General features: G+C 44.1%; 1 protein-coding gene and 1 long non-coding RNA gene across 6 annotated transcripts; one reads left to right on the top strand and one right to left on the bottom strand.

Moving 5' to 3' along the window:
• Positions 1-42079: 42079 nt before the first annotated feature.
• Positions 42080-99598, bottom strand: NAMPT (nicotinamide phosphoribosyltransferase). Of its 5 annotated transcripts, XM_030550794.1 has the most exons (13): positions 99389-99594; positions 74342-74444; positions 73792-73948; positions 72084-72187; positions 69734-69862; positions 68923-69081; positions 68246-68382; positions 65408-65633; positions 60364-60483; positions 56821-56838; positions 50075-50215; positions 49272-49406; positions 42080-44961 (listed from the first exon to the last, which is right to left on the bottom strand). In XM_030550794.1, exons 1-13 carry the CDS (start codon positions 99577-99579, stop codon positions 44848-44850), a joined length of 1734 nt encoding a protein of 577 aa, XP_030406654.1. In that variant the 5' UTR covers positions 99580-99594; the 3' UTR covers positions 42080-44847. The 5 variants fall into 5 exon arrangements, with proteins under 5 accessions (XP_030406654.1, XP_030406737.1, XP_030406828.1 ...); XM_030550877.1 differs by lacking the exon at positions 56821-56838; XM_030550968.1 differs by lacking the exon at positions 74342-74444 and having other exon boundaries at positions 99389-99545.
• On the top strand, positions 99599-125390 carry LOC115645933. Its single transcript, XR_003998879.1, has 4 exons — positions 99599-103070; positions 109301-109306; positions 120772-120778; positions 125379-125390. It is a non-coding gene; the product is annotated as an uncharacterized LOC115645933 (long non-coding RNA).
• The last annotated feature ends 18789 nt before the right edge of the window (positions 125391-144179 follow it).

The following is a 144179-nucleotide window of genomic DNA, read 5'->3' as shown; positions in this document are numbered from 1 at the left end:
ACACACATTTTAAGCAGACAATACATCAGCCACAAATGGTCACTGTGGAGGTCCATCACAGATCTCATATTTCAATGAAGGGCACTTGTTTTCCCCAAAGGACACTGAGAAACATCCAACATTGTTTCGGGGAAGCATGAACTCAGTCTCACTACAAAATGCCTTCTTCATATTGTGGATCCCCACACTCATGCATACCCTTGCACTGATTCCCCTGTTTCCCAGAACAACATGCAAGTCTAGGCAGGACAAAGCCAAGATAATTTTTATGGCTGGAACAGGTTGAAATATTTTCACTGAAATATTTAGCAGAGATGTATTGGTTTTCACAAAACTTTCATTTGGAAGGTTTTTTTTGGGCGGGGGAAGAAAGACATGCTATAGGTGGGTGGTAAGGATACTGGTGTGGGCTGTTGGAGACCCAAGTTAAAGACCCAGATTCAAATCTCTGCTCGAGCTAGAGTGATCTGGGATGAAACACTCTGCTCTGAATCAGGCAGAGCTGTCACTTCAGCCTTGGTCTCCAAGTACCCCAAGCCAATACTTTTGTTTTTGTTCCAGTGTGGAATGAAAATAAATTTAGAAACCCAAAAAATTCTGTGAAACAGAATTGTTATCCTCTGGTCAATTATGTTAATAGCTCTGTATTATCAGACAAAATTTTGACCTTCTCCAGATGTCTATATAGCTTCTCATTTCACTTCCAGATTGTCCAGACGTAAAATCAAAGAACTGAGATCAGATACTTCATTCAGACCTAAGTCGCTGCATCTGAAAGCCTGAATATTAGCTATTCGAGTGCTACCAACAAAGACTGCTCACATCAGGTGTGAGAACTTCTCCTATAACACAGGATGCTTTCCAAGAGGAAGATTTATTGCTTCAAGGGCAAAAAGATTTTCAATATGGGTGAATCCAATGCAGTCGACCCAGTGGAGGCTCCCATACCACAGATCCTGAAATAACCCCTACATTTAATAGTCTGGACTGTCATTCAACTCCATCAAATTTCATCAAGCATTTATTTCATCAGCATGTCTCTCTCTCTCTCTCTTTCTCTCTCTCTCTCTCACACACACACACACTCCTGCTCAATTTTTTCACATCCTAGGCTATCTTGATTTCTGAAGAGTCTGTTTCATGCTACCTACCAGTTAAGGAACCCTGTGTGGGTCACCTCATGGAGTTCTGATTCAAGCCTCTTGCAGAGTTCTGCTTACACCACCTTACTTTTAATACAGTCTTCGTAGTTGCCATTGCATCAGCCAGGAGACTTAGTGAGCTTCAAGCTCGTATGGCTGATCCCTGTTACACAATGTTTCACAGGGAGAAGAGTTTACTCCTAAGGTGGTTTTGGATTCCCACCCAGCCCCGGGCAAAAAAAAAAAAAAAACAAAAAAACCCCTCATTCTACACATGGAGAGGCTTGTGTCAAACCTCCTAGAGAATACCTGAACAGATCACACAGCACATTCGACTTTCCTACCAGATCACTGATGCACCACTTCTCCCAAATGGGGAAGCTCACTTCAGAAGAGTGCAAGCTGTGTCAGTTTCAATAATGTTTCTATTTTACAAATATGTCAGGCAGTTATACTGGAGTATACCTGTGAGTTTTGTTAAACACAGTGCTTGTAATCTAGCTGCAAGGTCAGATGCTAGCTTCAGGACAGCGGTATTGCAATCACTGTTCTCTGGAAGGTGGGACTGAGCAGTCCTGGTTGTCTTAATTGAACGCGGATTGTCTGTCACCTGAAGTGTGGATCCCACAACCTTCCCTCCATTCTCACTTCCCAGAGTTCAGCATTAGTGAGGGAACTAGAGGGCAGTTGTGTCTGTCCTGCCTTTACACCCTCAGAGTGGAGGCACAAGGACATGCTCTGCATTGGTGTGTCCCCAAACATCATTGCTAGTCACAACATTCTGAGCTTCTGCATGAGGCATATGCACACCTAGAGTGGGGTCCACACGGATGACAACGTCTCAAAGAACCACAGTGACTAGAAGGTATGTAATGGTTCTTTTCAGGAAAAACACCAAATATTGCAAGATTCACAATAAAAGTCACAAGAGTTAGCAACTCTGAATAAGGGAAATCCCTGAACAAATATGCAGAAACTGCCAGGATCTATGGATAAAAAACACTAAGCAAGTGCTAAGTATTATTTATACAACACATTAAGTGCTTCATGACATGCTCAGACACTACACTGATGAGGACAATAAAGAACCTGTGTAGAATAGCATTAGAATGTATATGTGCAGAGTAAGTACCTTCTGACAAATAATAAAACAAAAGAACAGACATGCAGGCAAAGGAAAGCAGGAAGCAATACCACATAGTTTGGCTTGTTTAGCTTGGCACATTTCTTGTTGGTTCTATGGTTTGTTTTATTATTTATTAATTTTTGTAAAATATAGTGGTAAAGTTGTGGCCCTTTAGATATTTAAAATAAACACAAGAACCAGCTCAGATCTCCCACTGGGCTTGAGGACAGCCTTGATGTTATTTTACAGCATAATTTAGTTGCTGTTTTCAGCTCCCTGTATTCCATTTGTGATTTTGACATTCCAATTATGTGTTTGAGATGCAGGAAAGCCTGCAGACCTTTCCTACACAATAGCTTTATTAGATGTATTTAAACATAACATGACAGCAGCTGAGCCTCTCAACCATTATGTCAGCTCAGGGGCTGGCCCAACATTCTTTGATACTTTGTGCCAGGTTAGAAGGGTGAAAAAAACCCAAAACAGTTCTTTTCTAAAAAAAAGCCATAAATTCCAGTCAAAGGCCCAAACATAATTCTGTCTGCAAGAGCACCCTAGAACTGATCAAATAGAAGAGAGGGAAATGTGTGTTTTCTGGTTTCAAATAAATAAGTCTCTTGATCCATCTAGAGAATCAATCCAGGGCAGGGTTGCATTGATTATACACTGGCTGGCTAGTTTTAAAATATGCAGTGTTGTAGTAAACATGTTTCCTAGACCTGAAGAACAGTTCTGTGTAAGCTTGTGTCTCTCACCAACAGAAATTGTTACTCTAAGGTGCCACAAGTACTCCTGTTCTTTTTGCGGATACAGACTAACATGGCTGCTACTCTGAAACCAACAGAAACTGGTTCAGTAAAAGATATTACCTCACCCACCTTGTCTCTCTAGTTTTAAAATGTTTTTTGGTCTCCTCTGGCTGAAACGACATCATCATCAGCTCTCAATAACAAAAGGAAGTCTTATACACTGGTGGGGGAGGGAGGGAGTTGGACCATTTAGTGTTTTCTCCAACAGCCAAAACCCCAGCACATTAGTTTGTTACTTACAAATTTGAATAGAAGGGCCTACCTGCATACAATCTGCTCTGTTATAACTTCTGATAGGGGATGAAAGGTGAATGTGAGTCATTGTCTTTGTGGCCATAAGATACAAGAAAGGGTGCTTTAATGAGCCATTGATTCATATCTTAAGTATGCTGTGAAGTGCAAGACCAAAGGCAAGTGTGATCAACCAGCTGATACATACATTAGTGGCTTAACTTTGCTGGCTCTGGAGAGCCTTATCACAAGAGGAATCCTTTGGTATTTTAGGAAAACAAAACAAAAAAAAACCCACCACATTTTTCAATATTAGTTCAGTGTAAGCATTGGTGTGTGTTTTTCTGGTGTGAAACTCAGTTCATAGTAAAGGGCAGGAAAATGGAGTAAAAAAAGGTGGTGGCTAAACCTTTCCTCTCCTATTTTTATTGCCTTCTCTTCCCCTCATTTTAAAGTTTAATTGTATCAGGCTGTTCTGGCTCTTCAGTGTAACAGTGGCTAGACCTAGGCATGTTCTTTAATTATTCAATCCAGAACACCCTCTGCTTAGGCTGATTTCAGGAGCGGCCTACCTTAGTAGCCTTTATTCACCCAATGAATTGGGCTTTTTAGATTGTCCACTGTTTTCTGGAAGCAGCAGAGATTAATAGTGATTCATGTGTCACTTTGAGTTCTTGCTTTTTATTAGGAAACACATTTAAATGGAAACTTCAAACAGCTACTGATTTAGGTGATTAATTTTAATTAAGTGAATTCAGAAGCACTGAAGTGAGAGAAAATTGGAGAAGTTTCCAGAGCAAGATAAGTGTTAGAAAATCTGAAAACAAATGAAAAAGCCCTGTTGGATTTAGGCTTCAAGAAGATACAAGAACATCTGTGCCACATATTAAAATGTGTGAGAAAAAAAAAACAAAAAAACCCAGCCACCACACACCCCAAACTGAGATTTTCCACTCATTGTAATTTTATTTCACTATTTCTAGTTGTGGTAGACAACTAGTCACATCTATGTCATTTACTTCACTATTTCTAGTTATATATGAATATATATGTCTATCACATTATGACAGGGTGGAACTCACCACTCTGGCACCTCCTGCCAGTTGTCATGGGAATTAGCTCTTCTTGCCAGTGCACCCTCTTCTGGTGGTGCCTTGCCACTATCATTTCTGCTGTGGCACCCACATCACTCCCAGGACCACGGGAGTGATGTGGGTGCTCCTCCCTTCTGGGTGGGGGGGAAGAAATGTCTCAGTTCCTTAGTTCAGCCACTTCCTCAGTGGCAAGAGGGGGGAGGGGTGGAAGGCCCAGGCCCACCTACTACTCAGGGTCCCGTCCCAGGGACCCTGTAAGATGGCCACTGCTTGCAGCACCCCCTCTGATTCCTCAGTAGATTTCCCTGGACCACTTTTCTGTGGTCCCAGAACCCTCTTTGCCCTTGCCTCAGCCCACAGATCCCTGTAGCCTGCAAGGAGCTACCTTTAGCTCCCTGGGTCCCTGCCTACAGCACTGCTCTGTCAAGGGTGCTCACTGCTCTCCCTCCTCTTGCTCCAGAGAACAACTAAAGCAGTATGACTCTGCAGCTCTTCTTATATCAGCCAGCCCAGCCATGATTGGCTGCTTCTTGCAGCCACTCTCTGATTGGCTGCCTCCTGCACAGCCTTCCAAGGTCTCTATTAACCACTTAGAGCCCAGTGTGGGGCAGGCGCCCAATCACACACATGTCTTATGGGGAAGCTATTATGCAGACATTACTTCCCTCAAAAGACAGTGAAGATTCATGCCTTTCCACAATGACTGATCATAATCATAAATTGTTTAAACCAAGCAAGAATCAGATAATGAGGTCTATTTTGCTGAAGACATCTGCAGGAATAAATAACTATCAAGGCATAATTCACCACTCTGTTCTGGAACATGTAGATGATGTACCATATACTAAATACTATCCCTGTTACCACCTCATTGCTAGAGCTGGATGGGAAACAGTTTTCCCATCCCATGAGTGTTTGAGATTTTGAAACTTTTTCTTGTCCCAAATTGGGCCCAAAAGACAAACTTTCAAAAAAATTCACCAACTAATACTTTAAAGCAAACAAAAAAAATTTAGATTAGGTCAATTAAAACATTTTATTTTGATAATTTCAAAATGTTTCATTTTGATTTCAACCATTTTTCTATTTAACCTTTTAAAATGTAAATAAACTAAAATTTCTAAATATAAAGTTGTTTAAAAGCAAAAAATTAACTTTTCATTTAAAAAATGTCAAAATGGAATATTTTAGCAATTTTGAAACATTTTCTTCAAAAACATTTGTTTTTAAGAATTGAGAGATTTGTCAAAACTGACCCTTTCTCCCCAACAGTTTTGTTTTTGATAAATCATGACTTTATTTTATTTTTGGTAAAAAAATAGGTTAGTTAGAAAATTCCTAACTAGTGCTGTTCACTGCCTAAATTATTTTATAGCAACTTTTATAGCACCCAAAAATTCAGTTTAGTTTCCCTGGAGAGAAAACAGTTTAGTCCTTCCCTACCACTACAAAATTAAAACAAAACAAAACAAAAACCTCACCTTTTTTCCCTAGTAAAAATACTGAGCGCTTTTGTAAAACTTTATGCCTTCAAAGCGCTGTACAAACAGTACCTAATCAATTAAAAAATACCATAACTGGAAGGCTCACAATGCATTGTGCTGGTCAAACCAATGCTCTGAAAAATATAAATCTCTGAATGGTGAGTAAACCAGATCCATTTGATTTTTAAAATTGTACTTCAGCTCAAGATTCTTATGAGGCTTTATACTCTACTGCTTATAAAGAGTTACTGGCGTGTTATAGTTTATCTAACAATCTGTCAAATAAAGTTGCTCTCTCTGGAAATAAGAGGTTAGACTCTGAATCAAACATACCATGGGGTATGAGTTCATTTTAATGAATTGAAGCTTACCTTTAACTCAGTTATTGGTGTGTTAAATTATTGGTGTGTCTCTTCTCTTCCCCCTCCCCCGCATTTTATAGTTAATTTTCAGAGTAAGAAGTAAATTTTCAAAGTAGAACTGTGTTCTGTAAAACAGTGTGCCTGGAAAGGACTTAAGGGTCATGGGAGTTAACCAACTAAACATATGCTCCCAGTGTGATACTTTGGGGAAGGCTGCTAGCAGAATCGTTGGATATATAAACAGGGGAATACTGAATAGAAGTAGAGAAGTATACGTCACACTGGAGAACCACTGTTAAAATACTATGTCCAGTTCAGATAGCCACATTTTTAAAAGGATGTTGAAAAACAAGATGGTTCTGTGAAGCATTACAAGAATAATTCAAGCTCTGAAAAACTCCTTACAATGGGAGATTGAAGGAGCTCAATTGGGTTATGAAACAACTTGATCATGGTTCAGTTGTAATACACAGAGGGTACATCTACAGTATGAAATTAATTCAAACTTATTTTATTCGAATTTTCGGAAGCGATTTTATACATTCGGTGTTGTGTGTCCCCACAAAAGTGCGTGAATTCGGAGGAGTGTGTCCACAGTACTGAGGCTAGCATCGAATGTCGGAGTGGTGCACTGTGGTAGCTATCCCACAGTTCCCGCAGTCTCTGCCGTCCATTGGAATTGTGGGTTAAGCTCCCAGCGCATGATGGGGCAAAAACATTCTCGCAGGTGTTTCTAGGTGTGTGCGGTCACTTGCTCCTCCCTCTGTGAAAGCTACGGCAGACACCATTCTGCCAGCAGATGGTGTAGTTCATTTATAAGCTGAGCAAGTGCAGAATGGTGGTAGAATGTGCTTCTGGACGTTTCAAAGCACGCTGGCGCAGTTTACTGACTCAGTTAGATCTCAGCACAACCAATATTCCAATTGCAATTGCTGCTTGTTGTGTGCTGCACAATCTCTGTGAGAGTAAGGGGGAGACATTTATGGTGGGGTGGAAGGTTGAGGCAACTTGCCTGGTGGCCAATTTGCACAGCCAGACAGCAGGGCAATTAGAAGAGCGCAACAGGGCATGCTGCGCATCAGAGAAGCTTTGAAAGCCAGTTTCATGACTGGCCAGGGTACGGTGCGACAGTTGTGTTTGTTTCTCTTGAAGTTACTCGCCCCCTATATATAAGAAAGGAAATAAAGTCTAAATTGTTTTAAAACTGTTCTTTATTATTTGTTGCACAACACATTGAGAGAAATCAGAAGGCAGACTGCGGGTAGAGGGTTGGATTAGGGGGGTGGAGGAGGAGGGAAGGACAAGTCGAGAAACCAAATAAAAAGTTCACATATGCCAGCTTTCTGCTGCTTGGGTGATCCTCTGGGGTTGAGTGTATGGGTCCCCGTAGCCTACCCCCTGTGTTCTTGGGCGTCTGGGTGAGGAGGCTATGGAACCTGGGGAGGACAGTGGGCGGTTATACAGGGACTGCAGTGGCAGTCTGTGGTCTTGCTGCCTTTCCCGCACTAGATCCACCATACAGTGGAGCATGTCAGTTTGCTCCCCCATGACTTTGACCATAGCATCCTGCTTGCTCTCATTGTACGCGTCCCTCCTCTGTTCATAGTCCTGTAATGCTTTACTGGACTTTGCAATTGTTTGCCTCCATGCATTCAGCTGGGCCCAATCAGTGCGGGAGGACTGCATGAGCTTGGTGAACATGTCTTCCTCAGTTTGTTTTTTCCGCCTTCTAATCTGGACCAGCCTCTGGGACAGAGTAGATAGGGGCCATGTTGAAACATTTGCGCCTGTGGGAGGAGAAAAAGGAAGGGTAGTATTTTAAAATATACATTTCAGAGAACAAAGGGGACACTTTGGTATGAGCAACCCATTACACACAGCAGGGCAACAGAATTCAGCTTGCAGGCAGCCCGTAAGGGTACGCGAGGTTCTGCTTCTTCTACATTCATTTCAATGTTTTCAAACTGCTGGGACCCCTTTCTCATAGCAAGCAATGCCAGGTGGGTTTGCTATAAAGGAGGGCCTACGGGCTCTTTGGGATGATCACTTTGCACAATACCCAACACCCTCCCCCACCCACCGCAGAGCTCTGATCAGGCTCTGAGCAGGGATGAGCCCTTTAAACTACATGTGAACAGCCCAGCGCTGCTGGGTCCCCCCCACCACTGCGTGGCTCCGATCAGGCTCTCACTCACCAGAAGTACCTTCTCCAGGGTCATGATCCGGGAGGCTGTACTGGGAGTAGGGGGAGGCTATTGGCTCCAGTGTTAAGTATAGTTCCTGGCTAGAGGGGAAAACAGATTCCCCACTTGCCGCATGTGCAATGTTCTCCTCCTCCTCCTCTTTGTTCTCCAATGACTCTTCCTCCTCACTCCATGCAACTCCCTCCTTGCAGGTGTCCACGGACAGTGGTGGGATAGTGGTGGTGTCACCTCTCATAATTGCATGGAGCTCACGGTAGACACGGAATGTATGGGGCTGTGACCCAGACAGCCCATTTGCCTCCCTGGCTTTTTGGTACACTTGCCTGAGCTCCTTGATTTTTGTACGACACTGCTCTGTGTCCCTGGAGTAGCCTCTTTCCGTCATGGCCCTGGAGACTTTAGCGTACATATTTGCGTTCATTTTTTTGGAACATAGTTCTGCCATAACAGACTCATCTCCCCAGCATGTGATGAGATCCAATACCTCCTGTTCGGACCATGCTGGAGCTCATCTGCGAATCTGAGACTGCGTGATCTCTTGTGATGGTGGAGTGTACTGATGGTCACCTGTGCTGATGGTAACCAAACAGGAAATTAAATTAAAAAGTTCACGGGGCTTTTTCTGCCCACCTGGCTAGTGCATCGGAGTTGAGAGTGTTGTCCAGAGCGGTCATAAGGGAGAATTCTGGGATAGCTCCCGGAGGCCAATAAAGTTGAATTGTGGCCACAATACCTTTAACTCGGGATTGCGATCTCGATTTAAGCGCTACTCCACTTGCTGAGGTGGAGTAAAGAAATCGATTTAAAGAGCCCTTTAAATCGAAAAAGCTGGTTTGGTCATGTGGACAGAATCATTTTTTTTTCAGCTTAACTTGGCTAATTCCGAAATAACAGACTAGTGTAGACCAGGCCAGAGAGAAGATATCTGATACTAGAGAGAAGTCCTTAACCTAGCAGACAAAGGCTTAACAAGATCCCATGGCTGGAAGATGATGCTAGAAAAATTCAAACTTAAACTAAGGGACACATTTTTAGCATTGAGACTTAGTTACTATTGTATGCCACGTGCCATCAGTTAAAATCCTAGTGTAGACAAGGCAAATTGTGGTTTTAACACGTGTTAAACTGGCTGAGGAAAGCCCTAGGCTTTTATAGATAGATACAACCTCTGCTGAACTGCTATCCAATTAATTTTTATTGTTCTTTGTTTATATTACAGGAGTGCCCAGAAGTATCAGCCAGGATCAGGGCCCCATTATTCTGTACAAACAGAAAGTAAAATTCCCAGACAAGCAGAGTAAACAGACTGTGATTTAGCACCATGGGATCATAGCCAAAGCAAAGTAATCAGAGGCTGAGAAGCTTCTCACATCATTGAATGAATTATTTATACTGGTATTTAGTCATGCTAGTCATGCAAGTCTAAAAGGCCAGACAGAATTGTGATTCAAGAATGCCTTAATGTCAGCTGGCACAGGGGTTAACCAAAGAAAGTCATGTGAGGTCTTAAATGAAAGCTAAAGGTCACACAGGTCATTAATAGCATTGTAACATATATGTACAGATGCTATGTAAGGAGTTATGTATATATACCAAAAATACATGTTAAAGTCTGTGTCCAGGCAGAGTGAAAAACAAGTTTTCCTCTAGACAAGAGGCAAGAAATGTAGCTCTCATTGTTAGGATGTAACACAATGGAATCCCATTGACATACAAAGTCAGAAGCTAGCAAGGAGATAAGGAAGTCAACAGGGAAACAGCACACAGGAACAAGAAGTCATGGGTGATTGTCTTGGCTGTGTGCAAAGACAGTCAACTTCTGGGTTATATCTGGGAGGGCAAAAATGACACTCAATCATCCTGGATCTAGAAAGTAAATGGGCAATGTATTTACATTCATGAAAATGGGATCTCAGCCAACCTTGGTTGAAGACACTGCAGAACATTTTGGGTGAGATAAGTTTATTTAGACAAGAGAGGAACTTGTTTGTTAAGTTTAACCTCTAGAAAGAATGTGCTGATTTTTGTTTTAGATGTAATTGTTTGTTTCCAGTATCAGAGGGGTAGCCGTGTTAGTCTGGATCTGTAAAAGCAGCAAAGAATCCTGTGGCACCTTATAGACTAACAGACGTTTTGGAGCATGAGCTTTTGTGGGTGAATACCCACTTCTTCAGATGCATGTCACATGCATCTGAAGAAGTGGGTATTCATCCACGAAAGCTCATGCTCCAAAACGTCTGTTAGTCTATAAGGTGCCACAGGATTCTTTGCTGCTTGTTTGTTTCCATTATCCTTACTCACTATTTCTTTAGTCTTTGATAATAAACTTTTATTTTTGTTCTCACTGTAAATATATCTAAGTATTGTGATATTCAGCAAAGTGCTGACCCTGAATTGGATCATACAGGTTGGTGTGTATAATGTACCCTTGGGAACAGCAGACCTGATCATTCTGCAAGTAGCCAGTGACAGGGGCTGGATACCACAAGGGAAGGCTTCAACGGGACTCAAGTGCACCTGCTGTTTACCTGGAAGGCAAAGTAAGGGCTGGCATTGCCCAGAGGACAACATTTGAGCAACCAACGGGCTGGTGTCAGGGAACTGACACCCAGCCAAGCCCAAGCAAGACTCCTTCACAGTGGAGGCAGGGGTAACACGGTGACTCTCAGTCCTTGGTACCCCTGGAACCATCACACAAGTATCATTGAGTTGTTTCAAGTTTTCATTCTTTTGCAATGCTGTGTGTTCTAGTTTAGCAACTATTCAGGTCACTCAAACCACTATGCCAGCAGCTCTCAAACTGTGGGTCAGGACCCCAAAGTGGGGCACAACCCCCTTTGAATGGGGTTACCAGGGCTGGCTTAGACTTGCTAGGGCCCGCAGCTGAAGCCCAAGCCCGACTGCCCAGGGCCAAAGCCAAAGCTCAGGCTTTGGTTCCCCCTCTGGGGCGGGTCATGAAGTAATTTTTGTTGTTAGAAGTGGGTCAAGGTGCAAAGAAGTTTGCAAACCCCTGCACTATGCCATTTTAGAATGCTGATATCCCCCTATCTCTGCTCATCTGGAGTAGGAACGTTTTGTTCACCAGTCTGACTGTCACTAAACATTTCACTGTGTGATGCAGCTGTATACACTAACAAGTCTAAATCTCCTAAAATGAATATAAACGTGCAGGGCTCTTTAGGTTTGTTACCCACCCTACAAAACTCAGCCACACTGTTATCCCACTAAATGGGAGAGCTCCCTTCTTCTCTGACAGTTACAGCCATTACATTCAAGTAGTCAGATCCTAGCAGCCAGCTTCCAAGAGAGCCTAGGCATAGCCAGTTAGGAAATGCCAAAGAAGTGAGCATTCCTCCTTGTGCTAAATGTGGAAATACCCTTGGACTCAGCATGAGCTCAAGCTGTAGTGCGTTCCATAGCTGTGGTCTCTCTACCAAAAATGCCCTGTAAGCATTGAAGATCATACTCACTGTCTCTTGACTATTATGGTGCAACAAATCAATTTATATTCCCACCATATACTGTATGGTCTAGCACCCCATAAACCAAGCCCAGTAAACTAGCTGTGATAGGAACATTGATTTGAAGGCAGGAAAGATGGGGGAAGGGATAGCTCAGTGCATAGGCATGAGCGCAGGGAGTACCGGGTGTGCCCAGACACACCCTAATGCCCGCGGGCTGGATCTGGCCCCTCAGGTCTTTGGATCCGGCCCGCGGGATTTGTCCCCTGTGGTGCCGCAGGCCCTGCGCTGCTCTTAGAAGCGGCCAGCACCACGTCCCTGGGGCCCTGGGGGTGGGGAGTGGGCAGACGGCTCCGTGCGTTACTCCAGGCGCTGCCCCCTGCAGCTCCCATTGGCTGGGAATGGGGAACTGTGGCCAATGGGATCTTCGGGGGAGGTTCCTGGAGGTGCAGCAAGGGCAGCACGCGGAGCTCTGTACCCTCCCCCAGGTGGCGTGCCGGAATGTGGTGAGCAGTGCAGCATGGGGCCACGGCAGGCCTGCAGGGAGTGTGCCGCTGCAGGTAAGTGTTGCTGGGCTGAAGCCCAAACCTCTCCTGCACCCTGCCCGCCAACTCCCTGCGCTGAGCCCCCTGCCGCACCCCTCCTGCACCCCAACTCCCTGTCCTGAGCCCCCTGCCACACCCCTTCTGCACCCCAACTCCCTGTCCTGAGCCCCCTGCTGCACCCCTTCTGCACCCCAACTCCCTGTCCTGAGCCCCCTGCCGCACCCCTCCTGCACCCCAACTCCCTGTCCTGAGCCCCGAGGCACCCCTCCTGCACCCCAACTCCCTGTCCTGAGCCCTCTGCTGCACACCTTCTGCACCCCAACTCCCTGTCCTGAGCCCCCTGCTGCACCCCTCCTGCATCCCAATTCCCTGTCCTGAGCCCCCTGCTGCACCCCTCCTGCACCCCAACTCCCTGTCCTGAGCCCCTTGCTGCACCCCTTCTGCACCCCAACTCCCTGTCCTGAGCCCCCTGCTGCACCCCTTCTGCACCCCAACTCCCTGTCCTGAGCCCCCTGCTGCACCCCTCCTGCATCCCAACTCCCTGTCCTGAGCCCACTGATTGTACCCCGCATCCCTCCTGCACTCCACCCCCCTGCCCTGAGCCCCCTACCTGTACCCTGCACCCTTCCTGCACTCCAACTCCCTGCCCTGAGCCCCTTGCCTGCATCCTGCCCCCCTTGCCACCCTGAACCTCTCCTGCACCCCAACTCCCAGCCCTGAGCCCCCTGCCTGCACTCCGCCCCCTTGACGCACACTGCACCTCTCCTGCACCCCAACCCCCTGCCCTGAGCCCCTTCATACACCCTGAAGCCCTCCTCTGCCCCAATCCCTTGCCCTGAGCCTCTTCCTGCACACTGCACCCCCTCCCACACCTCACACTCCCTCCCATACCCCAAACTTTATGATGTTTGCCTTTAAAAAAAAAATTCCCTGAATGCACACCCTAATGAAATGTGCTGCGCATGCCTATGGCTCAGTGGTTTGAGCATTAGCCTGTTAAACCCAGCGTCATGAGTGCAATCCTTGAGGGGGCCATTTAGGGATCTGGGGCAAAAATCTATCTGGGATTGGTCCTGCTTTGAGAAGGGGGATGACCTCCTGAGGTCCCTTCCAACCCTGATAGTCTATAAATTCTATAAACTTTTTCTGCTTTTCATCTTCCTTATTGCTGGCATCTGCTCTCTAGTTGTCTCAGAAGAGCAATAGGCAGCCTCTTCTATAGCTATTGCTGATGCTCTGATTTTATCAATAGAATAGCACAGGGTAACATGGCTCAGGAAAGGAGCATAATGCATGTGTGCTTAGCCTCTGGTCATGCCTAGGCTGGAAGCCTGCAGTGCATATTTCTTTCCAACTCAGGATGGTTCTTTTGGAACACTTTGAGTCACAAACAACAGAAAATAGCAAAATGATCTCATAGATCAGTTGCTAAAAATATTGTGAAGGGTTTAGTTACAAACGCTCTGGCCTGCTGGCTTATATGATGAGATTCCTAGTTTCTGCCAGTTGTGAAATTAATTTTCCCTTCATTAAGTCAGTGGTGGTGACATAGTTTGTATACAGTCCTGTATCACTTATTGTCAGTATAAGAGAAAAACTGTTGTAAAAGAAAAGAAATCTTTTTTAGAAGCGTGCGTAATTGAAGTATGCAGGAAGGCAACACATTTAACATAGGCAATTTATCTGAAAGTACACACTCAGCACCCCAAGTAATGCAGCACAGCAGAAATAATCTATTCAGAAATATAGAAGTAGGAGGTAGAAAGGACCCAGCTCCATTAATATTTACTGCTGCACTGGCAGAAAACTGATTAAGTTTGGTAACAAGTGATCCCTGTGAAAGTGTAACATGAGTATACTACTTTTGGGTGGAATCCTAATGCTACCTTGAAAATTTGGTTTACTTTTACCTATCTCAGGGCTTAGCTGAATGATTCTGTCTCTTCCTACGTGTTTGTACATCCCCCACCATAATCTGCTCAACAGTTATGTGTCCTGACCACCTTCCGCCTGCCTAGCCAGCATCATATGCTACTTTTCCACCCAGCCAGGATGTCCCTTCCTTTATCTGGCGTCCTCATGAGCCACCAGACCAAGGATATAGGAATGAGTGCATGGGGGATGCAAGGTGGGTAGAAGGGTGAAGATTTGACCCACAGAGAAGATAATAGGTGGGCAAGTTCAAGATGGACAGCACTGTAGGGACTGAGGGTGCAGCAGGTTCTGAAGGTGTCAATAGGCACCCGATGGGTGAGAGGAAAGTAAAATGCCTAAATTGGTAGTGATTATTATTCAGCCTGCTCTTGCAATTGGCTTCATATAACATATTAGCACAATGTGGGTGCAGACGGGGTATTGAGCCTGCAACTAGGCCACAGACAACCAAGAGGTCACTGGACCGGATTCTTATTTACACTAAGAACTCTTTAGACCACTCTGGCAACATATGGGGCCTTAACATGTGTGTGCATTATTGCCTTGTTTCCAACTCTCATGACTTTGATATGTGTCTCATGGTAATTATTGTTTTCCTTAAAGCCCCAGCTCCTGGAGTCAAGTGGATATGTGATGATTGCAGCTGTCATTCTTAAAGAAAAAGTAAGTTTCTCATCCTCGTGGCTCTGGAGAAAGCTTCAAAATGTGATGCCAGCACACCCTAGCTGCCCAAAAAGCAGAAGGCAAATAAAAAGAACTCCAAATCTATTACTCTTACACAATGGCATGCTTTTAAAGCCAATCTCATGATTTTTGAACATTTGGAGCTGGCAATACTGATTATATTTACATCCATTTTAAGGCCCTATCAACATTGCCTGAGCAGTGTAAAGAGATCTCAGTGGAAATGAGAAATAGGCCCACTATAGCCATCTTCTATCTTCCTCCTGCTTTCCCCCTCCAAATATACATTTGATCGATTCATATAATGGAGCTCCAGGCTCTTAGGAGCTGGGCAAACCGATGAGGCCTCCTCATTACTGTTCACTGACGATGGCACTGCATATATTCTTGCTGCCATTTTCCCTCTGGCTGTCACAAACTAGGGCAGGAAAGGACATTAGGCCAGAGCAGTTATCCTCTCTGTAGACCATTCTTGGGCAGAGTTGTCCACTGCAGCTTTACATTCCCTAGCTGCCAGGTAGCTTCCAGCACCCTCTGAGAGGTTATGCCACAGTCAGATGGCTCTCTCTCCCAGGTACTCAGCCTAAACATATTCCTTTTCTTAAATAGGGTGCTGGGAAGAGGCTGGGATACAGACTGCAGCCCTCCCTGCTCCCAGCTGAACGCAGAGGGTGGCTGTCCATTTCAATGAAGTTCAGACTTTTTTATTTACAAGTGTTACCAAAGTAAAATAAATAGGACATGGCTCCATATAGAATGTGTGCCCCAGTTTCTGCTGAGCACATCTTATATGGGGCTAGGTGGCTTTCATTATTCTTTAGGAGGATACCAAATAGACACTCTCCCACACAAGATAGGCTGTTGTTTTGGTAGGTTTGTGGCCTACAATTTGCTCAGGGGGTGTGGGAGAGCAAATAATGAACTGCCTGGATGGATGGGGAGGTTAAGGGATAGGGTTAAGGATGCTCAGACAGAAGCAGCCCAACTGTGACAGTACACCTGATGCGGGGGAGGGAGGCTCCATACAAAACTTTTGCAAAGCTTGTCACAAATTGGCCCCATCTCATTCTCTGGCCAGACACCAGTCTGTTATGTGTGGGCCTAACTGCTGGATTCCCCTGTGCTTCTAGGCCTTGGTCTGAGACAGGTAGTGATTGGTCACTGTTGCTAACTCTGGGTGTCTCAAGCACCCTCACACGTGCAGCGAGTGTGTGGAGCTAGCATGGGCAGTTGTACACAACCAAGGAGTGCTGCTAGGTGTGCTCATCAAGTCAATCAGGAAAAGACATTTCAAAAATATGCTGGGTTTTTTAAGACAGAGGAGATGGCTTGAGGTGTCTGTGCGCCTGCGCAGTGGAGTTCACAATTGTGGCCAGAGAAATCACAGTTGCAGGGAATGTGGCACTGTGGAACAGCTGCTGAAGGGATGTTAGGGTCGACATAGATCATGCAGTATCTACACTTGCACTGTGTCAATGTCAGCAGGTCAGCACAGTTCAACCACATTTGAGGAGGTGATTTTACTGCATCACCATAATGGGGTGCATACTCTGGCGGGAGACAAATTTGAGTGTAGACACATGTACAACTAGATCACCACAAGGTGACTAGCATCATCCTAACTTTGTAGTGTGGTCCAAGCCTTAGATTATTCAGAGACTTGAAAGATGGCTGCTTGGAATATATTCTACTTTTCAAGTGCATTACTAGGGTGATGATGTAATGCTGTCAAATTTTTCCTTTAAGTTTTCCCTCAGTTTCTGTTTATGAAATGGATATCTCAACTTCACTATATTCAATTTTGGTTTACACTATTTAGCATTGTTTTGCTGAGGAGTATCAACATGTAAACAGAAAATGGCTCTGATCATCCTGTAGTCAGTCCAACACTTTGCTCCTCACATTACTCTGGTGATCTTGATGTCTCTTTGTCATATAATGATATAGTCAATCAGGTGCCAAAGCAATGATGTTGGGTTCATCCATGAAGTTTTGTATTTGTGGGCTTGCCTAGAGAGTGTGTTGGTAATAATGAGTTCATGTTTATCACATTTGCTGAGTAGAAGACCAGTGCTGTTCACTTTTCTGACTCCGTTGTTCTTTCTCACACCACCATTCACTCTTTTCCAACTCTGGCATTTGATGCAAGGCCTACACTACGAGCTTACATTGCTATAGGGAGGGATAGCCCAGTGGTTTGAGCATTGGCCTGCTAAACCCAGGGTTGTGAGATCAATCCTTGAGGGGACCATTTAGGGATTTGGGGCAAAAATCTGTCTGGGGACTGGTCCTGCTTTGAGCATGGGGTTGGACTAGATGACCTCTTGAGGTCCCTTCCAACCCTGATATTCTATTATAGCTATATCTCTCAGGACTGTGAAAAATCTACACCCCTGCGTGACATAGTTATACCTACCTAACCAGTGGTGTAGACTGTGCTAGGTCAATGGAAGAATTCTTCTGTCAGCCCAGCTGCTGCCTCTCAGAGAGAAGTGGATTACCTGTGCTGATGGGAGAAGCCCTCCCATTGGAATAGGTAGTGTCTACAGCAGTGCCACTAATAGTGTTTTAACTGTATATATACCCAAAGTCTCCCAGAAATATGAGTTTGTCTTCATTGGATGGTGTAGCCCAGGATAAAAGATATTAGGGTATAGAGATGAAATATAAGTATTAATTCTTGGTGTAACACAAAGCCTACAGGCTTGTCAGATATTTAGTTTAGCCAAATTAGTCCTTTGAACTTAGAATAAATTAGCTGTATTATAAAGATAAGTACATTAGTAAATCTGCTAACCTTGTGTCTATGTTTGTGATATGCTGACGGTTTGAAAATAATGGCTGAGTTTGGATAATAATGTATACAAGATATCAGTAGACACCACAAGATGACAGTTGGCAGCTGGGGTGAAAGGTCAGAAACTTCCTATTACTACAGTGATAAGATAACAAATGTTAGTGAATATAAGGGGAACAAACAAATTAGCCTATGAAAAACAGAGCACTTTCAAAGTAGTGGGGGGTATGGAAGTTCAGATAAAGAAAAGGGGTTAAAACCTTCATAAATATGTCTGACCCCCAGTGGGTGTCAGTGCAACACATTACAAAAGCCGTATCCCAACCTGCATGCCTGTGTGGGAGAGCGGGGAGAGATGCCAGGATAGGTAGATAGTGACTGTGAGTGTGTGTTGGCTGGCTAATAAAAGTAATGATTATAGAAAGACCATGATGTATCTTCCGTTGTGTGCCACTGAGTTCCCCTTCTATTGATAACTTCTCTACTGTAGTCAATCCTGGGGCTGAATTCTCACAGATTAACATAGGTGTAAACCCTCATCATGGGGTGGATAACTGGTTAAAGTAACCCATTGTGACAGTGTACCCCAGAAGGCTTTATGGGGTGGGGGTGCTCATAAATCTATGTATGATATAACTAGAATAGGGTTTTGCTACATAAGCCATGTAACATATCTATGTAAAGGTTCTGATCTACTGGTTATGTTCATCCTAATTGTATGCAGGCATCATTTGTGTGTTCAAAGTTATGAACATTGGCTGTATAATTGCTTGATTTCTAAGTAGCCTTAGTTAGAGCATTTGGTCACTTCTTGGGAAAGGAATGTGCAAATTGAGTGCTCAATCCGTAAGCACTTAACAGACAAAAGAGCTTGGAAGGCTCCAATCCACATAAGAAGCCTTCCTGGAGACATACAAGATACCATGTGGAAATTGGCTTCTGCCTGTAAAGACTGAGTCATGCATGGACATGTGACTTGCCCAGGTGACTCCAGAACTCCATCTTGGAGCTGGACTTTGCATAGGAGTGAGGAAGGGGGTCTCCACCCACAAGAGAGAGTCTATTTAAACCCATGAGAGACCCTTCCATTTGGTCTTCAGCTGGCTAAAGAAGGAGCATCTCCACCACCCCCACCCCGGATACTGAAAGGAAACTAGAACAAAGGACAGTAACTACAGGGGGTGTGAGTGAATGCTGGACCCAGGCTAAAAGGAGATTAGCCTGTAAAAGGGAGCATTCTGGAACTGGTGAGGATCTCATCTGTATTTAGTTTGATTAGACATAGATTTGCACATTTTATTTTATTTTGCTTGGTAACTTACTTTGTTCTGTCTGTTACTACTTGGAACCATTTAGATCCTACTTTCTGTATTTAATAAAATCACTTTTTACTTATTAAACTCAGCGTATGCATTAATACCTGGGGGAGCAAACAACTGTGCATCTCTCTCTCTCAGTGTTATAGAAGGTGAACAATTTATGAGTTTACCCTGCATAAGCTTTATACAGGGTAAAACAGATTCATTTGGGTTTAGACCCCATTGAGAGTTGGGTATGTGGGTGCTAAAGACAAGCACACTTCTGTGAGCTGTTTTCAAGTAACCCTTCAGTTTTGGGACAGGTAATTCAGACTCTGGGCCTTTGTTGAAGTAGACAAGAGTGTCTGGCTCAGCAAGACAGGTGCTGAAGTCCTGAGCTGGCCGGGAAAACAGGGATAGAAGTAGTCTTGGCACCTCCCAGGGGGGTTTCTCTTATCCAACCCGTCACAGTCACACCCATAACTATAGATGAAATCTACAGTGTAGCTTTATTATGTCATCCAAATCAGAACAAAACAGTTCTTTTATTTCTTCTGTACAGTTTATGATTGGTGCATAAGCCCTGACAAGAGTCAGAGTCAAAAAGTGTGAATTTCCAGTGGGAAGTCATATAATCATTAGGCATTCATTTTTGCCCACACGTAAGTCCTTCAGTGATTTTAGGAAACTGTTTTAATGGCAAACCACTCTCATAAATTTGGTCTTCCTCTGCTGATTTCCTTTTCCAAAAGTAGATGTTCCTTTACGGAGCCTTCATTTGCAAGTCTGGTTTTACTGAGGACAGCTATATCAATGCTGTATCTAGCACAGTCCCTTGCAATTAACAATGTATATTTTTCTGGTCTTTCTGTCCATTAGGATCCATATGTTCCATGACCCCACATGAGGGCTCTTGACTTTTTTTTTTTTTTTTAGAGAATGACCTCTGTGTGGATGATCCACTAGTTGTAGTGACCTGGCCAGATTAAAGGTGGGAGGCAATGTTTAGGACACTTTTTCTAACCCCTTCCCTTACTTGGCTGAGCAGTGCTGGCCTGAACAAGGGCTGCTCAGTCACATGGGGCGTTGCCGAACATCCTTGCTGCCCAGGATTCAAGTCTGAGTGACCGGCGGCCCAGGTCGCCTGCATACAGGTTTATGACTATGATTCCCAGTATTCAGCTATACTTGTCACTTCAGCACTCGCCTATCGCCACAGAACTGTCTGTCTTAGTGATGCCTGAATGCCAAGGGTTTTGTTTTGTTGTTTTTAAGTGAGAAGACCATTGTGCAGGGGCACTCTTATGCTCTTGGCTGCTGAAGTTGAAGACCAGTGGCATGAAAGGTCACAGTGACTGGGAACTTCATTAGCTGCAGTGGATAACCATTGACATCTTTTCAACATTGCTTTGACAAAGGATTTTGCAACACAACATGATATTCACACTCCAAATTGAAGGTTATAATACAAAGTAGAGCCCCTGAAACATAATGGAGTTCACCAAATATCATGAAGTTCACAAACATTCATATAGCCCTACTGCAAATGCAAAGACAGACAAGATTCTGAGTGTGAATTGGCAGCATATTGAGTTGTGCAGTATTTTAAATGAGACATTTTATAAGATTCCCTCCTCCAACCCCAAAAATGCAGTGCTAATCACAATGCAACAACATCTGCCATTCAAAGAACTAAAACAGTCAAACACGGCAAGATCAAATGGTCATCATCGTCCTCTGTTTTATTGATTTAAAGAAAGATTTCTAAAATCTTTGTAAGGGTATGTCAAACTTGGCTGCCAGTGGATCATAAGGACTCCAGGATATTGTACGAGGCTTGTGACCAAGAGAAAAATCAGGCACAAGAAAATACCAGATTCCAGCAGAGGTGTTGATAATCTTAAGTCAATACACACCTTGACAGACTTACCTTTGCCACAGGCCATGGCTACACTAGAGAGTTGCAGCGCTGGTGAGGGGGTTACAGCGCTGCAACTTAGGATGTGGCCACACTTGCAAAGCATGGCCAGTGCTGCAACTCCCTGGTTGCAGCGCTGGCTGTACACCCGGTCGAGCCTCGGGTGTAGGGATTCCAGCGCTGGTGATCCAGCTCTGGTCAGCAAGTGTGGATGACCACCAGTGCTTTTATTGACCTCCAGGGTATAAGGAGGTATCCCAGCATACCTTATAAGACTCTCTGGTAATCATGCACACTCCACTGCCCTGGGCTCAGCTGACCCCACCTTTAAATGCCCCGGGAATTTTAAAAATCCCCTTCCTGTTTGCTCAGCCAGGTGTGGAGTGCTATCAATCAATCAATCAATCAGCGACCATGCCTCCACGCCCCAGACGAGCCCCAGCATGGAACAGTTCCGAGCTGCAGGACCTCATCATTGTTTGGGGTGAGGAAGCTGTGCAAGCACAACTGCACTCCAGCTGGAGAAATTATGATACCTATGGGCAGATATCACAGTCCTTGCTGAGAAGGGGCCATGAACGGGACGCGTTGCAGTGCAGGGTAAAAATTAAGGAGCTGCACAGTGCTTACTGCAAAGCCCGTGAGGGAAATCGCCGCTCAGGAGCTGCCCCCACAACCTGCCGTTTTTACAAGGAGCTGGATGCCATTCTTGGGTGTGACCCCACTGCCAATCCGAGGAGCACGATGGAGAGTTCAGAGCAGGGAGAAGTGGGGGAGGGTGTAGAGGAAGCCGAGAGTGAGGCTACTGTGGTGGAGGGAGACATCCCGGAGTCCCAGGAGGCATGCAGCCAGGAGCTCTTCTCAAGCCAGGAGGATGCTAGCCAGTCACAGCAGCTGGAAGTTGCTGGTGAGGAAGAAGCTGAGGAGCGTGCTCAGGGTAAGCAGATTTTTATGTTTTGGGAGAGGAGGGTTTGGGTTATGGCTGCCTGCATGCATGCCTAAACGTGGAATAGCCCATTGATTTGCTCTATCACGTCTCTGTAATCTGCCTCGGTAATCTCTTGAAAACTTGCAGCCAGAGCGTGGGCAATGTGCTTTCGCAAGTTTATAGGGAGAGCCACTGTAGTCCTTGTCCCAGTCAGGCTAATTCGTCTGATCCACTGTGCAGCGAGGGGTGGGGGGACCATGGCTGCACACAGGCAAGCTGCATAGGGGCCAGGGCGGAATCCACATTGCTGTAGAAGACCCTCCCTCTCTTCCCAGGTAACACGCAGCAGTGATATATCTGGCAGTAGGAAACCCTGTGGAGAATTTAGGGATACTTGAGTGCAGGGAGCCAGGTTCGCAGTCCCCCCCCCCCCAGCCCTGCGGTGCATTCCAGTCTCCCCACCCCCTTCCAGCACGTAGCCAGCACCGCGGTGCGCTCCGGTCTCCCCACACCCCTTTCCAGCAGGCAGCCAGCACCGCGGTGCGCTCCGGTCTCCCCACCCCCGTTTCCAGCAGGCAGCCAGCCCCGCATTGTGTTCCCCCCCCCCACCAGCAGGCCGGCAGTTCCGCGAACCGCCCCCCCTGCCAGCAGCTCACCACCTTCATGTTCCCTACTGTCCCCTGTGCAGGCCACCAGCTACCTCCTGTACCCAGTGCAGATAAACCCCAGTGAGCCATCAGTCAGTTCCCCCTCCCAGGTGAAGTCGGGGCTGAAACACTCACCCCATTGCTCGCCATGCCTTCGCTTCCCTGGCCTCTCTGTGTTATGTTAGGTATGTGGGAAGGATGCTACAAAACGTCTACAAACTCCTTCACTGTGTGATAATAAACAATGTAGCCTCTGTGTATTACATGTTTCTATCTATGTTTTTTTTAGTGACCTTGACTAATGCAGCCGGATCACCGGCCTCACGTCGGTTGCAGAACTTGAGAAAAAATCCACGAAAATCAAAAGAGGAGTTGATCAAAGCAGTTATGAATCACTACAACAGAGAACGTAGGAAGATGCAGGAATGGAGAGAGAAAATGTATGAGTGGAGGCAAACAGAAAGCAGGAGAAAGGAATTGGCTACCAAAAAAACCTCAAAGCACATGATAAGCCTCCTGGCTCGCCAAACTGACTCTTTTGAGTCTCTCGTAGCCATGCAGGCAGATCTGTACCGTGGTAACCCACACCCCTCCCAAAGCTCTCTTTCTTGTTCCCCAGTATTTGCACAAAACACCTTTCTCCAGCAGCCAGTTTCTTATTACCTCCAGCTGCCCCCAACACCTGTACGATCACCTACCAGCCCTGATAACTACAATTCTTACCCTGTGCACTCCACCCCCATTACTCTGCAGCATAGTAATCCTGAAGTGCAGCAGACATTGAACAGTAATCCAAACAGGACATATTCAAACCTCTGAATGTACAGTCCACCACCCTAACCCCCCTGGCCTTTTATGTACTGTACTTTAAATAAAGGATTTTATGGCTTTTACAATACGTTTTATTATTGCAGGAAGTGGTAAATATTGTACCCCAAGGTAGAAAGGAGCACAGCAAAGGCACCAAACATTACTGTTGGCTCTCAGCATCAAATTGCTCCCTTAAGTCATCCCTAATCCTTGAAGCCCTTTCCTGAGCCTCTCTAGTAGCCCTGCTCTCTGGCTGTGCAAATTCATCCTCTAGGCGTCGAACCTCGGAGGTCCATTCCTCACTGAATCTTTCACCCTTCCCTTCACAAATATTATGGAGGGTACAGTACGCAGATATAATAGCGGAGATGCTGCTTTCCCCCAAATCTAGCTTCCCATAAAGACACCTCCAGCGGCCTTTCAAATGGCCAAAAGCACACTCCACAGTCATTCTGCACTGGCTCAGCCTGTAGTTGAACCGGTCCTTGCTCCTGTCAAGCTTCCCTGTATACGGTTTCATGAGCCATGGCATTAAGGGGTAAGCGGGGTCTCCAAGGATCACAGTGGGCATTTCGACATCCCCTACTGTGATCTTGCAGTCTGGGAAAAAAGTCCCGGCCCTCAGCTTCCTGAACAGAGCACTGTTCCGAAAGATGCGTGCATCATGCACCTTTCCAGGCCATTCTGAGTAAATGTCAGTGCAACGCCCACGGTGATCCACAAGCGCTTGCAGAACCACGGAGAAATACCCCTTGCGATTAACATACTCTGATGCTAGGTGGGGTGGGGACAGAATAGGAATATGCGTCCCATCTATTGCCCCTCCACAGTTAGGGAAACCCATTTGTGCAAAGCCATCCACAATGTCCTGCACGTTCCCCAGAGTCACAGTTCTACTTAGCGGGGTGCGATTAATGGCTGTGCAAACTTGCATCAGCACCATTCCAATGGTGGACTTTCCCACTCCAAACTGGTTCGCCACCGATCGGTAGCTGTCTGGAGTTGCCAGCTTCCAGATTGCAATAGCCACCCGCTTCTCCACTGGCAGGGCAGCTCTCAATCTCATGTCCCTGCGCCGCAGGGTAGGGGCGAGCTCAGCACACAGTCCCATGAAAGTGGCTTTTCTCATCCGAAAGTTCTGCAGCCACTGCTCGTCATCCCAGGATTGCAGGACGATGTGATCCCACCACTGAGTGCTGGTTTCCCGAGCCCAAAGGCGCCGTTCCACGGTGCTAAGCACGTCTGTTACTGCCACAAGCAATTGAGTGTCTTGAGCGTCAGGCCTTTCAATATCATCGTCTGACTCCTCACTGTCACTTTGCAGCTGAAGGAATAGCTCCACTGCCATGCGTGATGTGCTGGCAACATTCATCAGCAAGGTCCTCAGCAGCTCAGGCTCCATTTGTAACAGAAATCTCAGAAATCACGCTGCAGACTCACAATGCCGCCAAACTGCTTGGAATGTGTAGCAAAGCACCATGGGGCTTTGGAACAGGAAGCGGAAAGACCCGCACACTTCCTTCCCCTTCCCACAAGCCACAGCGCCAAAATGGGACGAGGTGCTCTGTGGGATAGCTGCCCACAATGCACCACTCCCAACAGTGCTGCAAGTGCTGCAAATGTGGCCACACTGCAGCGCTGGTAGCTGTCAGTGTGGCCACACTGCAGCGCTGGCCCTACACAGCTGTACGAACACAGCTGTAACTACCAGCGCTGCAAAACTGTAAGTGTAGCCATGGCCACAGTCACACAGAATGCTCTGCATCACCACCACTATCTTTTAACAAATAAGTATTGTGATTGTGGGCAATTGAAGCGGAATAACAGCATTACAAACTGAGCGGTTCTGTATTCATTGGAAAGTAGATTTCCTTTGGCATACTGCAGGGTATTGTCTTAACCTGCCTGTAGGCAGGAACCCATTGTAACAGAGGAAAACCCCTGGAATTAGTTCCAGTACATGAGATAATTAAATATTTACTGTAAAGCATGGGTCAAAAGCTGAATATGCATAACTTGTCTTAAGATACAACTGTCACAATGGTAGTCTCCATTGCTGTTAATAGAGTTGGTATCATTGTAGGTCCAAAAGAAGACAAGTTTTACCATTGGCTTCAGTGAGAGCAGCTATTTAACATACAGTGCCAGCATTTTAATACTTTCCCTGCTCACAGAAGGCCCAATCCTGCAGCACGAGCATCCAACTGACTGATGGGATTGTGGTACTTGCTGGCCCGGAGAATGGTGGTTTTTATAGGTTTTCAATGGCCAGAGGCTTGGGGTTCTGTAAGCCAAACCAGTTGGCTGGTGTTAAACATGGGGGACCAAGGTGGCTTAGGTGTAGGAGAAATGTGAGGCCAGTGAGAGTAACTTTTGTTGAGTGCGATAAGTATGGGGTAAAAATGAGCTCCAGTTTTTAAAATCAGGGTTGGGGTTTGCTGTTCGCAACATAGTTTTAAGGACTGCGATTTTTCGCTCTACCACACCATTGCTTTGAGAATGATATTTAGTATGGATGTGAAGGGAAGCCCCTCATCCGAAAATGAGCTGTTCAATGCTTTGGCTGGTAAAGGGTGGTCCACCATCTGTTTGGACTTCAGTGGGAGTGCCCCAGGCAGCTGCTGTTTGCTTAAGAGCCACAGTGACAGAAGCAGCATTGGTTTTATTAAGAGGAACACAAAAGGTTTGTCGAGACCCCAGATCGACAGTAACTAAGACTTTTGGAAAATGACGAGCACCTGGCAAAGGTCCTATTAAGTCAACTTCCACGTACTACCTGGGGCAAAGTGTTCTGCAGAGCGCTCATATCGGGGACGATTCATAGTTTTTACCTGCACACACTGCAAGCAGGACTGAACAATGAGCTCGCACTGACTGCGGCTAACGTCAGGCTTTTGGTTAGAAAAGCTATATAACAGGCCGTACAAATTTGTGGGTGGTAAGTGTCCCCATTCTTCCTGGAGCCAGCGCAACAGCGGGTCTGCCTGTACAGCGGGATTTGTCATATGAACTTGGGAGACCTCTCTCATTCTTTGATCCAGACTGGAATGCAGGGGGTTAGAGTCTGGTTGATGGGAGGGACAGTGCGTAACAAACCAAGGGTGAGAGAATTTACGAATTAGGGCAAAAATTTGGTCCCACAATTTAACAAACGCTGAGGGAGAGGCTTGCTCAATTAAAATGTCTAAATAAAATTGAGAATCGATATGTAAAACAACTTGCTTGTTGGCAGAGTGGGCATTAGCAACATGTTGGGCAGTTAAAAGAACGTCCTGCACCTCGCATTCTTGTGCGGAGCAGGAGGGCGGCAGCAACTGCATATTAAAGTGATTACATATGGAACAAAGAACTCCTGCCCTAGGGGATGGTGAGGTGCCCCCGTCAGACACAACCCAGGGATCATATTTTACTTCAATGCATAACGGTTGGTGAAGGTGGGGGACTAAGATGTTATCGCTGGGAGTTAGGGTCCATGCCTGCCAAGCTACCTCAACCTGGAAACATAGAAGCTGCCAGGTGCGAGTAGTGCCATGAAACTCGGGTGGAGGGGTACTTGTAAGCCATGGGATTAAATGAACACATGGTCCAGATGGTACCTGGTATAGGGAGTTGGGACCAGTGACGCGCACTGGATGCAGCCAGTAGCATTTTTCCCACTAGACCATAGTTGTACTGGGGTCCAGACAGGCGATGGGCCCAATTGTAAATAGCATTACTATGTTGCAGTACAGTGAACCCTACATGGTGTTTTGTAATAAACAAATTGATGTTGAGGGGTTCTTGGGAATTAAAATGGGCAAGGTGGGGGTTAGAGGCGAACCAGCCAGCTAGTTTCTCTAAGCTTTGTTGTGCTGATGCGTTCCATACTTCTCGGGAGCGTTTAGAAGAGAGAGAGCTTTGTAGGATTTCTAGGTTAAAAATTAGCTGTGCTGGCATATACTGGCGGTGATAATTAAGGAGACCTAATAGCTGCTGAAGTTCTCGTTTATTTTGTGAAGGGGCTTCTGTCCAAGGGTCTAATACAGTGGCTGGGGCTTGGGTGGGAGTGGTGGGAGTGAATTGGAGTCCCAAGAATGAGAATTGCTGACTGGCCTGCAGGTGGCTCTTTGTTTTGTTAATTTGCCACCCGTCTGCTTCTAATGCATCAATTATCATTTGGGTGGTACTTTGAACTGCTTGTGGATTGGGCCCACAAATGACAATGTCATCTATATAGGTTAGCACATACACATCCTGTAGGGGTTTTACCTTTTGTAATGTGATATTGAGATGGGACGATGCAAGTGCAGGAGAATTACAGAACCCCTGTGGGCAAACTTTCCATTTATATTGGACGCCCTTAAAAGCAAAGTTTAAGATTCCTTGTGTGTCCTGGAGTGGGATTTAGTAAAACATATCCTTTAAATCAAGAGTACATGTCCACTGATTACTTGCATCGCTTAGTTGCCGCTGTATTTCGGGAATGGTGGCAGAGCTGGAAAATGCGATAGGCTTTACACGGCTGTTGGCTTATATGTAATCAATGACAAGGCGATATTTAGAAGGCTCGCCGGGCTTGGGAATACCTCAACCCGCGGACAGAAAGGTGGATGCAGTGACCCTTTCTATTTTTTTTTCTTCTAGAAGCTGAGTGAGCAAAGCTTCAATAAGGGGAAGCTCTTCGGATTTTGTGGGAATAGGGGAAAATTTCAATGGCTGGGAGTTAACTACTTCGGATGTATAGGGGGAATGATCGCCTGTTCAGCTTTAGTTCGCTCAGGATATTTTTGGGGATTAAACTGACTTTTTTTGGAAATGATATTTAGTATTTCCAAAGGGTTTTTTGGTGGCGAATCAACTGGGAGAACAACAGGCGGGGGTGGCAGTAACAACTTAATTTTACTAACCACTTCAAATAACGTTAAGATGTTTCTGTGAATGGCCGCATGCAAGTGCAGCATGGCACCGGTGTCAGCTCCAGGGGCAGCTTCTAATGCCAAATTAACCGCCTCTGCTGAGACAGGAATTTGGGTGGGATCAGTAACGTGTATAAAGGGTGTGGCCACCAATTGCTGTTGAATAGTTAAATTAAGTGGATTTTGTATTGGATCCCACAGGGCTATGGAAGCTCCGGCAATTGCCTATATTAGATCATGTGGAGTAACTAAAGTTCCCGGAGGGATATATAATCCTTTAAAACTGCCTTTCATTGCTAAAATGGCAGCTGCCAGGGTGGTAAGTGGCCAAATGCGATTATTTAATAAAGTGTGACTCGGGAAGCCTCGTGCCCAATTGGCCATTTTGGCTAAGGTGCCGGCCTCCTCGCGGTCCACCAATTCTGCTCCGTGTTCTAAGGCTAGCCGCCCGACCCAAACCATAGGTGCCTCGTCGGCTTTTCGTTGCGTTTCCTTTAAAAACTCTTTAAGTTCGGCCTTAGTATGTGTTCCCAGTTCAGTGACCTGCGTGGTGTTGCCTGTTTGTGCATCTATTTTAGTTTTAGTTATTGCAACAGGCAAAGCTTCTGCTACGGTTTCAGATTCTGCAAATTCTGGGGCTGTTGGCAGAGCTGGATACAGAGGAGTTTTAGGAGCTTCGTATGGGGGTGGCAAAATTTTCTGAGAGGGACTTGGGGGGGGGTTGTGATGGGCTCTATCTTTTCTGTCTTCTTCTCATTATTACCTTTAGGAGAGCCTGGGGCTGCCTGTTTAGCTGCAAACATTGTGCCTCCATGGAGGACAGAACACAGATCGAGGGCCTTGCATATCATGCTAAACAGGACGGTGGAAACCTCCTCAGATTTATATTCATTGGGTCGCAATTTTTTGGTTGTCTTAATCAAATTTAATTCTTTTATCATTTGGCATAATAATTTATGTGCCGGATCAGCAGGTATTACCCGAGGTGGGGGAATTAATTTGGAAACGGTGCCTCCAGATTTTCTAACAATGCGGCTACATTCTCTCCAAAGTTGAGAGGGATCTGCAGCACCGAGGTTTTCCACAGTCTCCGTGCACTGATGCTGCAGGGAACAATCGGCTGGCTGACACCTAAAGCTCGGGTGGCACCGAAGGAGGCATCCCATATCTGCCAGGGTTAATGGTACAGTATAACCTTTTAGAGTTTTGCCCGAGCCAAGAGAACAGATCCATTCTATTTTTGGATTAGTCGAATTTTGGCTAGTAAGAAGGTGAAACTGCAAATGTTGGAACTGTTCAGTTTCATTATCTGCGCGATCTGCAGTGTGCCATGGGCATGGCCCAACCTCCGTGCATCCTGTTCGTGACGCCATGTAGATTGCCACGTATTTTTAGGGGCGAAAGAAAAATGCAGATCTGTTATTTACTAGGCTGCACGTGGCAATAGACTGTATAGGTAAGGGATGCAAGGAGGGTATGGGTCACGATGACAACTGCAGGCACGCACACAACTAAAATTAATTAATTAAAAGTTTTAGTGGGGATAGTTACAAGGGGTAGGGGAGCAGCGTATGATTAGCTAATAGGGTTAATGGAACTTAAAACATACAATGGCTAAAGTATTTACTATCAAACAATATTTATAAACAAAGATGCAGTAAACAATATTTATAAACACGGATGCAGCATTTAGTAATAACCAATACTTACGAATACAAACCAACTCATAACGACCGGCAAACGTAGAAACTCTGCTTAAAACACGTGAGCTGAGAGAGGCTTCGAGGTGATCAGGCTCGGTTACGGGTGTGCACAAGGTACACAGGCTTCATTTTTCTTTCTCCTCTTCTGCCTGCACATGGCAGACCAGCCTAAAATACCCACTATCACATCATAGAAGTGTCATAGGGGACGGGGCCCAAAAACTGTGTGTGTTCGTTTCTGATTGGTACAAGCAAAGTTTACACCAAGTAGGGGAGCAGGTGCCTGAAAGTCTGGCTTCGCCCCCAAAAGGTAAGGAAATGCATATAGTTCAGAATGCCTTTAACACTGACTGACAAAGGAAGAGGCCAGGGCAATACCGATATGGGCAAGTCTTTTAGGATGCAGACAGGAACTTATCTTAACACCATTGGCTTCAGTGAGAGCAGCTATTTAACATACAGTGCCAGCATTTTAATACTTTCCCTTCTCACAGAAGGCCCAATCCTGCAGCACGAGCATCCAACTGACTGAAGGGATTGTGTGTCTGTGTCAGGTTTGCAGGATCAGGCCCAGATCTTATAACGCAGGAAGTGCCCACTTCGGAAATGAATGCAGGAGTCTTCAGGGAAGTTTTGTCATGTACCAAAATGGCTGTAAATTTAACATTGTTTTCATATATTTTTAAAAAGTTATTTTTACACAAAGAGGATGAGTGAGCTTGTATAAAGACAGCAAACCCCTCTTGGTATCTCCTGTCTCTCACATTCAGCTGCCCCTTAGCAAGGCAAGGGGTCAGCTCTCTCTCTCATTTTAACTTATACATTTGTTTTTGTCTGCAGAAGAAAAGACTGCAGAATCTTATACATAAGTGCAACTTTCCTCTTTGCCCCATGGAGAATTATGCCTGTTATGAAGACAGATGATTGTCCTGAAGTAACATTATTCAGAAGGCTAATCAGTGAGAGAGGTTAACTAATTCAGGGGCAACCAAAATATTCAGGAAGAATGGTATTATTAATGCAGTTTAGCACTGTCTTTTCTTTTTAAACAAATGAGTACCTACAGAGGGCTTGAAAAAAATGGGTCTAGTTTAGATCAGGGTGGGTTAACCAATTACCACCTTCTTCCTAGTGTGGACACATTAAAACATCAGTTGAGCAGGTCCAAACATATTCTAGGGGAATGTTTAGGGTAGACTTCAACCAGTTCAATTGAGGTAAAAGGCACAGGAATACATCCAATGTTAGGGAAAAGGCCCTGATTAGTTCAAGGTTAGTTAAACACACCCTGACCTTCTCTCAGCCCTCTTTTCTCATACTCACAGGTACTCACAAGGTTTTTCAGACCATCAATTTATCCTCTTGGAAAATTTGGAAATTAACAATTGTTCTGACATATTTTACACCAAGCAACAGTCTTATGCTTAAACTAAGGTGACATCTTCTGCAGACTGGAGAACTTCCACCCTGGAGAAAAGAACACTTCAGCTCTATTCTTTCCAAGGGGCAGACCTGGAAAACTGTAACCTGGAACTCTCTGACACACACACATCCTTGGTTAAAGAAAATACTTTTAGAAAGAAAATTTAATGTTTGGGAAGGGGGAGTGGGAATGGACATTTTAGAGACTAATATTCTTTATTAGCAAGAGAAATAGTGTCAGTAACAGCAGAAGTTTCCTCACATCACCGAGCCAAAATGGCTTATCCATGTTCTGGAAGGACCACCTCCAGATATGACAGTAGATCATTTTCCAAGTTTTGCTATTTGTGGTATGGGTTTGTGTGAACACTCATCCATGATAAAATGGACCAAGACCACATCCCCTTTCATACAGGCAACTAAACAGCTGTCCCATGAAAACTTCTAATAACTACCTTAACATTCTAGATTTAAATTGGTGACCTAATAGGTGAAACTTTTCATATTTCATCAGTCCACTCCTGAGACGTCAAATCCCTCCCATAATATTTCCTCTTGTACTCCTCAAGTGCCATCACTTGTGGAAGACTGAAAATATTTTCATAGATTGTCAAATTTATCTGGCAACATCCAATGTAACAGTTAGCAAAGTTAAAAAAGCACCATGCCCATAGCAACTTCTTTTAGCATACACACTGCTCCACAATAAAAATCCTGGTAATAGTCCAACACACTTGGGATTTTAAAAACATACTCCAATACTTATAAGCCTTGTGAGTGTTCTTTTGTGAGTGTCCAGGGACACTGGGTCACGCAGATGGGTGAACAGTGATGCTTCCATTACTGGGACAGCAACTCCTGAAGAAAGCACATGAAAATGAAGTCAAAAGTTTAAAAATTGCTTTGTCTATGTAGCATTCTTACCTGATAATTTAACAGAAGAGCTTTTCTACCTGAGGTATACATACAGGGGCCAATTGCTCCAGTGCTATAAAATGTGTCCTATACATTTCACTAGGGTGCACCAAACTACACCAGCAAGTCTTCCGGGAGGGCATCCAGACTACCTTTCTCTGAGGCTGCTCTAGCTTACAGCAAAGGGGCAGGCAGGACCTAGGGAATGAGGAGCACAAGTCATGTTTGCCTCCTCCCTTCCACGTTTGACCGAAGCACAGGAACAGAGTAACTTCAGATTTCATGGGCCAAAACCATCAGTGATACTGAAGGGAATGGAAATAATTACACATTAGTAAATGGGTGTGAATAAATTAGAATAAATAAACCTGTCCCACCCAAATTGTAGAGACTAGGAAGTATAAATTACACCAACTCATACATTTCTCAGTTTGGTCCAAAGAGAGATGAGCAACAGATCCAATTCTTCTTTTGGGGCAAGAGGGCTCGGGGGGGTGGGAAGGGAGGATAATATTAAATTATTTCTGGAGGAGAGAGAGGAGATGCTGGTTTCCCCACTAATCAGAGACTGGATTCCTAAACTCCACGCTTCTGACAAATGGGAGACTAGCAGTTTTGACACTATGATCGGAGACAATAATAAGTATATTTAAAAACCAGCTATTGAATACTTAAATGAAAGATCAACAGCATAGATTAAATCGAACAAGCCTTTCAGCTCAACAGAAGCCTCCCTAACTGCATTAAGCTGCTCAGACTCGTCTGCTGCACCACGCAGGGGCCTTTGAACAGAAGACTGTTGCAGATTGAAAAACTCTTCCCTTACAAATAAAGGGGAGAGAACCATCCATTATAAAAAGAACAGAGAGTGTCTGAGGTCCTCAGACACGGGGGCTGATGGGCCATTTAAAAATCACCAGAGGTTAACTGTACTACCAGTAAGGGGAGGAAAACTGAACAGAATGCTTAGAGCTCACAACTGCAATTTACAGTAAATCTGAGTCACATTTCTTGTAAAGAGGAATGAGGCTGTCATTATGTGCCTTGGGAGACAGTGGATATGGATACTCTTCAGTGCAATGTCTCCCTCATAGGGACTCTACCCATTTTCTCTGGGCAAGGACAGTCTTTCAGGAGACGATCTTCAGGCTTCAAGCAGGAGACTAGGGTCTTTAGGACTCTGTTGGGTCTGAAGAATGTATGCGACCTCCACATAGAGATGCAACCTTCACAACTTGAATACAGGTTTTCTATCCCCCAGAAAACATCACAGGAAAACCAAGAGTAGCTCATGCACATTAACTGGAGCAACAGTTAGAGTGTAAGGGAGTCAGCAACACCCCTCCGCACTCCCTCCCCCCACACAAGGCGGGCAGTTCACCCTGAATGAGTTTAAACAAGAGGCAAGAATCTGAAAATAGGCAGGGAAAAAAAGGGGCCGGTTATTAACCCCATTGCAATGACATGAATACAAACCCCCACAATCCATACATCTCTGACCCCCAAACACCTCTATGGAATGGAGTCTCCTTGCACAGAGAATAATTCCAATACCTATTTGTTAGCTAGCATTACAATGGACTCAATTTTGAGTCTAGAAATGCTAGCAGCTTTGTAAATGGTAGAGCCTGGTTGCTACAGATGTGGGACTCAAGCAAGGGTACATGAAACAGGAACAGGGTGGAGATCTTTCAGGAAGTGTGTATAAGAAGGCCATACAGCTTTAGACAGTCATAAGCTGTTACCCAGATCCACTTATTTCCTTCTTCTTGGCCAAAGTGACAAGCCAGGTGCTTCCTAGAAGTAAAAGGTCACACAAGTTCTTATGTTCTGATCTCCCCTTTTGTGTGTCACGGTTGGTCTCTGGCCTGGTGTTTTCCTCAAAGTCTTAATTGGCAACGAAGAGGCCCTTTGGTCGCTTTTGTCAACAGCGTGGCCAGGGGCTTGCAATGGACAAGCTGAGAACAGCAGCTGAGCCATCCCATTTCTGCAGGAGCTTCCATAGCTGCCTTTGCATCAGCCTTGCTCCTCTTGGAAAAATGCACCTGAGATATACACTGAAGAGGTGAGCTCTTGTTGCTATAGCACTGAAGCCACAAAGTGCTCCAATCTGAAGGCTCTGGGGTCTAGTTTTGGTTCTTAAAGCACTGTTGCAAGTGTATATACATTTACGTGAGTCTTTCTGGCTCTGCAGGGCTCATAAAAACACAGGGGCTAGAAAAACAAGCCAGCCAACCATCTCAATTCTTAAACTGTATATTCATTATGCTCTTTATAGCTTTACTTTAAAACTGGTTTAATGATCCTATAATTCAACTGACCCATTCCACTTATTGCCTCCTCCCAAAAAAAGGGAGGGTATAAATCAGAAATAGAGAGTGACTCGGCTGATTTTTCCTGCCATTTATACCCCAGGCATGTATGACACTATTATTCTTAATCATTAATATAGTACGTAATGGACACTTTGACAAATAGACAAGTTTCCTACCTTAAGCAACTCAATTTACGTACTATTTTATATTTTATGTCAGGGCTGGGGAAGCAGAGGAAAAAGCACATCCATTTTTAGGGCTATTTTAGGTTAGAAGTTTTCTGAGAGTCTCCTTCATACAGCGAATCACAAGCTACTCTATGAGGACACTCAACAACGAAGAACACTTTACATATCTGGGAACAAGTAACTTAACTCACAAAAAATTGGACTATGATGGAATCAGAAGCCTGGAGCATTGTAATGGGGTGGCTTAACTAGCTTACCAAGACAGTCGGCTGTACAGTCAGCTGTACGGTCCTAGCTACAGTTTATAGTACATCTATTCTTTTGAGAAACCATGCTCATAAGTCTGAAACATCTAACAATAAGCAGCCTGTTATTGTAGGCCAGAGAAGTCACTAAGATCAGGGCGATCCCTTTTCAAAATTCTGTACTGCCTCATTAAGAGAGCTTGTAATCATAGGGCATGCTCATCAGTTCTTTAAGCTTCTTCAGGTAGGGCACAGGGGATTCCAAAGTGACATTTTCTTTCATTCTTAAGAAAACGTTATACTTAACGCATTTAATTTAGGGGTCTGGGAATATGCATTTTGCTCCATAAGCATTTACATTACATTTTTGATGGGGATGATTAATGTGCTTCTGAACAAGCTTTTCAGCAGCTTTATTCTGTCAAAGTTAGAATCAGGACTCACAATTTGTCAGATCACTCTGTTTATTAGCGCAGCGCTCCGCCAATAACATTCAGAATATGTGAGTGGCCATGCAAGGCCCAAACAGTCTTATTTATACAGATAAAAGAGCGGGAATTAGACAAAGGGACAAAAAAAGCAAAACAGTAAAATTCACCTGGGGCACAGCATGCATATCCTATTTCCTTACTAACTGTTATCGATCTAAGGCTAATGCTTCACCTTACGAGGAGTGGTAGTGTTTGTATGGCATTGGAAGATTGTATTATTTTTACTAAGATTACTGTAGGCGGAACATGAAATTGATTTTTCTGTTTGATCCCAGGTTGAGAAAAAATTCATATCCTCATACCCAGCTCGCCACTCTTTAGTTTGGTTTGAATAATCCCATACACCATTTGCCACAATATGCTGAAGGCAACGGCTTTTTCCCAGATCCAGCCCTGTCTCATTACACACCCAATACCAATACCCTTTTCCCCCCACCACACTTATCCATTTAGATACATTTATTCCCACTGCTTCCCAAGTGTCATTGCTGTTCCATGTTTTGTTAAATGGACGAGGTCCTCCAGTGAGGTTTGGGGAATTCAGTGTGATAGCCAGGACAGGAACACCAGCTTGAGAGTGGGCTGCGATGTGGCTGCAGACCCAGCATTTAGAAATATTAAGAGTCTGAGCTATCCACACTTGCTGCTGGATAAAATAATTGTCATTGTGGGCTCCTCAGATCTTAAGATACCAGCAGCCGAGGAACAGGCGCCACCAGAGGTGCATGTTGGAGGCAAGGCCCTTCTGGTTCTGACAACCTCAAGTGAGGGAACCGCTGTCGCGGTTTTATGTCCACCAGGCAGCAGGCGCTAGGCTCACTACTGCTGCTTCTTGGGCCTTGCTTTAGGTCGTCGTCTGCTTCTGGCAACCCTTACGAGAGCATAGATTGTAAGGTATTGCAGGCTGTTCCTCTACGTCGTCTTCTGGAGTCAAAACTGACTCTGCGCAGTCCTGAGGTGTTGAATGGTTTGCCAGGGAGAGTGTCTTCTTACATTGTGAAGCCTGTATCCACACTGCAATGCCAGAGAGCTTAACAGCTGTCTGGGTAGTAAGCAGTACCTGATGAGGACCCTTCCATCAAGGTTCCAAGGCGTGTTTTCGATGGTGATACCGTACGTAGACCCAGTCACCTGTCTCAAGGTTGTGGCAGGCGTCAGAGGTGGGTTCCGTCCGCCAGGCAGCTTGAACCTGTGAATGGAAGTGACTTACAGCTTGCATTAATCCCTTGCAACATTGAAGGAGAGTACTGTGAGTCAAGTTCAGGTCTGGGACTGGAGTAATGGTAGCCACAGTTCGCATAGGGCGTCCCATAACGATTTCAAAAGGACTCAGTTTATGCCTTTGGGATGGAGTGGATCACATTTCCATAAGGGCTAGTGGTAAAGCTGCTGGCCAGCTTAACCCTGTGGAGTCACAAATCTTAGCAAGTTTATTCTTAAGTACACCATTTCGCCTTTCCACAGCACCTGCACTTTGTGGGTGGTAGGGACAGTGCAGCAGGTGTGTGACATGTAATATACGATCCAGGTGTTGGACAATTTGTCCGGTAAAGTGTGTACCCCGGTCACTGGACAGAGTGGCAGGAATTCCCTTGGCAGGCATAATATGGTTTAACAAACATATAGCAATGGACAGTGAGTCAGCCTTGCGACAAGGAAAGGCTTCAATCCAACCAGAAAATAAACATACCATAACTAAATAAATTCAAATGGTTGACACTTAGGCATTTGTACAAAATCAAGTTGCCAATGCAAGAAGGGTGCTTGGGGCAAGCCCCAGAATCCCTGAGCCACTTTTACAGGTTTACCAATATTGTGGCTTTGGCAAGTGGTGCAGGCAGCACAGTGGCGGGCTGCAAAAGAGCTGAAATGGGGAGCCCACCATCCCGCCTTAGTTAGAGCAGAGACCATTCCCTCCTTTCCGACATGCGAAACACCGTGTAGCAGGGCGGCCAGCGATAGGTAGAATGAAAAGGGGGTTACAAAGGTACCAGGGGGCGAACGCCAAAGGGAATCAGGATGTAGAGAGCAACCCTGGGCAACCCAGGAGCCTTTTTCGGTTTCTGGGGCAGAGCCCTGGAGCAGAGTGAGGTCGGTGAGGGATGGTGGTGGTATAGAAACAGAGGGGGAACCTAGAAATGCATCTGGGGAAGGTTCTATGGCAGCAGCATGTTTAGCAAAGGCATCAGCAAATGCGTTACCCTTAGCAACATCAGTGTCTGCCATCGAGTGGCCAGGGCACTTAACAATAACCAGGGCAGAGGGAAGTAAAACTGCATACAGGAGAGCAGTGATATAGGGGCTGTTCTTAATAGGGGTACCGGCAGATGTAAGGAAACCCCGAGCTTGCCCGAGGGTACCAAAGTCATGTACAACCCCAAAAGCATAGCGGGAGTCAGTGTAAATGGTGGTGGAGCGTCCCTCCACCAAAAAGCAGGCACGGGTGAGGGCAACTAATTCAGCAACTTGTGCTGAGGTTACAGAAGGTAAAGGTGCAGCTTCTAGGGTTTCAGAGAGTGACACTACAGCGTATCCTGCAAGGAGACGACCTTGGTTGTCTCGAAAACAGGAACCATCAGTAAACAAAACAAGGTCAGAGTTAGGGAGAGGGACATCAGAAAGGTCAGAGCGCAGGATGGTGATAGCAGACACAGTTGCAAGGCAGTCATGAGGATCACCATCATTAGACAATGGAGGAGTGTGGCAGGATTTAACTGAGAACAGCGCTTTATGGTGATATATGAGGCCGACAGCAGAAGAAGTTCATATCTGGTAAGGCGAGCGGAGGAGAGGTGGCTTGTATTGCGTTGTAACAGCAGAGTTTCTACAGAGTGAGGGACCATGAGAGTAAGGGGGGAGCGAAGGACAAGGGATTCAGACATTTAGGCTAGCGTGCTGCAGCAGCAACAGCACGCAGGCAGGGGGGCAGGCCTTGGGCCACAGAGTCCAAAGTGGCAGAGAAATAAGCTACTGCGTGATTCTTGCCTCCGTGCACCTGAGTGAGAACTCCAAGTGCACATCCAGATTTAATGCCCACAGCGGACATGGTTTTTCCAGAACGGGGAACCTCAGGCACGTCAGTAGTACGAACTGCAGAAAGTGAAGCTCCCGTATCAACAAGGAAAGGGAGAGAAAGATCATTGATAGTTAACACAAACTCACCCGTGGGAGTGAGAGGCAGTAAAGGGGCTAAAATTTCCTGAGGTTCCCCGGTTTCCTGTCATTGTTGTGGGGAAAAGTAAGGCTGGGGGCTGACTGGCTGTGCTGGCAGGGAGTTTAACTGGTTGTTCACAGAGTTACTTGGACACTCATTCTTCCAACGTCCCAGCTGTTTACAGTAATTACAAACATCCCCATAACCCGAAAATCCAGTTCCCTGTCCCCTCCCACGACCACATCCCCATCCCTGGTAATGTTTGCCCTGCCCTGAATAATGCTGTATTTGCAAGGCCATTAACTGCTGAGCTGATTGCTCTTCCTTTCCTTTTAAAGTACACTGGCAGTGCTCTGCCACTGTTTGCAATTTGTCCATGGTTTCGGTCTTCCATCCAACACTTATTTGTTTGAGCAGATTGCCAATAGCAGGCAGGCAGGCCATTAACATATGCACTAGCCAGGACACCCTGTCTATTTGTATCTGGTTGCTGTATACCAGAATGTTGCAGAAAAATGTCAGTTAGCCGGGTGCGATAGTCGCCTGGGTTTTCTCCCTGTCGTTGCTTACAGCTATTTATGGCCGTCCACTTGGTTTTAGGAGTCCATACTCGAGGGATGGCTTCAAATAGATTTTTAGCTCGTTCCTTACACTTTTTTCGGTATTCAGCATTAGGACCAGTGTCTGGCAAAGTAGAGTGGCAGTCAGCAGCGAGCCAATCTGCTGCTGTGAACCATTTTTCATGCTCACAAGGCTGCTACAAGTAGCTTGCACAGCTGCAAGAGGTCTGCCTCAGAGTGTTCATAGGTATCACACACTAACAACAATTCCTCTGCAAATTTGGTAGGATTTTCTCAGGCCTTTTATAATTGAAAGGAGCTCAGTTCGAGTCCAGGGTTTATAGCTCCAAGTGGGACCCCCGTCCTGGCCCCCAGTATGCAGGATTCGGAGGGGAGCCTGGATATTTTTAAGGCCCAAGCGCGAGCTTTTACGAGGCAGAGCGAGTCCAGAGGAATGGGCCTCGGTAGTACCAGATGATCCGGATAGGTCTGAACTGAAGATCTGAACTGGGAATTGTTCCTGATCTGGGAGATCTGATAACAGTTGTTCCTGAGCTGGGGACGTGGGTGGCCGTCTATTGATTCGACGCAAGGCTGCCAGGCCAATTAATACGTCTTCTTCATCCTCGTCCTCGGAATCTAGCAAGGGGTTTTGTCTTTTCCCACCCGGAGACAGGAGTATGAAGGGGGGTCTGCTTGGAGAACAGGTAAAGGGGAGTGCTCGGTCTAGTGGTGGGAGAGGAGGTTTCCAATAAAGATTTTAACTTATCATTTGAATCTTTGAGATTCTGTCCATCTACGATTTGCCTCTTCCCACCATTGCATGAAACAATCGACCTCTCCTTTTGCCAATTTAGTTTTAGATTGGCCGAGTTTGTCTTTTAAGACATCTACTCGATCCTTATCCCAAGATCCTAACAGTGGCCACTGAGTTTTGGGATCTCCCTGAGTTAGCCTAGACCATTTTTCCAGAAACTTACAGGAGTCCAGATCCTTCCTAAAATACATAAAATGAGCCAGAGTTCCTTTAGGGAACTGCCCCGGCTTAGACGTCTGGTTACCCATACAGGAGGACTTCACACACCAATCACACAAGGAAATTAGGGTTCGTCAGAGCGATGCCCAGTGCAACACACAAAAGGAGCCCACAGGCTACTGCCTCAATTGCCCTTGCTTTCACACTAAGGGTTTTACCCAAGGTGTGGGGCGGTTGCGATTGTGCAGATTTCACTCACTCAAACCGCGGGGACAGGAACCCCTTGGTTGGCCAATCCCTGGACGGAGATGGCACCCAGACTCAAACACTCCACAGGGAGGATGCATAGACACAAAGACAGGACAGTCCTCAGTCCGGACAAAAGACAGAAATAATTACCTGACCAGATTCCTGATGTCAGATCCCGGGATCCCTACCAGAACAGAGTGGGAACCAACAGGTTCGATGGCGTAGACTTCACTGCAGTCGTGCACCTTTCCGTTCTAGTGGAGGACCGCTTGGGCCAAGTGCCCAGGTGCTGGCTGCCACGGTTGTCCTACAAAAATGGTCAGGAATCACACAGCCCCAGTGAAGACAGTTGCCATCTCAGTGGGACCTCCAAATTGTCAAAGTTAGAATCAGGACTCACAATTTGTCAGACCACTCTGTTTATTAGCACAGCGCTCCGCCAATAACATTAGAATATGTGAGTGGCCATGCAAGGCCCAAACAGTCTTATTTATACAGATAAAAGAGCGGGAATTAGACAAAGGGACAAAAAAAGCAAAACAGTAAAATTCACCTGGGGCACAGCATGCATATCCTATTTCCTTACTAACTGTTATCGATCTAAGGCTAATGCTTCACCAATTGCCCTTAAACGGTGCAATTGTTCTATGTTAATGTCTGTATTCCTGACACCTGGTTGCAACATTCCAACAATTTTGCTTAAAGGTACAGACAACATTTCTTTAATCCTTTCTATTCCTACTATATAATTCATTCTACTTTCACAATTCTGAAACTGTCAAGTCCCAAGGAGAAGACATTCACTTGACTCAGAATTGTGTGAAATACAAAGGGTGATAAGCCCTTGGGGTTTTTATACCTAGTGTTCCGGCAGCTGTGTATCAAGATCATGGAAAAGTGGTCCAGGTTCAAGTACATATAAAAACTATAAGTGGAATAAGGTGCTAGAGTAGGGATTTGCTCAAGCCCTATAGCAAACACGGAATGCATGTAACCCGCCCCACCTCCTTCCAGTATGTGTTTTAAATCGAATACATAAATGTAAACAAGTGATATTCAGACTTCAGCGGTTCATGAGCCAAATCGGGTATAAACATTACCTAACAGAGCCAGAGTACTGCAAATTCATTGCTTCATTTATTATTTATATAATATATACAATCCTCACAGCAAAATGACTGACCAAGTATTATTTTACCAATTACAATTGGTTAATAACATAGTAAAAGCATCCTGATTGGTTAATAATTAAAACCACAGTTTTAATACGATGTTCTGCAAAGAGCTGCAGGAGATGCATTAAAGAGCCACTTGTGGCTTGCGAGCCTCAGTCTGAGTATCACTTATGTAAACTGTTCACTTTGTATGGTTAGCCTATATAGTAGATTGAAATTGAGGTGCCATGATACTCTGTCCAAACTGCTGGCAATGGGTGCACGCGGAAGAAATCTGATGTCCAACATCACAGTTTAAAACAAAGTCAAATGGATATTAGTGTTTCACTACCAGAACTAAAACTTTATTTCCATTTTATTACATATTTATATTTAATGTTGAGTACATTTAACATAGGATTTAAGTGAAGAATATTTCCTCTCCACTAAACAAGTTGAGGAATGTAAAACTAGAAAAACTGTTTAAACTTTACGTTTTGAATTTTGGCAAATAAAACAATAAATACTTTTCTATTTTCTCCTCAGATCTTCTAAGATGGATCTTGTTACAAAAAGATTTAGCATCAGTTTCATAGCCATGCATCTCAGGAAAAAATAGTCATAGAATCCTTCTTATGCTAAATACTGGTTACAAATAAATTATTGAGAGTATTAACACAAAACGCCCAACTCCTATTTTTAAATACAAACACTGTACTATAATTAAATGGGGATAATTAAAATCTCAGTGGCTACAAATCTAATTATTTAAAGCAAACCCAAACATGCTGTTTGCTTCAGTATGGAAGAATTACGATATTGTAAGGTTCAAGCACAGTAATAGGCTATATCTGACATCACTATCAACCCTTTGGTGTCTGGGATGTCAACTGCCAAACACTTGGTGGCAAGAGTTGAGGATTGACTAGCACCAGGTGATTAAAGTACTAACATTATTTTGAAATGAATGACATGACTTTCTGAAAGTGACATGCACAGCTTAGGGAATTCATAGAAAAAGTCCCAAATAAACTGAAATCTAGATATAATATCAAACAGTCACTTGTGTACTTCATGACAGACAAAAAGAAAACAGTGCTTCTACAGCATATCCCCAGCTTTTAATTACAAAAATATCAGTTATGGGTAGTCAATAGTTATCAAAATCTTTATTGGTACAGAATGAACTTTTTTTTTTTTTTTTTAATACCATACATCATAAAATTTTCTAATACAGATCATATGGAGGAGTGAAAGTCTCTATTCTATTTAACTGTTACTAATCCTATCTCTGGAGTTAAAATCTTTCCTGACCAAATATGAACAATATGGGTAACAGCAATAGAATGCAGATCCAGGGTGTGAAAGGTCAGTGTTTATCATCTTACTTTAAAACTCTACTTTTTGAAACGATACATCACTGAAGTGTATAATCACATACAGTAAGAGTGAAAACATTTTTTAAACAAATAAAACAAACTATTGCGACTGGGCTTAAGTGTTTTAACTTCATATCCCGGAAACATCCTGGAAACATTACAAGTTCTTTGATGTGGCCCTTTTTGGTGTGACAGTAAGAATAATAAAGTATGGCTTTTTAAGCTTCCTTCAAATAAAAGTATGTTTTGTATTATCTGTGGTTGGTCTAAATTGTTTGATCTCTTCTAAACCATTTGCCCTATAACATCAATTACTAATACATTAGAGCCAGAACCAAATGCAACACCTGTACAATGATCAGTCGTTACAGAAACCATTGCTTTTCTAAAAAAAGGAAGGATTCATTTTTTCGTAAGAGCCACCCTACAGTACAAACATCTGAAAACTTGCTATGGTTTGTCAAACAAAATCATTGACAGTTTTGTCCTCTTGCAGGTGTTCAAGCAAGCATATGCAGAGAGTGAATAAAATCAAGCACAGCTGACTAAAAAGTACCTTTCATATCTTTTGTTTTCATAATTATCCCTCTGTATCATGTCCCCCCTGGGGAGAGTCACGTAAAAGGAGTTTGTCTAGTGTAATATTTTATTAAAGTTGTTTAACAAAAAATAGTTAAACATATTTATACAATTTAACATCCAGTCTGATAAAAGGCAAATCAATGAAAAAAATACAAAAAGTAAAAAAGTGCACTACCCAGTCCAGTATTTCACTTTAAAGTCATGTCGCTTACAATATATGAAAAATAAACCCAGAAGTATAATCACTTTAAAATACACCGCTTCCATATTTATCAGTATTTTACACGTATATTCTGTAGTGGAAGAGGATATCTCTTAAAAACTTTACTCTTAAAATATTGAGGTGCATATGCCAAGTGGACTATACTTGACAAGAAACAAGTTGCAGTAGAGAATTCTTTCAAATTTGGCATTCCATTTACATACCATACGCTGCTAGCGAGGCCTATATGCTTATAGTACCTAAAGATTCCAGCAAGAACAGTAATTTTCTTTAATGTAGAATGACTACTACAGATAACTATAAGGAACAGTGAGGTCAGCAATTCTATGGGTCTTAAGTAGGTACAAGTCCTGATTTAACCTTCAAATGGTACAATGTCACAAGAAACTTTAAGGCCATGTTTATTTGCTGATTAATGGACAAAAGGCAATGATTTTTCCTCCAAAACATTTTCTTGGAAGTCTGTGGTCATAAAAATCATGAAAAGTTGGAAAGACTTAATTATTGAAATTTTAAATATATTTTACACAATCTTGTTTGTACAAAAATACAAGTTAAATATAAACAAAGTAAGCGTGATAATTTTATGTAAATCCATTTTGTAATATTCTGTTCCATATAAAAATGTTTCTCTGCTCTGTCTCATTTGTGAAAAGATCAATACCAGATTGAATCACTACTGGCAAAGGGTCCTAAAAAGCACACTTTAGCATGAAATAGATTTTACATTGTAAGGACCATTACCTAATTTCATCTTTTCTAAAGACTGGTGCAAAAAAGGAAAGAAAAAAGGCAGTATGTCCATAAACCAACAAATAATTTGGCTATAATGTATCATAAAACACAAACACACAGATCTGTACAACAAACTCGTTAGCTATGCAGTACATACTCATTACACAGAGAGACATGGAATTAAACTTAATGAGGTGCCACTTCTAGTTCACTGTCCTTCAGTCTGGCATTTTTCCTTACTTCGTCAAACGAGTAAGACTTCATTACCTTTCCGTTCTTGAAGACCGTATGAAGGAGATCCTGTAACAGATACCACTTTGTTTCAGTGAACGTGAAATAAGATCTCTTTCAAGAAGAGATGCTGAACACACATGTATACTAGTTATACTGTCAGATGTAAACTTCTATATGATCCTGCAAACATGTATGCACTGCTCAACTTTATAATATGAGTAGCAGCCCTGTAGACATCAATGTACTGATATGCAAAAATGAGCACCCACATAAAGTGTTTGTGAGATTGGGCCCTTAGTTGCTAAGAGACTAACTTTTGTCTTTCTATTTATAACACTATCATTCTAACATTATTAAAATCTTATAAATATTTCAGTCATATTATGCATGTGTAGCAGAGTTTCTAGTACAAAGAATTAGTACACACAATCTCATCAACCTCTTGTGCCATGCCACTGCAGAAAGCACATAAACTAAGAGCGGGGAAGATATTTTATACACACTGCTAGAGCAATTAATAGGAAAGGTGAAGCTCACTGACCAACACCTGACTGTAATTCTGATATTAGAACTAAGGGTGTGATCTGACATTCACTTCCCTCAGTGCGTAGAGACCCCAAAACATTTTCCCCCGCTCGAATGGCTATTGGAAAACCTGTTTGCAGCATCCCACAGAAATCTCCTTTGTATATATCCTTGTATTAAACAGAGCATCACCAAAGACACAAGCTGTAAGTTAGAAGTGTAACAAAAGCCAACTCTGTATAGAGTGTTAATGCGAACAAGAGTACCTGCCATCAGATGGACCTGCAATTTTAGTCAACCAGGCCTGGGGAGCAGTGAGTATTTTGTATTCAGCTTCCATTTAGTGACATTAATGAATAAGACACTTCAACACAGTAGGCAGCATATCTTTCCTCCTTACCCATAGTACTTGCTAGAGATGGAGGACCATATTTTGCCTGATTTTGAACAGACTCAAAGCTTTGGAGGTCCTGAATTGTGTTGTGCTGAGGCCTACCTCCTATGATTGAAAGCTAGATACCTCCAGGACGGACAAGCGTGTTACTCTGTGGGGCTCAAAGCATTCCCAAAATATACCACCTCCTACAACAGTGCCATGCAAATACCTATTCTCACTTTCTGGTGGCACTGTAAATAAGCAGCAGGCAGCATTATCTCCTGTAAATGTAAACAAACTTGTTTGTCTTAGCGATTGGCTAAACAAAAAGTAGGACTGAGTGTCCTTGTAGGCTCTGAAGTTTTACCTTGTTTTGTTTTTGAGTACAGTATATATAAAAAAATAAAATCTACATTTGTAAATTGCACTTTCACGACAAAAAGATTGCGCTACCGTACTTGTATGAAGTGAATTGAAAAATATTATTTCTTTTGTTTATCATTTTTACAGTGCAAATATTTGTAATAAAAATATACACTGATTTCAATTACAACACAGAATACAATATATATGAAAGTGTAGAAAAACAACCAAAATATTTAATAAATTTCAATTGGTATTCTTTTGCTTAACACGGCAATTAATCGTGATTAATCGACAGCCCTAGAAATTATAGATCTGTTTGAGAAATCTGAAGGCAAAAGTGATATATGTGCCTTCCTTGCTTGCGAACAGGCAAGTCTGTATAACTGCACCTTGCTCTTCCTCTTCAAGATACACCAGGCAGCTTCTATGACAAACTGTTCTGCAGTGAAGGTGTGCTATATAGTTGCCTTTACCCTCCTTTGCATGTTAGTGTAACCTGGAGAATAAAGATTCTAAAAATCTGTGCATAAATACTACTTAGGAAATTTCCTGTATACAGCCACTTCTTTATCTGGAGACAGTTAATGGATCCAAAAAGACCAAAGGATTGCATGACTTCTCCAATCTCCCCTGATTCTTCCTCCCCAAAAGCTGCCCTGCCATTGTACTGTCCTGCCAGCTGTCATATGCTGCTGACAATTCACACATTTGATCCCTTTATAAGGGCCCCTACTATTTGTACACAACTGTCTGTAAAGGTTTTCTTTAGAATGCACTAGTGCCTGTTGTGATCACCTGCATCAAGTGTAACATGTCTGGTAACTCATGTCTTAACTGCTTCCTCAGAGAAGTAGGGTTAACACTGAGAAGAAAGTGGCTATTGGGTGAAGTGGCTGCAAAGGCAAGAATGGTCACTCCTCCTCCAAGAAAAAGTCCTTTTCTCAGTAAGAAATCAAAGTCCAATAATCTGATGTTTCTTTGCCAACCAAGCACTGTGGCAATTCAGAAAGCCTGGGCAACAGCTGATAGCATACACATCTCTCACCACCTTGTTCTCCAATTTAAAACACGGCAACCAAGTATTTCCTCTCTGAGCACGCATATCACAGCCCCCACACATATCCCTTCTATACCAAATTCAGGAGCCCATTTTAAATGTCAAGCCAATGCAAAGCTCTCAGTAGTTTCATCCTGCATTCAACTCCTATCCTATCCTTTTGACTTTGTATCTCCCCTCTTTGCTGCACTCTAGATTTGAAACTGATTCTCTTGGCCTAAGCACTAAGTCACCTCCTTCCTCTCCTTCAAATCTACTGAGCCTGCTGCTACTGATCAACTACAGCTACTTGTTCTCACTCTTGCACCCAAATGTTGTTTAGTGTTTATCTGAACATGACTCAGCGTTCCAAAAGGCAGTGAACTTCTAAATCCTCTTCAAGTATTATGAATACATGCAGTGCAATGAAAGGCTAGAAGCCAGGAATGATGGATTTACTCTCTGATTTGCCCCAGATTTAGCTCAACACTTTGGGCATGTCATTTAATTTCTGCTTTCCTACATCTGAAAAGTGGAGAAATACCAACTGGAAGAAGCATTGCAAGGCTAGTTTATAAATCCTTGTCTGGAAGTCTCTAAGGGCAGTATTTTTTTAAGTGCTCAGAGCGGGCCTAATTCTCCTCCTTCTGAAGTTAAAGGAAGTTTTACCTCAGATTTCAATATGAACAGAATTAGGCCTACACCAAGTGTGTTTAAAAATTCAACACTAAACCATAATTAGCATAATCATCAATAATGTAATATTTAACCCATAGCAAGTTAGGCAATTCTCAGGTGTTACTTGGCATATGGCCAATTCCTTGGTTATTTTTGGGCTACTAGGAATGTGATGTGCCAAAAACAGAGTGTGTGGGTGGGGGGGGGGGTGGGGAGGGGGAGGAGGAGGAGGAGAAGAAGAGATGTGGTCTCTGCTAGGGTGGGCCTTCTAATGTACCCCACTTCTCCCTACAGCGGGATCCTGCCTCTTCCCCTCAAATTAGATAAAAGGTAGGAAGGGAAAAGCAGATACTGGGGTGCTAAAGTGGGAAGATAAGAAAGAGTGGGTCGGTGCAAGTCAGCGCAGGTGTACAACACCCTATTGGGGATGGGATCATTTTGAAAATGGGAAGATGAGAAGAGTCCTTATGTTGAGAGAGGTTGAAAACATTCACCCCCCCCCCCAGCTCCTTTTGCCTCCAAAACATCTAGTAGGAGTGTGCTAATGCTTAGTGATTCAGATCAATTCACTGAGATGGTCTGCCGTCATCCTAACGGTAAAACTGGTCATTGACGTCCCAGGTACATCTTGAAGAGAACACACTGGATTTTTGTTGTAAAGGGAGCGGGGGAGAAAATCAGTGAAATAAGATGCATTTACTGAGATATTCTGTGGCCTCCAGAGTACAGTGTCAAGGGATTAATCAAAGTTTATGGCACAATTAAAGTTGAGTTTAAAATTTTAGACAACTTTAATGCAGTTTTGAAGGCTATGCTCAGCGATACAGTATATAATGCCACACACTGCAGATATGGCATCGTAGACAGAATAGAGCTAAAAATGGTTTGAGAACAGGAAAAGAACTGCAGCTTGGCTTTTATGAACATATCAGAAAACCTTAATTTTTAAAAAAGGAAATAAATGAAGATATGCTCTCTAGAGGGTTCTTTACCAGAAACTGGATTTTTAAAAATCCATTTAAAAAGACTCCGGTTGACAAAAGATATTTAAATATTGAGGGAGTATTACAGAGGTTGCACTGTAAGAGCATTCTACATTTCAACAGACTGTTCAGATATGAAAAAAGGCAGGCAATTTTTCCCATTCCTTTCCTATAATCCCAACTGAAAATACTCGAGAGTAAAACTAAGCGATAACTACAATGCTGTTCATACTGAATTTGCTACAGATGGAGCTTCTGGGATTATTTGGTAGAGGTTATTGGTTGAATATTAAGAAGACTGAAAACAAATCTCAAAAATCAAGCTTAACTATCTAAGCAACTTTCTTTCAGTTTGGGTTAGCATTGGGAATAAAGTCATCTACTTCTGGCAGTGATAAGTCAGAATACATACATGACCATATTCTTCAAGATCCCCCTTGCCTTCTTCTAATGTAACAAAATCTCCATTGGGTGTCCTATGTAAAGAGAGTCGACCTTTCTTTGACCTTTTGTTAGGATCTGCTACTGGATCCTTAAAGACATTCACCTGAAAATCAAAGTGAGATGTTGGTAAGTATAAGAGGAGATATTCAAATGAGTGCTCATGCACATCATGCAGACGGTACTAACATGTGATTGAAACGTGAAGCAATACAAATACAGTAAAACCTCAAAGATACAAAAACCAGAATTACAGACTGACTGGTCAACTGGACACCACAGGAAACCGGAAGTAACCAATCAGGCAGAAGCAGAGACAACAAGAGCAAAAACAAAAAAGGCAAATACTGTACTGCAGGTTAAAGGTGGGCACATGTGAGCTCCCTGTCCCCGTCCCCACCACCTTGCATGAGGCACCCACTTACAGCTAGGAGCTGAAGATGCTGTGATTTGCAGGCAAAGCTGTGAGCCCCTGCTTCCAGTTGAAAGCAGCTGGAGCAGGAGCAGCATTGGGGTCTGCACTGCTTTTCTGTAAGCTCTGGGTGTTGTTTTCACCTCCCCTCCCTCGGCCAGTCAGGAAGGGGACAAGCTTCCCCAGAAAGAAGCTGCCTAGCTGCATCTGGAACCTGGCCTGGAGCGTGAACTGCTGGAGCCAGAGCTGCGTTTTGTTCAGAGTTACGAATCTTTCAGAGTTATGGACAATCTCCATTCCTGAGATGTCCATAACTTGGAGTTCATATGTGATAAAATGAGTGAAAAAATTAGAGGTCATACCCCAAGGCCATTGGTCACCACATAACTGCATTTGAAGGAACAATTCAATAGATCCCTAGTTAATTTCTGCAGCAAAGCTCCACCAGATCCGAAGGAAACATTTTCAATACTCCATTTATTCTTCTTCATTCCCTCCACAATCTGATAAGAAAAAGAAACAGTGATAAAGGAATGTATTTTAAGAGCTGGGCTGATAAGTTCCATTTTCCATAATTTGTTATTGCACATTTTGAGAAGATGCTCTTTTACAGACAATTAAGCCAGCTAGCATGTAGGTTCAAGAAGATACATGTAAAATATTGTCAATACCGGCATGCTGTTTGAATTTTTAATTGATATTTTAGTCTGAGATAATTATAAAATGTTACTGCTGGAGAACTGCTATTTGCACTGTAACATGCAACATAAAACACCATCCCTTCCCTTCCCAAGACATGAGTAGTACAGTAATGCAACACCCAGCCACAGGGCCCTAAAGCATATTATTTCTTTGCCCAAACTTAATCCTTCATGGTGGTATTCAAGAGCCTTCTGATGGTTGTCAAAACTGTGGGCCAACTCTAGATTTCAAAGATGCTCAAGTTATAGGATGTGTTCTGAAACAAAGTGATCATTTCACCCACAAACACCAAGAGGGGGGCTTTGCTTGCCTCTACCCAGAACTGCAATAGAGCAATATATGAAGCCTAGAATTAGTTGTATTAGAGATTTCTAGGATGATATTCAAATGGTAGAGCATTTGTTTTACCCTCTTCTTCAACCAAAGTTCTCGAGAGATTCTTGTTTGGCATATGCAGCTGTTTTACCATCTTTTCTGAGAGTTATCAGAAAAAAAGTTAAATGCAAATGCAGACATTAAAAAACTTACCATAAATAAATATGTCTTCTCATAACACAAGAATCCTCTAGTCCAGAGTCATGATTGATGTATTAGCCCTACCCACAATGGCCAGATAAGCTGATTGGTCAAAGATCTGTTTTCCTGAACTGCTCCCCTATATGAGCTTGGAAAGCATGTCACAACTCAGGTCAGGAAACTTCCAGTGCTTGGAGCCACCTATAAACATACTACTAATCAGAGTGCAAAAGTCCCAGACGAGAGGATTCTTCTGTTATGAAGGGACAGTTTCCATTTAAATTGTTACATTAAAATGATTTACTCTCACACAGACAATCCCTAGCCTGAAGTCATGACTGATGAGAAGTGACAACCAGGCCATCCAGAGAAAGGGAAGAGCTAAATGAAAAGAGATTAGGGGAGAATATATAGTGTTGTTGTAGCCGAGTCAGTCCCAGGACATTAGAAAACAAGGCAGGTGAGTTAATAGCTTTTATTGGTGAGACAGGCTTTCAAGCTTACACTGAGCTCTTCTTCAGGTCTGGGAAACAGGCTCGAAGTGTCACAGCTAAATACAAGGTGGAACAGATGGTTTAACATTAGTTAACACACATTCCAAGGGACCATTCGAGGTAAAGTGGCCAGTTAACACCCATTAAGGAGGGAAGGGGGCGGGGAGAGAAGAGGTATTTAGTGGGTTATAGACTGTTGAAATGTGTGTTAACTATTTATGCTAAACAACTTTGTATTTAAGGGTGTAAGTACCTCCTGATACTTCAGTGTACGGTTGTCTCACCAACAGAAGTTGGTCCAATAAAAGGTATTACCTTACCCACCTTGTCTCTCTAAGTGGGGGAGAATGGCAGACTAAAAGATCTAGCAGTCCAAAGCTGCAAGATCTTCAGCAGACTTTTCAGGATATTTAACATGCCCAACTTTCCCCTTGCATGATTTGTTCAGGGCCTTAACCTATGACAGGGAGGTCTGAAGGTTGCGACACTGAACATGACTGTTTGCAGAGCTGCAGAGGCTCCTTTAAAGGAGAGCTCGAGCAGGATGATGGGACAGTACAAGAAGGGGACACTCTGTCCCAGGGATAACGTTCAGATCATGGCAGACTTTGCCAGCCAATCTCAGGCCTGGTCTACGTTACAAAGCTAGGTTGATGCAAGGCAGCATATGTCGACCTAGTTGTGCATGTGTCTTCACTTAAATTGGGCTACTACTGACATAAAAAAAAAACACCAAAAACAAAATATAGCAGAACACATCTTTTGACCTCATTAAATTTACTCATGTTAGAAGAGGTAGTGGTACAATCAAGAAAGAAAGACTTGCTATCTGCTTTTCATTCTCCTCTAGACTTAGGCAGGGGTGTCCATGTGGAGCACTAAACGCACAGGGATGTCCCAAAAATCCTCCAGAAAGATCTCGATGAAACTTTCATGAAGGTACTCTGCAAACCTCTGCCATATGTTTCTAGGGAGAGCTGCCTTATTTCTTCCACTGTGGTAGTACATTTTCCCACAACATCCAGCGATACATTCAGCAGGCACAAGCTAGCAGCATATGGGCCTGGGCAGCATCAGGTCACCAGCAGCAGCTGTGTTCTCTCTGCCTCTGTTACACTCAGGAGTGAGGCTACGTCCAGACTAACCGCTGTATCGGCGGGTTAAAATCGATTGCTCGGGGATCAATATATCGCGTCTCATCTAGACGCGATATATCGATCCCCGAGCGCACTTATATCGATTCCGGAACTCCATCAACCCCAACGGAGTTGCGGAATCGACAGGGAGAGTCGCGAACATCGATCCCGCGCGGTGAGGATGGGTGAGTAATCCGATCTTAGATATTCGACTTTAGCTACGTTATTCACGTAGCTGAAGTTGCATATCTAAGATCGATTTCCCCCCGTAGTGTGGACCAGCCTTGAGATATCAGCTAAAATCACCACCACCTGTGGAAAACAGTGCTAGTATCATAGAAGATTAGGGTTGAAAGGGACCTCAGGAGGTCATCTAGTCCAACCCCCCTGTTCAAAGCAGGACCAATCCCCAACTAAATCATCTCAGACAAGGCTTTGTCAAGCAGGCCTTAAAAACATCTTAGGAAGGAGATTCTACCACCTCCCTAGGTAACCCATTCTAGTGCTTCACCACCCTCCCAGTGAAAAAAGTTTTTCCTAATATCCAACCTAAACCTCCCACACTGCAACTTGATACCACTGAGAACAGACTAGATCCATCCTCTTCGGACCCCCACCCCCCAAATCAGGTAGTTGAAAGCAGCTATCAAATCCCTCCTCATTCTTCTCTTCTGCAGACTAAGTATTCAGTGTCATTGCCCTATACTACTAGAATCATACAACTGAGCTATTACCACCTTACTTCCCCTTCCCCGGGTGGGCCATACTCACCCTGGCTGTTTGTGCACTGCTCAGCACCAATCGCAAGCAGAAGTGAGAATGGAGTGCTTGCAATTTCTGGGAGCAAAAGGAGTGTTTAGCATCTTAAGTTTCACTTTCCCTAATGAATGCACTAACAATAGTACCTTTTTGTTTTATCTGCAGCTGCTGCCATTGTGGCCTTCAGGTTCTCCCCCTCCACACCTGCAGAATGCCTGAGTCAGACAAGCAAGAGAAAGAAGGGGTCTCATGGAGACACATTCCAGGAGATCCTGCAAGCCAGTGTGGCACTGAACAATGAGCACAGGGCTTGGAGGATCACCATTGCCAACAGCCTGGAGAAGGATGGAGTAGAGGGAAGCAAGATGCAGGAAAAGGAGAGGGACATGCAGTAGGACATACTGGGATGTCTCAGGAAGCAAACACAGATGCTACAGACTCTAGTGGACCTGCGGGTTCAACAATTCTGTGCTCGCCTCCCTCTGCGGCCTTCCGACTTCAGCCCATAGCAGTTGGGAGTAGCACGGTCCCCCTGCTGCTCTCAGAGGGCTGTGATGGCAGTGGGGCCCCCACAACTCCCAGCCACCGGGGATAGCAGGGGGACCCTGGAGCTCTGAGCCCCCACAGGTAGTGCTCCCAGGGGGCCCCCCAACTGTGGGCAGTGTGAGGATCCTGCAGCTGAGCTCTCCATTGTGTCACATATATTTTTAGTAAAAGTCAGACAGGTCACAGGCTTCTGTGAATTTTTCTTTATTGCCTGTGACTTGTCCATGAGTTTTACTAAAAATATCCGTGACAAAAATCTTAACCTTATTCATCATTATTAGTTCACAACATATGCTGGCTGGTGCTAAGAAGTTCTGAAAGGGACCAGTTACCTAGTACTGCGCAGTGTTTCAACTCCAAAAGATCATTCACAAGCAATATTAATAAGTGCATTGACAATACACTATTCCCATATATACAGCTATCACCACACAATTCATACTGGGCTGCAAACAGGAGGGCGAGATGGAGCATATTACATCAACACACACCACTTGCTATTAAAATGCTATTTCAACACCTCCCTTAGGTGTATAGCTCTGCATTGAGCTCTTCTAATAGCCCTTATACCTGGCTGTTCAAATTCAGCAGACAGCCACTCCACCTGCACCTTGTTGAAAACTTTTTCTCCTCTCCTTCACATATATTATGCAGCACACAGTAGGCAGCTATAACCATTGGGATATTTCTCTCACCAATATCCAATCTTCTGAGTAACAACCACTAGCAACCCTTCAAACGACCAAAGACACATTCAGCAATTATTTTACACCTGCTGAGCCGGTAACTAAAGTATTTCGTGGTGCTGTTGGGGTGTCTGGTTCATGAAGCCAGAGGAGCAAAGGGAAGGCTGGGTTCCCAAGGATCACTACTGGCATTTCAACATTGCCAATCATAATCTGCTGGTTGGGAAAGAAAATCCTGCTTGCAGCCTTTTGAACAGTCCTGTGTTCTTAAAGATGTGAGCCATCATGCACCCTCCTTGACTAGCCCAGAATGATATTGGTAAAGCATCCTCAGTGATCCACCAGTGCTTGCATTACCATAGAAGAGTAGCCCTTTCTTTGATGTACTCTGTGGCAAGGTGGTCTGGTGCCAAAATAAGAATATGCATGCCATCTGTCACCCCCTGCAGTTCAGGATTCCCACTGCTGCAAATCCATTACTATGACTCTCTGCAACATGCAGGATAGAGTCCTGCATAGGAGGTACTTAATGGTCCTGCAAACTTCTGTGACAATAGCCCCCATGATGGATTTACTGACTCCAAATTGATTACTGATTGACTGGTAGCAACCTGGCACTGCAAGTTTCCACTGTGCAATTGCTACTCACTTCTCCACTGTCCTTGTCTGACAAGGAGAAAAGAATGTCAGACTTCCCTGTAGTACTTCAGTTTAACGGAATCTTCTTGAAGCATCCCGAAAACTTCTCTTCTAAATGTCTAAAAATCATATTGGTTTTAACAATGAACTTCACATCCTCTGGTGCCAACGACTAGGGGATTCTGATTTGGACACTACTTCCTAGAGAGGAATATGAGCGGGAAGGGAGTCTCCTTCATTGGTGGATTAGAGGAGAAGGGGAACCCGAGGATGACAACATGATTCAGAGTTGTCAATTGGGTCTGAATGAGGGAGATTCTCCAAGAGCCTCTGGAATAACTGAAGGAGACAAGGAAGAGCTGTTTGTGCAGACTCCATTCAAGCACAACCTCCAAAAAATTGTTAGAAGATGGCCATGAGCAACATCTTATCCAGGAACATGAGACTGCCTGGGAGGACCAGTCATTCTGAGGGAATACTCCGAGGTTAACAGGCATTACCAGTGCAGAGAGTGGCATAACTGGGCTATGCTTGAGTCGTGTACTACAGTGTGGCAAGAAATCACAGCTGCAGGGTTGGTCCCCTTCAGCCAGCATCCAGCCATATGCTTCACCCCATTCTGTCTGTGGCATCCCTGGACAGTGGGCCGCCTTATGCTGTGGACACATTCCTCCATTATCTCTGCTGATGAACAAACACCTTTGGATGAAAAATTGGCTTCAATCCATCCACACTCCCATCATGAAGGGCCTTGGTTGGTCAGAATGACCTTGTGTGTGTGGGGTATAGTATGATCCTTGCTAATGCTATAGCAAAGTTCTGATTCTATCACTGACCCTTCTGCTGAGATCCACATTTGGTGCTTCCAGAGAAGAAGAGGAGAAGCAAGAAGAAGAGGAGGAAAGAATTACTTCCACTAAAAACCTCGAAGGTCTGCAGCCTTTCCCCAGAGCAATGCCACACAGCAGAGTTTCTCATTGTGGTGGAGGCAGCAAGACAGAGGGCGTGGTGTACTTTCCAGCTCATACAGAGAGAGCAATTCAAGTGTCCAGATTTTGACCAGCTAACAAACTTCATTGCAATGCGACCCCCTTCTGACAACAAAAACACTACATTGTCCCAGGAGGGGGCTGAAGCCTGAGCCCGTCCAAGCCCCACTACCCTGGGCGGGGAAAGTCAAAGCCCAAGCCCCATGACCCCAGGCAGGGGGCCAAAGCCAAAGCTCAAGGGCTTCAGCCACAGTTGGGGGGGCCTGCAACCTGAGCCTCACCACTCAGGGCTGAAGCCTTTGGGCTTTGGCCCCAGGCAATGGGGCTCGGGCTTTGGCCTCATCCCTAGGCCCCAGCAAGTCTAATGCCTGGTGACCCCATTAAAACGGGGTGGCAATCCACTCTGGGGTCCTGACCCACAGTTTGAGAACTGCTTAGCTAACCATTTCTATTGTAGGCATCGTTAGCCCATGTGTCATGATCCCAAACTAGAGGATTCTCTAGTACAAGAATTTAAAGATGGCTGGAAATTGATGCTCAAAGATAATCTCTTGAAGGCCTAGTATATTTTGCAGTTAGCAGATTGCAATGATTTAAAAGTGAAAACATCAAAATAAGAAGTCAAACAGAAGGTTCCTTACCTGTGCTACCAGTATCTCCTATTAAAAAAGAATTTAAAAAATCCAGTTTACACTCTTCCTGCTGGTTTTTTGTTTCATCTAGTTTGGACAGTGAACTAGACTGATCAGTTAATTTCTCATTCTAGGTTTTCATAGCATGCCCATCACCACAGTACTCTACCTGGTACATGACACTGTAGTTACATTTGAGATTCCAACACTGATGTGGAATATTTAAAATTAAAACAAACTTTCAAAGAGTTTAAAAGAAAAGTAATCACTACGAATATGTATATACAGATAAGATCATGTAAAACTATTTAAAAATGTTTTATTCTACATGAAACCTACACACATTTGTGTGTGTAAAATACTTGAAAGTGTCTCTTTAAAGCAATCCCAGCACTGATATCCTGTACATCAGCATGAGTGATCTGAGGTTACTGAAACAACAGGAGTAAGAATGCCTTTGCAGTTTTAAATAAGTATAAACTTGGTTCTCTTATATCAAGTGTTACGACTGTTTTTATTCTCGCAGGTAATGCTATGCTGCTAAAAGGCTCATGTGGGGAAAATTAGTACATATATTTTTATATCCTACATTTTTGGGATTTGAATAGGAAAGTAATTTAAATACAGACTTATCCCTTGTGTCCATTTCCTCTCACATTAGGTATTAGAAATAAAAAACGTTTCCTGTCCTATTTACACCTTGCAGCACAGAACTGAATCTCCATATCCTGAAGAACAAGGTCCCACCCTCCTTCCCCCATAAATATATATTTTAAAGACTAGTATAACACTAATTGTTGCCTCCTAGAATTTTGTCAGGTTAAGGAAAAGTCTTAGCAGAAGCTCACTGGCTTTCTTCTGGAAAGACTGAGTTTACTGGGCCAAATTCATCGCTGGTGTAGCCCCATCAGAGGTCAATGGAGTCAAACAGGAATAATTATGGTCCAATATATTCTAACTCACAACTGAATTCTGTTTAACAATCAGACAGACAACGTTACCAAGTGTCCAGTAGTTATGTATTAAAGAGAGACTAATACTCCTGGGGGGATTCTGCATCACTGTGCATGCGCAGAATTCATGATCCCCACAGATTTTTTTGCTTTCCCACAGAAAAATAACTTTCTGACAGAGAAGCAAAGGGAAGCCACAAGAGCAGTCATGTGACCCTCCCCAGCAGTACGTTTTGGGTGCCCAGGGAAGCCAGCAGAGAGGTAAATCACTGTGGAGCAAGGGGTGGGACTGGGGAAGACCTGGCTGGTGGCTCCTATCCTGTGCTGGGCTCAGCTGCTAGTCCTATCTGGGCAGGATGGGACTTCCTCTTTCCCAGCACAGCATCCAGAGCCGAATCAGACCCACTCCCAGATTTCTCCCTAGGCTGCAGGAAGTTCTGCAAACTCCTCACCCATCGTTCCTTAGCTGCAGGGGGAGGGATCACTGTATGGGGAGCTGCTCCCCCATTCACCCAACCCCCATGCATCCAGACCCCTCATACCTAGCCTCACCCCACACACTCAGATCACATACACACACACACCCCCAAGCCCCACGCCCCCTGCACCTGGACCACCTTGACAAGCCACCTACACCTGGATCCCCACCTCACTGAGCCCCAGCCAGCTACACCTGGATCCCCACACCCCATTGAGCCCCTTTCCCCCCAGCATCTGGACCTCCCCACTGAGTCCCCCCACACTCAAACCCTCCTGTTGAACTCTATCCCCCCTACACCCAGACCTGCTGAGCCCCCACCACCTTCACCTGGACCTGCATGCAGAGTCCCATTACCGTTGCACCCAGAACTCCCCAACAAGCCCATGTGCATCCAGATTGCCTCACACACAACCCTCTCAACCTACACCTGGATCCCCCACACTAAGCCCCTCCATACTTGGATCCTGCAGGGCTGAGCCAGGAGCAGGGCCTTAGAGTGTTTCTGGGACAGGCTCGGTCCTTGCGCTGTGTCAGGGTTGAGTGCAGCCTCACTGCTGAGCCATTCCTTGGGGGGGAGCTGCAGAGCGATATCTTACCTCTTTGCACCTGTGGTCTATATTCCCCAATGACATGCTGGAGTCCCCACATGTATTTGACAAATAAAACTTGCAGAATTTTGAAATATTGTGTGCAGAATTTCTATTTATTTGGCACAGAATGCCATTAGGAGTAGAATATCCAGATTCAGCTATTTCATGCTTGCTGTTATCACAGTTGTGCATTATACAGCAAGTCTATTCTCGTCAAATCACTCTGTCAAACAAACCAAGAAAATCAGATGTGTTTTTCAGGGCTGTCATGGCATGAGTTTGTTAGCTGTTCTTCATTACAAGGCAATCTTCCCACCAATGATTTTGTTACTCGATATCCCAACTATCATCCTCTCTCTGAGGATTTGTCAGTGACATGTAAACACCTTCGTAACTTTGTTGTTTGGGTTCATGTTCGTGGATCTCAGATTATACATGCAAATGGTTTATCAAACTGAACAGATGCATGACTCCCACCAGTGTGCCACTGCTTTACTCCCACTTCTGTGGTCTCGTTTCTCCAGTCCTTAATTCAAAAGAATGCAAAGCTGCTCAGACCTGGTGAACTGGAGTTCCTGAGTGTACTTCCAATATCTAAGAGGTTTCACTGAACTGCGTATTTCCTAATTGACTTTGTAGCATTGCAACAGTATTTACTAAGGTGAAGATGATGAATGCCCTGTGCAGTGCTGGTATTCATTTTCAAAGCAAAAGGCATTAATCCTGTGATGGCTAGACTCTTAACATCAAATAACTGATGAAGTGCAGAAATAAGATTAACCAATCCTGCTCTGCACCTCCATCCACTAGACAGTAGCAAGTTTGTCACTAGAGTTTCCAGGTAATAAAAATTTAGGCTTCTACCTTGCTGAAATTGTACTTTTTAAATTTAACAGTAAGAAACTATGTATCCATCTGTCAGACTATCGGGCACCAGTAGGTTAATGTGATATAATTTTGCATAAAACATGGATTGCTCAATTATTCTCATTAGCTGGCTTTTAAAGAAGCCTCCCCCACCATATTTTATACTAACAATGGTTTGTAGACACTTTTGCATTTGCTTTCAAAAGTATCTCCTTCAAAAAGCACAAGTATACCTTGAAAGTTTGAATGCAGACATATTTAATTTACAACCTAACAATTCAAACTAGTTAATTACTACTGTTGCCATAGCACAAGTCATGACTGGAACACTAGAGACAAAGAAAAGGACAGATCTTTGCCCTGAGTTTAATCCTAAATAGTTTCAACATGGGAGGGATTAAAAATAAACAATGAGGTGATGAGCGAGAATAAAAATTACAACTGTGAGATTAAGAGACGTATTTTAGGTTATGTGCATTTTTTTTTATTCCTCATGTTGTTTTAATAAATTAATTTTGTATGTTAGGGTTTGTGGGCAGTGTCCAGAATGAAGGCTAGGAATGGGTCAGTAAAGAAACATTGACATCTGACTAGTTCTAATAGACTCCAGATTAAAGGAGGACACTGCCAACTTCATCTGATACATTAAAAAAATTCATACCTCTTGCAGCGTGTTGACATCCACGCCATCCCCCTGAATAACTCTGATATAAGGGGGCAACACCTTGTAGCCTTTTGCATTTTCTACAACAGGAAACTTCTTTCCTAAAATCTCCAAAACCTGTAGAAAAAAAATTGAAGCAATTCTGTTTCTACTTCTCCCACTCTAGTAAAGTTAAACACCAAATCCATTAAATAGAATCCATTAATAGAATTAATTTTTGTTAGCATTTTGAGTACTTGGCTCAGAGCAAAGCCATGCTGTACTCTAAATACTTCAGCCATTGTGCAGAGGGTGGTTTAGAAGAAAATGGCTTAGGAGACAATAGGGTCTGTATAGTCACATGGCTAAAGAAAACTAATCACACCCAATCCCTAGTTTTCTGCTTAACCACAAATTGGCAGCTAGACTCTTCTCAGTAGATCAACCCAGCATATTTCTCTCTCTCCTTTTTTTTTTTTTTTTTTTTTTTTACACGCTTTACACAATGCAAACAGCGAATGTGCCCTTCACATTTCTCAGAATCATTAGCACCATACGCCTCATGGAGTAAGGACTGCTGTCTGAAGTCTCAGTTTAAACTAGCAATACTCAAAATTTAGATCTTGATCCACACGGCCTTTTTTCAGGGTTCTGAGAAAGGAACTTTGCTTAATCTCTCTATGGTGATGTAGCACTTGCCCTAGAGAAAAAAGTACCCAGACAAGTTAAATCTGTATTCGTCCTCGTAGATAGCCAAAATGTCATAACACTGAGAGTTACTCTAATGGAATGGTATTGTTGGCTTTTATGATAAGTTTTCTACATGCAAGTGTGTGTTCTAAATAGCTTTATACTTTTTTGTGGCATAATGCAATGACCAGGAGAACTGCATGATGACTTGTCTGCCTGGTGTAACAGTTGCGCATCTCTCGAGGCATCTAGATAGACTTATGTGTAGTGTTGGGGAGGAGCTGATGGTGGTCATGGTACATGTAGGTACCAATGATATAGGGAAGGATAGCAGAGAGGTCCTGAAGGCCAAAGGTAGGCTGCTAGGTAAGAGATTGAAGTCCAGGACCTCCATGGTAGCATTCTCTGAAGTGCTTCCAGTTCCATCCGCAGGGCCAGTTAGACAGGCAGAACTCCAAGGTCTCAATGCATGGATAAGACGATGGTGTAGGGAAGAGGGGTTTAGATTTACTCAAAACTGGAGAAACTTTTGGGAAAGGGGGAGCCTATACAAGAAGGATTGGTTTCAGTCAGATATAGGTGGAACCTGATTGCTGGCACTTAAAATTAAAAAGGTCATAGAGCAGTTTTTAAATTAAGCGCTAGGGAAAAGCGGATAGGTGCAGAGGAGCATGTGGTTTGGACAGAGACATCCTTTAGTGGAGGATTTATTAATGGAGATTCTCTACGTCCTAGTAAGGAGGAGAGGATGGAAGATGAAAAATACAGGCAGGACCTGATGAGAAATGAAAAAAATTAGTCAAATGAAAAAAAGTCCCATTCAATTACATCATGTAATGGCAGACAGCTAAAAAGTGCTTATAAACAAGCTTTTAAAGTGCTTATATAGAAATCATAAGATGGGTGAACTAGAGTGCTTTATACTAAATGAGGATATTGATATAATAGGCATTACAGAAACTCAGTGGAATGAGGATAATCAATGGGACACAGTAATACTAGGGTACTAAATACACTGGAAGGACAGAACAGGTCTTGCTGGTGGGGGAGTGGCACTATATGTGAAAGAAAGTGTAGAATCAAATGAAGTAAAAATCTTAAATGAATCAAACTGTATGATAGTAATTCTATGCTCTAAGAAGAATATAGCAGTAGGGATATATTACTGACCACCTGACCAGGATATAGTGACTGTGAAATGCTCAGGGAGATGAGACAGGCTACTAAAATAAAATAATAATGGGGGATTTCAACTATCCCTCTATTGACTGGGTACATTTCACCTCAGGACGGGAGGCAGAGATAGTTTCTTGACACCTTAAAGGACTGCTTCTTGGAGCAGCTTGTCCTGTAACCCACGAGAGGCAATTCTTGACTTAGTCTTAAGTGGAGCAAAGGATCTGGTCCAAGAGGTGAATACAGCTGGACCCCTTGGTAATAGTGACCATAATATAATTAAATTTAACATCCCTGTGGTGGGGAAAAACCACAGCATCCAACATTGTAGCATTTAATTTCAGGAAGGGGAACTACACAAAATTGAGAAATTTATTGAAACAGAAATTAAAAAGTACAAAAGTTTCACCAAAAGTGAAATTGCTGCCAGCTGCATGGAAACTTTTTAAAGACAACATAATAGAGGTTCGACTTAAATGTATACCCCAAATTAAAAAACATAATAAGAGAACCAAAAAAGTGACACCATGGCTAAACAATAAAAGTAAAAGAAGCAGTGAGAGGAAACAGGCATCCTTTAAAAAAGTGGAAGTTAAATCCTAGTGAGGAAAATAGAAAGGGAGCATAAACTCTGGCAAATGAAGTGTAAAAATACTGTTAGGAAGGCCAAAAAAGAATGTGAAGAATAGCTAGCTAAAGACTCAGAAAGTAATAGCAAAAGGTATATCAGAAGTAGGAAGCCTGCTAAACAACCAGTGAGGCCACTGGATAATTGAGATGCTAAAGGAGCACTCAAGGATGATACGGCCATTGCGGAGAAACGAAATGAATTCTTTGTATTGATATTCATGGCTGAGGATGTGAGGGAGATTCCCAAACCTGAGCCATTCTTTTAGGTGACAAAACTGAGGAACGGTCCCAGATTGAGGTGTCATTAGAGGTTTTGGAACAAACTGAAACTAAACAGTAATAAATCACCAGAACCAGATGGTATTCACTTAAGAGTTCTGAAGGAACTCAAATATGAAATTGAAGGACTACTAACTGTTGTCTGTAACCTATCATTTAAATCAGCTTCTGTACCAAATGACTGGAGGATAGCAAATGTGACGCCAATTTTTATAAAGGGCTCCAGAGGTGATCCCAGCAATTACAGACATCAGTAAACCTGACTTGTTGGGGAAGAGTCACCAAAGTTAACAAGCATGTGGACAAGGGGGATCCAGTAGATATAGTGTACTTAGATTTTCAGAAAGCCTTTGACAAGGTCCCTCACCAAAGGCTCTTAAGCAAAGTAAGCTGTCATGGGATAAGAGGGAAGGTCCTCTTGTGGACTGGTAACTGATTAAAAGATAGGAAAGCGTAGGAATAAATGGTCAGTTTTCAGAAAGGAGAGGGGTAAATGGTGGTGTCCCCCAGGGGTCTGTACTGGGTCCAGTTCTATTCAACATAATTCATAAATGATCTGGAAAAGGAGGTAAATCGTGAGGCAGCAAAATTTGCAGATCATACAAAATTTCTCAAGGTACTTAAGTCCCAGGCAGACAGCAAAGAGCTACAAAAGCATCTCTCAAAACTGGGTGACTGTGCAACAAAATGACAGATGAAATTCAATGTTGATAAATGCACACTGGAAAACAATCCCAACTATACATATAAAATGATGGGGTCTAAATTAGGTGTTACCACTCAAGAAAGATCTTGGAGTCATTGTGTGTAGTTCTCGCAAAACATCCATTCAATGTGCAGAAGCAGTCAAAAAAGCAAGCAGAATGTTGGGAATCATTAAAAAAGGGATAGATAATGAGGCGGAAAATATATTGCCTTTATATAAAACCATGGTATGCCAACATCTTGAATACTGAGTGCAGATGTGGTCACGCCATCTCAAAAAAGATATACTGGAATTGGAAAAGGTTTAGAAAAGGGCAACAAAAATGATCAGGGGTATGGAACGGCTTCCATATGAGGAGAGATTAATAAGACTGGGACTTTTCAGCTTGGAAAGAGATGACTAAGAGGGGGACATGACTGAGGTCTATAAAATCATAACTGGTATGGAGAAAGCATATAAGGAAGTGTTATTTACTCCTTCTCATAACACAAGAACGAGAGGTCACCAAATGAAATTAATAGGCAGCAGGTTTAAAACAAACAAATGGCAGTATTTCTTCACACAATGCATAGTCAGCCTGTGGAACTCATTACCAGACGACACTGTGCAGGCCAAGACTATAACAGGGTTCAGAAAAAGAACTAGATAAATTAAATGGAAGAGAAGTCCATCAATGGCTATTAGCCAGAATGGGCCACGATAGTGTCCCCAGCTTCTGTTCGCTAGAAGCTGGGAATGGGCGACAAGGAATGGACCACTTGACGATTACCTGTTCATTCACTCTGGGGCACCTGGCACTGGCCACTGTAGGAAGACAGGGTACTGAGCTAGATGGACCTTTGGTCTGACCCAGTATGGCCATTCCTATGTTCTTATTCTACAGTTCTGTATGATGAAGTGGCTCTTTGATTGTTAAAGAGCAAGTATCTCTGGTTTAAATGCAAATCTGACAGGCTTTGGAGCTTTCCTTGTATGTGCAGCATGTGTAATTTATTGCTTCAGTGTTAAGTGACTTTGGATTTTCAGGCTTATTTTAAGTGGTGAGAAATGTCACTTTAGCTTGGCATTTGATTAATGCTTAGTCAGCCTCCTATTCTATTCCTTATTAGAAAGTGCTGAGACACTAATATATGTTGTATTATCCCAGAATCTTTCTAAAAAACAATGAGGAGTCCAGTGGCACCTTAAAGACTAACAGATTTATTTGAGCATAAGCTTTTGTGGGTAAAAGACCCACTTTTTCAGATGCATCTGAATCTTTCTGTATCACAACTGAGAACAACAACATATACTATTCTTCAAGCAGTTAATACACTGACTAATCTTGCAAAGTTCTAAAAGGGACCAAAAATGGCTTTAAGACCTCTAAGTAGTTGAGTAACTGGCTTTAGTAAAAACCAAGCTATTGGGAACGTGGAACAGAGAGTTTCCTCAGATAAGGTTAATGACACACATTTTTGGATCTATCACACATGAAACACTCCAGTGCAGCAATAGTTTTAGCTCATCAATAATAAATTTCCCAAATGCGTTAGACAGCCATTTCAAAATTCTACATTGGAAGAATTTCAAAAGTATTACCTTTAACACAGTGTCAAGAGGATTTCCAGAATCTGGTCTAATAAGCAGCGGTGCCTTTGGACTTCTGGATACAATTAAATGCCTCAAGTCCTCACCCCATATTTTCTCACAAGCATTGTAGATGTCATAGCTGTCACTGACCACAGATACAGGCACTGAAGAAAACTGCGTCACTATGTGTTCAAAAGCATCTTTCTCATGGTCTTTTCCCCAAGCGGTTATGGTACTGGAAAATCAGTTGAAGATCTGCATTAGACTGAAGTTCATGAGCTAGTTGAATCACATGTTTTGTATTTTTCTGTATGTAAAAGATATTCTGTAACTAAAGCCAACTACAATGCAAACTGACACAGTCGTTTAAATATCTTCAAGTAGTTTACATGAACTATAAAACAAGCTGAATCAACGTATTGCTGCTAATAGTTTTACAAGGGAATCTCTCAAAAGTGTTCCGCCCTTAGCATCTTACTATCCTCCTCAGACAGTGACCCAACAAATGTCACCCATCCCCTTCAATCTGAGGTCTATAGTACTTCGTAGAGGGCGCCTGTCTGCATTTCCAAACCTGGACACCAAGCCTAATTGGTAGCTGGTTAATCATTCTGTAGATTAGAGTAGGGTAGAATAAATACAATCTCCCTCTACTTGGCTGCAAGCTGGTTTCCCAAAACTGGGTACAGGATATGAGGGAACAGATCCCTCTTGCCAGTAGTGGTGCTTGAGGTTATATGTCCTGTCCCTTCACTCACTTCACCATTATCTGTAAAAGAGGGAAGAGCCCTTGCGGAGGCAGCAGAGTGGGGAGCAGGCATCTGTAAGACAATAGAACCAGGTTGAATGGAGAGCAGCACTCTAGCCTGGGGCGAGGGGGGTGGGGAAAGAGAGGGACAGGGGAGGCAGGAAGGAGGAGTAAGGACAGAGTCCTCTACTGCGAGGGAGTAGATGAGATGTAAGTACTCAGCTAGCAGGGGGTGGGCACCTGGCTTCCTCTCAGGACCAGTTCCTCCAGCCTCCAGGCAGACAGACTGACTGTTCAGCAGCAGCTCAGCTCCACCTCCTCCTCCTGCAGGAGCACAGTAGCTGGGGGGTGGAGGTGGGTGTAATGCATGCAAGAGCGAAGGGATTTACCTATAAATGCTGGGTTGTTTTTTTCTAAAATGCTGATACTGGATGGGAATCTTATTTTTCACCTGTGCAGTTTTGTAAAACTCTGCAGTATCAAGGCCTTAAATACTTCTAACACTTAACCAGGTACCGAACTACTTACATCAATAGTCTTATTGACTACAATGAGGCTACTCATGCTTGAAGTTAAGCAACATGCTTATATGTTTGCAGCACTTGACACTAAATTTATGTTAGTAAAAACTTGTCTTGGTAGCATAAAATCTGTCACTTAAAAAGTAAAAGCATTTATCCAGTCTGGTTGTTCTCTCGTCTCACAGGCACCCTCAGCAATGTTAGCAAAGAGATGTAAGAAAGAAGTTCCTTTTCCAAGAGGAGCTGTGGCAATAATGGGATCATGCACAGCCAGGTGCCAGCTACAAGCACAGCACTGACAGCACTCCAATCCTGGAGAACTTGGAATGATTTGAGAAGTGGCTTGCATGAGCCTCTTCAAACTTATTAGCGGCTCGGAGAGAATGGTCGCAATATGCATTTACCAAACAGAATCTCAGCTGGGACTACTTAAGCTGTTGACTTTAACATCACCATGCCAATGAACTGCACAGAACATTTATTACAATTATTAGTATATTTTCTTAAATTACACTTTAAATTTACAGCTGGTTCTGCCAAGCCTAAAATAAACAAGTCAAAAGCACTGGGCAGCCTGTTGAACTTCCAACAACGCATACAACAGTTCTCTAGATTTCCAATTAGTAATTAAATCCCATACTTAGATTGCTCCAGAAACACTGATCTGGACAGATATTTACTGCTCAGAAATGACCACCATACAAAGTAAATCCAGTCTTTGGACTGGAATCATGTACCCCAGTTTACCAGACTAGAATATTTATGACATTGAACACTGGAGTTTTATCCACTAAGAATAATATGGAATGGTGCAAAGTTTTTATCCATTTAAGAGGGTAGACTGGATAGCACAAGGTAATAAAATGCAGACACTGTCATCTCTGTATCAAAATCCAGTAAAGGTCAGGAGTAGCTGAAAGTTACCAGCTAACGACTGTGATATGATGTTTGAAATGAATGAGTGTCAGTCTCATAGAAGTGTTCAAAATATAACAACCACTGTCACAATTCTCATCCTTCTTGGCGGGATCAGTAGAGATCAAGGATTGATAGGCCTAATTACTCAGCCAGGGTCCTGACATGATGGGAATCTTATTATATCTTAACTACCTCTGCTTGGGGGAGAGGTCTTGAGTTGGGAGTGCTGACACTGGCAACTTTCATGACTTCTCATGCATTTTCAAAGAGCTGTGCTAAAGAAATGGGCCCCAGTATCAAATTGTTGCCCATTGAGAAGACAAATGTTCAAGATGTTTTAATTATGACTATACAACTTGACTCAGAAAACCCCCCAAGTTACTCATTTTGAACCTAAATAAGTTTCTTAAAAACTTAGATCAGTACATTATACATGCATCAGCTGGCAAGGTTCACTTCTGCCTTAACTGCTGGACTAGTATCTACTCATACAGCGTGCCACACAAAAAGACCGAAGAGGTTTTATCTGCCTCCTTATGTGGAATGAAGCAAGCATTTCCACATGCAAAGAAAGGACATGGAAAAATAGTTGTGTTAACACTAGAAACAAAGAAATTCAGCAAGGGTTTCAAACAACTGGAGGGAAAAAAAAAATCTTACCTGTGTTCAGCAGCTGGAATAGAATATCCTGGAACAGGGTCTTTCGTTCCATAGTACTTTTTAATTAAAGCAATTCCTGCTACTGTGTCAGTTCCTTTAAAGTTTACCAGGTGAGCAGATGCTCCTATTCCTGCTGTCTGAGAAACAAACAGACATCACTTTAAATTACAGTGCCGAATCACAGAATATCAGGGTTGGATGGGATCTCAGGAGGTCATCTAGTCCAAACCCCTGGTCAAAGCAGGACCAATCCCCATCTCCCCAACTAAATCATCCAATCATGAAGCCTAATTATCAAGCATTGTACAGGGTTAGTTCTGTTACACCAAAGCTCTTGTTTAATTCTAGTTTCTCCTGTATTTAGTTTAAACACACAGTCTCATACTATCCAGAAGATAATTTCCATAAAGAGAAAAACTCTCCAGATCTTGATATTTAAGTAAACTGCAGTTTCTTTAATTTTGCTCCTGAAGGTACTAAGGGAAGGAAAGAGTTCTCAGGAAAGTACTCTCAACACACACTGCTCCAATAATCCAAAAACTTTCCTAACATTACAAGATACCACAGTGTCAGAAATAGTCAAAAGGTATTCGTGCCAAAATGCTATAAATTCCTGGCTATGGTACATTTGTTTAAATAGAATCAGACTTCTCAAGCTCTTGGGCAATTAGTGTTACCTCTTGTGAAGAAACTCCTCTGTAGCCAAAGTCATGCAGTTTATACTCCAGTCCTTCTAAGCTACCAGATGTTTCTAGCAAATACTTTGCCAAAATTTTCTTCTGCTCCCTGGAATTTGTGGCCACTGTGATTGGATACCATGACTGAACAAGAATAGTCTACAACAACAAAACTCATTGTTATCAGGTGCACATAAGTGAAATATGCTTGATCAAGACAAAAAAAATCCCCATTTGGCAATGAGCCAAGCACAACTGGGACTACTGGCAATAAACCAAGGGGAAATCTGTATGGGCTGCAAAGACTTAGCAAATTAGGTATGGCAAATGGTTTCAATGTGTGCACAAGTCACTTATTGGGAGAGTACCATCACATCATTCCCCAATTCTACTTCTGGCTGTTAACTTATAACTACACTCTTCCAAGAGGTGCTCCTCATTTTTAGAAGTGATGCAAGAAATATTGGCTATGTCCAAAATAATTTAATTAAGAGTCAGATTTAATTGAATAAGTCCTTTTTATTGTGAGGTGGGCCAAGTAACTACTCACTGCAGAAGTCAAACTTCCTGAGCTGCAGACCAATGCACACAAAAGCCAATCCCCACAACGTGTATGAGCACTGTTGTGAATTTCCCCTATTTATTAAATAAGCCTATCATATATAGCACTTCTGCAGCAGGCTTCAAGAAAGAGACAGATCTTTTGAAAGCAGAAACCAGCTGGTTCCAGAGATCTCACCCTAAACCCAAGTAAAATGATTGTGATCCCATTCTTTATTTTTAATGAAAGCTTCATTTTTAAAAGCCTGACCTCAACCCAGTTAGTGAGCCAATAGCACTCTGGATCCATGTTTTCTACTGTGAAGAGTACATTTCCTCTGGGAATGACTGAGCCTTCAGGAACAGCCTTTACTTCTATTGGAAGATGCCCTTCATACTTCTGTAAGAGAAATTAATAGCAGCATTAGAGTGTAGGAACGGCTTGGCCAGCTCTGCTTCCATTGACTTCACTGGAGCAAAATCAGGCTTTATATTTGCTAAAAAGAAAATTTACAGTGAAATAAACTGAATATTTAAAAAAAAAAACCCCACTCAAATGCATCAAAACCTATACATTTAAAAAGGAACCAATTCCACAAAATGAATAAATAACCATGTTCCACTAAAGGATATTTAACAATGTTATTCTTTGAACATACATTTAAGGAGACCCTGCTGTTTAAAATAATAAATAAATAAATAATTTGTTTGGTCCACAGAAGTGTTCATTTAACAGATCTTTGCCATTCAATTTTCTGTGGTGTTTTACCTTGACGGTTACTCCAGCTGGCATCTATATTTTAAATGGTCTGATTATGTCTTGGTGCAGACATTTGTTTTAAGAGAAAAAATATCTTTAAATGGGAATCAGTGTACAACCTTTCTAAAAAGGATCATCTACTCTATCCACTGACCATGGAATCCAGTCTCCTAAAGTTTTATTTTTTCAATTTCAAAACAATTGTCAACATTAACTTTCATGCTTGAAATATTCAAGATTCTGTGGAATACGTCGTCGCTGCCTGTTTGCAATGAATAAATTATGAGACAGCAACTGTAAAATAACTACTGTAAGCTACTGAAATAGCACAATGAACTAAACTGATAAGTAGCAGCTTGCGTAGACTCAAATGAACATGCCTTAGGAGTCTTTCCATAAAGTGTACAAAAGTGTGTTAAAATGAACGTATGTACCAAAATGGTGCTTCTTTAGAAAAATGGTGCAGTTTTGTAGCTAGTATCAAAACACATTCTCCGGTGATATCCCAATGTATGTCAAAATGCTGCTTCAACAGCTCCAGTTGTCAAAGATTAATCAGTATAACATTTTTTTTTTTTTAAATAAAACACTTCCATTCAGAATTTCAGAAGCACTTTCACATGGAGACGCATCCTAGAAATTCAGGTATTTCCAAGAAATCGCTAGTGTTTTAGAGGTATCATCAGAGTCCTTTCCTGTTTAAGAGCCTTCTCACATTTATATACAGCAAGGAATCAGTTTACTAGACTGACCAAAGATGACCATGCCTATTACAATCTCCCAAGACAGAAGCCTAGTAAAGACTGTCCAACAATAAGGCTTTAAATTATTTATTGGTGAGTAAATGGTGATAAAAAGATACAGCCTAAAGAGGAAAAAGGAAACCAGGTTATTAAATAAGTTCTGGTTCTCTTCAGGAGAAGTAATATGGGAAAATCATAGTAATTTACTCAAAGGATCTATGAACAGAAGTAGACAGACACCCACCCCTTCAGCACTCTGTTTTTCTCCATCCTACCATTTACTCCAGTTTGATTTATCTTGTCACTAATGTTACGCTTTGTGAAAGTGGAGAATTTCCATTCTTATTGTCCATTTTGGTTGCTAAAGGACATCCAGATATGCCAATATGTTCATAGCCACATGCCATCAAATACCTCAGTCATGATCATTAATGGAATACACAATGCTTTCGAAGAAATAATTCAGTCTAACATAAAAATTGGCAATGCAGCAACCTTTAGTGAGTGAAAAGAATGGAACAAATCTGCCCACACTTAAAGAGAAAATGCTCTCATTTCTTTGAAAAAAAATTACACACTAAGAAAATAACATTTTCAAAGATAGTTATTTTGGAATTTTTGTGTCTCAGAAAAATTCCTAACTGTTCTCTATATCTCATAACAAAACTTATTTTAAGTAGCACAACAAAATTTAGACGCCCGATTTTCATATACCAATTAAAATGTATTTTCTCCATTTACTAGTTACTCATGCAAAAAGTTGTAGTGCTTTCTGCATTAGAAGAAAAGAAACTATGATTAATTAGATAAAGTGATTTTAATGTCATAACCAGGCAATAAATGTTGTATTACATAGTGAAATTTGCCAGCAAGCCCCCACTCATACTAGCAGGAGACGGCAGCAATAAATCCCTATTACCCAGAAAGCCATATCTGGTATTTGTAAGGATGAAAACTACTTTGCTTTATGGATTTACAATTATTTGATTATTCTGTGACAGCTGCTAGTCCTTGCACACTACAGCAATGATCCTAAAGATGGGAGTAACTAATCCCGATGCACAAATCCTACCTAGAATTTCCTTGAATTAAAATATACAAAAAACACAGATTTTTACCTCAAGAATATAGTTCCATCCCTTTTCATTGAAGACATCATCTTGAAAATGCTCCCTGTACACCTCTTTGGCTTCCTGGATTTTCTCTTTGGTTATCACTTTGCCTGCAATTAAAAATAATTAAAAATAAGTTCAGACAATGCAATAATTTTTTAATGCCAAGCATTATTAAGCAGCTCTTTATGAATAAATAAAAGATGAAGCTTTTATTATCAAAGTTTCCTCCCAGACATAAAAAAGTTACTTTGTGTACAAAAAGCTTTTGGAGGGCAATCCTGTCATAACGAATGCTATGCTTAAAAGAGAGACAGGATGGCTAAGAAAATTGGTATGGGAACAGAAGACCTTTCACTTATAGATTAGTAGTTCAAATTCAGCTCAGGTTGGTAATAATTTGAGGTCACTACCAATTGATGTTGGTCAGCATCTACATGGAATGAGTTGATGCCCTCAACACTGTTCCCTGAGAAGGAGTCACAACATTCAGCAAAGCACAGAAAGTCTGGATTAGCGTGGATACTAAGCTATGTTCCTCCACACTGATGATCTCTTCAAAACAGGGTTGAGGCACCTTAGCAGGACACTCTAAGGAAGCTTGTAATGATATTGCCTCTGTCATACTCTTTTTGTGCTAAACAGGGGACTTCAACCTACAGGACTACTAACCTGACACATTCCATAAATGCTAAAATGAATTAAGTTTAATATTGTCCTGTAATTCTTTAGCGCTCTATAGAAGCTGTTATAGTAAGGTCAACTAACCTCTGACAACCCACCCCAGAATGAGATTCTGAAGACCAAGTATACTGATTTGAATCATGCTGTGATTATTTTGGGACACTTTTCCTATTTCAAGGAGGTACAAAAAGAGGAGGTTCACAGTGAATGAGATGGGACTGTCAAATGATTTTTTACTGGAGTGCCAACATTTGGCAAGAATGGAGATTGGAGTCTTGGTTAAGATTTGCTCAGTCTGTGAACAATGATGTAGGAAAAGGATTTTTTGGTATAACAGAAACTGGAATGAGAGGAAGAATCAAAATAGATGGTATTTACTTGAAGTGCAAAAACAAAATAATTGTACCAACAAATATGGGTTTATAATGGAATGTGAAGTTGTAAGATGTACATCTTTAAATGGTCTGGAAAAAAAATGCACACTTAGCTACCACAGTCAACAATTAAAATCCTGTTATAGACCATTACTAGATTTAAAGGCAAACACACTAAAACACAAGTTACTAATACATGCATATAACTAATTGAAAAATGTACAATTTGTATTTTCTAAGTTTTGAACATAAAACTTATTTTCCTCCAAATCTTAACTGACTCTCAAAGAGAATGGTGTTGCTACCATTTTTAATGATTCCAGGTAACTTATCTTTGGCTCTGATCTTTTTCAAGTTTTGATGTTTCAGATGACCATTCATCTAAAACACGGTAACATCTTTGTAGGTAAAAACACTTGTTATTCTTTTTAGTTTGCTGATTATCTCATTGATACCTAACAAAAATAGAAGGCACTGAATGTAGAAGATCGTTTTACAAAAGACGACATCACGTTTGAGAGTCACGAGAATAAAATGAGACTTCAAATTTTAAAAACAACACAGAGTTAAAATAAACTGCTTCAACTATTAGAATTCAAGAAATTTGGAGAAAAATATGGAGATTTAAGTTTTATCTGAAATAATGAGACAAATACCTTTTAAGTACTTATTTAGAATGTACTGCAACCCGTAAAAAACTGTTTCCTCATATTTCACCTTCTTTAATCTGGAGTTCTCAGTCTTCTTTTCACGACATTCAAAGTAGGAATAAACTTTGCTTGTATTAGGTGGATATTGCTTATAATGTGTAACCTACATTAAGAAAAACCTCAGTAAGAGCTCAAAACGTATAATCACCACAGGACAGACAATAAAAGATCAGAAATGAACAAGACTTGTTAGAGTTTTCAGCAGAGTACCATCTTTACATGTGACTTTGGAATGACTCCCAGTCTTTCAGGCTGCTAGAAATAAGGAACATTCTCTCATTTCCCCATTACATCCATACTAGTAGCTGAGAGGATGGGTGGGGGATCTCTACCAGTTTACCTCTCCCTCAGATTTCTGATTGCTCAACCCAATTTCTCCTATTTTACTCCTTCCCCCATCTGTTTTTCAATCTTTCTGTCTAGTGAATAGCTTTAGTGCCCACCTCTGCTTCTACTCTTACAGTAGGTTTCCCTATAGCAGCAGAGTGAAACTGACCTGGGTTTTGAATAGCAGCAATGAAAAGTGACAGGACTGGTCAGTTTTCGTTCTGCTGTGTCTTTGCAAATCTGGTAGCAGCAGTGGAATGGAAGATGTTTGCCTGTTGAGAAGTTAGCACTGCTTTGGTTTATGCTCAATTCACATTTGCAGGTTATCACAGTCATAAGGCTAGAAACAATTCTTGAAGCAGTTCAGATTCTGAAGAAGCTGACGGCACTAACCCAAAAAAGCTTCTCATCTATCCTGGGTGAACAGAGGAGTAGATTTTTCTAGCTCTGCTTATGTCTATGCCAGCTCTCAAACCTGTTATTGCTGCTAGTTGTGTTAAATAAGTGAGTTGATTTTCTTCTTCAATGGAAGAGTTGCATTTTCCCACTGAAATTACTAAAGGGATTTTTCTCAAAACTTTCCATGAAGGCTGATCTTCAGGCACAGACCAGGGATTAGGAGTTCCACTCCAATAGTGAATGTTTAGTGGGAGCTGACCATTTGAACACAAATGGTTATAAATGTACCTAGCATTCTATCTTAGCGTGTACATTATACAGATCTATTACATTTCAAGTCTAACTAGATCTTCCTTTCCCATAGATGGGCCATTTTAGCCTTTAACTTTCAAAGCTGGTATTCCTTTTAAAATTACACATACAATCCACAACTGCATGCGAGATAGGAAGGGTATACAATGGTGTAAATTGGAAAGTTTGGGCTGATTTACAGATTCTACCATCTAAATGTCATAAGAAATCAGCTAATTTTCACAATTTTTTTTTGTCTGTCAGAATACGTACTTATACACCATACATACACTAATATACGCTTACATGCTTTGCAGCAGAAAAAAAATATAAGAAAGGAGAGGTGTCATCACTGCTCAGAACAGAAAATTGAAGGAAAAGTGCAAGATGTGTTTGCATATCTCTACGAAGACTGACAGATTTCTAGGCTTGAACAAGATATTAGAAATAACATTTTCCCTGTTACTACTTCCAAATTAAAAGGATTTTGAGTGATGGTTTCTAAGTATTTTTTGTTTTATTATATCTTTTTAGAAAAGTGTTTCCCAGCTTATTTTTACAATAAGTATCTGACACTTTCAAGATTAAATATTTAATTTTTCCCTTACCTGTATTACTAAAACTGTAGATTAAAAGATTTTAAAAATCCAATTTTCCTTTTCATCACTTATGCTGTTCTATTTTTTGAATTTCACTCAGCTTGGACAGTGAACTAGACTGGCCAGTTTCACTTTCCGGTTTTCATATACCAGCACAATGCCGTTGTGTTTTGGTATCCAATGCTGCAAGGGAATGTTTAATAAATCAAAGAGTGTAAAAATGTACGTTTTTATTCATCTTTGGCCTTAGAAAATTCAAACCCCAAATTTTAAGCATGGACAGCATAATGGAATATTTTTGTGTCTGCATTTACTTCAACTAATGAAAGTGCTGCAGAACCAATACAGCTAAAGGATCATAAGCTGGCTCAAACATCAAACACAATTGCTCCAAATGCAGAATGTGTATCATCTCTGATGTTAGAACCAGAAACAAAAAACTGGACTTTTAGATTCAGCCAAAGGAAAATGATGTGTTTTAATTTGGAAAGTCAGAAAATTCTATATAGGATTTAAAGACATTGCCACTCCTATTGACCAATTCTTCAAGCGTAATCACATCTGTATGGAAGAAAAAGTGCTACAAATCGGAAGAATTTGAAAAAATTAAGTTGAACTCTTAATTCCACTTAATGTTTATATATAAACAAGTATGTTTGACCACTAAAATTATATTACTTGATCTTTAAGAAAAGAGGATGCATGGAGCCATTAACAGGTTTGGCTATTACAAGATATTGGATGTTTGATATTCTGTGCCAGACAGTTTCACACTGAAGCATACTGAACTAATCATGTGATTAACTTTCTAGTGTGCGTAAATTTGCAGAATTAGATCCGTCATTAGGCATTTTTCTGGTTTTGTGGGTTTACATCACCGTAACATGATGGATATTAAGTTTGTGTGCATACTGAAATTCAGTATTTGCACCTACTATTTTAGCTATAGTTATACTGGGCTCTGATCCAGTATCTATTAGTACCTAGATTTTGTATAGCAACCTGAAGGATCCCAAGCTGCTTCTGTGTCTACACTACTTTGGTCTGTAAAACTTTTGTTGCTCCAGGATGTGGAAAAAAAAACAAAAAACAAAAAAACCCCCAAACCACACCCCAATTGAAAAGTTTTACTGATGCAAAGCCCTGGTGTGGACAGCGCTTTGTCAGGAGGAGATGCTCTCCCGCCAACAAAGTTACTGCCCCTCGTTGGGGATGGTTTTATTTTGTCAGCAGGAAAGCTCTCTTCTGATGACAAAGAGTGGCTACAGTGCCTGCCTTACAGCAACAAGGCTTTAGTGGCACAGTCATGTTGCTGTAAACTGTGCAGTGTATATACAACCCTAATGAGAACACTGTCATAATGAATTGGCAACACTACTTCCTGCTCCATCTACAGAAAGTGTTCTTTAGAGGTTTCCCAAAGAAATACTGAATGGGCACAACGTTGCTTAGCTTGAAATATGCAATGTGATCACAGTACAAGGTGTGAGAAGTGTAAACTACAGCTTGCAGGCTGAAGTCAGACAGGATTAATAATAACCAGATTAGTTCTTTATGTATGCGGATTGAAAAAAAAAGAAAAAAAGTTATCCAGTTAATTAAGAATCCTTCATTGACAGTTTAAATCTATAAACTATTAAAGTCTCCAAAAAAAAAACAAACAAAAAAAAAAAAAACAAAAAAAAAAGCAATCAAGTTTAATGGATTTTCCCCTCTCAAGTTTCTTTGAGAAAAAATGTTCCCTTACCTGAAGATATATACCAAGCTGCTTTGCAAAGAAAACTTTTCCATTTAGTTTTAAAGCCTTGAAGAGAGTTATATTTCACAGAGAAATGCTGTGTAATGTAATAGTCAATTACATTGCCTCAAATATTTTAAAAAGTCATTGACAAATTTCAAGCTCAATTAAATTTCTAAGGCTAAAATTCTTATCTTGATCACTGGGTACTGAGAAATAATTTAAATGAATTGAACAAGGTATATATGTCTGTCATTTTAAGACATATAATATTTAAGCAATCTTTGCATTATATTTATAGCATGCAGGGCCGACTCCAGGGGTTTTGTTGCCCCAAGCAGCTAAAAAAAGAGTCTTGCCCGCGATCTGCGGCAATTCAGCAGGAGGTCCTTCGCTCTGAGCGGGAGTGAGGGACCCTACGCCGAATTGCCGTCGAATATCTGAAAGTACGGCCCCACTCCGGAGTTGCCGCCCCAAGCACCTGCTTGATAAGCTGGTGCCTGGAGGCAGCCCTGGTAGCATGAAACACAAAACATATGCTCCCTCCCACATATTAAAACTCACAGTGTTAGTTGTTCTCACTTGCTTTGTCTTATTTGAAGACTGAAAGATCTTCAGGGTACAGAATGTGTCCTTGTTAGGTGCCTAGCACACTTCGGTGTTCAGAAAAATAGAACTGCATAGCCTTAAAGTGCTATACTTTCCAACTGTTTATTACAGTCGAACTATATTAACACGTTAGAAGTTAACAGAGGGGAAGGCTGGTCTTGCAGTTAATATGTGGAACTGGATCTCAGGAGATCTGGTTCACTTTTAAGCTCTGCCTGAGTGAAATTGGGCAAATCCCCAAATCATTCTGTTCCTCATCTGTAAAACGCAGACACTACCACTTCCTTTATCCCACCCTTTCAGTCTCATCTATTCCACTGTAAGCTTATTGGGGTAGGGACTGTATCTTACTAAGGGTCTGTACAATATTGAGCATAATAAAACCTCAATCTCATTAGGGCCTGTAGACTTTACCATGATACAAGTAAATGTAAATCATCATTGTGACAGTCAGCAAGAATGACATAGGGGTTGTGTTTAGTAGAAAACACAGCTTTGAAAGGGACAAAACATTCGTGAATAAAAACACTGCAGAAAAGATACAGACAACGAAGAAAGCGATAAAAATCAGTATCATATGGCACTTATTACTATAAAAATGTCAAAAGAATGTTACAATCACTTTTTTCCATTTCCAGGTAGACAAGAGAAAATGCAAGACATTGGGGAAAAAACCCTACAATCAGAAGAACAACTGAGTGAGATGCGGAGAACATCTCACCTGAATTACCATGTGTCCAACAGACCAGTTTAGGGAAAAGTTACTGTTGACTATTCTGTCACGGAGGAATAACTTGAAACATTTTGCAAATGGTAAAGACTCTGCAGGTGACTGTTTAGGGATGAAGATGTGTTGATACAAAGGGACAGAGCACTCAAATTTAAAATGACCTATGACAGACTTGTTATCAAAAGTAACTATGCTGTTCAATAGAAAAATGCAAGATAATGAGGCAAGGAACTTCAAAAGAAAATACATCTCAATGACCTCACACTGTTAAATCAGACTAGTGGTGTGAGATGGGGTGTACCAGCCCACACTAGATGAGAAGGGTTAACCCCATATTGTAGGCAGAGGAGGCCACATCTCCTCACCACTACTGGGATTGCTCCAACTGAAGCCTCAGTATAAAGGGAGCATCCCAGCTCAGTCTGCCCTGATCAGTGAAGGAGGATGCACATCACAGGCTCCTTCCTGGGAGCTGCTGGAGCCCCAGATGCCAAACACACTGAGACCCAGGAGCATGCCCAGCTGCCCACAGAAGCCCAAAAGGAGACGGAGCCATTATGACCTTCGCCAGCCGGTGATCACATAGACCAGGAGACCTGTGGATGGCAGCACTAGAAAATAGGGTAGGAAGTAGCCCAGGGGAACTAGATAGTGGTCCAGTGGTGAAACCAGGACAAAGGCAGCATGTTTTGGATGGATCCCTGCTGACCAAGTGAGGAATCCACTCACTGCTATCAGGGCCCTGGGTGGAGTAGGAAGGGCCCAGGTCCCCCCTCTACCCTGGCCACCACTCACCCCTGGGAGGTGGCCCATTTCCCCTTGGCCACTACGCCCCACAGAGGAGAGCTGCCATATAGACTCTAGCCACTAGTCCATGCAGCCCTGAGGCCTACAGTGATCATTAGGACTCAGCTGCTGGGCTATAACACCCTTACCTGCCTACCTTAAGGGTATACCAGCCCAGGACATGGTGATAGTTTAGACTTTGTCTACATGCAATTTGAGCAAAGATTCTGATGCAACACCCAATTTAACTAAACTAGATTGTTAAACTGAAGCTCAAACTGTGTGCAAACCAGCCCTAAGCAGCAGCTAAATAAAACAAAAAACTAATGCCATCTACCTGCTAATGCCACACTAGCATAATCGAGAGGAACCCAACAGACTAAGTCTGTTAATGAAACTGCTTTCAAAACTACATAGCCCATCCACTTTTAACCATTCCAGAACTGTTTTAACACATCCCTGAGACACCCCCAGGCAGAACCAGATTCAGGATCATTCCTGGTGCCTAGCAAGGTTCAAACATGTTAACAGAGGATAAAAATGGTTGTCTCTGTGTACACCAAAGAGAGAGATATATATCTGGCAGCAGCGATTTGTTTACACTGGAACTCCCACAAGTTCAACTAAACCTGCATCAGACCCTGTTGTAGTAACTGAAAATTTCTCCAGCATCGACAAGGCCGATGAGTTTGACACCTAGCATAAGCTAGCATGATAGGCACCTTATTGTGATGGATGCTAGAATACACTGTCTTACTGACGTGACCAGTTTCAACAGCAGTTGGGACAGGGAGAAGGAGAATAATAGGCAGTCATGTTTGGCAAGATTTTCAGCTGTAGACAACCAGTTAGCCAAATCATTTTTAAACATTTATTTTTATCCACCCGGAAACAAGAATTTTTTTTTAAATGTCAGATTTTTATTTAAATTGGATTTTTTATAAAATGCTTTTTGAGGAAAAAAACAATTTAAATTATCTTACTTGAAAGATATAATATATCTTACAGAACTCATCATGGAATAGGGATTATAAATTCTATTGCAGTGGTTCTCAAACTTTTGTACTGGTGACCCCTTTCACATAGCAAGCCTCTGAGTGCGACCCCCCACATAAATTAAAAACACTTTTAAAATATATGTATTTAATACCAGTATAAATGTGGGAGGCAAAGCAGGGTTGGGGTGGAGGCTGACAGCTCATGACCTCCCACGTAATAACTTTGTGACCCCCTAAAGGGACCCAACTCCCAGTTTGAGAACCCCTGTTCTATAGCATTTGACAATATATTCATGTAATGTTTAAGAAGAGTTTTGTAAATGAGGTCCAATAGTTCATGGATTAGGGATTCAATCTTATGGGGTTCCACAGGCTTCTGTACAGATTATTTAGGTTAATCTTTCAATCTACCCAATGGGACTCAGGGCTCAGTCTAGAAGATATCATCAGAGATGCATAGTTTTGCAGTTCTCAAACTGTGGATGTGTCTCTCCAGAGGTAACATGCTTGCTAACAGCAAAAATGTTTTTAAATACACAGAGGTGAGAAATAGCAGACCTCAACTCTATTGTGTGTCTGCAGATTTGGGTAAAAAAAAGTCAATCCCTTATCTCTCTCTAAAAGTCCAAAGTTTCAAAAAGTTCAATGAATAGAAGATTGTTGGGGGAGCAATAGATCTGGACAAGGAGAAGTCTGAAGATAAATTTGAGAAGTGAGGGACATATGCTTATTTTGTTAAATTATTATGTTTGCTGTTGAAGAAAAAAATCCAGAATACTTAACATTGTTTTAGTTAAATAAAACAATTTAAATGTCTGTTTGGTGATGTTCTCTTCCTAAAACGGCATGGCAAGAAAATCCTCCAAATAGTAATGATTAACCTATTGAATTGGAGATATTTAAGAAGTCATTGGGAGGTGAACTATCTGCTTCAATTATCTTTGGTAAATGAAATAACCAATCATTCATTTTCTGATATAGCTGTAAAACTTATCTGAAGTTTTCAAAATAAATCACTGTTTAAAAATGTATAGTGTGTACCTTCTAAAAACGAAACCTACATCTCTCTCTGAGTTGCGAAGAATATGTATTAAGGGTATAACAACCAACAAGAATGCATTTTTATGTAGAAAACCATGATTAAATCGAGTCTTCCTGACTAATGATTTAAATCAATTGCACCCTGATTGTTTCAAACAATCCCTTTCTCTGGGAGCACAGATGTCAGTTTGGCCTGGCCTAACAGCTTTGTAAGTTGGTTTTGGTTTTTTTATCTTAATTAGAACACTGTAAATTGGTTTGCTACACAATTAGGCTGTAGTCTACAGTAGCCAGGGAGATCATAAAAATATAGGACTGGAAGGTACAAAGGGTCATCTAGTCCAACCCCCTGCACTGTGGCAGGACCAAGTTGTGACGTTATTGACAAACTGTGACTGTATAGATCATTGCTGCAACCACTGTTATATCTGCGGCAAATATTGTACAAAGGTTGTGATTTGTTGATTATGATTATACTATCTGTGTGTGTGTATCATTTTTGTAGTTGAAGTTATGAATATTGGCTATATACTTGTATCTCAATGGATTTTGAGTCTAAGAAGCCTCAGTGAAGCATTTGGTCAGCTTCTTGAGAAAGGAATTTGCAAATTAAGCACTCAATAAAGAAACACTTAACTGACAATGAACTTTGGAAGACTCCAATCCACATGAGAAGTCTTCCTGGGAACATTTCAAGATGCATGTGAGCAATGGCTGCTGCCTGTAAAGAACTGAGTCATGCATGGACATGTGACTTGCCTCTGGGCTTGTCTACATCAGAAAGTTGCAGCGCTGGTGAGGGAGTTACAGCGCTGCAACTTTGAAGGTGTACACATCTGCAGGGCATCACCAGCGCTGCAACTCCCTGTTTGCAGCGCTGGCCGTACTCCCGTTTTGTCTCGGGTGTAGAGGATCCAGCGCTGGTAATCCAATGTAGACACTTACCAGCGCTTTTCTTGACCTCCGTGGAAGGAGGAAGCCTCTGGTAATCAAGCTGGTCTCCTTTCCCGGTTTGCTCTCTCGTTCCCGGAACCCCGAGCAAGCAGGTCTCCTTCCCTGCGGTTTGCAGGGTGGCTCCGGGAACGCGAGAGCAAACCGCGGCGAAGCTGGTCTCCTTTCCCGGTTTGCTCTCTCGTTCCCGGAATCCCGAGCAAGCAGGTCTCCTTCCCTGCGGTTTGCAGGGTGGCTCCGGGAACGCGAGAGCAAACCGCGGCGAAGCTGGTCTCCTTTCCCGGTTTGCTCTCTCGTTCCCCGAACCCCGAGCAAGCAGGTCTCCTTCCCTGCGGTTTGCAGGGTGGCTCCGGGAACGCGAGAGCAAACTGCGGCAAAGCTGGTCTCCTTTCCCGGTTTGCTCTCTCGTTCCCGGAACCCCGAGCAAGCAGGTCTCCTTCCCTGCGGTTTGCAGGGTGGCTCCGGGAACGCGAGAGCAAACCGCGGCGAAGCTGGTCTCCTTTCCCAGTTTGCTCTCGCGTTCCCGGAACCCCCCTTGAAGCCGCCCAACAGCACTGCAGTGTGGCCACATCTAACACCACTTGCAGCGCTGGTTGCTGTAAGTGTGGCCGCTCTGCAGCACTGGCCCTATACAGCTGTACTAATACAGCTGTAACAACCAGCGCTGCAAAATTTTAGATGTAGACATGGCCTCTGACTCCAAACTCCATCTTCCTGCTGGGATTTTCCACAGTAAGAACAAAAGGTGTCCTCCTATGGGCAGAAAGCATAAAAAGGCCCTAAAAACTCCTATCTTGTCTTCAGTCCTGCTTCTTACTTCTGGAGGTTCTTTGCTACAAACTGAAGCTCTGAACAAAGGACTGAATGACCCATCCCAGCTGTGGATGTACTTCAGAGACTTAATTTGAACCTGCAGTTTATTCTATCACTGCTACAAGCTTGAACCAAGAACTTTGCCTTTACTGTATGTAATTGATTCCATTTAACCAATTCTAATTCTCATATCTTTTTCCTTTTATAAATAAACCTTTTGATTTTAGATTCTAAAGGATTGGCAACAGCGTGATTTGTGAGTAAGATCTGACTTGTATATTGACCGGGGTCTCGGGCTTGCTCCTAGGGGATAGGAGAACTTTTTTTCTTTTACTGGGGTATTGGTTTTCATAACATTCGTCCCCATAACGAGTTGTACTGGTGGCGGTACTGGGAAACTGGAGTGTCTAAGGGAATTGCTTGTGTGACTTATGGTTAGCAAGTGAGGGTAAAACCGAAGTCTTCTTTGTTTGGCTGGTTTGGTTTGCCGTGGTGTGCAAAGGAACCCCAGCCTTGGGCTGTAACTGCCCTGTTTTAAGCAATTTGTCCTGAATTGGCACTCTCAGTTGGGTCCCTGTAGCAGCATCCTTACACAAGTACACCTAAATCAATCATTACAGCTGTTTGTCTAACCTCTTCTTAAAAACCTTGAATGAGAGAGAATGCACAGACCTCCATTGGAAGCCTATTCCAGTGCTTAATTATCCTTATGGTTAGGAAAAACTTTTGAATGTCTAACCAAAATTTCCCATGCTGCAGATTAACGTCATTACTTCTAGTCCTGCATTCGGTGGACATGGAGACCAACTGATCACCATCCTCTTTATAACACTTAACATATCTGAAGACTAATCAGATCCCTCCTTTGTCATCTTTTCTCAAGACTAAAGATGACTCGTTTTTTAAGCCTTTCCGCCTAAGTCACGTTTTCTAAAACTTTTATCATTTTTGTTGCTCTCTTCTGGACATCCTTCTTAAAGTGGCACCCAGAAATGGATAATACTTCAGCTGAGGCCTCACCAGTGCCAAGAAGAGGACAATTACAGTCTGCAGCTTGCATGACGTTCCTGTTAATGTACCCCAGAATATGAAAGCTATTTTCACAATTTCATCTTTTTTGGGTCATTCACTTTGTGATCCACTATAACCTCCACATCCTTTCCAGCAGTTTTCATCTAGTCAGTACTTCCTCATTTTGTACTGGCACATTTGATTTTTCCATCTTAAGTGTAGCACTTTGCACTTGTCTTTACTGAATTATGTCTTGTTGATTTCAGACCAATTCTCCAATTTGTCACGGTCCTTTTGAATTGTAATCCTGCTCTTCAGAGTGCTAGCAATCTCTCCCAGCTTGGTGTAGCCACATATTTTATAAGCGACAGAGTCCTGTGGCACCTTATAGAATAACAGAAGTACTGAAGCACAAGCTTTCGTGGATGAATACCCACTTCATCCGATGCATGCTCCAATACTTCTGTTAGACTATAAGGTGCCACAGGACTCTGTCGCTTTTCACAGATCCAGACTAACGTGGCTACCCCTCTGATATTTTATAAGCATATTCTCCATTCCATTAACCATGCCATTAATGCAAATTTTTAATAGTACAGGACCTCACTAGATACATCCTCCCAGTTTGACAGTAAGCCATTGATAACTACTATGAGTACAGTGGTTCAACCAGTTTATTTCCCTATTTGATTTATGACAATGTCATGTGGAACTGTGTTAAAGGCCTTTCTAAAATCAAAGTACAACACCCACAGCTCCCCGCACCCACCCCCCTCCCAATCTTCTAACCCTCTCAAAGACAGAAATTAGGTTGTCTGGGCATGATTTATTGACTATTCCCTATTATCCTCTAGGTGCTTACAAATTCATAGTTTAATAAATTTGTTCTAGTATCTTTGTACCTTTCCAGGTATTGAAGTTAGGCTGACACAGGTCTATGATATTTCGGAGTGCAATCCAGACCAGTGAGAGGCTGTGTCACCCTGGCCCTGCAACCTTGGGTCTGTTTACATATACTAGTTGTGGGACAGCATTACCATGAGACTTTTTAATATGCATCTTCATTCACCTCTCCTGGTACCTCAAAAGATCCTTCCAATAATTTTGCATTTTTTCCCACAGGGCTTAAGATGAACACCAAACCTCCTATTTCAAAAAAGAGTATTTACATGTAATCATAGCACACCTTTTGTCTGGTCTGTCACTGAGGTTAGTTTGAACAATATTCAGCATGTCTTAACTCTCTTCTGAACCTTTGTACATACTCTATTACTGTTCTTCTTTTGCCTCAGGGTCCAGTTCCCAGGAGTCTGAGATCTAAGGGTCCTCTCACATTCCTTCCATGTAGAAGATCAAATGGGGGAGAACCTAGTTGATTCTTGGGGTACCTCTCTGTAAGAGAATAGCAAATAATGCAACAATTCGTCCCCGTCTTGAACTCTTCTTTGCGTACATTCCCAGCACAGACTGAAGAGTTCTACTGAATCGCTTCACTAGACCATTTACCTCTGGATGATATGGGGCAGCCATTAGTTGTTTCACCCCACATAACTTCCATAGCTCACTGAATAGCTGAGACATGAAATACAACCCACAGTCAAATAAAATCCCTTTAAGGAAACCCACTCTGCTAAAAATAGTGAACCAGACTTTAGTCACAGAATCAGCTTCTATGTTAGTCAGAGCAACTGTTTCAGGATATGTAATGGCAAAATCCACTACCAACAGGATATTTCTTTCCCCTCTGGATAGGCACAGGACCCACAATGTCCACTGCTACCCTATAAAATGCCTGTTCTTTCACAGGCCAGGAGCATATGGGAATTTTCTGTTGTCTGAAAGGTCTTTCCCCTTTTCTGTCATAATTCACAAGACCTGCAATAATAATTCATCATTCTGTATCCTGGGCCTGAAGAAATTTTTCTTTAACTTCTCAGATTTTCTTGCCCTCAAATGATTGGCAAAAGGAAAATCACGTGCTAGAAACATTAATTCCCCACAGTCCTGGCCAGGCATAGTTACCTGCTTGTACTGTTTTTGAGGGCTTTTGGTTTCTTCTACAGGAGCTTCCCTGTAGCGTCTCCTTTCTTCAAAATATCTTTCCCATTTCCCCTTTCTGGGAGTCTCTCTCTGAGACATCCTCTTATGCTCTCTAGAATGGGGGTATCCCTTTTGTTCATTTTCAAAATGCTGGCAACTGACAACTGGGACAGCTTCTTCTGAAACAGAGGTCAATTTCTTCCACTCTCACCCCTAGGGCCAGGGCCAGCTTTAGGTTGATTCGCCCGATTCCCTGTCTGGAAGAGGAGCCCCTCACAAAGTAAGAAAGGACCCTCTGCCTAAGTGCTGCTGGAAACAGCAGCAACCGATTGAGCTGCTGCCGAATTGCCACCACTATCTTCGGCAGCAGCTCTTTTGAATCAAGACCCGCACATCCTAAAGTTGGCCCTGCCTAGGGCATACTATTTCCATGCAGGAGCTGGCCTCAGCCCCTCCCACATCTGGTAATATGCTGATCCCCCCACCCCCCGTGATAGCGTACAAGGAAGCACGTTAGTCTCTTTTCTCAGCAGTTTCTGGGATTTTACCATTTTCCTCTCGAATCTCAGCACAATATTCCCTTTTATTATGGGTTACAACATTAAAAGCCTTAGTCATGTGCAAACTATCATTCCTACAAGCATTTCCACAGGCATACTATTCAGCACACCCACAGTAAAGACACCCTTTAAAGCTTCCCGTTCCAAATGAACCTTAACCAAAGACATGGAAATTTTATGTTCCCTCAGTGCCAGAAGCTCTACCTCCTGGCCAGGTAACAGTCTTTTGAACCAGACTTTCCCTGACCAGAGAGATATGCACACCAGAGTATCTCCATCCTATGCATTTTTTACCATTCACTTTACCATTAATTGGCAATGTCAATAAATTCCATATCTACCTCCATAGGGTCAAACCTCACAAGATTACAGAGAGGGCCTACACATACCTCTTGGGGGCCTGCACTCTCCCAGACACCCTCCTCCCTTGCTAGCTGGAGGATCTGTTTCCTCCCAATGCTGTAAACCCTGCAGCCTCAGATAAGTCCTGGTAAACTGCCAGCCCACCATTGGCTTTGTCATAATCCATGAGGTTTCTTAATTCCTGTCTTTTTTCCACACCATGGAATAGGCAGCAATTAGCACACAATTCTTCCAGGTTTTTCTGGTGTGTTTGGCATGTATTTCTTTACTTATATGGTCCCTGCTTCTGTTCCCCATCTCTCACCCCAAATAAGCAAATAGAAAACTGTAACCTTTCTTTGACTATTCCTGAGCCATCGTACTTGAGACCCACCTAAACTAACACCAGTGCTTACACCACTATGATATTTTAGGGTGCAACCCAGACCAGGGAGGGAATATTGTAAGACATCCTGCAACTTTGGGTGTCTTACAATACCTTGCTGCTGTAGCTCCCACCTGGGCTACAGATAGGCAGCCTGCAGGTATGCAGGTCACATCCCGAGTGGCAATTGACCCCTTCTCCCCCACCCCCCCCCCCGTCCCCTGATGGCAGGCCTGACCCTTGGTAAATTGTTCCAGTGGTTAATAACTGATTGTCAAATGGAAAAAGGAAGCCAATGGGGGAGAAAGCCAGTAAAGTTAAGTGACAAGGTTTTAAGAAGTTATCTGAGCCAAAAAGGAATCCTTTAGAAAATGGGATCCAATTCTAGTGAAGTCAATAGACAAGAGCATCAAACTATAGCAGCTAGCATAAGTGCTGGAACTAAGGGTGTGGGGGGTGCTGCAGAAGCCCATGGCTTGAAGGGGTTTCCATCTTATACAGGGTTTACAGTTTGGTTCAAAGGCTTTCAGCACCCCCACTACAAAAATTGTGGGGCAGGTCAAGTGTAAGATGAAAAATAGGAAGCCTAATAGGGTCTACAGGAGTTTGAAGATCAAGTAGCCAAGGACACAGAAGTACATAAGAATCTCCAAGCACATTAAAAAAACAGGTAGCCTGCAAGAATCAGCAGGCCAGGCCTGCTGGACTAACAGTATAAAGGGTGTAGTTAAGAAAAATGGAGGATAAGGACATTGCACAGACACTAAGTAAAGACTCTGGGGGTAGATCTGAACTAATAATGGATTTTATGGTTAGGGACCAAATGGAAAAATCCAGAAAAACAACTCTGGCTTGATTCTAAACAGAACCAATTTTTTTCCTTAAAATGTTTTGTTTAGTTGAAAAACTTAAGATTTCATTTCAAATTAAAAAACAAACGTCAGGTCAAGTTCAACACTTTTTTGTTGTTTATTGCAAACAAGATATTTTCAAGTTCTTTTTTTTAAATTGGTCAATTTTGAACCAAATCCCTTAGAAATGAAACACTGAAGGAATCCTGCCACCCCCTGGCTTTTTAAATTGGCTGAAACTATTTGTCAAATTTGACATACATTCACAAAGAGTTTTGGAGCATCAAAAAAAAAAAAAATTGGGTGAAATTTTCTTGAGAAAGATTTTTTTCCCCATCTCTGGCTGGGAGACACCTAACTTTCTATATAATGAAGAGGGGATACTGGTAGAAATTGAGGTGTAAGAATGGTGCTAGAACGAAGCAACACATTAAAAGCTAAGTCACCAGAACCACAGTTCCAAAAGGACTTAAAAATGATGCGGCTAAGCTGCTAAACAAAAATATTCAGAGAGAAATCCTGGTCACACTGAAGTCAGTGAGAATTTTGTCACTGATTTCAACAGAGCAGGGACTTCTTCAATTTCCCAATTAAAACCTTTTAGAACACTGGAGGACAAGTGAGGCAAATGTGATCATCTTTAATTCCCATGATCCCTCTTTTTTTTGTTTATTGTTTGAAATCAGGCTTTTCTGAGTAGTTACAGTTAATTTAGTGAGTTTTACTTCAATACCATATAAATTGCTTGGAATAATGATTAAGAATTAAATTTTAGTATTTAATGTGATGACAGGGACAAACCAAGCTTCTGTAAGAAGAAAAATCATTGTATCTCTTCCAATTGATTAGAATTCTTATAAATTGTCAAAATAATGGCTAAATAAAAGAACCAACGTTTTTTTTGTTTATTTGTGTTTGTTTTTGAAGTTCCAGATAAGCTTTCACAATGTTCCTTACCAGAGGCTATTAAGGAAACTAGTGTAGTCATGGGGTGGGAAGTTATACACCATCATGAATTAGAAACTGGTTAAGAATAAATGGCTAATTTTTATTAGGGCAAAGAAATTAACGTGAGTCCCTCACTGGTCTAAACTACAAAGTTATGTCAATGTAAGTCTACTTGCATCAACCTTGTTGTGCAGGTGTCTACACTCAACTTTGTCTCCAGCTGACACATGTGCCCTATTACAGCAATGCAGTAAAACCACCTCCCTGAACAGCATTGAGCCAAAGTAGAACTACTGAGGTTGTCTCAGGATGAGTGTAGACACTGACACCTATGGTGACCCTAACAGTCCTCCATCAGCTGTCCCAGAATGCCTGACACAAACCACTGTGGTCACAACTGTGAATCTCACTGCTCAAGGGTCATGGAGACGGAAGCCATTCCCCATTCCTTTTAAAACTCCTATGCATTTTTGAAATTTCTTTTCCTGATTGCCCAGTGAGCACACCTACTAGTTCTCCTATGTTGCATACAATGTCTCAAACAACCATGCCAGTTATATGCTTTAGAATGTGCTCCTGCCTGGAGTAGACAGGAATATTTCTCCCCACAGGTCCAGGAGAGCCAGAGACTATGGAGGCACAAGTACCATCCACTCATAAAAACATTGACATCTATGATCAAATTACATTGGAGGGGGATGCAAATGTAGGGATATGACAGGGACCAGCATGAAACTGAAGGAATACTGGCAAGCATATCACAAAGCCAGGGAGATCAACAGATTATCTGCTGCCAAGCCGCAGGCCTATTGCTTTTACAAGAGCTAAATGCCATACTTGACAGATTCCACAAACATCCTGCAGAGCACTACGGATACCTTCGAGGAGCCAGAGTCAAAGACCCCTTCTGTGAACAGCAAAGAGAAGGAGAAAGGCGGGGCACATGCAACTGGCGGGGTCCAGCTATTCCACAAGCTAGGACCCTTGGAGTCTCCACCACAGTCTAACCATCAATCTCAGATGGCAGGACTGGAGGGGAAGGAACCTTGGGTAAGTGTGTGAATGTATATTTCATTACTATGTTTAAATGTACAGATGCTACCCTGCCCAACTTAGCAGGACACAGGTATAGATTTTTCATTATTTTACTCATATGAGAAGGTGGTAAAACAAAAAGATAGAATTGGTATCCACTTTTCATATCCTTGTTGGGTTAGACTGGACTGGGGTGGGGGTGAGGGGGATGGGACAGGACTTGCAGAACAAGTTGTTTATGTACATTGGGAAGTACCTTGTAGCCTCCTGAGAGTTAACAAACAAACAAACAAACAAAACTTTCACAGAGATATTCTGCAGTCCTCCAAAAGTTTTAGGGACAGCAGCCTTATTTCTTCCTCCATGATAGGACATTATTCCATGCCAGTCTACACAGACTTCAGCAGGCACCACTGCAGTAAACAAGATAGCAGCGTACAGGCCCAAGCGGCTCCAGGAAGCCAGCAGCAGCTGTGCAGTTTGTGCCTTTGTTACCCTCAGGAGCGAGAAATCAGAAAAATCACCACTGCATGTGGAAAATTGTGCCAGTACTCAGTGACATTTCCATATACTCAGATCCATGGGAACAGGCTGAAATTGTACTGCTTCACGTGATTGAGCAATTCCTTCCTCAGCCATACTCACCATGGGACTGGACAGCAGTGCAACGTCGAGGTGCTCCTAAGCTGAACTCTCATAAGCATGTCTTATTTAAAATTTATGGGGAGCAAAGGAAGGAATTCTGACTCTTAATAGTAATAACAGAAAGCAAAAGTTAACTCTGTTTTATCTGTAGCTGCTCCTGTTGCTGCCTTGAACATTTGACCATGATAAGGAAGAGAAAGAAGAGGACTTGGGAGGATGTTTGTCAAGATCTTGCAAGCCAGCGTTACACCAAACCACGAACAGAGGGACCTGGATGGTGAATACTGCAGACAATATGGAGAAGGAACAAGCATACAGGAGAAAAGTCACAGCATGAAACAGAGAAGGAGATGTACCAGGACATGATGGGGCTTCTCCAGCAGCAAACACACATGCTGCAGACTCTTGTTGACCTACAAGTTCAACAAGCACAGGTTCCCCTCCTGTTGCAGTCAATGGAGAATTCCATTTCAACAGCCTCTTACACTCCTGAACATTCCACATGCCATCATGGGCCACATCTCTATACTTCCCATTCCACGCCAGGGAATAGTAAGGACAACCAAAGCTTCAGATAAACCAACAGTGGCTTTCACAAATCAGTGTATGGTAGCCAAAGTGGTCTAAAATGGACACGAATGTTCTTTCCCCTTGTTAAGTTCTGTTCAATTCATTTATTTCAGAGGTTTTTACTGTATTTTTTAGTTTTGGTATGAATTTTTTTTTATTGGAAGTTAATTCACTATTTCAGAAGATACACTACAGAATGGCTAGCACTACTCAAAACACCAACTACTTGTTATTGTGCAAGGTGACAGCACTCATAGGATCAGTGACAAACACACTAATAATTGTAAGTGTACATCAAGTACCACACAATTCCTTGCAGGCCCTGAAACTTCAGGGCCAGGTAGAGCACAAACATACCACATCACTGTGGTTGACTGTTAAAGTGCTCTTTCAAAGCGTTTCTCGGCCACATAGCTCTGCGTTGAGCTCTTCTAATAGCCCTTGTGTCTGGCTGTTCAAACTCAGATGACAGCCACTTCATCTCTCTCCTCCATCACAACAGCAATATTCCCCCCCATTGCCTTACAGATATCATGTAGGACACAACAAACAAGCTATAGCCATTGGGATATTTTTTTTCCACTGAGATCCAATCTTGTGAGTGAACACTACCACCAGCATCTCTTCAATACACCAAAAGCACATTCAACTGTCATTCCACACCTGTTGAGCTGTTAGCTGAATTTCTCTTTAGCGCTGTCAATGTGGCCACTGTACACCTTCATAAGCCAGGGGAACAAGGGGTAGACAGGATTCCCCAGCATCATTATTGGCATTTCAATCTCACCAGTGGTAATCCCCTAGTTGGGGGGGGGGGGGAGGGAGAGGACCTGCTTCAGCTTTCTAAGCAATCCTGTGTTTTTAAAGATGTATGTCATGCACCTTCACCGATAACCCATAATGATACTGGCAAAGAGTCCCCGGAGATTCACCAACATTTGTTTAATCACACAAATCTAGCTTCTTCTGTTCGTGTACTAAGTGACAAAGTAAGCTGGGGCCAAAATAGGAATATGCATGCCATCTATTCCTCTGTCACCCCTGCTGCACCCCACTACTGCAAAGCCATCTACTATGTCCTGCATGTTACTAAGTCACAGTCCCACACAGCATATGACAACTAATGGCCCTGCATACTTGCATGACAACAGCCTCCATTGTGGATTTTCCATAATGAATGCCCACTAACTGGCACCAAGTCGGTACTGCAAGCTTCTACAATACAATCACCATTCACTTCTCAGCTGTGAGCGGAACTCTCATTCTGGTGTCCAAGCTGGCGGGTTGGCATGAGCTCAGAACACAGATGCAGGAACATGGCCTTCTGCATCTGAAAGTTTGGTATCCACTATAATGTAAGTTTGGGACAATGAGTAATGTGATCCAACCAATCAGTGCTTGTTTCTTGCGCCCAGAAGCATCATTCCACCATCTTCTGCTGCTCAATGAATGCCATCAAAAGCCTTGAATTAGTTTTCACTATGTGTCCCACAGCAAACAGTCCTCCATGAAATAATCATGTCCCCCAGTGCCGTTCTTCCTAAGGCTCTACAAATACTGAAGGATTGTGCATCCTGTGTTTCCAACGCTTATGACGATAGGCTCCATGCTTCTGTCAGAGATATCAGACACCAAAAAGTGCTGCAGGGTGGGACTTTTTAAAAAAAAAAATATATATATGGGATATGGATGGCATTATGGGGATTTGACCCCCTTGCTCCCAATAAGGATTTGTTCTGCCCCACCCTGTGTTGTCAAAATTTCCCAAAAGATAATGCTTCAGAGAAGGTGATTGGCACACTAGCATACCTATTCATGGTGTTTCACATTGTGCACTGACACAAGCAATCCTGGTGAGCATGCGCAGCCCGGATACAAGAAGCCAACTATGCACACGCATGAGTGACACACTAACTGCAGTGGCTCTATGCCAATGTAATTTATGTTTGTCTAAGTTTGTGGTGTATACATGGCCATAGTTGTGTACAAGAATTAGTAGGAAAAGGAGATAAGCAGCAAGGTAGAAAAATTTACTGATGACAAAACTTATTTTGGATAATAAAGACTAGAGAAGATAAACTTCAGATGGTCTAATAAAGCCAGGTGAGCAGGCAGCACAATGCCTAGTGCAGTGGTTCTCAAACTTTTGTACTAGTGACCCCTTTCACATGGTAATCATCTGAGTGTGACTTCCCCCCCCCCCAATAAATTAAAAACACTTTGTTATATATTAACACCATTTAAATGCTGGAGGGCAAAGTGTGGTTTGGGGTGGAGGCTGACAGCTCATGACCCGCTCGCCCCCATGTAGTAACCTCATGATCCCCTGAAGGGTCCCAACCCCCAGTTTGAGAACCTCTGGCCTAATACAATTCATTGTTACCAAATGCAAGGTAATATATCTCTGAAGAAACATGTTAAAACTAGGGGGAATCCCATTCCATGTCCTCATCCTACCCCCATCCCTATGCCGGGGGTTCTGACACACCCATGTCAAGAGTTCTGTCTTCCCCCATTAATCTACCCACCAAGGAGTTCTCAGAGTGCAACCTGGATGTAGGACAGCTGAGCTAACTGTTCCACCAACCTGGGGTCTCCCTCTCACACCAAGAAGCTGTTGGTAAGCTACGAACCACTGGCAGGTACTGCACTTACACAGACATCCACAGGCAGGGACACACCCAACTGAGTTACATGAATGCTTCTCCCAGCCACTAGAACAAAAGAGAGGCTCAAGCCAATTCCCCCCAGCTCCCCAGCTTTGCCTGATCAGTCTAAGTTCATTATCCAGTTTACCCCCTACCTCACTGTGAAGAGGACACACACTAGCCTTTGTAAACTGAGTGGCAATTTCCCAAGAATTGTAACCAAAACACACTCGTTTAGGTAAAATATCAAACAGATTTATTAACTACAGAAAGATAGATTTAAGCAATTATGGGTAGTAAACATAAAGATCAAATAATAAGCATAAAGACCTAAAAAAAAAAAAGTAAATTTGCAGTCTGAGTTATATAACTAACAGGATTTGAATCAAGCAGTATCTCACCCTGATAGATGGTACAAACAGATTACAGGTCTTCAAGGCACAGGCTAGAACTGCCTTCCAGCCCAGGACCACCCTCCCAGTTCAAAGTCCTTGTCCTCCAGACAGGTTTCCAGGTGTTGAGTTGTGGGGGGAGTGAAGGGGAGTCATGAGGTCATTTCCCCTTCTTTTATAGTTTCTTCTTCCAGCTTGCTGAAAAGATCTTTTGCTATGAGGCGAGTCAAACTGCCTCCATTATATACATGCTCTTTCTGAGATGGTTGTTGGGAGTGTGGATTCCCTTCAGCAGGTCTGGCTACTCCACTATTGTACCTGAAAGGCTAGTTGTGGGTGTTCCCAACCTCACAACATATTTCAGTAACACAACAAAATGTCGTAACTTCACATCCAAAGACCATACATAGAACCCAACAGGCTATCAGTGTTCAGCAGATCAAGACTTTTAAATGATACCTCACAAAGGCATACTTTTTACAAAACAATTACATGACGGTGGTGAATATAGGGGTTCCAGGATGCTGTCTTCAGGTACAGAGTGCCACACAAGGGTTTTGTGGGCCCCCCTCAATACAATCCCTGGCATATGACAATTAGGGCCACACGAGCCCCTACCATGGTGAGCATGGGGAAAACGAAGGGGCACAGAGCCCCAGGCACAGATTAGAGGGAGTTGCAGGGGAGTCCCTGAAATAAAAGGGGAAAGAGGGAGGCACACAGAGTTTGTGAGGTGGGAATGGACACACACCAGGGGCTCCACACATTGTGGTCAGCCTAGAAAAAGCAACAGAGTATGCGACGCTCTAGTTAAAAACTGCTAGCATTTAAAATCAGAAGAACTTTGCCCTTTTTCAGCTATGTTGTTTCACAGTAAAACCATAACAATGTATCTTCAGCTTTAAGATATTACAAATGATTTAACACAAACTAAAAAGTTTAGTTTTCAGAAACTGCTTTTGGCTTTCACAGATACAAATTTCTTTATTCAGTTTGCCACATTAAGATTTCTCCCCTACACTGAGGATTCGTTTAGACTCAGACTCAGACACTAGGACTGGAAGGGACCTTGAGAGGTCATCGAGTCCAGTCCCCTGCCCTCATGGCAGGACCAAATACTGTCTAGACCATCCCTAATAGACATTAAATTAAATAGACATTTTAGAGATGTTTACAAAGTAATACCACATTAATAACCCTTGAAAACTTTATTTAACAATGATAAACCAAGTACTAAAAGGGAACATTTTCACTCTGCAAGACACATATGCCCCAACATTAACTAAACATCTCATTTAGCGATATAGCAATTACTGACAAGAGCTAAAAGTGATACCTTATATATTTAAAAAAAAAAGTAAGAACCACTTTCCTCTAAGCCTGCATGTGCTACCTTCTTGATCTTGGTCCCTGTACACAGTCCATGTCTCCACAGTTCATCCAACAGGTTGCTCAATACTGAGAATGAGGCAGGCAGAGCTGGACTATATTATACTAGACTAACTGCAGGAAGGCAAAACACATGCAGGTGTGCAAGAAAACAGTGAGTGTGATTATGTGAAACATAGTAAATTTAATTTATTTCTGCAAATTGTTTTTAGTGTCATACAGTGTAAAGTGTTATATAAATATTTATCTTGTTATTGGTGTGGAAAAAGGACAAGATACTTAGTTTCCTGCTTCAAAAAACTAGGAACACTTGCTGCATATTTCTGGGGCCCAATTTATAATGCTAAATTGACCTTGCAACTCAGCACTGCAGAAAACTGTGCTTAGCCTGCAGCAAAGCTCTGAGATCCATCCATCAAATGTTAATTGTTACCTAGAATAATTATGCCAAAAAAAAGCTTTTTAATACTCTACCACCCCTAATTTTTGATAGACTGGCCAGTGACCCAACAGGACTTTCCTACCATACCGTATGAGATACTGATGTTTTTAGAGGAAATAGTGACAACATGCTGATTGTTCACATGGTGTTCCTTAACCAAAAGATCTGATTCCAGTTCACAGTACTTGTTTTTAAAGTCCTACATGGGAGAGAGCTACTAAGTCCCTCTCACTCCCCCACCCCAATCTCTTCACATTACATTCACTAAAGCTAATGAAACTCAGATTCAGATTCATGGTTGGGTAGAGGGAAGGGCTGACAGTTGCTGAGTCTGCTCTCCACTAGAAATGAGTTCAGTAACAGTTTTGCCCCATTTAGGACAGATTATAAATTCTGTTCATGCTGGCTTTTGCTAAATAATCATGTGTCACTGACAATGGTTGCTTGGAAGTCATCCACTGGCATTGGAACACTAAGTAAGCAGCTTAAACCAGAGGTGGCGTCTTCCTCGGAGGCTGAATTATGATCCATTTTATAAGGTGTCCATACCGTAAAGGACATTATATAGTGTACAACAGCTCTTACAGGTTTTTTATTATTAGGAGGTAGGCATATAACAAATAGTAAAACTTACATCATATAGAAAAAGTAGAGGTTTCCAATTGTATCTAGTATACAATGAAGGACATTAACTGTAGTATCAACCTTTGTCTAAACTACCAGCTTTAAGTTATGTTAAGGAGTATCAGGCCTACTCTAGCCTTTTCTGACAGTTTGAACTGGAATCCGTAGTGTAGATGATGCACAGGCAGTCAGCAGCATTTTAAACAACACAGCTGTTAAACACTGGCTAACTGACTATTATACCAGCACTCCTACTATTGCTACCACCAGTGGAGCTACACTAGTGGAAATATAAGAAAAAACATCCAGCACAGATTGAGTTTAAGTACATGCAGCACAATTTACACCCACACCACAAAGATTCTGAACAGTATTTTAAATTTATTAGAGAGCAGTATTTGAGACCTGCTGGTGTTTAGCCTGAAACATAGTTCCAACTTGGTTCACTTACACCTAGAGTGCCCAGATTGCAAGTATGAAAAATCAGGAGAGGGTGGAGTGTAATAGGCACCTATATAAGAAAAAGCCCCAAATATCAGGACTGTCCCTATAAAATCAGGACATCTGATCACTCTACTACACCCCTCCCTTCCCCAAAAGAGACATGGTAAATTCATTGACGTAGTTCCTAGAAGGGTAACGTACATGGTTGAAAGCAGTTTCACTAAGATCTGGTTTACATTAGAAAATTAGATTGGTTTAACTACATCCATCAGGGATGCAAAAAATCCACACCTGAGTGGAGTAATTAAACCAACTTAAGTCCCCATGTTGACAGTGCTCTGTTGATGGAAGAATTCTCCCATCAACCTAGCTATCGCCTCTCAGGGAAGTAAATTATCTATGCTGACAGAAGAACCCTTCTGTGGGTGTAGATGTCTATACTGAAGCACTCTGGCAACAGCAATGCAGCTGAAGCATTTTAAGTGCAAACAAGCCCTAACCCCTAACTGACTTGGTAAACTGATCTAATTTTCTAGTGTAGACCAGGTCTAAGCATAGTTTAACAGTTACAAATACTTTTTTCTTCACTACTCTAGAATGAGATCCTTCCCTCCAGATCCTAAGCAATACATCTCTCAAACAGCTTCTACAGTGAGACTGAACAAAGCTTTAGGGAAAACAACACAGTATGTTATAAATTACAAACATACTAGCAATAATAGAAAAATTTAAGGGTGCTGTTAACTAACTCACAGCCCAAATTTGGATTTTGGGGGAAAATGAACAAAGGTTGGGATATTCAAAATCAGTTAGGGTTATTTAGTCATAACTCTTATTCATTCCAGCAGAAGGCAAGCAGCTAAGGAGCTGGGTTTGGAAGTTTTACCCGGAGAATCTGACACCCAATGTTAGCATTGATTGTTCCCTTTACAGCATTGTGAAATCACCACCAGAAACGAAACAAACGTGAAGCCAACCAGCACAGCCTCACTGTCCGAAGTTGAATGAAAGGGGGGTGGGGAGCTCAGTGAAAAGACTAGACATGGAACATTTTCAGTTGTTTTAAGAAGCTGTCAGTAACACGAGCAAGGGGTTTTCAATAACATTCGTTTTACAATTTTCTCTACACAGCCCTTCTTTGGGATCCCCCAAAACACCATCTTTATAGCCGGCTAGTGTATTTTTTTGGAACAAGGCGGGTTCTGGCCAGGCAGCAGCATCTCCCCTTCGCTGTCCCACCAGCTAGGTACCCAGGCTAGTCGCTCTCCAAACGCGAGGCTTTTCTTAGCACGCCCCAAGTGACATGCTGCCGCTGAGCACTTAGCAACTGCCCGTACGCAGCCAGCGGGCACCGCGTAACCACTGACCCTCGCGGGCCTCGGGCCCCCACAAACCTGCGGCGGGCGGCGCCAATGCCCGCAGCGCTGAGCGTCACCCGGCACCGGTTTCGTTTCTAGCTCGCCTCCACTCTCCAGTTCCCGGCAGCCCCCGCCCCTCTCGCTTAAAGGGGGCACGACCCCCGCATCGGGATAGCCCGGGCCAGACCTGCCCCCCGCCCGCTAGCCCAACCCTCCACTGGTACCCCGGTCTCCTGCCGCCACTGGGACCACAGGGCGGCCTCCCAGCCCTCCCTGCAGCTAGGGGGAGCCCCGGGGGCAACCCAACCCCCTCCACTGGGTACCCCGGCCTCATGCCACCACCGAGACCCCCCGGCGGCAGCTCCCCTCCAGCCCCAGCCCCGTGCCGCTCTGCGGCGGCCTGCCCAAGCCGACAGGCAGTGGCCTCGGGTCCGGCCGGTGCCGTGCGCGGCGAGCCCCTCACCGTGCCCCGCTAGTCCCTGGCCGGGCACCGTCGGGAGCCCGGTGCCCTGCGCGCCATGGGCCAGCCGAGCCCACGCACGCAGAGGTGACCCCGGCCAGGCCCGCCGCCCCCTACCTTGTAGGAGTCCGTGGCGAGCAGGATGTTGAACTCCGCGCCTGCCGCTGCACGTTCCATCTCGCCGAGCACGAGCCGCCGCGAGCAGGGACAATCGCAAACGGGCTGTGCCGCGACCGCTGCCGCCACCTCCCCCGCTCGCTGCCAAAACCCTCCCTGAGGGGCGGAGCCACCGCTCCATAGCCCCCCATTAGATTAGACCAGCGACGGGAGGAGGCGGGGCTATGACGTCACGCAGAGGGGGCGGGACCTGCGCCTCCACGCATTCTCGAAGAGAGCGGGGCGGAGCCAGCACTTCGCGTTCTCTGTCGTGAGACTCGCTCGCCCAGCTGTTGGAAGGGGGCGGAGCCGAGGCGGTGATGCCACAAGGGTAGCCGCTCCACTCTCTCTTTCTATTGGCTGGGCTCCCCGGAGCTGGGCGGCAGGCGAGGGAAAGATGCTCAGTCAAGAGAGCGGGTGACCAAGCGGGGAAGGAGCGTGCGCGCGTGGGCTGGCGCAGAGCTCGCTGCTTTCGATTCCTCGGAAACGCGGCGGGGGCGGGGAAATGGCTCAAGCCTCGCCCGCCCCGCCCCGCCCTGGCTGAGGCGCCGCGGAAGCCCGTACGCTGGACTCCGCGGGCGGGGGGCCAGGCCCAGAGGGCAGCCGCTTCGCAGCGAAGGAGGGTCTGGAACAGGGCTGGGCCTGGCTCCTCTGTGGGAGCCCCGCTCTGTAGAGCACCAGCTCGCGGCGCTGCTCGGAGCCCCTTAGAAACCCGGCTGGCCGAAGCTGAGCAGGGCGCGCAGGCCGGCACGGAGACCCGCCTGAACCCCGCATGAAGAGGGCTCAGGGCTGCTGCAGCAGGAGAAAGTTGACTGGAGACGCTTAGGCCCATCCCTGTAGCCCAGTCCCCCGTCGAGCGTGCCCTAGCGTCTGGGCCTCCGAGGGATGGAGACTGTGTCTCCCCTGATGACTCTCAGCGAGCCTCAGCCAGGGACACTGCTCCTAGTCCGGAGCTGGCAAGTGGCCACTGCAGGGTGGTGTGTTTGGAGAGGTGTCTCATCCCCAGGGGCAGCTCTCTGTATTTTGCCACCCGAAGCCTGGCAGTCAGGTGGCTGTTGGTGGCGCGCCTTCGCTTATCCGTCGCTGTAATACCACGGAACCAGCTGACCTGCAGAAACGCCAACGTGCCCTCACGGTGACCAGCAGGCCGCCCCCTGCGGCTTGCCACCCAGGCACGTGCTTGGTGCGCTGTGCCTGGAGCCGCCCCTGCCCAGGGGAAGCATCAGCTGCTACATCTCTCCTGAGCTGTGGGGCTGAGTTCTGCACACACAAGCCTACCACAACCAACTCCTCTGGGCCCAGCTTGCTGATTTACCTCCTGTGTAGCAATGCTCTGTATGCTGGCTGCCCTTTGAGGATCAATGAGCTGAATGTAAGATTAATTCACCATGACCTCTGACAACCTTTCCTTCTCCCCTGTGACTGACATTGAAGTTTCCCACCCACTTTCCTCTGGTCCATACACTTGATAAAGTCACCTTTCTCCCTGCTTTGGTTGCTTTCACTGGTTCACCCTCTTCCACAACATGAAGTTCAAGTATCTCGTCCTTATCTTCAAGCTAGTACTGCGCAACTCTGCCACCTTCCTAGTGTTCCTTCTAATTTTTCCCACCCTTGGTGCCCATAACAAAATTCATTCTGCACAATATGGAGGGGATGTATGGTGGGTGAGAGGTTTGGAGTGTGGGAGGAGGCTCAAGGCTGGGGGTGCAGGCTTTGGGGTGGGACCAGGGAAGAGGGCTTTGGGTGCAGGAGGGAGCTCAGGGCTACAGTGGGGAGTGAGGACTCTGCCCAGCTCTCTCTCCCCACATCAGTACCTGGGCTGGCAGAGGAGGCTCTCTCTGCTGTGGCAGATCTGGGGCTGCAGCATAGGTGATCCTCCCCCAGGCCCTGACGGTCCAGGCTGGAGGAGGGCTGTGCCTGGGCTGGCCCAGGCAGCACTGCAGCAGAGTTGGGGCTGGGGTAAGGGTAGCAGGTTGAGGGCTGGGCAAGGTGAGGGCCAGGGGAAGGCATCCCTCCCCTGGCCATTGTAGGTCCCCTGAGTGCCTGTGTGTTGCAAAATAGGCTGCTGCACGGCTGTGCAGCTTACAGGGAACCGAGTTTTCTACTTATCTGTCCTTGTCATGCCTCCGCTCCTCCAACAGTGCCATCTCCAAATACCATTTACCTGCTTTTCTAGTGATCTTTTCTGCACCCTCTGCTACATCACCCCCAAGCATGGAATAACTTTCCTGAGCTGGTTCAGACTGCAACCTCAAACCCCTTCTGAACCTCTTCTACTGTGATGCATTCAGTAACTATAGAGTTGTATAGTTGTTGTATACCCTACAAGTATAGTTGTAGGGTAATTTGGGATCATTTTTACTTGATATATGATCATTTTAAAGTAGTCTGTCCTTCAAACTTTGTATTATCAGGATGGGGCCAATCATTTCCTGGCTTGTTTGCAGTTCTTTTTTGCTCTGCCCTGCATGTCTATTTTCTTTTAGAGTGTCAGCTGTTTGAGGCAGGGGCTGTATCTGTTTTAGTGTTTGGAAAATGCATATATAGTGCAGGCATTATCAGAAACAAGAGTTACTGATAATTAAATTAATGACTGAATGAAGAAAAATCCTTGCCTGGAACCACAGCTGCAGGAAATTTGCAAACTAGCTGTTTAATTAGTGAAGACTGGGGAGCAGAAATCCTGCAGTGTCCAGTTTTTTAAAAAAAGTAATGACATTTCTCTGTATAAGGCTCTGTTGATGTATTTTAAAGCTTTCAGTAGTATGATTAATGCTGATTTGTTCAGACAGGATCTTTAATCCTCAGCAGCTTCCCCCTCTTAGCTCTTCAGTTGTATCTGACAACATGTCAGAGCTTGAATAGTGGCTTAATTTAGTTTAGGTGAAAGAATCAAACTGTATCCATAATGAAATATTGGAATGTTAGCACACTGTGGAGCCTAAATAGAAAATGGGACCAGGCTAAATGAAATTATGCTAAATTACAGTTTGCTGAGGAAAAGGACAAAAAGCAAAGATTAAACTGGCAAAGATTAAATACTAGTCACTGATGCAGCACTAACTGGAGGGAGCATGGTTACAAAGGGGAAGAGCGGTGAATCTAGGAACATACAGAACTCTACTCAGATATAGAAATGCACTCAGTCAATTATTACCCGTCATATTCTCCATTGTGGGTATAAGTAGATGTCAGCCTACACTACAAACTGGAATCAGGATTGTAACTTGGTTAGGGGACAGCTACAATGTAATCAAGTTGCATTTGTAGCACAGACAACACCTTAATCTCTGTCTAAAGTAGGCAGGGAACCAAGATACGTTTTTATTTATTTATATTCCGTTTAAATATGATGCAGATAAATTGTTTCTAACATTATTTGGCTATTTTTTATGGTCAGGGCTGGTCAGGGATAATCAAGACTTGCAAGTGAGGAATTTTAAAATTTGTTCATTATAGGTATCTTTAGCTCTCTCTCTCTGACAGTAATGAATGGATTCAAATTATGCTAGAATCACCTCGCTTTCAAGGGGTTTCTGCTAACAAGTGATTTTCTATTCAGCAGAAGTGTCCTATCAGCATTTTGCATGTAGAATTTAACAACTTACTGTAGAAAGTCAATCCCACAAAAATATTTTCAGTCTAGTGCCTTGTGAGCTGTCCAGGGACAGTCAAACTAAAATGCACAAATTAAAATACCTCTCCACTGTACAGGTCACTAATCCAGATATATCAGAGCTCCAAACTTACTTTACTAGACCCGGTCTGTCATAAACAGATAGCTAAGGTTAATGTCTCGTTCACCTGAAACACCTGACCAGAGAACCAATCAGGAAACCGGATTTTTTCAACTTGGGGTGGAGGGAAGTGTGTGTCTGAGTCTTTTGTCTGTCTGCCTGTTTCCCTCCGAGCTTTGGAGAAGTACTTCTACTTTCTAGTCTTCTGTTTCTAAGTGTAAGGACAAAGAGATCAGATAGTAAGTTCTATGGTTTCTTTTCTTTGGTATTTGCATGAATCTAGTGCGGAGTGCTTGATTTGTAGTCTTGTTTGAATAAGGCTGTTTATTCAATATGGCTTTTAAGCAATTGACCCTGTGTTGTATCATCTTAATACAGAGAGAACATTTTATTTTTTTCTTTTTTTTTTTATAAAGTTTTCTTTTAGACCTGTTGAGTTGTTCTTTACTTCAGGGAAATTAGTCTGTACTCACCAGGGACTTGGTGGAGGAAGAAATCAGGGGAGAGCTGTGTGTGGATTGCTAGCCTGATTTTGCATTTCCTCTGGGTGAAGGAGGAAGTCTTTTGTTCCAGGATTGGGAACGGAGAGGGAATCACTCTGTGTAGTTTCACAGAGCTGGTGTCTGTGTATCTCTCCAGGAGCACCTGGAGGGGGAAGGGAACAGGATTATTTCCCTTTGTTGTGAGACTCAGAGGGATTTGGGTCTTGGGGTCCCCAGGGAAGGTTTTTCAGGGGGACCAGAGGTGCCCCAAAAACACTCTAATTTTTTGGGTGGTGGCAGCAAGTACCAGGTCCAAGCTTAGTCACCAGCTCCTTGTTGTGAGACTCAAGGGATTTGGGTCTTGGGGTCCCAGGGAAGGTTTTTCAGTGGGACCAGATGCCCAAAACACTCTAATTTTTGGGTGGTGGCAGCAGGTACCAGGTCCAAGCGGTGACTAAGCTTGGAGATTTTTCATGCTAACCCCCATATTTTGGACGCTAAGGTCCAATCTGGGAATAAGGTTATAACATGGTGGCAGTAGGTTGGGATATAGACAGAATCCAGAAGCCAGTAGGAATATTATATTTTTCTTTTCTCTGCTAAGGGCTTTTTAGCAGAGAGAAACAGTTTGGTTTTAAAAGGGAACCAGAGAGAATTTTTTTTTTTTTCTGCTCTCTCTAGCAGTTTGTGGTTTGCATATTAAGCGAGAAGACTGTTAAGGGTCTTTTGCATGCAATAGCCCTCCCATTAGGAGGCAAGTAGCAGCACTTATATGCATGCAAATAAAGTGGTTTTTCTGGTTTCCCTTAATTGAACATTAGCTAGAGAGAGAAAAGGAAAAAAGCACTGTTGCTAGGCAGACTTCAGGAGGCAACAGAGAGCCTGCAGTTCAGAAGATAAACACCGGAGGGCACCCCAACACCAGAAAACAGGAACCATGTCTACTAGGACAAAAATGGAGGCCGAAGACCATTTAAAAGAAGCTGAACACAGGCGACAACTGGAAATAAAACAAAAAGAGATGGAGATAAAAGAAAAGGAAGAAGCATCAAACTGGCAGCCTTCCAAAGAGAACAGGCAGCCCAAGAGGCAGCACACAAAAGAAAACTAGAAGAAGAAGAGGTGGCCTACCGAAGGAAACAAGCAGAAGATGAGGCAGCCCACCGCCGAGAAATGGAAAAGCACCAAAAGAAATGGAAAAACAACAAAAAAACAAATGAAAAGAGAATGAAGAGAAGGAAAAACAGAGAAAACATGAACTGGAGATGGCAAAAGCTGGCTGCATGTGCCAGCCACCCCTAACAACCCGGCGCCAATTATTGCTCCACAGCACAGAAAATTTCCCACCTACAAGGCAGTGATGACACCGAGGCCTTCTTGGAAAATTTTGAAAGAGCCTGTCTTGGGTACAGCATCCCCGAAGACCAGTACATGGTAGAATTAAGGCCACACCTCAGTGGACCTTTAGCAGAGGTGGCAGCTGAAATGCCTAAGCTGCAAATGAATGACTATAAACTTTTTCAAACCAAGGCCAGATACAGGATGGGGATAACCCCAGATCATGCCCGTCGGCGTTTCAGAACCCAAAAGTGGAAACCAGAGGTGTCATTTCCCAAACACGCCTACTACATTGCAAAAAACTATGAGGCCTGGTTAACAGGAAACAACATTCAAACCTTGGAAGAAGTGAACCTCCTCATACAAATGGAGCAGTTCTTGGATGGTGTTCCTGAAGACATCACACGGTACATACAAGATAGAAATCCCAAAACTATTGCTGAGGCGGGGGAGATTGGAGCCAAATGGATGGAACTGGCAGAAAGCAAAAAAGCTACTGTCAAGGGGAACGATTACCCCAGGGGGCACACAGACCATAAACCCTACAACCGAGGACAGCCAAGACCCTCCATACCACCCAAGTAAGCCAGATACCCTACTCTTCAACCTCACCAGTCTCCAGTACTCACCTCGGCCCAGTGACCCATCAGATGGAAGATGCTTTAAGTGTAATGAACTGGGACATATCAGGCCAACTGTCCCAAGAACACCATGCGAGTGCAATTCATTACACACCATCACCCAAAGATCCCCAGGCCCAGATGCCTCTCAAATACCCTTGGAGCGAAGGGAAAATTTGAGAGTGGGCGGAAAGAAGGTTACTGCGTGGAGAGACACGGGGGCACAAGTGTCAGCTATCCACCATCCTTCGTTGACCCCAAATTCATCACCCAAAGGCCAAAGTTACCATTTACCCCTTCATGTCACAAGCTGTAGACTTGCCTACAGCTGAACTGCCTGTCCAGTACAAAGGCTGGTCAGGAATGTGGACTTTTGCAGTATATGACAATTATCCTATCCCCATGCTACTGGGGGAAGACTTGGCCAACCAAGTGAAGCGGGCAAGAGAGTGGGAATGGTTACCCGTAGCCAAACCAGGCAAGCTTCCAGACCCATTCCTGTTCCTGAGCCGTCCACAGACGCCCCGTCTGTGTTACCAGAGACCCAGACAGAGGTAGTGGACCCGGATTCCATGCCTACCACTGAAACAGCCACAGCATCTCCAGTCCCAGGCCCGGAACTGGAACAGCAACCAGCACCAGCAAGTGCAACCACATCTTCAACTCAACGCCCGAGGGCGCCAGCGAGCCAGAACTGGCAGAAGCAACAGACAGCCATACCCAAAAGGCTCAGCCAGAGCCTGAAATACCCTCAGGTGCACCAGCGGAGAGCGGTTCACCAGCAACGGAAACAACCCCATCACCTACATCGCTTCCAGATGGACCAAGCCCAAGTCCACAGTCTGAGGAAGAACTGGTGACCCCAGCCTCAAGGAACAGTTCCAGGCTGAGCAGGAAGCAGATGACAGCCTTCAGAAAGCGTGGGCGGCGGCACGGAGCACCCCACCGCCTCTCAGCTCTTCTAATCGATCCCGGTTTGTTATAGACCAAGGACTTTTATATAAGGAAATTCTTTCTGGTGGACACCGGGAAGAATGGCAGCCGCAAAAACAGTTGGTGGTTCCAACTAAGTACCGGGGGAAGCTCTTAAGCTTAGCCCATGATCATCCCAGTGGCCATGCTGGGGTGAACAGAACCAAGGACCGGTTGGGGAAGTCCTTCCACTGGGAGGGGATGGGCAAGGACGTTGCCAAGTATGTCCGGTCTTGAGGTATGCCAAAGAGTGGGAAAGCCTCAAGACCAGGTCAAGGCCCCTCTCCAGCCACTCCCCCATAATTGAGGTCCCATTTCAGCGAGTAGCTGTGGATATTCTGGGCCCTTTCCCAAAAAAGACGCCCAGAGGAAAGCAGTACGTACTGACTTTAGTGGACTTTGCTACCCGATGGCCAGAAGCAGTAGCTCTAGGCAACACCAGGGCTAACACTGTGTGCCTGGCCCTAACAGACATCTTTGCCAGGGTAGGTTGCCCTCTGACATCCTTACAGATTCAGGGTCTAATTTCCTGGCAGGGACCATGGAAAAACTGTGGGAAACTCATGGGGTGAATCACTTGGTTGCCACCCCGTACCACCATCAACCCAATGGCCTGGTGGAAAGGTTCAATGGAACTTTGGGGGCCATGATAAGAAAATTCATCAACGAATTCTCCAATAATTGGGACCTAGTGTTGCAGCAGTTGCTGTTTGCCTACAGGGCGGTACCACATCCCAGTTTAGGGTTTTCACCATTTGAACTTGTGTATGGTCACGAGGTTAAGGGGCCATTACAGTTTGGTGAAGCAGCAATGGAGGGGTTTACGCCTTCTCCAGGAACTAACATTCTGGACTTTGTAAGCAACCTACAAAGCACCCTCCGACACTCTTTAGCCCTTGCTAAGAGAAACCTAAGGATGCTCAAGAAGAGCAAAAGGCCTGGTATGACAGACATGCCAGAGAACGTTCCTTCAAGGTAGGAGACCAGGTTATGGTCTTGAAGGCGCCACAGGCCCAATAAGATGGAAGCATCATGGGAAGGGCCATTCACGGTCCAGAGCGCCTGGGAGCTGTAAACTACCTCATAGCCTTTTCCCAATTCCTCACTAAAGCCTAAAGTGTACCATGTTAATTCTCTCAAGCCTTTCTATTCCAGAGACTTACAGGTTTTGTCAGTTTACAGTCCAGGGAGATGATGCTGAGTGGCCTGACGGTGTCTACTATGACGGAAAAAAAGACGGTGGCGTGGAAGAGGTGAACCTCTCAACCACCCTGGAACGTCTGCAGCGGCAACAAATCAAGGAGCTGTGCACTAGCTTCGCCCCATTGTTCTCAGCCACCCAGGACGGACTGAACGGGCATACCACTCCATTGATACAGGTAATGCTCACCCAATCAGAACCCCACCCTACCGGGTGTCTCCTCATGCCCAAGCGCTATAGAACGGGAGATCCAGAACATGCTACAGATGGGTATAATCCGCCCATCTACCAGTGCATGGGCATCTCCAGTGGTTCTGGTAACCAAACCAGATGGGGAAATACGCTTCTGCGTGGACTACCGTAAGCTAAAATGCTGTAACTCGTCCGGACAACTATCCAATGCCACGTACTGATGAGCTATTGGAAAAGTTGGGACGTGCCCAGTTCATCTCTACCATAGACTTAACCAAGGGTACTGGCAAGTACCGCTAGATGAACCTGCCAAGGAGAGGTCAGCATTCGTCACCCATACGGGGGTGTATGAATTCAATGTCCTTCCTTTCGGCCTTCGAAATGCACCCGCCACCTTCCAGAGGCTGGTAGACGGTCTACTAGCTGGACTGGGAGAATTTGCAGTTGCCTACCTCGATGATGTGGCCATTTTTCAGACTCCTGGCCGAACACCTACTCCACCTGGAAAAGGTCTTTGAGCGCATCAGGCAGGCAGGACTAACTGTTAAGGCCAAAAAGTGTCAAATAGGCCAAACAGAGTGACTTACCTGGGGCACCAGGTGGGTCGAGGAACCATAAACCCCCTACAGGCCAAAGGTGGATGCTATCCAAAAGTGGCCTGTCCCAAGGTCAAAGAAACAGGTCCAATCCTTCTTAGGCTTGGCCGGATACTACAGGCGATTTTGTACCACACTACAGCCAAATCGCTGCCCCATTGACCGACCTAACCAAAAAGACCCAGCCAAATGCCGTTAAGTGGACTAATGAGTGTCAAAAAGCCTTTACCCAGCTTAAGGCAACGCTCATGTGTGACCCTGTACTCAGGGCCCCGGATTTTGACAAACCCATCCTAGTAACCACAGATGCATCTGAGCGTGGTATAGGAGCAGTACTCATGCAGGAAGCAACAGATCACAACTTCCATCCTGTCGTGTTTCTCAGCAAGAAACTGTCTGAGAGGGAAAGTCACTGGTCAGTCAGTGAAAAGGAATGCTATGCCATTGTGTACGCCCTGGAAAAGCTACGCCCATATGTTTGGGGACGGCGGTTCCAACTACAACTGACCATGCTGCACTAAAGTGGCTTCATACTGCCAAGGGAACAACAAGAAACTTCTTCGTTGGAGTTTAGCTCTCCAAGATTTTGATTTTGAAATTCAACACATCACAGGAGCTTCTAACAAAGTTGCTGATGCACTCTCCCGTGAGAGTTTCCCAGAATCCAGTAGTTAAAAGTGTTCTTAAAATGTACAAAGTCTGTTAGTTATATACTTAGTAGTATATGTAAAGGTGCATGTGTTGTATTAATCTGTTTATTTTCAAGTTCTAGAAGGAAATTGCCGCCAGTGAGCTTCCCCACTGTCTGCAATTTGGGGGGCGTGTCATAAACAGATAGCTAAGGGTTAATGTCTCTTTCACCTGAAACACCTGACCAGAGAACCAATCAGGAAACCGGATTTTTTCAACTTTGGGTGGAGGGAAGTGTGTGTCTGAGTCTTTGTCTGTCTGCCTGTTTCCTCTCGAGCTTTGGAGAAGTACTTTCTACTTTCTAGTCTTCTGTTTCTAAGTGTAAGGACAAAGAGATCAGATAGTAAGTTCTATGGTTTCTTTTCTTTGGTATTTGCATGAATATAAGTGCTGAAGTACTTTGATTTGTATTCTTTTTGAATAAGGCTGTTTATTCAATATTCTTTTAAGCAATTGACCCTGTGTTGTATCATCTTAATACAGAGAGAACATTTGTATTTTTTTCTTTTTTTTTATATAAAGCTTTCTTTTAAGACCTGTTGGAGTTTTTCTTTACTTCAGGGAAATTAGTCTGTACTCACCAGGGAATTGGTGGGAGGAAGAAATCAGGGAGAGTCTGTGTGTTGGATTGCTAGCCTGATTTTGCATTTCCTCTGGGTGAAGAGGAAAGTGCTTTTGTTCCAGGATTGGGAACGGAGAGGGGGAATCACTCTGTGTAGTTCACAGAGCTTGTGTCTGTGTATCCTCTCCAGAGCACTGGAGGGGGGAAGGGAAACAGATTATTTCCCGTTGGTTGTAGAACGCAAGGATTTGGGTCGTGTGGGGCCCAGGGAAGGTTTTTCAGTGGACCAGAGTGCCCCAAAACACTCTAATTTTTTGGGTGGTGGCAGCAGGTACCAGGTCCAAGCTGGTGACTAAGCTTGGAGATTTTTCATGCGAACCCCCATATTTTGGACCTAAGGTCCAATCTGGGAATAAGGTTATAACACGGTCTACACTACGCGTTTAAACCAATTTTAGCAGCATTAAACCAATTTAACGCTGCACCCATCCACACAACGAGGCCCTTTATATCATATAAACGGCTCTTTAAACCGGTTTCTGTACTCCTCCCCGTCGAGAGGAGTAGCTCTGAAATCGGTATTACCATATCGGATTAGGGTTAGTGTGGCCGCAAATCGACGGTATTGGCCTCCGAGCGGTATCCCACAGTGCACCACAGTGACCGCTCTGGAAAGCAATCTGAACTCGCTTGCACTGGCCAGGTAGACAGGAAAAGCCCCGTGAACTTTTGAATTGGATTTCCTGTTTGCCCAGCGTGGAGCTCTGATCAGCACGGGTGGCGATGCAGTCCCAAATCCAAAAAGAGCTTTAGCATGGACCGTATGGGAGATACTGGATCTGATCGCTGTATGGGGAGACGAATCTGTTCTATCAGAGCTCCGTTACAGAAGACGAAATGACAAAGCATTTGAAAAAATCTCCAGGCTATGATACAGAGTCCACAGCACAGTGCTGTGTGACAAGTGTAACAGAAAGCCAAAGAATCAAATGGACGCTCATGAAGGAAGGGAGTGGGGACTGAGGACTCCAGCTATCCCACAGTCCCCGAAAAGCATTTGCATTCTTGGCTGAGCTCCCAATGCCTGTAGAGTCCGGGGTGGTTTAGGGTATATCTCGTCAATTTACCCCCCCGCCTCCCCCGTGAAAGAAAAGGGGAAAAATCATTTCTTGACTTTTTTCAGTGTCACCGTATGTCTAATGATGCTGCTGGTAGACACGTGCTGGAGCAATGAACAGCAGCATCCTCTCCCCTCCCTTCCCCAGTGGCAAACGGTACAATATGACTGCTATCCATCATCATCATCAGCCCGTGAGTACTCCTGGCTGGCCTCAGGTGAGGTCGGCCAGGGCGTCTGGGTAAAATAGGAGTGACTCCCGGTTATTCCCGGCAGATGGTACAGAACGCTGGTTACCGTCCTCATCATAGCAACTGGGGGCTGAATTCCATCAGCCCCCCCTCCGCCTCCTTCATGTCTAAAGAAAAGATTCTGTACTGCCTGGACTATCACAGCAGTGGGATGCTGCACTCCTCTCCCTCCACCGTTTAATGTCGTGCCTGGACTATCATAGCAGCTGGAGGCTGCCTCCCCCTCATTTTATCTCACTAAAAAGTCAGTGTTTCTTATTCCTGCATTCTTTATTACTTCATCACACAAATGGGGGGACACTGCAATGGTAGCTCAGAAGGGTTGGGGGAGGAGGGAAGCAACGGATGTGGTTGTTGCAAGGACACCTCCTAGAATGGCATACAGCTCATCATTTCTGTGGGATCTGACATGGCAGCTGTGCTCTCTGATACACTGGTTCTCTAGTACACTTGCCCCATATTCTAGGCAGGACTGACTCTATTTTAAATACAACATAAAGGAGGGAATGACCTGGGGGGTCATTCCCATCTTTGTCTTTGTGCCCCTGGCCAACTCAGTAAAGGTCAGCCAGGAGCACCCATGACAGCGCAGATGGTACAGAACAACTGGTAACCATCTCTGCTACCTTGCAAAGCAAATGAATGCTGCTATGTAGGGCTGCAGTACCGCCTCTGTCAGCAGGCATCCAGTACACATACGGTGACAGTGACAAAAGGCAAAAGGGCTCCATGGTTGCCATGCTATGACGTCTGCCAGTGCAATCCAGGGAAAAAGGGTGCAAAATGATTGTCTGCTGTTGCTTTCCTGGAGGAAGGAATCAGTGATGACATTTACCCAGAATCACCCACGACACTGTTTTTGCACCATCATGCATTGGGATCTCAACCCAGAATTCCAATGGGCGGGGGAGACTGCGGGAACTATGGGATAGCTACCCACAGTGCAATGGTCCAGAAATCGACGCTAGCCTCAGTACATGGACGCACACCACTGAATTATTGTGCTTTGTGTGGCCGCGTGCATTCAACTTTATACAATCTGTTTTACAAAACCGGTTTATGTAAAATTGGAATACTCCTGTAGTGTAGATACCCATAGTCACAGAAATGATATTGTAGGAACGCAGGAAACTCATCTGAGTGGAATTTCAGCACAAACCATGCAGAATTTAAGTTTCATCTGGAAAGTTTCACATTGTTCTGGTTGTACATGTGTCTACCGACAAACAGGTACAACTGTCAGCCTGAAACAATCACTCAGATGTGTCCTGCCCTATTCATCTCTGAAACCTATTGATAAGTCAACATTAACTTTTAACGTATGTGAGTTCAATTATCCCCATCCCAGTGGGTGCTTGGGGTCTGTTTTACTAGTGGGCCAGCACCTGAACCATTATTTGAAGCCTCCTGGCTGTTTCTTCCCCCTTGAGGTCCCAACTGAAACAACATGACAGCTCACAGTCAGTAAACAAGGTTATAAAAAGGCCTAAAGGAAAATAAAAAGCTGTAGGCAGCTCCCTTCAACATATAGGCCTCTCTTACTTCCGAGGACCCAGCTTTCACTGGATGTCTAGTGCAACTCTGAGTCTTTCCCCCCTTTTTAGCCCAGGGGATCCACACCCTCTTTCTATGAGGGCAGAGGCTTCTCTGGCTGTCAATCCCCTCTTTGGGCTGGAGAAGCTCAAACAACCTGTTCCCTTCCCAGGGTTTCCTCGTTCTGAGTAGAGTTCTTCCTTTAATGACCTCCAGTCTTTGCATGATTTGCAGGTGTGGAGGGGCAAGCCCCTCCTCCTCAAAACAGCCCCCTGACCCCTTCCATGCTAGTGCAGGGTTTATAGAGCCCGTTACATGGTATCCTCCTAAGTACTGTCCATACTTCACGCATATGTGACACCAAAGTGAGATGTGCAGATTCGCATTAGATTATGTAGGCCTCCATAATATGATTATCACTCTATTTTGTGTGCTTTGATCAGCAGTGAAATACTGACGCTGTAGTTTAAATGATCATTATTAGGCCTCAGAGTCAATACCTTGTGGAAATAAATAGAAACCATACATCCCTGGTATTAGCTGTCTGTATATCCAGGCAGATACTGTTCCTTTGGTTTACATCTATTTCACACTGAAGTTTACCTTTGAACTACAAAGGGTAGAGACAATTATTCAAAGAAAACTTACATTGTGGAGCAGAAGATGGCAGCCACTAAGCCCAAATTAACCTCTGTATACTCCAAGGACAGGGCCCACAACTGCCCAAGGTTTCCGTACTCCCCAAATTCCAAAACCTGCCTGCCCTGCACCATCCTATAGCACCTCTTCTAGCCCCATTTCAATGTTGCAGTGACCTTCCTTGTGATCAGGGGTGGCTTGACATTTCATTGCCTCAAGCACGGCGGCATGCCGCAGTGGGCGCTCTGCCGCTGGCCGGTCCCGCGGCTCCAGTGGACCTCCCACAGGCATGCCTGCGGAGGTTCCGCTGGTCCCACGGCTCCACTGAAGCTGCGGACCAGCGAACGCTCTGCAGGCACGCCTGTGGGAGATCCACTGGAGCTGTGGGACCAGCAGACCCTCCGCAGGTGTGCCGCCGAAGGCTGCCTGCCTGCTGCCCTCCAGGCGACCGGCAGAATGCCCCTGCAGCTTGCTGCCTCAAAACACATGCTTGGCATGCTGGGGCCTGGAGCTGCCCTTGCTTGTGGTAGGACAGCTACATGAGTCTCGAGCTCATCAACTCCGCTGCAGGGTATGTAAGGACTATGGAGTGTACTTATTCATTATTTAGGATGTCAGTATTACCTAAATGTACATTTTGGTGAACTTATACAGGGTAAACTCATAAATTGTTTGCCGTCTATACCACTGATAGAGATATGCACAGTTGTTTGCTCTGGGTTAAGTAAAAAGTGATTTTATTAAATACAGAAAGTAGGATTTAAGTGGTTACAAGTAGTAACAGACAGAACAAAGTCAGTCACCAAGCAAAATAAAATAAAATGGGCAATCTATGTCTAATCAAACTGAATACAGATAATCTCACCCTCAAAGATGCGTCAGTAAGTTTTTTCCTCAGACTGGACATCTTCCAGGCCTGGGCACAATTCTTTCCCTTGGTACAGCTCTTGTTTCAGCTCAGGTGGTAGCGAGAGGATTCTTCATGATGGCTCCTCTCCTTCTTTGTTCTGTTCCACCTTTCTATATATCTTTTGCATACAGCGGGAATCCTTTGTCCCTCTCTGGGTTCCCATCCCCTCCTTCTCAATGGAAAGACACCAGGTTAAAGATGGATTCCAGTTCAGGTGACATGATCACATGTCACTGCAAGACTACATTGGCCACTTGCCAGCACACATGTATACAGGAAGACTTACAGGTAAAACACACCCATCTGCAGACAATTGTCCTGGTTAATGGGTGTCATCAAGATTCCAACCCACCATTAATGGCCCACACTTTGCATAATTACAGTAGGCCCTCAGAGTTATATTTCATATTTCTAGTTTCAGATACAAGAGAAAAGAACAGGAGTACTTGTGACACCTTAGAGACTAACAAATTCATTTGAGCAGAAGCTTTCGTGGGCTACAGCTTACTTCATCGGATGCATGCAGTGGAAAATACAGTAGAAGATATATATACACAGAGAACATGAAACAATGGGTGTTACCATACACACTCTAACGAGAGTGATCAGTTAAGGTGAGCTATTACCAGCAGGAGAGAGAACTTTTTGTAGTGGTAGTCAAAATGGTCCATTTGCAGCAGTTGACATGAAGTTGTGAGGAACAGTGTGTGTGGGGCGGGGGGAGAAAAACATGGGGAAATAGTTTTACTTTGTGTAATGACCCATCCACTCCCAGTCTTTATTCAAGCCTAATTTAATGGTGTCCATTTTGCAATTAATTCCAATTCAGCAGTTTCTCATTTGAGTCTGTTTTTGAAGTTTTTTTTGTTGTAATATTGCGACTCTTAGGTCTGTAATTGAGTGACCGGGGAGGTTGAAGTGTTCTCCGACTGGTTTTGGAATATTATAATTCTTGACGTCTGATTTGTGTCCATTTATTCTTTCACATAGAGACTGTCCGGTTTGGCCAAGGCAGAGGGACATTGCTGGCACATGATGGCATATATCACATTGGTAGATGTGCAGGTGAATGAGTACATTTATACAAATAGGATGATCACATTCAGTAGATTATAAGCTTTGTAATGATACTGTACAAGAGACCTTTTGCATGAAGCATATTCCAATTACATTATATTCACTCATTAGCATATTTTTTAAACCCATATAGACCACAATGTTACACAGGCCTCACTGGCAAGATTGGTATCCCGCTACCTAATGTGAGAATCCTGCTGTGTAGCCCCTGGGACTTAGGTTTGAACTGGGGCTATGAGCTGCTCATTATCTGTGAGGTGACAAATAGGAAGTAGGCAGCTTTGCGAATGCCAACCTGCAGAAACATAAGCAATTAGAGGAGTTTGGCACCTACAGGGTTAGCTGGCTGCATAATGGGTTGTTTTGAAAATGTCAGTGGTACCTAAACGTTGTCCTTAAGTGCTTAAAGAGACAGATACATGTCTTGCGGGATCTGGGCCTACATTCTCTCAACCAAGGTACCTCTGAGGTATTTATGAGCATGATCTTCTCAGTCAAACGTCCTGCAGAACAGCATTCCAAACACTTGCATGAACTCAGCGAGAAGGAGATCATCTTACATGGAAATAAACAAGAAATCCCTGACATGTCATTTTAAGTCATCTTCAGTGAACAAAGGAGTGTTGTTTTTTATTGAACAGTGTACTCTCCCATGTAGTTCATCTAAAAGAAATGTGTAAATGGTTGTTTAAACCATAACTCAAAAAGTTGTTTAAAAGTGATTTGTAATGAAGATGAATCATCAGGACTTAGTTCATACAATAGCCAGGGCAAGGCCAAGCCCAGTACAAGATTTTATTTCTAAAAGACTAGATACCGGATACTACTGGTATTGTTAAAATATATGCAATTAATAATTTAGATTTGTCAGCTGTTAATATTTTACCAACATATAGTATCATGCTTTCAATATCCCAGGCTATCTATTTATGTTGTGTATGTGTGTAGGACCCAAACCAGCAGGAATCAGATTTCATTACTATCAGCATGTGGATGTTCAGCAGGGCTCCCAAGTGCTACAACCTTAGCCATCATCAGAGGTCACTTTGACCTTCTACTTCCTAGGAACAGTGTCTGACAGCCAACCTCTGTCTTTAGATGTAAATGTATATATTCATGCCAGACTCTGGATTTGTTAATCTTCTGGCCACACTACAAAACTGTCCTTTCCTCACTGGCATTTTAGTCAGAACAGGGGGAGGGTGAAATGGAGATTTGGTGAATTTTGATATAATGGCTTTGCATCACACTATATCAACATATATTCCCTAATGTGTGTTTTGCATATAAGGTACATAACCCTGTTTGGGGCATCTAAATTGTACCATAATACAAATACTCAATAAATAGTAATAATGAGGTAGAAGATGTGATAATCTGCAACTAATATGAGCCTCTGTGTGCCTCACCTGCACTTTGCCCACTAATCCATCTCCCATACAGCTATTAAAATTCCCAAGTTTCTAAACAGCTTCACACAGCTGGCATTTTCTCTTCAAAATCAATTAGAAATATTTGTACCTTTCCTTGCCTCAAAAATGAACCTCTCTATCCCCCCAAATTAAAAATACAACAGCCTGAGGCTCAGCATACGCAACATACAGTAGGACTCATAGTAAATCAGAAATCTGGAGGTACTTCCCAGTGAAAGTTAGGTTATTTGTCTCTGTCAGTTTCTCTTAAATGAAACTCCTCCAAAGCAAAGATAATTTCACTAGCAGTCTGGGGACTGCTAGACAATCATCAGATATCTGACGGAAACTGTTTTAACATCCTGCTAATATGAAAAGTGTTCATTATTTTGTGATGGATCAGGTCTATAACATTCACCAATGTTACCCAGAAAAACAAAACACTACATCAGTATATTGAAAAAACTACATGGCCCTGACTCTCAGCATTTTGCTTTTACCTGCCAGTTATCTGAGTTGCAGTCTCATAGCTTATGACATCAGTGGAGCCCCTCAGATGAACTGCAGCCTTGAACTGTATTTACTCTTCAGCTATGTTAGCCCAAAGTATTGGAGCATGTTATGTCCTGCAAGGTCCTGAGTCTCTCCACATACATGCTCAGCAGCCAGAGCTACTATTGACTTCAGGATGCTTAATACCTTGCAGGATTGTATCTTATAAAGGCAAAGTCTGAACTATTTCATCAGTTTTCTCAAGAATAATACTGAGGTGAGGTATTATAGAACAGATTGTATTCTGATTAGCTGTCATTGGGCTGTAACATTTCTCTCAAAATAAGTTTAAAGAAATGTATGATTTTTTCCATTGTGCCAGATTTAAAAGTGAGCCAAGAGGTGTATCAGACAAAGAGCCTGCTCCTATTGAAGATTATGAAATTTTTTCCACTACCTTCACAGGAAGCAGGATAGGACTTTACATGAGGTTGCCAACCTTCCAGGACTGTTCTGAAGTCTCTAGGAATTAAAGATTAATTTTTAATTAAAGGTTATGTCATGATGAAACCTCTATGAATACGCTCAACCAAAACTGGCAACCTTAGCTTTACATGTAGTGCTGCATCATGGCCATTGCCATGTAGTAACATCATAACCTGCAAAGCCAAACTCCTTCAGTCACTCAGAAAGTGGCCTTTGTAACAGTGTGGCAAGAGCTAGAATCCTTCACAGGGATGCAGGGTGGTACTGCAGAGTCATTCTGTTTTCAGTTGCTAGAACTCCACCTAGGGACTCAGAATTATTTCTGCTGATTCAGTGGTGAGTGGATTGTGGTAAACCCCAATCAAATGTGAGAGGAGTCGTAGGCCCTCTCTAGAGGTGTGGAAAATAGGGTCCAGCAGGGAGAGAAGACTAGAAACACAGCAAACTCAGGAGGAGATTCAGGCCAAGTTTATGTTTTGTTTCTATTGACATTCATAATAAAGGTAAAGAAGATGAGTTTTAGATGGTAACCTAGACTCTGATCCAGCAAACTGGCTTAAACTTAACCAGAGGAGGAGTCCTGTTGACTTCAGGGGCCTACGAACATGATTAAAGTTAAGCATACATGTAAATTATTACAGAATGGAGACCTAGCATGTGTGTGCTGTTTTGGAAAGTGGGATGGTAGGGTGGCTAGGCCAAACTTGAGCAGTGCAGAGCTGCATGAATATGGGGCAGGCAAGGGGTACAAGTGGAGCTAGGTGTCCAGGATCAGGATGAACTGCCCTACTCCAGGATAGGAGCAGAGTGCTAGGTTGCGGGGTGTGTGAGTAGTCAGGAAGGTCTCGGGGGCAATGGGTGAGGGTCTGTGGATGAGCTGTTGGTGGTCTATGGGGTGAGCGTGGGAGGTTGGGTTGTGGGTTAGGACATGTCAGGGCTGCTGGTATGTGTGTAGGCTACCAGGATAAGAGGGGGTTGGTGGAGGGTTGTTGGGGTGTATGTGGGTGGAAGAGGCATTTAGGGTCATTGTGTGGGCTGCAGAAAGGAATATTCTGGGATCTGTGTGGGAGGGGGTAAGTACTGGGCAGGGGTGCTTTAAAGTGAGCGTCCCCATTTCCATAGTGCATAGGGCTCCAAAATTCTTTAATCTTGGTCTGCATTATCAACTCCTCATGCTTTCCAAAGCTTCATTTTCATACCACCACACACCACTTTCTCTCACCGGATTGATGGCTCTACCTCCATACTCTCCTTTCCGTCTTCCTGTATTGTGAGTGGCATTTATGAGGCATATAGAGTCCTGTGCCAATCTTTCCATGGGTGTTGATATCATCACCTTCAGGGAGGACTCTGCATTGTGATGTTATGTTTAATCATGAGGGAAACTTCTGGTAAGAAGTCTGACTACTGTGACCATCTTTTGTATTATTACACTCCTTGTGATTCTCAAGTTATGTTAATACTTCTGGAAAAAAACCCAGATTCACATTAAGAACAGGAGTACTTGTGGCACCTTAGAGACTAACAAATTTATTCTCTGAAACCTGATTCACATTAACTTTTCAGATTAAAAAGATGCTCTCTATAGCCAGTAACTCCTCACTTAACATTGTAGTTATGTTCCTGAAAAATGCGACTTCAAGCCAAACGATATTAAGTGAATCCAATTTCCCCATAAAAATTAATGTAAATTGGGGGTGAGGGATAGGTTCCAGGGAAATTTTTTTTCGCCATACAAAAAACTATATATTATATAGATATACACACACTATATGTTTTAAACAAACAATTTAATACTGTTCACAGCTATGATGATTGTGAAGCTTGGTTGAGGTGGTGAAGTTAGAGGGAATGCCTTGCTGCTACTAAATGATGAACTAGCACTTGGCTGAACCCTCAAGGATTAACACATTGTTGTTAATATAGCCTCTCTACAAGACACCAGGAATAGAGAGGAAGGGAGACAGCACAGCAGACGGAGACAGACACACACCTTGTGCGTGGGAGAAAGAGAGAGATGCACCCTGCCCCTTTAAGTAAGCTGACCCACTCTTAAATGCATTGTCTTTTTAAGTGGATCAGGAAGTTGAGACCGAAGCTGCTGCCCCAGGCTCTCTCTGTCTCTCTCCATCTGTGTCCCCACCCTGCTCTATATGGAGAAGAAGGGGTAAGTGGCGTGTAGGAGCAGGGAAGAGGGGGACACCCTGACATTAGCCCCCCTCCCTTCCATTCCGCCCCTGCACAGCAAGCAGGAGGCTCCAGGAGTAGCTCCAAGACAGGGCAGGAGCAGCACATGTCAGTGTGGGGAGGGATAGCTGCAACTGCTAGCCTGCTGGGTGGCTGCAGCACAGGGAACTTAGGGGAGTGGAGAGCTGATGGAGGGGGAGCTGCCGGTCCACCCTGGTTCCTTTCCAAGCCCCCACCAGCTAGCTGCAACAGGCTGCTCTTCCTGCAAGCAATGGACAAAGCAGGTGGCTGCCAAACAATGCTAGAAGGGAGCACTGCACAACTTTAAAGGAGCATGTTCCCTAAATGATCAGCAACCTAACAACGAAATAACATTAACTGGGATGAGTTTAAGTGAGGAGTTACTGTATTTTGAATAGACAGTGACTCAGGGCTTGATTATTGAACATAACAAATGAGTTTTCATATTTAAGAATGGGAAATTTGACATTAACAGTAACTCTTGTGGCAACATTTCTGAAATAGTCTGAGTTTGATCAATTAATCCAATGACAGCGAGACAGTCATGGGAATGTAGGGTTGGCAGGGATCTTGAGAGGTACTCTGGTGCAGCTGACTTGTGCAGGTCCCTAAAAAGTGCTTGTCTAAAATGTCCTTAAAAACCTCCAATGACAGGGATTCTACAGTCTCCCTTGGAAGCCTATTCCAGTTTTAAACTATGAGGATACTTAAGCAAGTCCTCTCACCCCAACATCAAACCTGAATCTCCCTTGCTTGTAGCAGATAACTTCTTGTCTTCAGTGGACATGGAGAATAATTGATCTGTCATCTTTATAACAATCCAGAGGGCTACAGTTACTTTGAAAAACGGATTTTGGGACACATATATAATAGCCTGCCTGCTCTGCCCTAGTCTATTCTTCCCAAGGTATAAGTTTCCAGAGTTGTTAAAGAAACATTAAAGGACACAAATAAAACCTTCCAATAAAGTAACTGGCACAGGCAGTATTATTTTCCAAAACAAAGTATCTTATTACTGTAACTAATAATCCTAAAATCCTAAACAAAACACAAAATTCCAGTCAAAAATCCCTTACTGCAAGCTAAAGACCATTCAAACTACAGTGGCATATTTTTAAATGATTATAAGCGAAATGATTTGTTACAAGTGGCCAGTTTGCTATAAATCACTGACAGCAGATCTTAAATTTGCAGTTAAGTTTTACTTAAGTAAGATACAATTAAAACACGTGCACACTTGAAGCCTGTACAGAATACTTATGCTAAACTATAGAACACCAAAATTATATTAAAAACTGGCAGGCTTACTTTATAAATTTGTTGGTATCTCTTTAAAATTGTTGCTGTTTAGCTCCTGGTCAGTCACCTTTGCTCTGCTCCAGTTTTTTTTCTCTCTCTGCAGCAGCTTTTCTGATTTCTTTCCAGCAGCTTTTCTTTGGTTTTCAATTCCTCCGTCTGTTCCCGATTGAATCTCTCTTTCTATCATTCTGACTTCAACTCTGAAACTGCATGCTGGCATCTGGCCTTTTATGCTGCACTGTGGCTCTTTCCTAATACACCTTTCTATTCTTAGAAGCAATTCTAATTTGCAGATGCCCAGTATCAACCATTACCTTCAGAATTATGATTGACAGCTCTGACCTTTAAAACAAGTTGGGACCAGTATGAGTGGTTTATAACCAGTTAGCTGCTCAGTTAACTGACCTGTCACACCTTGCTGAACATGCTCAATAGCCACCAATCTTGCACATACTGACTGTTGTAATTTACCCCTGTGCTGTGATTCTTCCAATCCCTTGTTCCTCCCAGCACACACCACACATGGCTCTTTGCCAAAGCACCATTTTAGAAATCCTGGGTTTTCAACTGAGCATGCTCAGAGTCCACAACATCTGTCTCAGAGTGGAGTTGCTTTTGCTTATTGAGAACAAAGATCAGAATAACAAAGGGAAGACTGGAGAATTTTTCTAGTAATACTAGCAAGCCCTCAGAGTTTGGTGTCACCTACACATTTTTATAAGCATACTCCATTACTACCAGGTAGTGTGTTCAGATATTTCTGTTATTTGTTCTAGAAATGCCTCATTCACCTCATCCTACTCATTTGGTGGTTTCAAGCAATAACAGACAGAACAAAGTAAGTCCCCAAGCAAAATAAAGCAAAAGCACACACGCCTAATACATTAAAAAACTGATTACAGGTATGTTCCAATAACCTTCTTTCACAGACTAGACTCATTCCTAATCTGGGCTAAATCCTCTCCCCAGATGCAATCCTTGTTAGTTCCAGCAGATGTCTCAGGTGGTAAGCAGGGGTTCTCTCATGACTGGCAGTCCCCTTTGTCCTGCTCCACCCCCTTTTATAGCTTTGGCAAAAAGCGGGAATCTTTTCTCTGTGCTTGTCCCCACCCCTACCTCATCAATGGAAAAGTACAAGGATTAAAATGGATTCCAGTATCATGTGACATGGTCACATGTCACTGTAAAACCCCTAGTCTCCATTCTTCCTGGCTTGGCCCGCATGTACACAGGAAAATTTGCAGGTAAATAAACCATTACAACCAAGAGTCAATGGGAGCCATCAAGATTCTAAACCACCATTAATGTTTGCAGGTAAACAAACCATTTACAACCCATAGTCAATGGGAGCCATCAAGATTCTAAACCACCATTAATGGCCCACACTTTGCATAATTACAGTAGGACCTCAGAGTTATACTTCATATTTCTAGCTTCAGATACAATGATCCATGCATACAAATAGGAGGAATATATTCAGTAGGTTATAAGATTTATTATGATACCTTACCAGACACTTTTTGTATTAAGCATATTCCAGTTACATCATATTCACACTCATAAGTACATTTCCATAAAACATATGGAGTGCAACATCACAGGTATTACAAAAACAGTGTAAATAGCCCAAAAAATAAGTCCCAACTCAAAGTCCATTAATCACCCCCAGTGTATATAGTCCCTAAAATCCCAGGACATCTAATCCCTCAGTGCCCCATGTACCACACTCCAGCGTCTTCCACCACACCTGGGGGATCATCAGGGAGTTCTCTGCTGGGAAATCATCTTTACCCGGGAGCATCCCTCACTCCCCTGACACTTCACTCTTCTGCTGGGTCCAGCTCTCCAGTATGGAGATGTGCATGAGTAAGCCCTCTGCTGCTCTCCTGCCTTCAGCCTTCTGGACCCTGGCTCAGGGGCAGCAGGGAAAAGCCAGAAAATCTCTGTTACTGCTCTTCTGCCTTGAGCTGTTGGGAATCAGGACCTGTAGGAGTGCCAGTTTCTGAGCAACCTAACAAACACCACTGGCCTGTAGTAGGCTGCCCAGCTGGATACACTTGATTGGTAGGAAGAGTCAGCAAACCAGCTCTTAAGCTGACCATCAAGTCAAACAGCTGCTTAAAGCATTTGTGTATGGCTCTGATAGCTTCTGTAACTGCTTGTGCATAGTCCTGTTCCTGTTCATTCCTCCAGACAACCTGCCTCCAATCCTCATCTTTGATACTTAGCTCTAGCATCTGGTCTCTGATTCTAGTTTTGACTCTCAGCTCTGATTCCTGACTCGTATTCTACCCACTGGGCCTGACAGCCTAGTCTCTGATCAACCTCCTCCCAGAGGCCAACTTCTGGGACCTCTTCTAGTCCCTGGTTTCTGGAAGCTCTCAACTGATCCTTTATAGCCCCAGCTGCTGCCCTGTCCTCTTAATTGGCCAAACTGGGAGTAGGCTATGCATGCTTCGCCCACCCCGACTGTCAGCTCCGCAGCTCCCATTGGCTGGGAACTGAGACAAATGGGAGCTGCATGGGTGGTGCCTGCAGGCACAAAGGCAGCACACTGAGCCTCCCTGACCACCCATGCGCCTAGAGGCTACAGGGACCTGGCGACCACTTCCTGGGAGCCATGGTAAGCATTGCCAGGACCCTGCATCCTGAACCTCCTCCCACACCCTAACCGCCTGCCCCAGCCTGGAGCCCCCTCCTGCACCCCAAACCCCTCATCCCTGGCCCCACCCGAGAGCCTGCACCCCCAGCCAGAGCCCTCACCCCCACCTTCACTCCAACCCCTGACCCAGCCAAGTGAATTAAGTGGTTAAAGTGAATGAGGGTGGGGAAGAGCAAGTGGCTAAAGTGAATGAGGGTGGGGAAGAGCAAGTGATGGAGGTGGGATGGAGTGAGCTGAGGTTGGGGCCTCGGAGAAGGGGTGGGACATGGGCAGGGCCTCATGGAAGGGGTGGGGTGGGGGTGTTCCATTTTGTGTGATTAGAAAATTAGCAACCCTAGTATGATTGCAGTGAGTGTCAGGTGACCTAGAACAAACTTTAATAGCAGCAGATAAAGTACAGTTGAACCCCTATTTTACAAATTAATTGTGAATGAAGGAGTTCATAACATAGAACATTTCAAAATTACAGTAGATATGGTGCATAAGGAATTTATTAATCATTCGATGATAGTGTACATAATGAATGGTAACACATTTTTTACAGTGTGCCTGATTTTTCTTTGTTTGAGAGAACTTTGTCACCAAATCTCAGTCTTTTCAAACCTGTAGAAACTCTTGAATGCTGGCTGAAGGATTGAAGTCACTTTTGAAAGCAGAAAGATGATTTTGGCAGCAGAAAAATCATGCATATAACTGGTTGTTCACAAGATTTATGTTCATAAAATTGGGGATCTACTGTACTTTACATTAACAGCCTCTGTACTAACTCCTAAGTACTACTCAAGAAATGTTAACTGAAGCCACAAACAATTGTATCCAAGTCTTAGAAAATCTGTTGAGTAGTTCACTGTGGTTTTCCAGTAGCTTGTTTGTAGATAATCATCACTTTTCTGAAAGATAATATGGGGAAATATGATGTGGTCTCGTGTTCATTAATAGTTGTTCACAACAGTATCAAGAGAATTAAAAAGATCTAGGATTCCAGTTCTCAATTTATAGACCTTCAATTATCCAAAATACTTTTGAGTCCCAATACCATAGTATCTAAGCAACCCCGAACTGTGATAACTACTATAAACTATTGATTTTCAAAATTAAATGGCATTAGCATAGTCACTTAACATAACCCTGGATTTGACTTTGTTAGAGTACTTTATCCTGTACTTTTATCGATTTTTCAATCAGATCCATTTTTTCGAAAACATTTTTCATAACTTGGGTATTAGTCACTTTGGTAAATAGCAGTTCATGGACACTAAAATGCAAAAGACTGAAAGGGAGGCTTAGGAAAGGCATTTGTCTGCATTGGGATATTCTAGAATATATTTGATATATTTGAACAGAAAATTAATGGGGGGATACATGTAAATGTTTTTGCTTTTGACAGTATTTTAAATAATTCTTTTGCCTTTGTCCATGCCGTGAGGAGATGCTGTTTGCAGAGAACAAAGGACAACACTCCCCAGGGCCAGCTTACAGTTTTGGCCGCCCCAAGCAACGTGCCGAATGCCGCTGGACTGCTGGGGCAGTCCGTGTGCCCTTAGGGCAGCAGGCGCGTTTCTGCGGCGGTGGCGGCAATTCAGCAGCAGCTTCTATGTTTAGCTGAAACCGCCCGGGACAGCTAAACATAGAAGCTGCTGCCGAATTGCCACCGTGGCAGAAATGCGCCTGCCACCCTAAGGGCACACGGACTGCCCCTGCTGTCCGCAGGGGCAATTCGGTGCTGCTTGGGGCCGTGAAAACACAGGGACTGCTGCCCCTTGCAGAATGCTGCCCCAAGCACCAGCTTGGCATGCTGGTGCCTGGAGCCAGCCCTGACACTCCCTGTGCTCCTACTACCAAGGAGCAGAGAGAAGCTGCTGCTAAGGGCCAGAGAACACCAGCCTGTGGACTGGAATCTGGGGTGAAGGCCTGGACCCATTGAATTCAATAGCAACACTCTCATTGACTGCTACAGTGTCAAGATTTCCCTACTGGAGCCTCAGTGGGATTCATCTGATCAGCTGATGGTGTTTTTTTATTTTAGTGTGTTCTACGTCACTGAAAGACCTACAATGGGGACTGCTGATGTAGGGCAGTGTTGGGGAATCAGAGTCGTAGGGGCCGGGTTCCTGGTCTGAAAGAAAGAGGGGGAATGGGACAAGAATAAAACTAAAAAAGAAAACTTGTGGAAGAGGCTGTTTTAACTTAGAAAAATTAACAGGGACTAAGGGTAGTTGCCAGTGTAACCTGGCACTATGTAATTGTATAGGGTAATTACTAACCTTACCAAGTACACTAGAAACTATTTACCAGAAGGCTTGTGAAGTCTCGATTATTGCTTGCTACCTGAACTCGGGGCGGGGACAACCACGCGGAGCCTTCCTGGCCGCCCATGCGCTTAGGGACTGCAGGAGCTGGCGGCCACTTCAAGGAGCCATACAGAGCCAGGGCAGGCAGGGAGCCTTCCTTAGCCTCAGGCCCCTGGTGCTGCGCTGCCAACCAGACTTTTAATGGCCAGGTCGGCAGTGCCATCCGGAACCGCCAGGGTCCCTTTTTGACCGGGCATTCCAGTCAAAAACTGGACACCTGGCAACCCTAAACCATAGAAGTGCAGGCTTTTCAATGTATGAGGGCCCTTCTGAAGCATAAACTCTTACTCCTCTCATCCATAATTATATGCATTTTTTTGAGTGAACTAGTGGGTGTTAAGAAAAGTCCAGTAAAACTGATCAGGCTTTATTCCAGTCTCAGTTACACTGATGCAGTATTGCCAACTCTTGTAGTTTTATAGTGACTCGAGTGATTCTGGGGTGGGGAGTTTTTGCCTGTCCCATGAAAATATGATGAAAGGTGTCAACTCATGAATTTTCCCATATTCAAAATGACCACCATCTCCTATTCCTGTCAATGGAGCTGAAGCCTGCAAGATGGTCACCATTTCCCTACAGTTTAACTATATGTGGACATGAGGTTGCCCTTAATAAAATTGGCTGCCACCTGGCACTGTTTTCTGTTAGATTGAAGCCATGCCCACAGGCAAAATGGCTTCCACTGTATGGTTCAGGGAGCTGGAAGAGCAGCAGAGACACTCAAAAGTGGCTGGGGAGAGTGCGGGAGAGCAGGGATCCAATTTAGGAGGGATGGGGGGCAAGAGGGAGACAGAAGAGGGTGCAGAGGATAGGAGATGGAAGGGATTAGGGTGACCGATGTCCTGATTTTATAGGGACAGTCTCAATTTTGGGGGCTTTTTCTTATATAGGCACCTATTACCCCTCACCACCATCCTGATCTTTTACACTTGCTGTCTGGTCACCTTAGATGAAACAGGATAGCAGCTCCCCAAGCCTAGGGATAGAGGTGTGGAAGGGGAGTAACCTCTGAGCAACAAGGGGAAGGCTAATGAACTGCTCCTGAGTCACAGGATTTTGGCAGCTGCAGGAGGAGCTATTGCAATTATGCCAGAAGCTCCTCTGATCATGTGATCAGCTTCACACAGGCCGTGGTTAAATCACAATCTACTGTTTGTAAAGATCAATACAGAACCGTATCATCATCACAGCACTCATATTTTTTTTGTTTATACATTTGAATGATAAAAAACTGTCTTCTGTTAAATGTGAGCAATTAAGCTCCAGTACATTGTCAACGTGTAAATTCTAATGTTGCATTATAATTGTTTGAGTATAACTGTGTTCTTGTAACAAGCCCCCAGTTGGGATGGGACCTTCAGTATTGACTGCTTGAGCTCGGGAGTAACTCTGTTGGAGTGCAGTTGTTGTAGACTTTTATCCTTTTCTGTGGACTAGCCACTAGAGGGGCATAAAGATGCATTGTCTTATTAGAGTAGGCTATATTCTTATTTTACATAACAGAATGCCAGTGACTGGCATTATTTATGCCATTATAAGCAGGGGTCCAATGTAGAATACAATGAAGTGTTTTTATTACCAAATAGGATGGTGTAATAACATTTCACCAAATTGTAATTCCCTGTACATTTTATGTTATGTTACTCCTCGGCTCAAGCAGCCAAAACCCATGCTTCTAATACTGAACGTCTCAGCCCAAGTGGGGCTTGTTACAAGAACACAGTTATAAGCAGCGGCATATTATTGCCTAGGCCAACAAGGCCTAGGCCTAGGGCGGCAAATTTGTTCACACCTCCTCCCCAACTCCACCCCTTCCCCAAATCCCGGCCCACTTCCTCCCCCAGGTGTGCCATGTTTCCCTCCTTCCACCTTCCTCCCAGGCTTGCCAAGCGAAAGTGCTGGGAGGGAGGGAGAAGTGAGTAGCGGCACTCGGAGGAGATAGAGGAGAGATGAGTTGGGTCCTGCGGACGTGCGGAGTAACGGCGGGGGGGTGGAGGGGGCCGGGAACTGCTTCCCGGCCCAGCTCACCTCTGCTTCACCGCTGCCATCTCCCGAATGTGCAGCAACTCCCCTTCTCTCTCCCCACTCCCTCCCAGGCTTGCCGTGCGAAAGTGCTAGGAGGGTGGGAGAAGTGAGTAGCGGTGCGCCGGGGGGTATAGTGGAGGTGACCTGGGGCCGGCAGGCGTAGGGAGTAACTCTTGGGGGCGGGAGGGGCAGGGACCCGCCCCCTGCCCCAACTCACCATCTTGCCCCTGCCCCAACTCACCATCACTCCACCCTCGCCATCCCCCAAACATGCCACATTTCCCCCCTCCCTCCCAGGCTTGCCACGGGGAGCAGAGGTGAGCTGGTTTCCAAGAAAAGCTTGAGAACATGGACCTAAAGGTTTCAAAGCCAGAAGGCAAATAAGAAATGCAAATGTACTATTTTAAAAATTTCAAGATTTTTAAGCCATTTTCATGATATTTTGGAGCCTGACACAATTTGGGGGTTGGCAGTATTGTATCATGCACCCTTTGGAATGGATGAACATTTAACTACTGCTGTTTACCACTTGGATTGTGGTAGGGCTCAGAAACCCTAACTGGCATTATGTCACCACTATGCTAGGCACTAGAGAGACAAACAGATACAGCCCGTGTCTTGGTTATAACAGCATGACCCCTAGTTCTCAGAGGGACTTTGATTTTTCTCAATGTGTATCCCCTGAAACCACTTGCTAGACATTTCTGTGTAGTTTGACTTGAGTTTTTAAATTCTCTTATGTTTAGGTTCTAAGCAAGATTAAAGGGGAAATGCTTGAGATTTATGTTGGTGTTTGCACAGTGGCATCATATGCACCACTGCAAACAGTCTTTTCTATTTACTTATTTGATCGAGTTGCAGGCACAAAAGCAAAAAGCAAAAAGGTAAAAACAGTTGGAAGGTTTTAATGTTAAACAACACTATCAACATATTTAGGACTTGAAAATGCACCCTCCTTTAATAGAAAGCAGATCACATGTCCAGTCTCTGAAGAATGCCTTTTTTAATATATTCAACAAAGATTTTTTTAAAATAGTTTGTGTCCTCCATGACCCATATATGACTGTTTATAGCTCTATCGCTGCTGCTGGCTCAAAGTCAGAGAGAGAGATTTTAGATAACACAAAGGGTACTTACTATCTGTGTTCAACAAAGGTACCATGGCATTTTTACAGAGTAAGGGTTTCAGTCACAGTATTCTGGACAAATGCCAAAGATATTTACCTTCTGCCAACCTAATTTTCCTCCTCAAGTGTCAAGTGGATGACTTTTTCTTCAGTTGTGCTAAACTGTTGTGTAGTGTTTCAGAGGAGCTGTAATCACTTGGGGGACAAAGTATTTCTGTACATACATGGGACTTATTATTAATTATCTTCTTGTTTAATATATTTTTGCACTTCTCTAGTACCGCCCCTCAGAAAATCTCAAAGCGCTTTACAAACATCAGTACACTAAACCTATAAAGGGAATTTAAGGTCAAAAGTTTACAAAATTGTCCTTTGATTTTAAGAACCTGTAGCAGTTGGTGTGGTCCCCCTCCTGCCAAGGGGAGGGAGCGCCCAGCCAGAGGTCTGAGTGGGCGGGGCTAAGGAGCAGTGAGCCCGCCCCTCAGAGGGTCAGGCGGCGACCCGGAAGTACAAAAGCTGCAGTCAGAGCTCAGTCAGGGCCCAGCTGCTGCAGGGAGCAGACCTGCCGCAGGGAGCTTGAGACTGGGAACCCTCTAGGACCCAGGGCGACCACCCTGATTGGCCTGAGCTTCCCCACGCTCGCTGCTTGGAGGAGCTGCCAGAGCTTTCCCGGCATACTACCTGGAGGAGCCGCTGGAGCCTCCCCGTCCCTGCTGTTACCTGGAGGAACTGCTGGAGCAAGCCTGGCCGGACTTCCCGGAGGAACTGCCAGACCAGCCACCCAGCCCTGGTCGCGAGGAGCCCATGCTGCTGGACTTCCCAGGGGATGACCCTGCGGACCAGGTAGGCCCTGAGGGGAGGTCGGAAGTAGTCCGGGGGGCAGCCGACTCCTGTCCGGCTGCAGACATGTTGGAGCCTATGTCAGTGTGTTGTGGGCAGGATCCCCACTGACGCAGCAGCGGACTGTCTGCTGCTGTTAGGGCCCTGGGCTGGGATGCAGTGAGTGGGTGGGTCTGCATCCCCCCTGCCACCCCACTTATGGGTGGCAGTCTCCCCCTCTCCCCGGGGCTCAGGCCTACGGGCCTGGGCTTATAGACTGTGTGCTTTGCTCAGCCCGGAGCCAAAAGGGCCTCAGCTTTGTGACTTTGCGTTTGGTGCCCTGCCCGAACTTAGGACGGGGCCCCTTTAGGCTGTGGTGCTGCTCAGCCCTGAACCAGAGGGCTTGCGCTGCTTAAACCTTGTGCTTTGCTCAGCCCGGAGCCAAAAGGGCCTAAGCATTGTGACTCTGCATTTGCTGCCCCACCTGAACTTAGGGCCTGAGCCTCCTTTGACTCTGTATTGTTGCTCAGCCCTGAAGCAGAGGGCCTGAGCCTCCTTTGACTCTGTATTGTTGCTCAGCCCTGAAGCAGAGGGCCTGAGCCCCCGTTGACTCTGTAGGGTTGCTCTGCCCCAGACCCAGGGCCGGAGCCTTGTGCCTTTGTGTTTGCTGCTCCAGGACCAGCCCGGCCCGACAGCGTGTAGGGAGCCGGTGTGGCTCCCTTCCGCCCCTCGGAGAGGGTCGAGCCCCGGTCACACACCTTTTTACAGAACCCAACTTGAGACCCTGTGAGCCCTATTTTCATTATTCCTAAATAGTCTTGACATAACATCTTATGTTTCTCAACAGGATGACAGTGCAGGGTCAACATTTAGAGATAATTTCCACCAAAGACCTTGTGGTGCATCCCATGCCTGAAGTCTTAATGCCATTGAAGTCAATGGCAATACTCCCATTGATTTCATGCCATGTCCTCGATCCAGATATTTACAGTGTTTAATTATGCTTACTCCTAACCTCCATTCCAGATGGACAGCTGGAAGAATAACTCAGAGAGAGACAGCTGTATTTGGAATAGTATTTTTTTCTCCAACTTGGAGATATCTGAAAATGTCTAAGAGGCCTGCTTTGAACTACATTTGTCTCTGTGATGGTTAAATGATGCAGTCAGCAAAAACTGAATTAGATGACATGATGCAAATACCTGACTAACAGGTATATGACCAATCTGTATACTGTAGTTTAGATCCATCAGGTACCAAATAATGACCATTAGTATCTGAATGATCCCGGATATGGCTAAATATGGATTCCTGTGAAACTGACAGGAATTTTGTGACATTTGCAATGAAGTAGAGAGATGGAAGCCAGACTGCACTGTGTTACATACTGCAGCATGACAAGACATCTGGTTAGATAGCCTTAATAAAATACTCAACTTTTATTTAAAACCTAGAAGATCTCAAATAGCTGGAGGTCAATAATAGAACATTGTAACTAGCTATGAAGCCAACACGCCCCACTTTCTTGCAGTTTCTCAGCACTTCTGTCTCCAGCCAAATCCAAACTCAGAACAATTAAATAGACAACTGCAGCCTTGCACAAGTTGCAAGTGTGTTACCTTTTGGTGTCCCCAGGCACTTATCAACAGGCACACAGTAGCTCACATGGTCTTCTGTGTTGTCCATGTGCATGCATTTAAACTAGTTAACCTTTAGTTTCTGGATTAAGTCTGTAACACTGTGCAGAGAACATGTGATAGGGACTATCTAAAGTCAAAGGCAGAATAAAGGAGAAAGACATCAACACAGGGTACGTCTACACTACGGGATTATTCCGATTTTACATAAACCGGTTTTGTAAAACAGATTGTATAAAGTTGAGTGCATGCGGGCACACTAAGCACATTAATTTGGCGGTGTGCGTCCATGGTCCGAGGCTAGCGTCGACTTCTGGAACGTTGCACTGTGGGTAGCTATTCCATAGCTATCCCATAGTTCCCGCAGTCTCCCCCGCCCCTTAGAATTCTGGGTTGAGAGCCCAGTGGCTGATGGGGCAAAAATCATTGTCGCAGGTGGTTCTGGGTAAATGTCATCAGTCATTCCTTCCTCCGGGAAAGCAACGGCAGACAAACATTTCGCGCCCTTTTTCCATGGATTGCCCTGGCAGACGCCATAGCACGGCAACCATGGAACCTATTTTGCCTTTTGTCACTGTCACCCTATGTGTACTGGATGCCGCTGACAGGCGATACTGCAGCACTACACAGCAGCATTCATTTGCTTTTGCATGATAGCAGAGACGATTATCAGTTGTTCTGTACCATCTGCTGCCATTGTAAATTGGCAATGAGATGACGGTTATCTGTCGTTCTGTACCGTCTGCTGCTATTATGGGTGCCCCTGGCTGAGGTCGGCCGGGGGCGCAAAGGCAAAAATGGGAATGACTCCCTGAGTCAATCCCTCCTTTATGGTATCTAAAAATAGTCAGTCCTGCCTAGAATATGGGGCAAGTGTACTAGAGAACCAGTGTATCAGAGAACCAGAGAGCACAGCCGCTCTGTGTCCAATCCCACAGAAACGATGAGCTGCATGCTATTCACAGGGGGTGCCCCTGCAAGAACCCCACCCGTTGCTTCCCTCCTCCCCCAATCTTCCTGGGCTACCATGGCAGTGTCCCCCCTATTTGTGTCATGAAGTTATAAAGAATGCAGGAATAAGAAACACTGACTTGTTAGTGAGATAAAATGAGGGGGAGGCAGCCTCCAGCTGCTATGATAGTCCAGGCAGTACAGAATCTTTTCTTTACACATGAAAGGGAAGGGGCTGATGGAGCTCAGCCCCCAGTTGCTATGATGAAGATGGTTACCAGCCGTTCTGTACCATCTACTGGGAATGATCGGGAATCATTCCTATTTTTACCCAGGTGCCCCCGGCCAGCCTCACCTGAGGCCAGCCAGGAGTACTCGGCAGCTATCAAACATATTGTACCATCTGCCACCGAGGAGGGAAGAGGAGCGGATACTGCTCTTTACTGCTGCAGCATCATGTCTACCAGCAGCATTCAGTACACACAGGGTGACATTAAAAAAAGTCAAATGATTTTTTTCCCTTTTCTTTCACGTGGGGGGGAGGGAGTAAATTGACGAGCTATACCCTGAACCACGCCGGACAATGTGTTTGAACCTACAGGCACTGGGAGCTCAGCTAAGAATGCAAATACTTCTTGGAGATTGCTGTGGACTGTGGGATAGCTGGAGTCCTCAGTCCCCCCTCCCTCCCTCCATGAGCATCCTTTTGATTCTTTGGCTTTCCGTTACGCTTGTCATGCAGCACTGTGTAGCTTGGAGATTTTTTTCAAACGCTTTGGCATTTCGTCTTCTGTAATGGAGCTCTGATAGAACAGATTTGTCTCCCCATACAGCGATCAGATCAAGTATCTCCCGTACGGTCCATGCTGGAGCTCTTTTTGGATTTGGGACTGCATTGCCACCCGTGCTGATCAGAGCTCCACGCTGGGCAAACAGGAAATGCAATTCAAAAGTTCGCGGGGCTTTTCCTGTCTACCTGGCCACTGCATCTGAGTTCAGATTGCTGTCCAGCGCGGTCACAGTGGTGCACTGTGGGATACCGCCTGGAGGCCAATACCATCAATTTGTGGCCACACTAACCCTAATCCGATATGATAATACCAATTTTAGCGCTACTCCTCTCGTTGGGGAGGAGTACAGAAACCGATTTAAAGAGCCCTTTATATCGCTATAAAGGGCCTCGTTATGTGGATGTGTGCAGCGTTAAATCGGTTTAACGCTGCTAAAATCGGTTTAAACGCATAGTGTAGACCAGGCCACAGTGTTGGGGAGGTGAGAGAAAGCCAGACCATATTTAAAATGACCTCATACCATTTTAAATATCAATACTTGCATAGAGTTTCTGAATCAAATTTGCTCAAATTCAAATCCAGAACAATTGCTGGATTTGTTTCTAGTGCCTAGTAGTGCTAGCATTTCCCATGACCTCTGAAAAATCCTGCAGCTAGGAATCTTTGATCAGAGAGTACTTAATGTATCCTCAGGGAAAATCCATCCCCTTGTCTGTGTGATGGCAGGTACAGCAAGAGGTTGAAGTATTGCTGAATATTGCTTTTGTTTAGTATCTGAGAAGAATAGTTACTGGTTGAGCTTCTTAGAGGAAATGTAAAAAGCATAAACTCTTCAGCTGGCAGAATATTTCCTAATGCATCATACCCAATGGATAAAAGGCACACTCAGGGCAACAGAAATTACCCCGATAAGGGGATACACTATCTATTTCAATGGTTTGTGGTTTAGTGTGAGAAACCTTTAGGGAGAGATTATAACAGGGGTACGCAACCTATTGCACGCAAGCTGATTTTCTTTTAAAAATGAAGAACAATCAGTGTCTAGTCTAGGGGTAGGCAACCCGTGGCACGCAAGCTGATTTTCAGTGGCACTCACACTGCCTGGGTCCTGGCCACAGTCCAGGGGGCTCTGCATTTTAATTTAATTTTAAATGAAGCTTCTTAAGCATTTTTAAAACCTTATTTACTTTACATACAACAATAGTTTAGTTATATATTATAGACTTAGAGAGAGAGAGACCTTCTAAAACGTTAAAATGTATTACTGGCATGCGGAACCTTAAATTAGAGTGAATAAATGAAGACTCGGCACACCACTTCTGAAAGGTTGCCGACCCCTGGATTATAACTACAGAAGCCTGTGATTGTCCCTAGCTAGTAAGATCTATATACAAAACCGTATTTGTCCACCTGCCAAAATGCCAATACTGAAACAGTTTAGATGCAGACCCAAGGGTTCAATAGAGTTCTAATTGTCATAATAGTCAACAGATGCAATATGCGGTAGCATGGATTGACCTTTAAGTGGTATTTCTCCTGGCAGAGGTTATCTTCTTGCAGATAAATTGTTCCATTCACATTCTTTAACATCTGAAGTTACCATATGTGTATTTACCACTCAAATCCTCCTGCATGTCACCCAGTAACTGCCAAAAGGTCCATTTTATGTGATGTGTATGCCAATATTTATGTGCATATTTGTGTTTGTATTCTTGTCCTTGAGCATGTTTCTGAGACATTGTGTGTCTATGATTAAAGGGACCGTTAGCCGCTACATCTGCTGAAAACAGAATTAACTGTCTTCACAATTGTGTACTAGTGTAACTTTGTCTAGTTTTGATTGACTGTAAGTAGGATTAGGAGATGATCATTAAACATTAAGTCCCTGCTCCCTCCGAACAGCATTCTGTGAGAGGCTGCCACCGATCTCTACTTGTAAAATCAGCTTCTGAATCAAGCTCATACTTTTCACAATGAGCTAGCCAAGGATAATAGCTATATACTGTAACAACCCAGTATAGTGTGTGGCTTTTAACCAGCGTAAGGTTTGACATTGTTCCTTAGGTAAGTACAAATGCAGTTGTGTCATGGGGGCTCGGTCTGTCCACCAGGGTCACCTCCATTGGCCCAGTGTGGGGTGGATACACCCTGTCACACAGTCATCAAGATTCCCTGCAGGATCAAGTTATCACAATCAGGAATTCTGACCCCCTGGGTGGCGCAGAGCAACTGAGTAATCTATAGCCCCTCAGCCTCCTGGCTGGGGCAAGCAATAGCTGGGTAGGGCAGAACAAACTGCCTAGAGCCCTTGAGGGTGGGGCAGAGCAAACAAGGTGTCTATAGCCCCTGGGCCTCCTGGCTGAGACAAACAATAGCAGTTTGGGGCTCCGACCTCCTTGGGTGGGGCGGAGGAAACCACCAGTCTATAGCAAGAGTCCCTGACAGCCATGTCTAGGGGCAAGTGCTGAGCAGGGGTAGGGGAACCCAGGCTCACCCTGCTCCACCAGGTTCTAACTCAGGGCCCTGTGAAGCCAGTAAACTTCCTATTAAGGATTCAAGCATTGGATCCTAACACATTCCCTAGGTCGGTGGTTCTCAACCAGGGGTCCGGTTTCAGGGGGCCCACCAAGCAGGGCCAGCATTAGACTCACTGGGGCCCAGGACAGAAAACTGAAGCTGCACTGCATGGGGCTGAAGCCCAGGGCCCTGAGCCCCACCACCTGGAGCTGAAGCCAAAGCCTGAGCAATGTAGCTTCATGGGGGCCCCAGGCAATTGCCCGGCTTGCTACCCCCTAATGCCAGCCCTGACTTTTATATGCAGAAAACCAGGTATTGTGGCACCAGTGGGCCATGGAGTTTTTAAAGCATGTTGGGGGGGCCCCCGAAAGAAAAAGATTGAGAACCTCTGCACTAGGTCACTTCCTACTATAAAGCCCATCTTGGGCATCTCACTGGCAGTGGCTCAATGTCCCTGTCAGTGCTGATCTACACTAACGCTGTACATCAATCTAAGTTACACTAGGTCAGTTACGTAAGTTACATAACTGAAGTCAACGTAACAGGTCAACTTATAGCAGGGTCTACACCGTGCTATGTCAATGGGAAACGCTCTGCCATTGACATAACTTCTGCCTCTTCTGTGGAGTACAGATATCAATGGGAGAGTGCTCTCCCATTGACTTAGCATGTCTTCCTCAGACCTGCTAAATCCACACCTCTGCATCGATCATAACAACACTCATTTAACCGGTAATGTAGACATGGGCTCAGTCTCTGAGGTCAATTGTTCCTCTGCAGCATAGTCCCGGGCCATGGCCTTCGCAGTCTGGAGAGTCGACAGTTTCTCTGCAGGAGCCTGCAGTGCATGTCCTTCCTCCTCCTCCACCAGCCCCAACTGAGCTGAGCTGTCTCCTTTTATCTATTCCCTCCACCTGGAGCATGTGCAGCAGGAGTGAAGGGGTGTAGTCTCCTGGGCCCACAGTGATTGGTCAGCCCCAGTTAGCGCAGTATTGGGTTGACACACTCAGTCATACACCTTCCCCTTCAAGTTAGGGCTTAACAGTGGGTCTCCCTCATCTTTCTCCCCTCCCACTCAGGAAAATAAATCAGCATTTGTGTGGGCTCAGCTCGGGCAGTAAAGTATGTCGAACTCATAGGGCTGGAGAGAGAAGTAATCCTGGTGTTAGTGTCCTTCATGGAGTGGATCCATTGAGGGCCATGTGATCCGTAATGAGTTGGAACAAGTTCCCCAGAAAATAAGTGTTTCTTTTTCTATTGTTAAATACCTCATTTCATGGGGAAATAACTTCGTACTTAGGTAAAGTATTGGGTGTTCTTTCCCAGTCTGCTCCTGGGATAGTACTGCTCTGAGGCATTGGTCTGGAGTATAAACCACTTTAAGAAGTCTAGGTGGAATAGGATTGGTTCTCAACTCAATCGATTCTTCAGGATCTGGAAAGCATGTTCGTAATCCCTTGACCACTGTACCCTCAGGGGCTGGGAGTTTTTCCATCAGGTCTGTGAGGGGTGCTGCCAGGCTGGCAAACACAAGTACAAAGCAAGTATAGTAATCACCCAGCCTGAGAAACTGCTTTACTTGCTTCTAGGTTGAGAGGGTCGGGCACTCTTTCAGGGCCTAGATCAGGGGTCTCAAACTCAATTTACCTTAGGGCCAGTGCCAGTCCTCAAATCCTCCCAGCAGGCCAATGTCACTGATGCCACCCAGAACCCACCCCCCCAAAACTTCACCTCCCAAAAAACTCCACACCCCACCTGCCTAAGGCTCTGGGATGGAGTTTGGGTGGAGGAGGAGGTCTGGGGTAGGGGATTGGGGTGCAGGCTCTGGGAGGGAGTTTGGGGGCGGGAGGGATTATGTGGGAAGGGAGTGGGGGGGGGGGGGGGGTGGGGGGGGCGGGGGGGGGGGGGGGGGGGGGGGGGTACAGGTTCTGAGAGGTTTGGGGTGTGGCACTTACCTGGGGCTCCAAGGTGGGGTGGGCCAAGGGGCCTCTGAGCGCTTCTGCCCCCAGGCACCACCCCTGCAGTATCCCATTGGCCTCAGGGTGCTCAGGGCAGGGGTAGCACGCGGGGGCACAGCCTTACCCCACCCCTGGGCCGCAGGGAGGGGCTGGCAGCCACTGGAGTGAGCAGGCAGACGCTACTCAGCTCTGCTGCGCTGCTGGAGCCCCTGCGGGGGGGCGCACCCGGGGGTAGCAGGTGGGGCCAAGGGAGAGACCTGACCCCAAAACTGCTGGAGTCCCATGGGCCACATTGAGGAGGCCCACGGGCTGGGAGTTTGAGACCTCTGGCCTAGATCTTATCCATGAGTGGGCGCAACTAATCCCACCCCACTGCGTATCCCAGGTACGTTACCCTTTTTGTCCTAGTGACATTTGGACAGTTTTGCAGTTCCCCACAGGCTTGCAGCACTGCAGTGAGGTGTCTTAGATGATCTTCCCAGCTGGCATTGCAGATCACTATGTCATCAATATAAGCTGCTGTGTATTGTTCATGTGGCCACAATAGCTGGTTCATAAGCTGTTGGATGGTCGCCGCAGCCCCATGTAGTCCAAATGCCATGGTTGTAAACTGGAAAAGGCCGAATGGCATGGCGAAGGCTGTGTTCTCCAGGGAGGTTGGGGGGATCTGCCAGTACTCTTTCATCAGATCCAGGGTAGATATAAACTTGGCATTTCCTAGTCACTTGAGCAGTTCATCCACCCAGGGTGTCAAGGTATAATTCCCCACTCTGAACCTTAGCGTCCAAAAGATGGGGTACCAGCATGAATTCCTCTAAGCTCAGTTACCAGCTTAGTACTTGTAGCGCTGCCACCAACCAGGAATTCCAGTGCCTGGTACACTCTGGTCCCCCCAAAACCTTGCCCGGGGACCCCCAAGACCCAGACCCTCTGGATCTTAACACAAGGAAAGTAAACCCTTTCCCTCACCATTGCCTCTTCCAGATTTCCCCTCCTTGGGTTACCCTGGAAGATCATTGTGATTCAAACTCCTTGAATCTTAAAACAGAGAGGAAAATTCACCTTCCCCCTTCCTTCTCTCTCTTTCTCCCAGACTCTCCCTGAGAGAGATAGTAATCCTAACACAGAGAGAAATTAGCCTCTCTCTCTCTCTCTCCCCTTCCCTCCTTTCTCCCCACCAATTCCCTGGTGAATCCAGACCCCGTCCCCTGGGGTCTCACACCAGAATAAAAAAACAATCAGGTTCTTAAACAATAAACTTTTAATTAAAGAGAGAAAAACAGTAAAAAATATCATTGTAAATTTAAAATGGAATAGGTACAGGATCTTTCAGCTATAGACACTGGGAATACCCTCCCAGCCTAAGTATACAAGTACAAATTAAAATCCTTCCAGCAAAATACAAATTTGAACTCCTCCCAGCCAAATACACATTTGCAAATAAAGAAAACAAACATAAGCCTAACTCGCTTTATCTACCTAGTACTCACTATTCTGAACTTAAGAGCCTGTATCGGAGAGATTGGAGAGAAACCTGGTTGCACGTCTGGTCCCTCTGAGCCCCCAGAGTGAACAACAACCAAAAACTAACAGCACACACACAGATTTCCCTCCCTCAAGATTTGAAAGTATCCCGTCCCCTGATTGGTCCTCTGGTCAGGTGACAGCCTGGCTCACTGATCTTGTTAACCCTTTACAGGCAAAAGAGATATGAAGTACTTCTGTTCCATTAACTCTTAACTATCCATTTATGACACAGGCCATAGGGTAGGCATTGAAATGTGAGATCATATTGATTTTCCGGAAGTCTATGCAGAACCAGGTTTTGGAATGAGGACAATGGGGCTTCTCCACCCACTGCAAGAGTCTTCCATGACCCTTAGGATTAGCCTCACCTTGAGCTCTTACCGGATGAATCCCCACCTCTTCCTGGGTAGTGACTGCTGATGATCTTCACACCGTCTTCCCTGGACTCGCGGCTATGTGATGGTGAATCATATTCATCCATCTGGGGTGAGATGATATGGGATGAGATGGGAAGGCTGGACTAGTTGTCACAGCTGCTGCTGTTGCTGTCCACTAAGATCCTGTCTGATGGATATTGCTGTTGGCTCAGTTGGGTTTGATGCTATCGGCCCCAATTCTGGTTCAGACCAGTAGGAGGGGAATAAAAAAAAAAAGTTCTTTTGGGCCTTCCAAGCCTTTAAGAGGTTGAGGAAGTACACTTGGGAGCTTTGATGTCACCCAGGTAACCGAACTTCATAGTCTACAGGCCCGACTGTCTGGGTCACCTGAAATAGCCTCTGACACTTGGCCGACAGCTTGGCCTTGGATGAGGGGAGCAGCAACAGTACTCTGTCCTTGGGCTCTTTTCTCTGTCTGGGTGGAGTTTTCAAATAACAGCAAATGTCCTGGGGTTTTGCAGAGCAGATGTTGCAGCCCTGATTGGTCCATTTCCTTATTGGTCCCTCCTAGACATCTACAGCTCATCGGTCAATTCCCCTGCAAGCCACAGGATCCTACCCACCCAGACCCTGGCTCTCAGCCTTGGGGAAAGTGTCCTGCAGGGAGGCACAGACTGACAGCTGTCACTATGACAGGAGCAACACTGAGTTGAAGCAGTGAGTGCCCTGCTTCAAGTACCCTCCATCAGCACTCTCAACTGTCCCACCTCCAGCTATCCTTCCCCACCCCCAGATCCCTCCATCCAGTAGTGTCCTCTTTTAGGGAACCTGAAATATGGTAACCCTACCTGGCAGCCAGTTTCCTTCTTCCTTGGCTGGTCCAGCAGTTAAACAGGATTCCCCTGCTATGGATGCATGCTCTTCTCTCCCTCTCTCTGAGTTCTGCAGTGCCTAAGGCTTCTGTGTATCTTTGAGTCTCCCTCAGCTCCATCGAGTCTCTCAGGCTCTCTGGATTTTAAGACCCATTGTGAACACTGGATCTGTTTGTTCTGCTTCTGGGAAATTCCATTGCTCTAAATCCCAATCCTGCAGACAAAGTCAAACTGGGTCAAACTGGTTTCCCTAGACCCCAGCCATCCCACTGCCTTAAACTGGTGCCACTTGACTGGGAGCCATCAAAGTTTAACCCCCACCATTGTTCCTGGTCTGAGGATAGTCTGGGGAGCATGAGATTGACTCTGCATACGCTGAGGCATTCAGTGTTACAGGTGTTTCATACAATCAACCTTCATAAATTGTACATAGACCAATTCCCCAAACTGTCACACTTACAATTAAATTTATGTTAATTAGCCAAACCTATGATTTACTCAGATATAATCCTTACTGGCATATTTATCTCTAACTGCAGCATGTATCACAGGACCAATTCATAACCAAATGTTTGTCTGTAAGTAATTCTGACATTAGTAACATTAGCTTTAGGCTTCTTTTGATCTTGACAGATGCAGTCCAAAAGAATCAATTTATTTAAATCAGGTATGTTGCTACTTGTTGGACTGCAGCTGGTGTCTCCTCTACACCAGTTAGTTACAGTACAGAGAGGAAGAATTTTTGACCTCACAAAACCCTTGATGAATCGTGCAGAGCTTATTTCTTTTAAAGAAGTGAGGTGAGGAGAGGTGAAATTTTGTCTCCCTCCTTGTCAACTCGAGTTCCACAGGAAAGTACAGGAGAGACTTCCTGAAGATCTTTTGAGCTGTGCAGGAGTGAGGCTCCCTCCCATTCCAGGACAGAGTCCCTGGCTGGTTTACCAGCACTGCAGCAGTTAAACCTCAGTTCCTGAGGTGTTTCTAAGCATCGCTCTGCTACGGCATTTGCCATCCATTGTTTTTAACTCCCCAAACTCAAGATGAGCAGATCTGTTGAGGATTGCCCCAGAGGAACACTTTTGTAACAAATATTGCATTATATAGTCCATCCACCACAGTTCTGTATGAAGAGGGAAGCTATCTCAGAACTAATCCTTTCAGGAGAGAGCCCAAAGGCACATGTGGGCAGAGGGTTTCTGCCAATTATGGTTTTGAGTAGAGGGGTGTGCGAGTAAGAGAGTGAAACCCCACAGACACACAAAAGCATCAGAAAGCCAGACCCAGCCTGAAGAAGCACTGAGAAAAGCCTAAAGAGTGTTCATTTGGGCTGAGCGCTGGGCAAAAGGGATTTGGAGCTGCAAGGGAAGAGACTGTCTCCTGGGGTTTGATTCCTGCTGTGTTCAGGAAAACAGGACTTTGTACGTTCTCTGTAAATAAACAGGCTTACACCAAAGACACCTGATCCCATCATCAATTTCTCCTGCTAATGGGAACAACCCATAGGGCACTGAACTTTGGCTCATTGCTCAGGTCAAGAGAGGTAATGCTGACATACGATGATAATCACAAGCTGCAGTGTTATTTGGCTTTGTTCAACTGTATCCTTTACTAACATTGAGTCTGAGCTAAGAGCTTTCTTTATTTGCATAAAAACAGAGAGTCTAATCCAAAAGTTTCAGTAAATAACAGCAACTCAAAAAAAAAAATAGTCCTCCATCAGATTTCAATCTTTCTTTCCAGTAATGCCCCCAAGATCTGGTCCATTATCACACACAGAACAGCGGCTAGATCATTCTAAGCCCTGACAATCTCTCATCCAAATTCTTTGGGTCCTAGCAGTAACAGAAAAAATTGCCCTACTATTAAATTATGTTCATTGTTGCTAACCTTGTGTGGTGAATGGCTATCCCTGAACAGATCATTTAGCATTGCTACCATCTTAGGCCATGTCTATACTACTGTGCTGCTCTACCACTGTAGCGTAGACACTTCCATTACTGACATAAGGGTTTTTTCCACTGATATAGGTAATCCACCTCTTCGAGGCAGTAGCTAGGACAATTGAAGAATTTTTTTGTTGACCTGTTTGTGTCTATAGTGGGGGTTAGGTTGAACTAACTATATTGCACAGGACACAAAAATATTCACAGCCCTGAGCAGTGTAATGAGGTCAACCTAATTTTAGGTGTAGACCAGGCCTTAGTATCAAGATGAAAATATAATATGTATAAGGCCCTGCCAGGGGAAAGCTACAGGTTTTGTATGCAGGATGACTCCCTGAGCAAGTGGGGCTAGACGGAATGAGTTCTAAACATACTTCAGGAACATTCACTGGAGACAATACATTGGGGGACCAATGTCAGATGGGCTTAGAGAAAAGGAGCAGAGAGATGGGCAACTTCTATACATAAGGCTATACCAGCTGAGGGAGACAAACTTTTGGTGAACTGGGCACTGCCCATACATAACCAAGGGAGGGACTAGTGCCACTGGGTACGAGTGCTGCCCCTACAGCTACTGCTAGGCAAAGTTCTCCAGCTTCAGTGCTCTGGACCAGGGCCACCTGGGGGCGGGGGGCAAGTGGGGCAATTTGCCCCAGGCCTTGGGCCCCACAGGGGCCCCCATGAGAATATAGAATTGCAACTTTTTTTTTATGGAAGGGCCCCACAAAATTGCTTTGCCCCAGGCCCCCTGAATCCTCTGGGCAGCCCTGCTCTGGACGCATGCATACCTGTGGAATACATGTATGAAACCACGCACAGAATAACTTTTCTTCATGTTCCCACTAGGAAAGGAATGGGGAATTTGTGACAATTTACTTTTTAGTACTTTCCAGACACCGCAGGCTATGCTGATATGGGAAGATATCAACATACACAGGAAAAAGCCTCTATTTATAGCATTCTCCAGTATCCACACATGATCAGATAGCTTTAAGTGGGAGTGAAGATTTGTCTGCAGGTGGTGTGTGTGTGAGAGAAAGGTACTTAAATACTTATCTCCTTTAACTTAGGCTATGGCTACCCTTGAAACTTCAAAGCGATGCCGCGGCAGCGCTTTGAAGTGCAAGTGTGGTCGCAGAGCCAGCGCTGGGAGAGAGCTCTCCCAGCGCTGCACGTACTCCACATCCTCATGGGTTTAGCTTGCAGCGCTAGGAGCCGCGCTCCCAGCACTGCGGCACTGTTTACACTGGCGCTTTACAGCGCTATATCTTGCAGCGCTCAGGGGCGTGTTTTTTTCACATCCCTGAGTGAGAAAGTTGCAGCGCTGTAAAGCACGAGTGTAGCCAAGGCCTTAGTGTAATCCCATTTCCTTGTCATG

Source organism: Gopherus evgoodei, chromosome 1, assembly GCF_007399415.2.
Source record: "Gopherus evgoodei ecotype Sinaloan lineage chromosome 1, rGopEvg1_v1.p, whole genome shotgun sequence".
Classification (NCBI taxonomy): domain Eukaryota; kingdom Metazoa; phylum Chordata; order Testudines; family Testudinidae; genus Gopherus; species Gopherus evgoodei.
This window is presented reverse-complemented; position numbering and strand designations above follow the sequence as displayed.

Bases quoted from the DNA above. Each gene is read 5' to 3' on its own strand.
- NAMPT (XM_030550794.1), bottom strand. From the start codon at position 99,579: ATGGGGGGCTATGGAGCGGTGGCTCCGCCCCTCAGGGAGGGTTTTGGC. The intron at 69,863-72,083 runs GTAAAAATCTGT...TTTCTCTTACAG, and splicing joins GATGGAACTATATTCTTGAG to AAGTATGAAGGGCATCTTCC. The intron at 44,962-49,271 runs GTATGTATTCTG...TATCTGTTACAG, and splicing joins ATCTTGAAGAATATGGTCAT to GATCTCCTTCATACGGTCTT.